Source organism: Aulonocara stuartgranti (assembly GCF_965226115.1).
Source record: "Aulonocara stuartgranti genome assembly, chromosome: 6".
NCBI classification, from domain to species: Eukaryota; Metazoa; Chordata; class Actinopteri; order Cichliformes; family Cichlidae; genus Aulonocara; species Aulonocara stuartgranti.
In genome coordinates this window covers 23,184,754-23,317,500 of record NC_138944.1, presented here as the reverse complement: position 1 = coordinate 23,317,500, position 132,747 = coordinate 23,184,754, and the positions used below count along the sequence as shown (strand labels likewise).

Here is a 132,747-nt window from a genome sequence, read left to right as displayed (position 1 = left end):
GGACTTCTGGGAGATAAATTTTGTCCCATTGAAAAAGGTCTGGACTGCACCTAGACTCTTCTACTATGAAGCCATGCTGCTTTAATAGATGCAGTATGTGATTTAGCATCATTCAGCATCCATCTAATTCAAACTGAGCTCATGTTTTCCATGAAATAGTAAAAGTTCTTGTCTAAACATTTGATATGTTTACCCCTCTCTGCTTTGTGTGGTGACAGTACGTCTGTGACAAGTTATTGGAAGTTTATGGGATTGAATGCTCTGCGAAAAATGTCCTCAATCTGGACTCCAGCACTGAGGAGAAATTCAGCAGACATCTCATCTTCTGTCTTCAACAAGCAGCTTTCAAAGACAACATTCATGTTGGTATGTTCAGCCCTACATGGAAAACATCAGCCTGTTAATACCTGCTTAATAGTCATATATTCCATCTGATTGGGATTTTGTAGGGAGGTTCATTCATGCAATTCTTCAGCCTGTCCTGAACAAACCCAAAAATGGAAGCCACCTTGATAATGGAGTGGAAACACGGTTTGTTCTCCCAGACCTGTAAAAACTGCATGTTTTTATTTCTATGTGCTCAGTGTTTAAGGTTAAAATTTTGCACTTATTCGCCCTGAGTAGAACTCAAGCAGCAAGTCCAGAGATGAAGAGGCGTAAAGAGGAAGGGAGAGACCTCAGCTTCCTCCAGGTGAAAAGCAAAGATGGTCGAGACTCTCTCTTTGTGGATCTTGGTGAGGGAAATCAGATTTTTAAAAATTATTATGTCCTTTTTTTATGTGTAAAGATATGCATTTACACAATTTCCCTTCACGTACCGTGGCTTTTTATTTCAACACATAGGTGTCTATACAAAGAACAGAAATTTCCGCCTGTACAAGTCATCTAAAGCGGGGAAGAATGCTGCGTTCACTGTGGCAGAAGATAACCAGTGTATTGCCAAACCTGAGAAGGGAACTTCTTTGGAGGAAAGCATTTTCTTGGCCTCCTTAGTGTGTAACGTGAGGTACATTGGGCACAAACAGCTCAGATTCCGGTGTGCTGTGATCTTTTTTTAAAAAGGGCCACACATAATCTCTCCTCCCGTGTATCAGCTTCACAGGTCAGAGGATTCTTACATGGGATGTCCCAGAATCAAGTGAGCCCAAAATCTCCCCATCTAAGTCCCAACAAGGGTCGGATTCAGACTCAGGTAATGCTGAACCGAGACCAGAGTTTTTCTTAATCTTCTGCATATACATATGTGAAGTATTCCTGCATGTAGTCAGTCTATGGCATAAATGTTATTGTTGGTTTCACCTCAAAAACCTCAGTGTGAAATGATTTGATTCGTGAAACTTTTTCCCATATATTACCAACAGGTGCACTTTCTGGCTTCCTGTCATCCCCTCACCAAGAAGTGGACAACTTTGTATTAACGGTGGTTAGAAAGGATGGGATACAAGGAAGTAAGTATTATGCAGTGAAAACATTTGCTCGTGAAACATTTCAGTCTGTAGAGTTCATCTGCCCTAAAATTGTGGTTTTCTGACGTGACATCCAGCCGAGTGAAACATTTAGATATTACCGTTTTTTTTTTTCTTCCTGAAAAGAAAAGTGTGGCAGTTCACATCGATCGTCCTACCTGACGTTTATGATCTCATAAATTTTGACAGGCTTAAGACGATGGAACTACTTTGCCGCAGAGCAACTTCTCGTTTATGACATCGCCAAATACCGCTGGTGTGAAAACGTGGGGCGGTTTCACAAAAGCAACAACATCATGTGAGTGCAGTTTGTTTCCTTCATCTTCTGAAGATGGTCGAGTGTTCTTACGCTTTCTGATTTGGCTCTGTCACCCTCTGCAGGATCGTTGTGGATCTGAAAGAGGATGTGTGGTACCAGAAGTGCCACGATCCTGAATGCAGGAACTTCAGGTCCTCGAGTATGTCACGATCCGAAAGAGCTGCCATACTGACTTGTAGTTGAAATAATTCAAGGAAACATGATCTGACTGTGAGGTAACATCATGTCCCTGTTACAGGTTACCCACTGCCACAAGAGATCTGTATCAGCTACGTCTTGACGCTGGTTAGTTAATTTATTTTAACAGTGTTTTAGCTTTAACATGCATCAGTCGGTAATCACGTCTTCTGTTTCTTACAGGATGAGGAGGACCAGGTGTACCTCATGGACGATGCTGGCAACATTGAAAGCAGCCAGGAACATAAACCCATGGGCCCACAGAGCACAACTCACACAGAGGAGGAGAAATCTGATGTGTGGGGAGATGAACGGGATGATCAGGACTATTTGGAGAGTCTAGACGATTTTGAAGAGAAGAGTGAAGAGATCTCAGACCAGCTCCTGCTCAGTTGTATGGCTGATTTTGATTCCCAGTAGAGCATGAGATTTGTGTTCTTTTGCAGTATTGCATTAAAGACGCTGGCAGCACTTTAAACGTTGCGAAAACATGTAATAAATACTTTATTACATGTTCCGTGGAGACACCCCTGGTTTGTACATAGCTGCAGGTGTTTGTGCTTCTGCTCAAGTGGAGATCCTTGACTGCCTGCTCAAGTTTAAACTGAACATGAACTGTAACATAGCACAGCTGCTGCTCTGCTGCATTCAAAGGAGCCAGCTGAGATGGTTTGGGTATGTGATCAGATCAACACCGCAGACCACACTAGATTAAATCTTTGACCAAGTTTCTGTTTGAGGTCATCTTCTCCACCATCTCCAGGCTGCCTTCACTGCTCCTGCTAATGTTATAAACACTCCCTGGAAGTACCTGGACAGAACACACACAAATACCACACCGAATGGCAGCATGGAGGACCTTTTTGCTATGAGGTGACAGTGCTAACAACTGCACGACCATGTTGTGTTTATTTGGTACATTTGACAGATACACTTTCCATTATAGCACAAAACTGGACCGTTCTCCCTTTTTGAGATCACAAGTCATTAAAAAAAACCAACTAAACAGTACAGCTTGTGCTGTTAAGAGGTCTTTGACACGATTGGATGTACATCACGATCATTCATCAGTCAGAAAACCGGCATTCACAAAAAACAAAAATTTTTTTTTCAAATGGCTGAAATGAAGACTGCTGATTTTGCAAAGGACATGGAAACTGTTTGATCAACGATAAAAATCACTGTTACTATTTTTACCCCAAATACTTGCAGAATATACAAACGATGGTTGTGCAGCTTCATTCCTCAGCTTTTGGCAATGCAATGTCAGGCATTTAGAAAGCAACAGTGAATATGTTACATGCAACATTTAAAAATAACACCAAAAACAAAAGCCCAAAATCTGTGAACCAACATGATTTTCAGTAGGCTGTTAACCAAAAACCTCATCAAAGTCCTTCATCCGGCAGCACTGAGAAATATGGGAATGCAGGGAAGCTACAGAGTATCTGGCATGGTACCCTGTACACAAATTTTCCAGCAGATACACTATTTACAAAAAGATGATATTAAATATCCCCTTAAATAGATAACCAAAGCATGAAATGTCATGGCATATAAATAGTTAATATCTGTCACTGTTGTAGAAGTATTTTCAAAGATTTTCTCTTGTTGCTCTCACGAATAAAACTAGCAGAAATGTTTTCAGGATTCACCTTTCTGACCGTGAAGTTGTCATACATAAAAGCAGAAGTCAAACTTCCTCTGTGCCATTTTAACCCTTATTCTTGGATAAACTACACAAGAAACTTGGTGCGGGTTCTGCGGATCTCTTTGCCAGTTAGCCAGTGTTAGCTGGGATAATGGATCTGTGTGATTATTGATCAAAGTGGGGATAAAATGCACTTTTAAAATTCATTATCCAATTATCCTGAAAGCTTTTCCCCCATATAACTGTTAAGATTGTCACTTGCAGAGAAAGTGAGACGGATTCCCTCAGCACACTGTTTGGTTCTGGCTGTCTCTGAATGGCTTCCCTATAATACTCCTTGAACTTGGCTTACATCTTAATTTTGGCATAGAGTTCATCGATCTGTTCTCTGAAGTGGCTCCGAAGCTCAGTCCTCTTGGCTTTCAGGGTTGGAGTCAGCAGACCGTTCTGGATAGAGAACATCTCGGGATGTAACACAATGTCCCTCACCTGCAGAGGGGAAAAAAGATAAATGACAGAGCAAACATTGACTTAAGTATTGCTGCAAATAATTTTTAAGGATGCATATATTGCAAAATTCTGGGTCTCTGAAGTGTAAATCTTGCACTGAAACCAGAAAGAGACTCACTCGTGCTTTTTCATGTAAAAAAGATGAGAGATTAGCACAGTCACAGTGACATGTTTGGATCTTTCAAAATAAAACCAAAGTGATTGTGCACCATTAATTTCCTGGCAATATTTTCCTTGAGTGGAAAAACTAAAATTATTTTCCAAATTTACTTCAGTGGACATTCAGTTCAAATGAAGTCTGTTTGTGGGAAGCACTGGCTGTGCTTGAAGTTAGACAGGACCAGTCACCTGTTCAAAAGACTTGAGTCCCGTTTCTTTGCCCAAATTCAAGATGTCCTCCAGAATTGCCTTCTTCACATCCTAAAAGCAAAAGCAAAAAAAAAGGTCAGAAGATGTTACACAGGCATACAGAGTGAGAGTCCATGTTCAGATTGCTGATAGTAATAAATCGGACCTTGTTGTCACACAGCTCAGAGTAAGAGCCTTCAAACCCTTTTTTCTTGGCCCAAATAGGTAAGAAGTCAGGATCGGGCACCACTATCCCCACCAGGCATGCCTTTAAAACACAACATGGACCAGATGAGAATCAAATGCTTCAGACAGACTATTTGTGTAGATTTAAAAAAAAAAGAAAAAAAAAGAAACAAAAGTCTGAGATTTAAGCCTTACCTGTAAGCTGTCACCATGAACAAACACCTGGGCCACGGGGTCGCTGCGAACATAGATGGTTTCAATTTTCTCCGGGGCGATGTACTCTCCCTGTGCCAGCTTAAAAATGTGTTTCTTTCTGTCAATAACCTTCAGAGTGCCATTCTGCAGGGAACCACAAGAGCAATGTAAGTTTAGGTTTATGCACAGTGATCATCACCATTCGCATCACCACTCAGCCCGTTTTACTCACAGGAAGCCATTTCCCAATGTCACCAGTGTGCAGCCATCCATCCTTATCAATAGCCTCAGCTGTTCTGTCAGGATCTTTCAGGTATCCCTGGAATACATTTGGTCCTTTGACGCACACCTACAACAACCGAGATTATAAATAAGAAGCTGTTTGGTTTGTTGTTCTTGTTTTTATATCAACCCCGCTACATTTTGTTTTTACAAATAGTTTCTCGCTCACGTCCCCGTTTGAAGCCAACATTGATTTCAAATGTTAAAGGACAGCCTCTCCTTTAAAGGGTTTCCTTTTGTTGTATCTAAGGCAAGCTTCTAATTATGTGGTAGAATATTGAATTAAAAATGTATGAGGATAATGTAAACCTCAGGACACTGAGGCTAGTTTCAAAATAATACAATTTCCATGTTAGTTTTATAGAAGAAATGTGTCACTTAAATACATATTGTGGTTCTTTAATATGTTTATAATAGTTTTGCATTTAAATTCTGTGTCGCGTTTTTGCTTCTTTTTCTTTAAAAAAAAAAAAAAAAAAAAAAAATTCTGGATCCTGTTACACAAAGTTCATGTTATTAAAACAATAAATTCAGTTTTGGCCTCTAGAAATCTGCTCGCAGCCATGTACCAAGAAAAAAAGACGAGCTTCAGCTGTCAGACAGATGGGCTCACATTTGACTTTAGCAAAACAAGTGCAAGTCATCACCCCTCCACCACCGTGCTGACACCTGGTATGAAGTGTTTGTGCTGATATGCTGTGTGTGGCTTTGCCCCAAACATGAAGCTGTGCATTGTGAGCAAACAGTTTGATCTCACGACTTGTTCAGATGCAACTTTGCAAACCCGACATGTTCTTTTTAAAGGAAAGGAGAAGCTGCCTGGTCTTGGCAACCCTTCTAAAACAAGCCGAGCCTGTTCAGTCTTTTTTTTTTTTTTTAATTATGCTGTGTGTCACAGAGGTGCTCACACCCTTCTGATGATCAGTTGTATATCACCACCTGGCTGCTCTTAATTCCTATAGAAGCAGTAAGCAGTACTTTTTTCTACAGGGATGTATGGTTGTGTGAAAACTGACTGCAAGTCTCCGTAATGGCCGTATGCATTCGACGAATCCTATTCCTCACCTCTCCCTCTCCATTGGCTGCCAGATAATTCATTTCTGCCACATCCACCAGTTTAACAGCATTGCAGGGCAGAGGAGGCCCAACGTGACCTGATGACAGAGCAGTCATAGTGTCGTTTCATTCTTACAAGCATCACTGTGTCTACAAATTGCAAAATTTAGTGAAAGTCTTATATTTTACCTGCTGACCAGTCCCCAGGCATCGACATGGTACAGCCAGCTGTGCATTCAGTCTGACCGTAACCTTCATAAAACTGGAAAACGTTTACGTTATTAATGATATTCATAAACAAAGTATTAAAAAAAATTACAGATGAGATGACTGTGAATGTGGCTCACCTGACAGCCGAGAGCAGCTCTCAGGAAAGTCAGGATGGTCGGGGATACCGGGGCTGCTCCTGTAATCATGAGTCTCACACGGCCGCCGAGGCTCGCCTACAGTGCAAAACAAACATGAAAGCTCCAAAATGTCAACTCAAAACTAATTTATTATGCAACACAAAAACCGCTGCAGATTCATTTAACAAAATAATTTTGACGAAAAGGTCAAATGTGTGGGCGTGTTTATCCATTTTGTGTCTTTGTTCCTCTTTAGTGTACGTGCTCTTTGAAAGATTGTTAGGTGGCACGTAACATCTCCAAGTGCTTTAAAGTGTTTCGTGTTTACCTGCACTTTCTTGAAGATGAGTGTGTCCCACATGCTGTCTTTTCGGACCACTCCATTTTTAAGCTCCGCCTCTTTCCTTCTGAAGGCAAAATCAAGCAGCCATCTTTTCAGTGGCGTGTTGGCTTGACCAAAAACCTGCAGAGCAATGAGAAATATCCAAATCGTGTTTCGTGCAAAGCAGCAGACCAGAGAAACGGCACTTCTGACCACAAAAGCACATAAACAGCATAAACTGACCTTGTCAAACATGCGGTTGAGGAGGCGGGGGACAACAGGGAAAACTGTTGGCTGGAGTGTTTTCAGATCATCCATCAAGAGTCGAATGTCCCCTTGGAAGTAGCCGATTCGAGCCCCGTGGACGAGTACGACATACTGATGGAGGGGAAAAGATGCTGCTCATTCCAACTTTGACAAATTAAAAATGATATTTTTGACCACACGAGGGCACTAATGCTGCATCTAAACACACTAAGGCGGGGGAGTCACATGTAAGGCACAAGGGCCAGAATCGGTCTGCCAAAGACTCTAATCTGACCTACTGGACAACTGTGGAAAACATGAAGGAGTGCACAAATTTTAAACCTTTAATTGTATAATTCACACTGCTGATAAAACTCAAAAACACATGTATCAAATACTATACGCTAGGCATTAAGGGGTCTCACATCTCATGTCTCACAAACATTATACTAGCAGTCCTTCTCTGCTGACTCCTAAATATTACCTCCACTGATAAATTCATTGTGCATCTTAAGGTAAGCAACATACCTCCACAACCCTCTCAAACATGTGAGCTAGAGGGAGATAGGATACGTGAATGTCATTGGCGTTCAGCATGCAGTTTACCTGCAGAGGAACACACAAAACACATGCAGGTGAAGCACTCTGTACTTTACCTCCACTACACGCTCAAACATATGGGCCAAAGGCAGGAAGGAGATGAGCACATCTTTACTTGAGGGCTTCAGTGTTTCCTAGACGACGCATGAGACCACACAGGACGGGACAGACGAGGGAGCAAGACAGACGGACAGAGGAAAATACAAAGAGGAATCAAGGAGAGGCAACAGGGGCCAGACAGGGATATTAGAGCCATGAGTCAGCTTCATGTTTTTTTCCATCTGACGTAGAAAAAAAACGTATGAGAACAAAAGAAAATGTTTGATTGAACTGTTCCGAATCAGCTTCTACAAAGATGGATGAAGATTTTGGCTTTTTTATTACATTTAGCAAATAAATTCAATGACATGGTTTGTTTTTCTATAATCTACCTTTACATTCGTTATACAACAGGTGGTGTACTTCAAAACGCCATTTAACTTAATTAAGAACTGAGACTTAATGCTTTTTTTTTTTTTTTTTTTTTTTTTTTTTAAATCAGGTGTTGCCTTTCTTTCTCATCTTTGATGTTCATTTATCGCATCTTTAAAGGAGTACATGAAAAAAAAAAAGAGGATACATGATTTCTTACAGTCTGATGACAACCTGAAGGCGACCCAGAGCCTCTGTGTTATTATTGTTTGGAAAGGTTTCAGTGAGATCAACCAATTGAAAATATTAGAGTGCCGGTGGGTGGGTTTGTTTACCTTGGTCAATTTAATGAAAGCGCCAGTGTTGCAGACTACGTTTTCATGAGAAATCATTGCACCTTTTGGGTATCCTGAAAGTAAAGTTTAAGCAAAACAAACACAATAAAAAACAATTATGATGATATATAACATAAAAACATAACATTTCTGAAATGTTAACGCAATAACAACCCCGTACTCACCTGTTGTTCCAGAGGTAAAGCAGATAAGAGCCTGGTCATTTGGTTTGGGAGGCTGTAATCACAGAGCAACACTGATACGTCTATTACATTTAAAATACTTTTTTTTTTTAAGATGGACACCAGTTGATCAAGCAAATTCATCGAAGTTTCACCAATGACTCTCACTGGAGTAATTTAGTCTAAAAGAAGAGCCTTTAAAAAAAACTCATGTTGTCAGTAGATCAGATAAAGATGGCGTGCTGTTCCTACTCACCACTGGTTGCTTGAGGTTAGCTTTACCCAAGGCCTGGAAACAAAAATGTACAAAAATTAGTACATCTGCAGGAAGTCCTGATAAGGGTCTGATTTCTACTTAGCTCGAACACGGCTGGATGGTTTCAAAAACACAAACAGAAACAGGCTGAAATATTCGAACCAGAGTCGCCTTCACAGTCATTTTTACATGCATGCAACAAAATTACAGTTCTATTCAACAGTGTCTTGATGCATGCTTAATCATCCCGGTAAGGCATTACTCAGTCTCAGCTGACTGCAGGTTTCTTCAACCTTATAAACAGTATATTTGCATAATGACTGAAAATAGCACCACTGTTGAAGAATCGGCTGTGAGGTCAGTTTCTTGATCAATAATATGAAAATGGTCATAAGAATTAATCAAAGAGCATTATGCCATTATGTACTGTTCATAAGGTTGAAGAAACCTGCAGTCAGCTGGGACTGAAGAAGTCACTTGGATGAGTGACGAAACGTTCCTCCCAGTGACAATCTACGTCAAGATGAACAGAATCAACTTTCTGGGGACTACTCTCCATAGTGCAGACATAACACAGAAGATGACACAATTTGCTCTGCACATCAAGAATGAACATTTGTGAAACTCAAAAATGACAAATCCGATTCTTATTCTCACCTCCAGCTCCTTTAAACTCAGGATCTCGATGCCGTTCTCCTTTGCGCGGGTCACCAGGTCGCTGTCAAACGCCTCGATGAGAATAATCATCTTCACCACTCGTGCTTTTCCGCTGACACAATCCAGAATCATCCGGGCCTTTTCAGGGACATCACAGATCACCGTTGAGATGTCGGCTGTGAAACAGACGGCGCCAAGCGAACCATTAATTTAATCTTCCATCGTCACGGCCCTTGATTTATAAAGCACTCTGACAGTGCTGCAGGCGACATGTGGTTAGTGTGAGATGGTGCCCTTTTTTATACCTCTATCAATAATGTAGTCAATGGCTTCAGCGCCGAGTGTGTCATACAGCGGGACAGCCACCAAGGAGTACGTGTAACAGGCGAGCTCTGTAATGGTCCACTGCACAGAAACAGTATCATTCATTTGAGTTCAGCCGTGGAAAAAAAGGAAAAAGAACAATAAACAACTTGGTAATGCTACAAGAATCATTTATGTCACAGAGATCTTAATGGAAAATTTGGAAAGAGTTCAATATCTGATACACCTTTTGACTAACAATATAACAGCTTCAAACAGTATTTATGTCAGATGGATGAATTAGTCATTACCTAACTCTTTCTACCAGGTCTCCCATCAGAAGTGTGCAGTGTGTCTACACTAAACCAGACACTTTGCAAGGATCACCTGTTCAGCTGCTCATTAATGTAAATCAGCAAATTACAGGGTAGCAACCTGCTTTTATGTCTACAGACATGGTCAAGATGACCTACTCAAGTTCAACATGAGCATCATGACTCTGAGCATGAAATGGTTGTTAGTACCAGACGGGCTGATCTCAGTATTTCAGAAACTGCTGATCTACTATGAAATTACCAAACAAATATCTCCTCAGTTAAAGAGGAGTGTCCGCAGTATAAATTTACCCTTTTAATCTGCCCTTGTAACGCAGGAATGCAGTTAGCTTGTGGTTAGTGATAACAGAAACACCGTAGGATAACATGAGAGGATGACGTAAGTTTTACCTCTGGTCTGTTCTGAGAGAAGATGCCGATGAATTTGTCTCCTGTGTGAGAGTGTCCTCTGTGAAGGAGGGCGGAGCCGATGCATTCTCCTCTATCTATTACCTGTGCAAAAAATAAAATTAAATCCAGTTTTTAAAATAAATTCCCACTTTGATGGTTGTAAAATCCCACACTGGCATGTCCGTGGTGCCCATCTAACCTCTTTATAAGTCTGCCATTCATATGGCTGGTTTGGTTTCCTCGATCCTAGACAAGGTCCATTATCTGCAAAAGAAAGAAACGTTTATCCAACATCAGCGTCTTTGGGGATTTCTCACATTTAGCAAGTACAAGAGAGACACTGACTTGATACTCTGAGCCCTCGTAGAAACACCTCGTATAACGTGCGTGCATCGTCGTAGTAGTGTGTCAGGTAAGAGCCGTCTTCGCACAACACCGATCTTCTCGCACGCTCACCACCCTGCAAGGAAACAGAGTTCATTAACTAATAATTAGCAAACTCGCCATGATCCCTTAACACGTTTATCTACTCATGAGCTCCAATGCAAAGACTGGGCTACAAGTGACAACATTGTGCACCCTGAAATAATAAAACAACATTCAATGAGGCCCCGTTCATCAGCAGCACCAACAGTGACTGTGTGAAAAACATTTTAGTACTTTTAATGTAACAGGAAGTGATGAAGTCATGGCTTGTAACTCCTAAAACTGACACTAACGCCAGCTGTGATTGAGTTTGTGGAGAAAATCCATTAACATTTCCAGTGAATGAAGTCAACTGTTCAGTGCTTTTTGCCCAGCGTCACTGCAAAAGGGATCAAACCTCAGAAATTCCACTAACAAATATGACCGTAAAACCGAAACCTAAATCCAGAGAGTTTAACTGGAGAAAAAAAAAAAAAAAAAAAAGAGATCACTCACTGGTAACTCCACTGACTGCAGTCCAAGATCACAGGGTGGTTTGAGGGCTTTTGGACGGGTGGCAAACCAGTAGGTGGTGATGGCCGCGAAGGCACCCATACCCATGAGGGCGTTGGTGGGAAAGCCTCGGACGTACTGCCGAAAGTCATCCAGCTCGGGAATCCGCAGCTGTCTCAGGACCTCCTGAGCCTGCATGGTCGTTTTGCAGTGAACCTGCAGAAAAACAGAAAACAATAAATGTCATTGGTCTCAAGTTTTAGTTTTAATTTAGCTCAGAGACTTGTGTGGAGAAGTGAAATATTTAGCACATAATATGACTGTAATAGGAACTTTTTCCATTTAGTGAAATTCTGTAAAGAGCCTGAAGCTACTTGATGCTGGCAACTCAAACTGAACAGTTTCACGGCCTCACTTTTCTCACATCATGTTCGAAACACAGGCCCTGGTTTTGTGGTTTGTTTTAGCTGTAAAGAAATCTGCCATCTGTCCCTCAGACACGTTAGTGCTGCTGCTTTTCCAACCTACACCACCCTGCCATCCACCTGTAGGCTCCAGGGTAATATTTATCATTTCTCATCATGCAACATGTTTAAAGGGCCAGACTCTTTTCTGAGGCTATAAGGAATCAAACAAACCAGGCTAAACCGTTGTTTTAATAATACATTCTGACCTTCACATTACAACAGGAACACATACAGAAATGTACTCTATAAAACTAAAGCATCAGCTTAAAAAACAGGCATGATTTACCCTATAAACCTTCTGTTAGCTACACATGAATCCCGACCCAGCCTAGTGATCTCAGGTTTGACATTAATATTTGCTGTAAAACTGCTGTAACACGATCTCAAAAGCCAAATGTTTTTAAAAGGACTATATCACGTCTACAGCTTTCACTTTTCTCTGACACAAACACCTATTTCTGGCAAACTGACGCGTTAACACAAAAACGTACTGCGCAAAATAAAAGCTTCAAGGATAAACTAAGAGTGAATCATCCGAGGCTCACCGCAGAGATGGAGCAGCAGCACAGCTCAGTGATTCAGTAATGAACCAACTCTTCACTGCAACTGTTTTTTTTTTCTTCTTCTGTGGTTTAAAAATCTGAGTACCAGACTTACAATGAGTCAAACATTGGATGTAAATGTGAATATTTCTTTCAGTGAATGTGAATACTGGAAAATGAAAATACGTAATTACGTTTGTGTTTAAAACATCAAGATTTTTATATATATATATATATATATATATATATATATATATATATATATATATATATATATATATATATATATATATATATATATATATATATATATATATATATATGAACAGGCACATGGGTCAATACATGAGCGGGACACAGAAAGGAATTGGCAAGAATACCAGAGGCGCAAAACACCAGCTACTGGTAGACAGAACAATCAGCCGAGACTGCAAGACCAGACTGACCAACCTGTGCACTGCCTGGATTGATTACAAGAAGGCCTATGACTCAATGCCCCACAGCTGGATACTGGAATGCCTAGAATTGTACAAGATCAATGGGACCCTAAGAGCCTTCATCAGGAACTCAATGGGGATGTGGCGTACAACACTAGAGGCCAACTCCAAGCCCATAGCACAAGTCACCATCAAGTGCGGGATCTACCAAGGAGATGCTCTGTCCCCACTGCTGTTCTGCATAGGCCTGAACCCCCTCAGTGAGATCATTAACAAGACTGGCTACGGATACCGACTACGGAACGGAGCAGTTGTCAGCCACCTCCTGTACATGGATGACATCAAGCTGTATGCCAAGAGTGAACGAGACATCGATTCACTGATCCACACTACCAGGCTATACAGCAATGACATTGGAATGTCGTTCGGACTGGAGAAGTGTAGTCGGATGGTAACAAAGAGAGGGAAGGTAGTCAGAACTGAGGGGATTGAACTACCAGAAGGCAACATTGCAGACATAGAGGACAGTTACAAGTACTTGGGGATCCCGCAGGCGAATGGGAACCATGAAGAGGCCGCTAGAAAAGCTGCAACCACCAAGTACCTGCAGAGGGTCAGGCAAGTCCTGAGGAGTCAGCTGAATGGTAAGAACAAGATCCGGGCCATCAACACGTACGCCCTGCCCGTGATCAGGTACCCTGCTGGGGTAATAGGCTGGCCAAAGGAGGAGATAGAAGCCACTGACATAAAGACAAGAAAGCTCCTTACCATGCATGGAGGGTTTCACCCCAAGTCCAGCACCCTGAGGCTGTACGCTAAGCGGAAGGAAGGGGGCCGGGGACTGGTGAGTGTCAGCACCACAGTCCAGGATGAGACAAGGAACATCCAAGAATACATTGGGAAGATGGCCCCAACTGACCGAGTGCTCAGTGAATACCTCAGGCAGCAGAAACCCAAGAAAGAGGAGGGAGACGAGGAACCAGCATGGAAGGACAGGCCCCTGCACGGTATGTACCACCGGCAGATAGAGGAGGTGGCTGATATCCAGAAATCCTACCAGTGGCTGGACAAAGCTGGACTGAAAGACAGCACAGAGGCACTAATCATGGCAGCACAAGAACAAGCTCTGAGCACAAGATCCATAGAGGCTGGGGTCTATCACACCAGGCAAGACCCCAGGTGCAGGCTGTGTAAAGATGCCCCAGAGACAATCCAGCACATAACAGCAGGGTGCAAGATGCTAGCAGGCAAGGCATACATGGAACGCCATAACCAAGTGGCCGGCATAGTGTACAGGAACATCTGTGCCGAGTATAACCTGGAAGTCCCGAGGTCAAAATGGGAGATGCCCCCAAGGGTGGTGGAGAATGACCGAGCTAAGATCCTGTGGGACTTCCAGATACAGACGGACAAAATGGTGGTGGCTAACCAACCGGACATAGTGGTGGTAGACAAACAGAAGAAGACGGCCGTAGTGATCGATGTAGCGGTTCCGAATGACAGCAATATCAGGAAGAAGGAACACGAGAAGCTGGAGAAATACCAAGGGCTCAGAGAAGAGCTCGAGAGGATGTGGAGGGTGAAGGTAACGGTGGTCCCCGTGGTAATCGGAGCACTAGGTGCGGTGACTCCCAAGATAGGCGAGTGGCTCCAGCAGATCCCGGGAACAACATCGGAGATCTCTGTCCAGAAGAGCGCAGTCCTGGGAACAGTTAAGATACTGCGCAGGACCCTCAAGCTCCCAGGCCTCTGGTAGAGGACCCGAGCTTGAAGGATAAACCGCCCGCAGGGGCGTGCTGGGTGTTTTTTATATATATAAATAAATAATAATCAAAAATTATAATCACGTTTGTTGAAATGCCGCAAATATCAGCTCCTGGGAATTATGGTTGATAAGCGCTTGAAAAAGCATACTGGCTGGGTTAGCAGAAAAATCAACAAATCCACTGATACAATGAGGAGGGTTAGCCATCTTGCACTTAAAACCAGTTTCCTTAATGATTAATAGTTTCATTTATCCCCATCTTTCCTTTTGTAATGTAGTTTGAGCGAGTACGTTTCCTGCTGCTCTCTGCAGAACTCTTACAGAAGTGTTTTGTTAGGACTGCATCGTGTTCAGTCATATATCGCATCTGTTCCTTTATTTGGAAGCTTAAGATTTCTGCTATTTATGACGTCAATATCCATCTAGTATGTGCCTTTATTTATAAGTTATATTCTAGCAAAGGAAATCTCCCTAAGCAGACTCACTTTAATGTCACCTCACAGGTACATGATTACTCAGCTTTATTTCCTAACTTCCTCCCTTGCAGAGGTAATTTTCCACAGTTCTTCTACTTCATTTGAAAACATTTCAGTAATCTGACATTCATTTTATGTAGTCAGATCATTTATTGTGTGCAAATGTTGTGTTTTTCCATAACAATGATATTTTTTCATATATGAAATAGATGGCAGCTTCAAGGTCAACTTTATCCCCTGCTGCACTGTGTTATTTGTTATCTTTGTCTTTTAAATTATGCAGGTGAATTTTTTTTTTTTTTAACTGATGTTGTTAATAGAAGAAAAAGAAGAGGATGTGCTATCCCATTCAACAGCTGTGCATTTGACAACAAGGACATGGGAAATAAAAATGACTCCTGACACATTTCCTGATCACAAACCTCAGTGGAAATATAACAAGATGGGTGACCGCAGATGCTGAACAAAAGGAAGAGAAGCTTTCTGCTTTGGATGGTTTAGAAATGAGCTCACTGGGCTGGGCTCGCTCTTCACTCTCATGGACATATGGCTCTATTCTAATAAAATATTCATACAACAATAAAAGTGAGTCACAAGTAGGCTGAATGCCTGATTTTTAATGACATGTTAAATGAAATAAGAGAAGCCCGAAGAAGGAAAAAGCTATTTAAATTCACTAAAATAGTCAACTAGAATTTTTTTAATTATTACGAGTTAATATGGAAGCAGCACATTAAATAATCATTTAGAGCTACAACTTTTCACGCTGCCTTCTGTGCAGCTCACATTTTTTTTTTTTAAATCAGCCTGGGCGGCTGGAAGCACATGAACTTTGTTTAACTCTTTTGACCTCTGTGGGGTAAATGAGCGAGCAGCAACAACAATTGACTTTTCACCTACTTCTATTATTATCAACAAACCTGTGACAAATGGAACCACTGCCAACTGGCACAAAGTTCTGCAGTGACGCTGTCATTGACTTATAATTGTGGATTCAATTAAATTTATATATACACATGTTAAATGACAAATAACTACTGTAAACTGAGCTGAGATGAGAATTTTTATATTGAAGAACAAACCACAAAGTAAAGGCTACATTCATTACAAGTGTTCGGATCCGTTTATCCTCTCGGAAGGAAAAAAAAAGGTTCCGAAATCATAAACGTTAAATTAAACTGTATTTTTAAACACCATAAAAAAGAGAAGCAGCAATAACATCTCTTTCAAATCACCTCAAGGACAACCTTAAGTGCAGCTAAGTACATTTTCACAAATCTAAGCACTGATTATTGACAGGCAGAAATAAAAATCAATCTCTTTACTCACTGCTCACAGCGTGTGTCTGAAGAAAGGTCGAGACCGTGGCCACAGTGGATATTTGAAAGGCCCTGTGCTGCTGCAGTTGCTATTAGAAGGACTCAGACTGACCTCTAATAGACCTCTGAAGTTCTCACAACTATGAATAGCAGAAACACGCCCCTTTCAAACAGAAACACACACACACACACACACACACACACACACGACACACCACACAAGTCACTCACTGAGGTACTGTTTAGCTAACGGGTAACTCAAACTCATTGCCGGTTTCTTTACTGATGTGAGCTTTTTGTGTTTGTGAACACAGGTGTGCATTTGTCTGTTTGTAAAAGTAGCTTAAAAGTAATCTTAGAAAAAGCTCAGAACAAACTGAAAGCTGATCTGAGTGATTCGAGCATTTTTATTTATGTTTATTCAAGAGTGAATCACCAGTATCTTATCACACATTGTCTTTATCTACACAAACGGAGTGTTAAGTTCTTGTGTCGCTGAGCAGCCAATCTAATGAAGCTGTGGAACAAAGAGGTACGTACTGATTATATGTCATGCTGTGTATTCTGTGTGATAGATATGTTGACAGACCTGATCTAGCAGAGATGTCGACACCAACATACACTCGTCTCAGAATGTACAAAGTCACCAAATAATGTGTGCAAACCATATGTGCAGAGTCCTTCGTGTCTAAGATGAATAAAATAACATTTCCAAAAAATGATGGCTAACTAAGACGAGTTTATTTGTGAGCCTGGACATTTAGTGTATTACACAGTTTCTACATGGATTTAAAGTCTTCTGGCTCTAGCAAATCGTGGACTGAGTCGAATAAGTGTGATAAGTTGTGGCTATATTGAACAAAGTGAATGCAGATTTTTGTGAAAAGTAAAGGAAGCATGCAGGCTAAAATGTAGACATGCATGGAGTCAAGAAAACTCAGTGTGGATATGAATAATTTTAAGAGTTCAAGCCATTTTTAATTTTTAAGACTGATACTGAATACAGAATATCACATTTAAATCACCGATATTCTGTGATTTAAATGTGATATTCTGATATATCGGCTGATATTTTTCTTTCTTTGGGACACACGGAATGTAAATAGATTTTGTTTACATTTCTTACATTTTTAGTTATTTATTTAACTGTAGTGATCCAAACAAACAGGAAATTTCAGTGCGCCCTCTGATGGACAAACTGAAAATTAACATGGTTGAAGGGTGTTTCTTCCATATTTTTATTTATATCATGTTTCAAAACATTCACGGGACACCGTTTTTACAGCTGTTTTTCTGGACCTGTTGATCATAAGTAAAGTATACATTTAAAAATAGGACCTCATTAGCATAAGTTGGGTTTCACACTGATAAACAACTCGTTCAAAATCTCTGAACTCCTTAATGAGCAACAGAGAAAAAAAAGGTCCCAAAAAAATGACTAAATGTAACTCATGCACATGTCTCGCTTACTACTAACCCCTTTATTAAATTACAGTGTTTATGCCACACTGATCTTCATCAGGTACAAAGGCAATGTCATTGTATCCACTCCTTTATTTACAGATCACACTGATGCAAAAATCCTACACTAGCCTACCATACAAGACAGCCTGCAGGGATCCAAATGACCTAATAAATTAAGAATGAGTTTATAAAATCATTTAACATTTTAAAATACAAACCTAAGAAATTTGGAGATTTGATTGTGTTTTGTGTTGTGTTAATATTTTAAAAATATTGTTTTGTAAGCCTGATTTTGTTTTAATTGGTTTTATATAGAAATAACTTAACAATCTTGGTTCAATAATTTATTATTTGCATCAGTAAACCACACGCTGCACAGACCGAGTGACATCTTCACACATCTTATTTTGCAAGTGTTCATTACAGACCTACTCTGAGAGTACGCGTTTCTGTTTGATGGCCAGCAGTGGCACATGACACTGGTGTCATGCTTTGCTAAGAGTTGTCAGAGGCAAAAGGTACCACTACACCCACCACCACCACCACCCCCCACTAACCATACTTGGCCTGGGAGGATGAGGAGCCAATGGCAGAGCCAGCTCGGCAGTCACCCCACAAACATAAGGCACTGGAAAAAAGAGGTGGAGGGGCAGTGGGTTCATTTGACACATAACAGAACATGAAGATAAGTTGGCAACAGCCTCAAGCTTGCAGGCAGGTTACAGCTGTTTGGTATAAGAGACACTCTTACCGCAGTCAGGAAGCTACAAAAAAAGCACAGTTGGTCAGTCATACTTGAATTCTTCTGAAATACTTTGGTTCCTCTTAGAGGAATGATGCAAGACATCTGAAACCTTAAAGCAGTGTGATACTGAGCTGCTTAGTCAGTTGTTGAGCATCAGATAAACCTGTTTAATCTCATTATTACTACCTTATTAAAGGAGGGTTAAACATTAAGCTTTTAAACACATAAAACATAATCCCATGTTAACAAGTCAGCTGCTTTCTCTCAGCTTTACATGAACTGGGGTGGTATACAGTATAACTAAAACAGTAAGTGTCTTTTTTAAGTAAATTAAATAACGTGTGTTGTGTTATGGCTGTACTAAAATAAATGTTTAAATTTCTTTTGTTGAAACCAAACTTCACAGGTGAGCGGTGGAACTAACTGAGAAACCAAGGACGCTGCACGCTCATATGGCAGGGACTTGTTAATCCCAAAGTCGCCACTCCCTAAAGCATACCCCTTATTGTCTATTTTACTCAAAATAGGACCATAACGCACATAACCTGCCATTAGGAAGAATGCAGGTTTGAAGCACTTCCACACTGGCTTCCTCTTTCAGACCCAAATGCGGTCAATAGTAGGTCCAGCTGAGAAATAAAAAAGCATCAGTTAGTGTCAGTGAAGCACTGCTTCTGCTGTGTGAGAACACATGGTTTTGACAGTAGCTAAAACCATTTTCACACATGCACGCTGACCCTGATGGAGTTGCATGTGACAACACAAAAGGTCCATACAGGCGAACATTAAACGGTTATAACCTGCTAGCTCCTTGGTGCAAAGTCTGTGTGGTGTCAGGTTGCAATGGTCTGAGAAGAGTGAATCATAAACCGATCTCTGAGGGCATCTTCTGCATCTTGCCCATTTTAGGGTCTTCTAAAAAGCACTTTGTGTTTAACTGAGATATGTAACAGTACAATTCTTTTCTGATATACCAAGATAAAGAAACTAGCATGGTATTTCAGTGTAAATCATCACCGTGCGCATCTATAAATCAGTGCCTGCTCCACTTCATCATTGTTGGTCTGTTAAAGACTTTCCTCTTTAAATTGCTCACTAAAGCGCACACTTTTTTGTACTCCGAGACACGATATCATCACTTCTTCATGATGAGACCAGGCTTAATGCAACATGTGTTGAAACTTGACAACAGCTTTCTCACTGGTGAGAGGAAACACCAAAAACTTCACTGGTAATTCAACAGTTTGAAAGCACAGCACAGCGCCTAGGAAGTGATTAAAAGAAAAAAAAAAAAAAAAAAGAGGAGTCAATATATTCTTATGGATGTAATGAGATATCCTTGCATACAGTATAAATTCACAAGGGCATTCACACACCCTAAAGGCAACTGACAAACCAGTTTTTCCTGATTAGCGTGGCAGATGAGGAGCACTCTGAAAGGCGCACAGGAAGAGAAGACCTCCACCCATTTTTATGTGATCAACGTGGCAGACCAACTGACATGACCAGCATTACACTGAGAGACATCCCAGCACAGCTACAGGAGGCCTGCTTTAACTCGTATGAGGCTTCACTATAGTCTGTCATGTCCTGCGATCCTCTGGCTGACTGTGACTTTTAACCCTGGTTTTCGGACACATGACCTGATCTTGCACAAGACAACCAGACTAAAGATTGCAGGTCATAACCTCCTTGATGAAACCACACACTCCAAGTCACATGGTCACACAGCGGAGGGGGAAAGAGAGGGTGGAGGACGAGCTCGCTTAAGTAGGACAAAGGTCACACAACTCTTAACAACTCCCGACACACCATTGGGGCAAAGCAAAAAAACAACCTAACATAGTGCTTTCACAGTGAAACATTACATTATAAAACCCCAAAAGCATCATTATGCTTTAATTTGCATCACTATCCTTTAAATCGCTAAGATTTGCTGCCAATCTGAAGTTTAGCAAGCACTATTTACACGGTAAATAGTTGTGCTTGCTAACATGTGCTAATTAACACAGATCACATGGAGGGCTAGAAATGTCAGTGGATTTGTGGCAAACTTGAATCCATTTAGCAGTTTTTTCATTAAAGAGGTGCTAAGAGGAAAAAAAGGGGGATCCTCCAAGATCCTATTGATTTTGGATCATCTTTTCCAAGAATGTAACTACTATTTTATTTTATAAGCAATCTGCCACAAAAGCAGCACGCCAGAGCTGATTGTTGTGTAAACATCATCCAGCTCAGTCCTTCCACCTTGCTAGCACCAAAGCAGACAGAAAGGCTGATACTGGTACTGTCGAAAGACTAAAGGCCACATGGCAAACCACGCTGTGCCACATACTGGGTTTGCTTTAATGAAAGCTCCTCCTCTACTTGAGTACTAAAACCGCCCACACAATTGCATCTTTATGGTAACTGTTCATGTGACTGCCCTGCATGACCGCAACAGCATTACCTAGTGTTTCAAAAATTGGGTTTAAAATGGGAGGAAAACAGCAGGCGGCATTCCAGAGATTCCTGTTAGAGGAAGTTTGCATAAAAACGCCTTCAGACACAAGCACATATCAGAGCTGCTCTCCAAAAAGTGATGTACACCAACAACTGACTGCTAAGCACTCAATTATGATTCACTTTCACCTCATTTTCTTTCTTATAGAAGAGGCTGGAACTTATTCATAATACTCAAGTATCCAACTACCGGCTACCAGCTGTCCATGACTTCTAGTCTGAGAGATTTTTTTCCTTTGAGGGGAAATGACAGAAACAGTCCAGCTTTTGAGTGGAAAACCTGCTGTTTTTCTCATATCTGCAGTTAATTCTAAACACACGAATGTTTCACATTTCAACAAGCTGTTAAACCTGCTTGATTTGTCTAATATGCATGAAAGTGAGTCTGCTCAACAATCTTATGTTTAATTTGATATCTGGAACATGCATGTTGTCCTCCAGCACAAGTAGGCAAGATATAAAGTATCTGCTGGCAAATGAAAGAGCTACAATTGACTGTAGAGGAAATGATGGCCATCTGCATCTCAAAGGGGCAGCAATCACAGGCCAGTCAGAATAGCTCTGGAGAAAGAAATTGAGATGCACTGATTGACCAGCCAGGAACCAGAATTACACAGTTTCCACTGTTCTTAACGTGGATTGGTGACTGGCTGGTCATGCATGCATTACTCACACATGGCAGCACAGGCAAATAGTCCCACGCAAACTCGACGTAACGGTCACTAAAGTAAGCTGCAAACATATCTGAAACAACAAACTTAAAAAGACACTTAAATGTGGACATTTTTAAGAAGCTAACAAAGGCAAAATGGCTAGCAGCCTCGGTATGAGCAAAGGATCAGATCAGTTATGGGGAGAGGAATAGAAAAAAGGGAAAAGGTTGATGATCTGTTATCTGGTAACAATATAAAAAAAATACAGAAAAATTATGTAAGTACCAGACATTTATTTTTATAAATAAATCTGCTGCACTTGTTAGTTGTGGTAAAATATGTCAGGTAAAGGTGGGTGTACAGCAACTCATGTTCATTCATTATTTGTAACTTTTTCCAGGGGCAGGACAGTTTACTTTCAGTGTTGAGAGAAAAGTATATAACTTACAGAAGCATGTCACATTTAAATAAGTCTTTATCACAAAATAAATACACAAAAATCACTATGGGCAAGTCACACTAGGTGAAAAATCAGATATTGGAATAGGCCAAGAAAACTACAATGGTGGATCTCTAATGAGAACGTCAAAGACATTGTGTCACTATGATATGCTCCACTGGTCACTGGTAAGGACATGGAAAGTTCCTGGAATATCTGCCTGTTGCTTAGCACATCATCCTTAAAACAGCAACTTGGTCCTGCACAGCTACACACTGTGGTCAGAAAGCAAAAGCAAAACCTTGTTTTCAGATTCATTCTCAAAGTTTACAACTTTCCAAAAGCGGAAAAAAAAAACAGTTCAAGTTCACGGCGGTGGCTTCACTAAAAGCCATGTTCTCATTTTAAACAAAATAGATGTCGCCAACATTTTGACATTGAGTGGAAATTGGAGGAAACGGCAGCACGCGCTACTACTATCCGGTGCGGACCACTTTGGTCACTCATTCACACACGCACACGCACGCACGCACGCACACACACACACACACACACACACACACACACACAGGCGGAGTTATGAGTGATTTGGCGGGATGCCACCACAGTAGATAACAGTTACATTGTTACTCCTTGTCCACTTCTTATCTTTATTTAACAATGACGTGCGCGTGTAGCACGCTCACACCGACTATCAGCAGTGATGTTAGTAATAAAGAAATGATACATATGAAATAAAAAGTTTTTTTGAAAAAAAAGAAAAAGGATTATCATCAGAGGCGTTGGTGACGTTTTCATCCCTGTTGCTACGTGTCCCTGTCTGTTTTCTTTTCAGAGGGCTGGTCCGTTCAGCCTACACGCGGGTTTGTCGCTGATAAACAGACCCACAAACATCAAAAATGAACAGCTCGTTCTGATCACGCACTAAATATCATGCTGCTCATCGTCAGATTAGCGGAAACGAAGATATAATGCGGAGAAAAGACATAAAACGAGGCTGGGGTCTGGTCTATTTAAAGCAACAATAAGAGCAGCCCTTTCGGTGGCTTCATCCTGCTCTAACTTTTGCACACGGGCCTCGGTAGAGGAGCTCAGAGCTACGCTGCCTTTTTTCGGTTTTTAAGAGTCAAATGTTGGCACTAACCTGTTTGCAGCAGCAGACTTTAACGCGTTTCTTGAGGAAGCAGCGGCAGCAGAAGCAGCGGCGGGCGGCAGTGGCGGTTTACACTTTGTTCAGCTGGTGCAGCTACCAGCCAATCAGAGGCGGCTTCACGTGTTGCTTTCGTAAAGTCTGAGAGGCGTTCGGTCATTGGTCAGTTAGTTGTGACGGTCGATAGAGCGTTTCACATCCATGTGAATGAAATCAGGTACATCCGAATCGAGTAATTAACGAATACTAGCTAATTTTAAGACACCCTTACTTTTTTTTAATTGCTACTCAGGAGAATAATGTTTAGAGGTTTAGTGAATGACTGCAGTGAGACTATTTGAAGTTATTTCCACCCCCAACTTAAAATATACAGTCAGTCCTTTAGGGAGTTCATTTGATTAAAGAATAGACTAAACATCTGCAGCTCCATTTGTCCTGTCAATTTAAGGTGGCACCTGAAGGCACCTTAAATTAAAAGTTCCAATTCAACAATGTAAAAATACTCAATTACAAGCTTTTCAAAGAAGTTATGTGAACACCTGTTAACAACTACTACCTGACAACCAGACAATCAAGCACCAGCCAGAAATCACCACTTGAATCTTAAACAGGGTACTTTGAACATTTATCATGTGTTTGTCATTAGTCAAATATGTAAGTCTTCTAATTCTATCTGCTGCCTTTCCTCATTTTCCATCTTCAACATCTTTTTCCAATATATCCACTGTCCCACTGCACATGCCACTAGTGGAATACATAAAATATACTTACATACACAATTTGAACACATAAAGTTACAATCACAATTATCTTAGTTTTGTATTTTCTAATTAATTTTTATTTCATTTTGACTTTTTGTTTTTTAATTAGGTGTAGTTTCAGTTAGCTTCCAGGGCTTATCTTCTTATTTTGGTTTAACTTTTATTGTTTGAAAATGTTGAGTTTTTATTCAATTCTGTGTTGGTTTTAGTGTTTTTAATGATTACTGTATGGAGGGCAAGTGTCAGAGGCCAGATTTAGTAAATTCACCACAGGCATTACAATAAAAACACAACTTTTTGAAAGCAGTCGACTTACAGCCTCGTAGATGTCCTCAATAACCATGTCCTTTAGCAAACTAACAAATACTAGAACCAGGGTTTTAGTTTTCTAAGTTTCAAAATTGTTTCAATTATGAGGGGGGTATCTAAAATCTTTTTCATGTCTAGTTTTTCATGTTTAGTTTTGGAAAGAGGTAAACTCTTTATCTTGTTAAAAGAACTCTGGAACGAGAATTTTTAATTGGAACTGTAGTTCTTTTCTTATATTAAAATATCTCAGGGTTTGGATGTGCAGTCAAAGTCTACTTAAGTTCTTTAAACTGACAGAAAGAGCAGTTGCACTGGCTCGGCCCACAAAAGATCAAAGCGGCTGTTCCAACGCACCGCACCACGTTCCAATTATTATGCAAATTGTGTTTAAGTGTCATAAAGATTAAATAAGTTGTTTTTTAAATTAAACCCATGGATGGAATTATGTCTCAGGACTCTTTGTATCACTGAAAACAATCTCGGACACCTATGATCATTAGTTTGCCAGGTGAGCCCAATTAAAGGAAAAACTACTAAAGAAGGATATTCCACATTATTAAGCAAATCCCCAATTTTCAGGCAGTATAGGAAGGAAAAATGATCCCTCTGCTGCTGAAAAGCGTGAAATAGTTGAATTCCTTGGACACGTAATGAAAACCTTAGATATTTCATGAAAATTTAAGCGTGATCACCATAATGTTAAGAGATTTGTGGCTGAGTCAGAGCACACACGTGTTTGTGCAGACAAAGGCACAATGATGAAGGTTTCTGCCATACAAATACATCAGATTAAGAGAGCAGTTGCTAAAAGGCCATTACAAAGCAGCAAACACATATTTGAAGCTGCTGGTGCCTCTGGAGTCCTGCGAACATCAAGGTGTAGGATCCTCCAGAGACTTGCTGTTGTGCATAAACCTTCTATTCGGCCACCCCTAACCAATGCTCACAAGCAGAAACGGCTACAGTGGGACCAGAACTACAAGAAGACTAATTTTCAAACAGTTTTGTTCACTGATGAGTGCCGTGCAACCCTGGATGGTCCAGATGGAGTGGTGGATGGCTGGTGGAAGGCCACCATGTCCCAGCAAGGCTGCGTCATCAGCAAGGAGGTGGTGGAGTCATGTTTTGAGCCGGAATCACGGGGAGAGAGCTGGTCGGCCCCTTTAGGGTCCCTGAAGGTGTGAAAATGATCTCTGCACAGTATGTGGAGTTTCTGACTGACCACTTTCCATGGTAGAAAGAGAAGAACTGTGTCTTCTGCAACACAACCATCTTCATGCAAGACAATGCACCATCTCATGCTACAACAACAAGAGGAAAAAGGAGAGGACCTCATGGTGTGGTACCCATTCTTCCCCAACTTCAGTCCTACTGAGAACCTTTGGAGCATCCTCAAGCAAAGAAATCTGAGGGTGGGAGGCAGTTCACATCCAAACAGCAGCACTGGGAGACTCTTCTGACATCCTGCAAAGACATTCAAGTAGAAACCTTCCAAAAACTTACAAGTTCCATGGATGCAAGAATTGTAAACCTGCTATCAAATAAGTGGTCCTATGTTAATATGTAACTTGACCTGTTAAGATGTTTTTGATTGAAATAGCTTTTGATTTCAATGAAATTGATCTACTAATGCTGCAAATTCAACAAATGACCATTTTCAATTCTCTACAACCTATAAAATCTTTTGAAACTCTGTGTGCGTAATAATTTGGAACAGTGCGTTTTAAGTTTTTTTATTTAAAAAAAATGTTTTCATTGGGAGTTTTGTTCAGTAACACTTGAATTATACTCTATTGGTCGATGACTCAAAAATTATGCCGACTGTCATTTGAATCCACTATTTAGGAAAAACAGAGAAAAATATCATTTGCATAATAATTTGGAACGCGGTGTATGTGGTCTATAATTTAAAAATGGAATTGACATCTCTTGCTTATCAAATTCACAGTCACAGGGGGCTGGAGCTTATCCAAGCTGTCATACGTGGCAGGCAGGGTGTACTCTGGACAGGTCAGGGCTAACACGTGGAGCCAATCATTCAGCTTCAGATTCATATCTGAAGTCAATTTTGAGTCACTGGTTAACATGTTTCGACTCTGGGAGTTTAAAAAACACAGGACCTTCTTACTGAGAGGCAAAAGTGCTCTTATCAAGAAACCTGATCCTCCTCCCCTTAGACAACCTGCAACAGGAAACTGAAAGTCATTTGACAAACATTATAATTTAACGTTGTGGTGACATAAAAACACATTTTAAGACAGCTATGACGACAGAAATCCATAAAGGCAATGAACCAACCCAAAGACTGGAAAAACAGCAACAGCAATAAAAAAAGGGTGCACACTCTGAAACAGAGAATCAATAATGCTCGCTATGAAGTCACTGGCAGTCTGTTATATCACCACCAGAGAGGTTAAAGGTGACCTGTTTCCCTCACCTACATCGTAACCACCTCTGATAACTCTGGCTTTACAAACAGCACCGAGTTCTACAAAGTAAACAAGCATACTGTCAAATTTTTACCAACTACAGTTTAGAGATAAGCATTTACATTACATATGTACTCATATGCTGCATTTCACACTACTACAAGCCACTATCTGAAAGGGAAAAATTCTACCTTTTTCACAGCTGTATGCACTTGTTAAATTTAGACCGTAGCCAATAAACAACTTAAACTGCAAACAATTATGGGAACCATTATGTAATCTTTCTATTTTGGATACGACGTTCACATCCAATTTTCTGTGAGATTTGCAGCTTTGGGAATTGGAAAGCCTCTTTAAGATGACTTTAGTATTTTTAAACTACAGCAAATTTAAACTTTTATGAAACTTTAAAAAATATATATACTAGAGGTGGACTGAATTATAATATCTCTAACATTGTATTGCTAAAATTCTTGTTGACCGTTGATCCTGAGGTCCCCCACCAGAGTACTTCACTTTTTTTTTCGGTCCACTTAAATGTTTCAAATCATCAAACAAACTCTAATATTAGAAAAAGATAACCCAAGTAAATACTAAATGCAACTTTGTATTTAGTATTTACATTCAGAGAAGTTTACAATTCACCAAAAGTCACCCTTTCCGTTTCTTCATTAGGTTTATCTGCAAACACCACACAGCTAACTTACCCCATTGAACTCTCATGGAATTGTTTGAGTGCTTGACAAAAAACAAAACAAAACAAAGAAACCCAATCCCAAATCTAAGTCAATATTTTCAAATGATTTAAGATGAATGCCTTTGAGAAGTCCAGTTATTTTCTTTTCAGACTACCATATATGACATATAACTTTATGACTATATAACTTATTTTAAAGAGTTTTTCCTGGTAGTGGAAAGCATCTATCACATACCACAGTAACCTGGAGCACTATAATATTGTTTATTTGTCTTTAAAAGAAAGCATAATGAACAGCGTCTCTGCATAAAGATCCTGGCCACTGCATTTCCCGGATTGTAACACAAGAGGGAGCGCTTTTGCCATTAGAGCAGCTATTATTCCTGTTGTTGAGTATTTGATCACAAGCCTCCTTTAAAGGATCTAAATTCTCTCTGACAAAATTACAATATAATTTGTTGTGGAGAAAATGTGTTTATTGTAAGTTTCTTGTGGCTCAGTAGTAATGTAAGACTTCTGTAACTGCTGATCAGAAACATGCTGTTCAGCAGGAGATATCTGCAGAACGACATGGAAAGATAAACTGGCGGTGTAAACGCAAAACGTTGCCAAACGTGTACGTTTTGAGTCTTCGTTTTAAAAGTCAAGAAGTTACCCCAGAGTCTGATAAGTCTGCCTTCCTTTCTAATTTATGAAAAAAGAAATCAATGAATCACAGTTAGGAAGAAGGAAGAGCTCTGTGATGATGATGATGACTATGTGGGACTTTAAATATGGGCGATGTGTCTTTCTGGTCTTTGTCAGTATCAACGGAAGGCCCTTCAGAGAGAGTTGGACTAGATTTGGACAGCATCGCTCTGAGACAAGATGTCCTCAACTTTATATATTACAGTCCCAGATGCTTGTCTTGTGTTAATATGACTTAAGTGTTAAAAGCTTTAAAGAGTGTAATGATAGTCAAGGTTTCTCCTAATCGAAACTCAGGTCAAAGTATAAAAGACTGTAATTTAGAGGTATGTGAATGTTTGTATTTTATGCAACGTTCACACATATTTCTGCAGATTTCTTTGCTACTCTATGATTAAATAGCATTTTTCTGACAAAGGCCCAGATATTACTTTAGGTATAATCTGAATTTAAACGGACAAGCTTCCTTCTCTAGCTTTAACGGCTTAAATAGTTCCAGTCTTCGTTTTTCAAAGGGGCCCTGAAGCTGCTTAACCATGCAGTCTGAACTCAGCTTAGATCATTTCCACGGGCTCATTGGGGACCGTGTGAACTGCTGCAGTTCAGGCGGAGGGTGGCGCACCAAGCCAAAGGATTGTGTCTGGGACCCTCAGAGGTCACCACGGGTCAGAGCGCAGCGCCTGACAACACGGTCCACAGCGGCTACTGCTGCACACTGAGCCGCTGTTAGGCTTCGTGACTGGAGGCTTGTTTATGGTGTTTCAGTGGGGGGTTTTATCTCGCAGCGATGCCATTTGCAATAAAATAAAAAATAAATTATTATGATTAGAAAATAACCTAAAATGCAAAGATTGCACCAGACTCCCACAGGCATACTTGTCAGTCATCTTAAAAACAGATCCTCTGGGTGAATATTATTCTTTTATGTGCAAACTGGAGCTTTGAACAGCCAACAGAAACCATTTGAACATCCACACTGAATTTCTTTAGCAGCCCGCTGATATAACTGTACAAAAAAAGTTAATTTTAGCAAGAAAAAACTGATCATGCACACATGAGCAACATATAACATTATCATACAAAAAGAGTCTTAATCATCTGATTTATGTTCAGATCTTGTTGATCTACTTTTGCATGTAAAGTAAAACTAAAAAAAAATGGATTTAACATGAGCGATGTGTCCTGTTAGGAATACTATAGGCTCACTTTAAACATACACTATTACACTATTATTAAATATATACAATAAATTTATTAAAATGTTCACAAAGAGAATTCACATGTGATTTATATTCAGTTTGCTGTGTTACATTTTCGCTAAGATCTCTTAAATGTCATTTTATACCACTTGCCATTTTGTGCCATTTTAGGGGAACAGAGTGATATTTAAATGCATATTTATTCATATGCGCTCTTGTGTCAAAAGTCCGCATTAGAGTTTATTTCTCAGTAAATTGAATTAAATTAGCTAATACAAAAGTAATCTACACATTTTTGCTGTTTTTTAATGCCGTAAGAACTTTTTCTTTCTGTGGTGTTCAACAGGTGCTTGCTTTGCGACTGAATGCAAGTGCGCACGAGATAAATCAGCCCAGAAAGCGCGATTCTGTGCCCAGTGAGTGTACAGACTGCAGCAGTTTGATTTCATTCAAAGTAGATTGTTTAATATGCTCTAAAAAAGATAGTAATGCTTTTGCTCCTGAACAAACTAAAAGTTAAGCAGTTAATTTGCTGCAAAAATGTTACAGAAGCTGAGAAAGAAGGAGAAAAGGTGTGATAAAAGATGACAGATGAGTGATTTCATTGTCAAGGCACAAAAAACTATTAATATGTATCTCATTTATTAAAACATTCGAAGTTTTACCAACAATAATTATCTGAATATGAAATACATTTAATGGATCACTACGAAACAAAAACCGTTAGGCTGAGAAACCCCGACTCACGAGTTGGTTTCCTTCTGACGCAACTCTGCCGTTTAAAGTCTGACAGCAAAAACTTCCAGTATTTAATTCAGTTTCTTTTACAAAAGCAACAGCGCACAAGTCCCACAATATTTCAAAGGACAAACACATAAAAAAAGTGTTAAAAACTCCACACTCAAGTAATTGGATTTTATGCCCCCGTCCCGCACGCTCGCGCCTTTCTCTCCATGGTGCTCTAAAAACTCTCCAAAAGCTTCAGATGTCTTGTGAGCTTTTCTTTCTCGATCTCCGCCGCTTTTAATTCGTCGACATCGCTCACAGGATCAAATATATCCAAGCACAGTGAAAGTTTCGAGATTAAAACGTTCTCATTGGAAGAAAAAAAAAAGGAGCTGGATCAAACTGTTTTGGCGCATGAGAGCACTTTGAATCTGTGAGAAGGAGCGCACACAATAAATCTGTTGTTAACCTTGCTGTGAAAATATGTTTGAAGAAAACAGCCAATTGTTGTATGAAATGTATTCAAGTATAAAATAATGCCCTTTGTTTGGGAGAAAAACTTCAGCAATGTGAGGGTACAAAAGTCCCCTGTGGCATTTACCAGCACCCTTTGTGCTGTTTGCGCTTTGGCGTCTCCACTTGGCGCATTACCCAGGCCCCTTTAAACGCGATTGTTTCTTTCTTTCTAATGACATTTACCGGATCAAAACATGCTGTTAATTCGATCAGAAAGCTTCACCCTTCATAACAATGGCAGTATAATTTCTCCCAAAGTTTGTTAAGTTGACCGAAATTAGGCAAATGAATAGGGGTCTCCAGGCTACCCATCTTGCAGGTGACGGGGAATAATGCGCGTTCACACCAGCTGCATTCTTCTTTATTTCTCCCTTTCTTTCACAGCATTATTAAAATTTAGGCCAATGAAACTATTCATTCGAGTGAATAGACATTTTCTTATAGGATAATAGGATACAAATTGAGCCTCTCCAAAGAGTCTCCAGTGGTGGGTAACCCTCGTGTGCCAGAGGCTGCTGGAGACGCTGGCCTTGACGCGGACGACGCTCGTGTGCCAGGGCTAATCACACACCTGCCGAGGAGTCCAACAAAATAAAGAATGTAAACAAAAAGCTTGCCATCTCTCATAAAAGATGGACGTGTCACCAAGTCGTGTGAGAAGCGCCGGGAACAAACGGGGGGACTCCGTCTCCAAAAGATCTCCCCTGAACTTGGCGGAACAGCCTATTAAAGGCTTACTTAATTACTCTAATGACACTGGACAGGCCTTAAAACTCGGACCGGGCTTGGATGAGAGTTAAGATCGCTTGCTGGGATTTGTAAACAGGCGATCGTGTGAGAAACGCGAGTTGGAAGAAAAAGCGATTCTTTTTTTCGCCGGCTTTGTTTTCAGTGCGCACAGTGCGCCCCGCCGGATCAGCCGATCCCAGCGCTCAGTTCTTATTTCCCGCCTGGGTTGTTACTATGCAAATAATATTCCAAAAGTAATCACGTGTCTTTTGAACAGCCACGTGGATTAACAAAGCAGGTTTGCCCCCCTGCTAGCCTATGGCTTTAGATTTTTACTATTTCTTTAACTGATCCTAAATGCACACATTTACCCAATGCATGTCTCTAATCCCATGGAATAATTTACACCATGAATGCGACAGTCCCTTGGATGGATCCTTTATAAAGGACAGCTTTCTGCTCAAACCTCAGTCTTCTCCTTCACCTTCCAGACCAGGACATCTCTACAGCTTCGAGCTAAATTCATTTTTAAGACGTTTATCAGGGATTCGTTGATGGCATCTAAAATGAAAGACAGGAAGGTATGCGCTCCCTGTGCGCTCGGCATTTTGAGGACAGAAATAATTTGGAACCTGGCACTTTTAAAGACTTTTGAGTACACTGTTGGAATTATTTGCTTCTCTATATAGCCTACAGCTAAAAGTGTAAAACTGCTATCTTCCGGACTTTTCACTTTAGAGGAGTAAAACGCTTTTGTGCATCTCCATGTGGCGCGCATTAAAGAGAAGCCTAACTTCTGTTGAGGTGAAAGACCATATTATGCAGTTCGGCAGTATCTGGTGGCAGCAGTGTGAACACATTTATCACAAACCTTTATAATCTGTTACACTCGTTAAACGATAGTCAGAGTATCGTTTACTTGTCTCAGAGATAACGAATTTGTCCAGAGCGCAGGTGGCCGCTGCGCGCTCCTGGAGCAGCACAGCGCGCGACGCGCAAAACCCGCCAGGATTTGTAGCTCTTCTTAGGATCTCTTCCACATTATTTCGTATTATTTTGAAAATTGTGGGATTTCCTTTCTAAAAAAAAATAGCTTGTTTAGGACCGTAAAAGGGCGGCAATACAACGATTCCGTTTACTCATGATATCTCTTTCCCTGTTTTCACAGAGAACTCCAATCTCCCACAAAGTCATCGAGAAAAGAAGACGGGACCGCATTAATCGTTGCCTGAACGAACTGGGAAAAACAGTTCCAATGGCGTTGGCTAAACAGGTACTGTGAAATGTATCGCATATTTATTGTTGACTAGCTTTATTATATAACATCTAAAATGACAAATAAAAAAGTTAATAGGGCAGTCCAGTCTTCTATATATGTAAACATTTTAAAATGTTTTTAAAAATAATTTTAACGATTCATTTTTTCTCAGAATTCTGGAAAACTAGAGAAAGCTGAAATCTTGGAGATGACGGTCCAGTACCTGCGAGCGCTCCACTCAGCGGACTTTCCCCGCGGGAGAGAGAAAGGTCAGTGAAGTCTTGTACTTTACGCATGACATTGCCATCGTCCTCTCAGCTAAGTTAATAGCTTCAAACGTGCTGGTCGTGTAAAATTTGGCAGACTTTATTTTTTTAATGTATGTTTCACCGCATGCCCAGTTTTACGCACCAGAATGAGCCACAAAAACCACGAAGTGGTTGTTCAACATGTCACCCGCAGGGTTCTAACCAGCACTTATTTTGGCTAATTTCAGGCGAACTACTTGCTGAATTTGCAAACTACTTCCACTACGGATACCACGAGTGTATGAAGAACTTGGTGCACTACCTGACCACAGAGGATAGAGCTGAAACCAAAGACATCAAGTACGCAAGGATCCTCGCCTTTTTACAATCAAAGTCCCGTGTGGTCACCGAGCCTGTGTTCGGCTCTGTCGGCGCGATGCCAGAACCGTCTGAATATCTCAGCCAGCTGCATTCCTCCCCGGAGCACCAAAACCACAGCCCCAGTGACTCCGTGTACCAACAGAGTCCACCGGGACACTTCTCGTGGCACAGCTCAGCCCGCAGTCCAGGCATCTCATACCCAACAGTGCCACTCTCTGCCCACACACAACAGCACGGTGGATACTTGTCGCCGGTACCGGGACTCGATCACCACTATTTCAACTTCATCGGGCACACGCACGCAAATACGTTTAGTTTGCACAATGCGCAACACGCCATGTAAATAGCCCTGTTTTATGTTTTTTATTTATGCATATGGATCATGTAAATGTTGTGAATAAATAGAGTATTTCTGCCTAAAATACTGCTTGTTTTGTTATCATTACACTTACATTAGGTGAGCAAGAGGGCCCAAATCTCCGAATAAAGCAACACACACACACACACACACACACACACACACACAGAGAGAGAGAGAGAGAGAGAGAGAGAGAGAGAGAGAGAAAGAGAGACATAGCAGGATAAACCACAACTCTGGGAAAAGACTTTTACAAAAGAAAGGGGAAAGGGTTCATTTTTAGCAGTTTGTGATTTCCCTACATTGCCTGAACAGAGAAGAACTACTAGAAGTATACAAAAACAGCATGCTACAAACTTTTTTTTCCTGGTATATTTAAACAAAAGTTAAGTAAAATTTGACTGGAGTAGATTTGAGAGTAAATTGTGTCATTTGGACATGAGAGAGCTTGGTGACACACAAGTCTGAAGTGCTCTTGATATGAGCTAAACTAAACTGAAAAATGTATCCACAGAATAGCTTTGAGTATAAATCCCAGGCTAGGATCTGTGGCTGTGACAAATAAGGGTGTAAACATGAGTCTGATTCCCACCCACCCCTGACTTAACCAAGCCAGCACCAAAGAAACCCCAAATTACCCCTTACTTAAATTAATTTCAACATGCTGTTTAAGCATAGTTTTTATGTCAATAAAAGTTTTCAACATTAACTATTAAAACAACAGGATGCCCCCCAATCCCCACCCCCAGTGTGTTTTCCAGGCAGATGAATCTGCATTCCAGATTTCCAAAAATAAAATTTCAAAACAAACCCCCCACATAAACAAATAACATGATAACAATGAAAGCCACAGAAACAATTACAATAGCAATAAACTTGCAATAATAAAAGAAATTGAGTAAAAAAAAAAAACCTTGGAAAAATTGTAACGTGGTAGACTAATGTGCCTGTGTTAATTCAGCTCCATATTATTGTGTGAAGTTGCACTGGGTTGGGAGTGGTTGTGTGTGTGTGTGTGTCACATTTTTGGTGAGCCAATGGCTGGAATGGGGTTGGACTAATTAGAGGCAGGTGTACTTGATTGCACTGATAGACTGGTCTACTTATAGCCCACATTACAAACACTGCTGTGTCATTTTTGTCTCTATGTGCAGGTATGTATGTGTTCGTCTGCCTGTGATGAGTGAATGGTTTGTGTTTGTCTATGTTTGGGATGGATGGGTTTTGCGCTATGAATTCTATAGTGAAGGTGTCATTTTGTCTCTCTGTGCAGGCCAGGGCCTATTATATGCCACAGCCTAAAGGCAGCAGAGTTGCAGAGGCTGGAGTGACCACTGGCTATATACTTGCAGGGTGGTGGGTCTCAGAGGACAACTTCTAACCCTGTTGAAGGCAACACGTGGAGTGCAACTGGCAGTGTGGCATAACTGGCTCTGGCCTTGGGACTGTGTGTTTTACTTGATTCATAAATGGGACACTGGACTGTTTTATCTTTTGATTATTTGTCAATAAATTATCTTTTAGAATTTTATTGACTGTCATCTTTTTGCCCACGGCTGAGACGGTTGGTCAGACCTAGAATCTTTTCTTTTTTTGGGTGTGTTACAAGAATCACAAAAGAACAAACAATAACTTTATTAAAACAGAAGTAAAAAGACATGCAGTGTGATTGACAAAACCTTAACCTCAAAGCATGACTAAATACAAATATAAAATACGTATGCCTTTAAAAATGATTCAAATCCAGCTGTTGGACAGGTCCTCATGTCAGATGGAAATATTAGAGAAATCATGCTCTCCTTTAGTTGTTTAGGTGAGTAGGTGACACTAAGAGAAGCTGTTGGGAGGATGACCTCAGTGTCCTTGGACCCATGCAGCTACTCAGTGTAAATGAGGTAAAATGGAAGAAGTTTTGACCCACGTGCAATTGAAAATGAGTGGAATAATAAAATCCGGGAGTTACAATAGTCCAGCCAAGAGGTGATAAAGGCCTGGATAATTTTTTCTAAGCTAGCTAGAGGCAAAACTGGCTTTAATTTAGTATGAGTCGCAGTTGTTCTTCACAACACTATTGATTTGACTGTTCAAAGTCAACAACAAAGCATAATGATTTTCATCTACAGTTAAGACCAAGGGCCTTGATGGCAGTGATTTTGAGGCTGGGTTGGGGCAAAATAAATTTACCTGAGACTATTTGAAATCATTACAACATTTCAAGAGGTTCTTCACAGAATAGTCACTGTCACTTACAATCAGAATATTTTCTGTATAACAGTGCTATTAAATATTATGTTTCTAAAGGACAGAGCTGAGGGGTACTGGTAAACTGAAAACAGAAGAGGACCCAAAATGGATCCTTGAGGGATGCCACGTCTACTGGAAGCTGGCCATGATGAACAGTTCTCTATAGAACAAATGTTCTAGTTCAAATATGAGTAACACAAGCCTAGACATCTGATTAAAAAGATTAGATAATGTGCGTGTGTGAATACTTTTAAATCAAAAGTTGCATTTTATTGATCACAGGGGTCTGTAAGAGAACAAAAGTTATCCTGTCAGAACTTTAGCCAAGTTTTCCTGTTTCCATATATTTAGGGAAATGAGGATCTTTATTCATCAGGATTAAAGAAGGATGCTATGCAGGAAAAAGAAAACCTGCCACAGTTAGAAAGTTTCTGTTTATTTACATTTGACATTTGTTGCCTCTTCAGAGCAACATAGAACCAACAATTTTATTGCGCTGATCAATTTTTACAGTCAGTAGGTTTCTTTGCCTTCAACAGAGTAAGAACTTGTTTTTGGCAAGCTTGCGTCTGCTGTATGTGACTGCCACATCTCAATAAGTGGAACAAAGTGCTTTCAGGCCCCTTTCTTTCTTACTTTCTGAAAAAGAAGGTAAGAAAGAAAGAGTGGGGGAAACCACATGTTGTTGTTTTTTTCAAACCAAGAAGCTCCTTTGTGGTGCATCTGGAAGGGGAACAATTGATGAATCCTTGTGCTTCATCCTTGAGTGACTGCGAAGAAAAATAATCAACACCATGAAATCAAAGTTTCTCTCTGAGAGGAGAGCAAGTAAACCCTTTCTCTCTGTTTTAATTCATAGGCAAAGCTGAAATTATTACACGTAGCTTACCCCCTTTGCCACTTTAGGCATCTGCCCTCCGATGTGGTACTGACAGAGAAAAAAGGAGGTGGGTAGGTGTCTTCATGTGCATGTTTTCATGTTAAAATTGCTGGATAGGTGTGCGAATCATTACTCAGTGGATAGGTGGAGGACGGCTGGATAAGCCCATATTAATCGCCTGGATGGCTGGATAAACCCACATTAACCAGCCTCTGACCAAAAAGACAAGCAACAAGCGAGCAAATGAAAGAAATGGAAGACAGTGGCCACGCAGATGGAAAAGTAACAATACGATGAAAGAGGAAAAGCTTTTCAAGGAATACTTGGATCCCTGCAGCCTCAATATTGGTTTAAATCCTGACTCTAGCAGGAAGAAAGACTCATGTTCAACCAGATGAGAAAGATTTAGCCACAGCACCTCACATGAATAATAATAAATTGAGCAGGAATAAAAAACAGACTCCAGACCATTCACCATTCATTGTCATGTAAAAATGAGCCGCGGTGGTAAAGCTTCAGTTAGAGAATCTTTATTTTAGCATTAATATCACAGGCTGAACATTAACAATCGGCTCTTTCATAAAATTATTCATCATGGGAATATCAAAGCACCTCACCGTCAGAGCTAAATCTTAGAGTTGAACTTTGAGGAGAATGAAGTCAGGCAACTTCATAAGGGAGAAAAAAGGAGTTTTATCATCCTACGGGACAAAGACAAAAGTATTTTATAAAGATAAAGTAAGATAAACCTTAAAAAGATCTGCGTATTCATCCGTTTACACACTTTTTAACTGCAACTCCTTTTTGTGCACTTTCTGAGAAATGGATTTGCATTACATGCAAGACACATGAGACACAATTCGTCACTCGCTCCGATTTTGTTTTTAAAAGATACCAAGACTACATTTGCAGTTTTTTTATACTGACAAGACTCTTTGCACACCAGCCAGCTTCTCTTCATCAAGAGTGATATGACTTTTTTTTGTCTGAATACATGTTACAGTCACTATAATTCTGCTGGTTGTGTACTGTTATGTGTAGCAGTTTTTCCTGCATCATTTGAAAAAGCAGGTCTCAAGTTCTCCTTAAGCTAAGCATCTGGGCAGCTACTCCTGTCATTGTGATGCTTTAATGCCTAACGTCTATTAATGCTTAATTAAAAGACTTCATTCATTTTTATCTTAAATTTATTTTGAAGATAAAATTTATTGCAAAATTAGTTTTGCTTCTGTAAAATCATGTTTTCAAGGTTTTAAATGTAAAAGTTAAAATTGTGTATAATGACTGTACTAAGGAGCAGTGGTGGAAGAATTCATCTTTATCTGAATAGCCAAACATCATCTAAACTAATAAGAAATTCTTTAAATTTTCTGCAGTTTTCTTTTCTTTTCTTTTTTTTATATTCTGCCTCTTCTCTTCTTAAATAATAGAAATATTCATTCAATTAAAGTCTGAGAAAGAAAATGAAAATGAAATTTCATGACTCATGATTAGAGATCAGTTCATCTTAAGGGAAAAATTTTGGAAAATTTTGGAAAATGTCTTTATTCACATCTGTAAGAAGAACCAGATGAAAAGATGCAAACAGCCTGCTTATTTGAGCCTTGCAATTGTTTTAGATTAACAGAGGAAAAGTATTACATGCAAATGTTAAAAAAGCCCTTGACCACCTCTAAAGTTCAGAAATGAAAACAGTGGGCTTTGGTATTGTGCCTTTTCTATTATTTCCCAGCAGTATAGTCTACAATGGATGGCTGAAACAGAGCAGCACACACTGTGTTTGGTTGTTACTACAGAACAAACACGGTGAGAATGCATAAACGCCTCAGCTGGTAGAAATGGATGAAGATAAAAAAAATACAATTTTCAAAGGATTTCTGATCCCAGGTAAAAATGATCAAATGAATTCTGCTATAATGTGTGCGCTTTAACAATTGACTGCTCACTGGGCACAGTTTGTGCTGGAAGGACCTTGTTTTGTTGGTGTGCGTGTTTCAATTATTGTTTTGTTAAGATGTTCTTTGTCTCTGTGCTGAGCTGTTGCAGTGTCACAGTGCGAAGAATAGCTACTGCTTTGCTGCGTGTCTATGTGTGAATGCACACAAATACATGTGTCTGTGTATATGAATCTATGCACATATTAAACCTTTTTACTTGTCATGTATGGGTCCATATATGTCTGTAAATTCCATTTAAATATTGTATTTTGTCATTATATTTGTGGTGTTTATGGTGGGTTTTTTGCACCATGTGAGGGAGTATTGCCTTAATTTCATTACACTTGCACAATGGCAATAGAGCCTTGCATAATGTTTTCTTTTTCCAGGCTGGAAGCAGAAACAAGTGGGGGAGTAATTTACTGCTCTCAGCGAATAAATCTTCTCCTAATGTAAATAGCATGAACCTGTGATTTTCTTCTTTCTTTGTTTTTATAGTTCAGTTTCAGATCAAAGAGATCATGGACAGCATGATACTTTCAGAAAGAAACAGGCACTGTTTAACCCTCTTTCCCATCGTAATATCAGGCTAAAATAAGCCACTTGTATTTATTTTACAGACACAGAAAATGTGCATTTACATAACTTTTCATTTAAGAGGCCATAAACTGGTAAGGTTGGAAATTCTAAATGCTGATTCGCTCAATATGTGTCTCAAAGCTCCTGTTTGATCTTTGCACTAAAGTCAAGCTTAGCTAAGCTTCTCAGGGCACAACATCTCCTGTTGTACTGCATTTGCATTGCGTCTTTGTATGTGTGTGTGTGTGTGTGTGTGAGTGTGTGTGTGCTTGAAGGAGGGTTACAGTCATACTTTGGGAGTGAAGCCAAAGAAGTACCCAAGCTGTGAGAAATCCAACAGTCAGTGCTGGTTGATAATCAAAGTGCTCCAGTGGCATAGGATCTTTGCCAGCTCACCTCAGGATGGTTGTCTGATCTACAGCATGAAAAGACAGACTGGGGAGGGAGAGGGGGAGGGGTTCAGGAGGGGGGTGAAATGGGGAGACAGAAGAAGAGAGTGAGTGCGAGAAACAGAAACAGCAAGAGATAGAGAGGGAGAGAGCAAGAGCCCTAAGTCTCAGAAAAGGGGGGAAAGGGATGAAGATCATTCCCACAACAGATAGCACTATCTCACAGGGTTTAAAGGGCCCCCTTTCTGTACTCCCCCCACTCCCTACCCTCTCCCTCCCCACCCCTTCCTCACCAATAATGCCAAAACTTGGCAGCCAACACAGCACATGAGCAACAGTTTCCCATCAGAGAGAGGCAGCCATCCCACTGCCTTGGCACCAGTGATGTCTAAAGAATGACAGCCACTGTAAGACGACTGCAGACATGAATGGAGTCTGTTTTTTTTTTTTTTTGGGGGGGGGGGGGGGGGCACTTATCAATTGCTTTAGATTGTCTGGGAGTGATTCTGGCGAGAGGACCTTGCTGAGCTTTTAGCCAGTGTGAAAAGTGATAGGATTTGATTTGATCATGTGGGTTTTGAGGGTGTGTGTACACATATTAAATAAGTGTCATACTTCTCTATGCAAAGCGTATGTTTTGCACAAGATGGGCAAAAAAATGAGTGCAAGCAGAACAAATAAAACTTGCTATCATCCTGTCGGAGGAGGGTTTTCATAGCTGTTTCTGCCCCCTGCCAAGGGATGAGGGCTTCACCTTTTTGCACTTGGCACAACCCTCTATGTGCACACCAGCAATGCCATCAGATTATGCAAATCCATGGAGATACTCTATTCAACACTACCACCATTTAGAGCAAAGATATTTGAGCCAAAAATGAATAGAGTGATAAAGGAGGCAGTGTTTTAAAGGAGAGGGAGCAACGAAGGGTCAAAGACATCTCCGATATAAATGAAAACATAATGAAGACTGTACAAAATATCCCACTGTGCACCACAGTTTTAGTCACACCCTTGCTTTTCTTGCTGCTTTGTGTCATTCTGTTGTTTGGTAATGTTTTTCTAGTTTACAGCACAGCGCAGTTGCTGCAGTCTGAAACATATCCGGCCACATGGCTGCATGGGAATACCCCAACCTGCATGCAGCAGTACACTGCAATAGAAACAACACAACAAGCAAAAAGAAAGAAAGAAAGAAAGAACGAAAGAAAGAAAGAAAGAAAGAAAGAAAAAGAAACAAACTTGAATCAAACTCTTTGTTATTCATGGGAGAAAAGGAGCAAGCTTGTTAAGTTGCACAATTAAGGCATCATTTGCCAAGAGAAAGTGCAGTTCTTTGTTTTTGGAGGACAAAAGGTTGAGAAAGTGCGTTTTGGATCGGTGCTGAGTGTTTCACAAGGGAGGGTTTAGTTATCTGGTGTGCCACAACAAGGGGCACTTTTGTCATGAGCACAGACAGTGTGACATTGGAAAGTGCTCAAGATAAATCAGGTAATTTTGCATGGTAGTTGGACAATGAGCACCAGTCATTCTGGTTCCTGGCAAATGTAACACTGTGGGAGTAATTTCACAAGGCGTCCAATGGAGTGGCATAATTTAAAATTTAAGGCCTTTTTGTTAAAGATTAAAGGCATTAAGTTAACAACAATAACAACATCCATAAATTATTCATATTGGAAAAATATGTTAAAGAAATCTTAACCTAAATATTTAAGGCCACAAGTATTTATAATATTATAACACACAGTTTTCTCCTGACTCCTTTATTTCTTTACTTAAACTTGATATTTGAGACTGGCATTGAAAAATATTGGAAATAAAGAAAATAAACAGTCGCATATCAGTTGAAATTAAAGTCAGTGCAAATTATATATGATAGACTCTTAAACATGTTATGGTTGTTGGTGGCATAGGGACTGGTTGGAGTCTGCAGATATACTGGGATTTCCCCATAAAAGCATCAGCTCCCACCAGTCTGGACATTATCTTTTGACCTCTGGCATACTCAAGGCATCTTTACCCACAGAATTGTCATCACTGGATCTTGTTTCTTTTTCAGACCATTCTCTGTAAACACTAGAGATAGAAAGGCAACAGCAACTCAAATAACCACTTGTTACAATTGTTACAGGGTATGCAGAAGAGCATCTCTGAATGCACAAACCATGAAGTAGCAGCTAGAGCAGCTGAAGACCACCTGGATGTCACTCCTGCAAGTTAAGAACAGAAAACTGAGGCTACTATTCACTCAGGCTCACCAAAACTGCACAAAAGAACATTTGAATAATGTTGCCTCGTCTGATGCGTCTCGATTTCTGCTGTGACATTTGAATGGTCGGGTCAGACTTGGATGCTGACCATGTCCATCCCTTTATGACCAGTGTACCTATCTTTTGGTAGCTGCTTCCAGCAGGATAACACAGCATGTCACAAAGCTCAAATCATCAACTGGATTCTTGAATATGACAGCGACCTCCACAGTCACCACATCTCAAACCAATAATCCAGCCCAAGCACTTTTGGGATATGATGAAACAGAAGATTAACATCATGGCTATCATGTCAATATGGACCAAAATCTCTGAGGAATCTTTTCAGCACCTTGTTGAATCAATGCCATATAAATAAAATACAATAAAAACAAACAAATAAACATGTTTACAAACTACATGTGAATGTGCTGGAAACAATAATAACAACACAAAGATTCAAATAACAATCTGAACATAACCACTTAAATATTTTTAAGTTTTGTGTGTTTAAATAGAGCAAAACTAGCAGTGATTTTTTTTGTACTTAAAATCAGAGATTGTCTGTAATTTAAGTAATAAACTTGTACTTTTTATTTCCTTGCTAAGCTATCGTGCTGTCTCTATTCTGAAAGTAGAGCTCAAGATCTCCAGCACCACTGGAATCCCCTTCTTGTGTTTGAAAGGGGAGATCCGTCCTTTCAGCTTCAATCACACCACAGTCGTGAGACCGTATTCACGCCTAGGGTTTCTTCGGGAAAGCCGGCAAGTTGTAACCGGTTCATTTGCCCCAGAAATCTTTCTCAAACATAACGCTTCAGTAGCATGAAGCATGAAACCTGACAGTGTGAATCAGGAGAGTGCAGCATGAGGCTCTTTGGGAATCTGAAGGGCTGTGTGAGAGTGTGATGTGGTCAGACGGTCACAGCTGAGGCACCTGACAAACTTGACGCCTCAGTCGACTCTTTGCAGGAGCAAAAAAAAAGGGTAAATTAAACCCAGAGGTCCTAATGTGCTCCCTGTGCGCTTGGCTGGACTCATGAGGGGTGAGCATGGTATGTTTGCCCTTTTGTCCGGTAAGATGACGGCTGCTCCTCTGTATTTAGCTGCTCCTGGGGGCAAGCACAGGGCCAGCAAGAGGGGACCCCAGGGCTCGGGTCAGGCTCTGAGGTCACGATCTGAGTAACCAATCGAGAAAGAGAAAAAAAAAAGCAGAAATGAGATTGGCAGCCAGAGAGGGTGGAAAACTTGATCTCAAGTGAGTGCATGTGTTCAAAGTGAATGAGCAAATGAATGTTCTCGTGTGAAAGTTATAGTAGGGACAGAGTGAAAGGTTTTTTTTGGGGGGGGGAGAGCTTGCTTCTGAATACACATCGCAGGGACAGACTTTAACATATTAACAAGATAAGTGTTTGTAAATGTTTTAAATAATAAACAATATTGTGAATGAAAATAATCAGAATTTAACATCTCAACATCTCACTGGTTAAAAATCAGTGGTCATCGTGGCGGCTGGGTGAAACAGTCACAGCCCCAATGACCTCACCCTGACCTTCACAGCAGGACACCCGTGTCCAACACTGGGAACATGATGCAGCACAACACGAACACCCTGCAGAACGAGAAAGACACAATAACAATAATTATTATAATATAGATATATAGAGTATGAGCGGGTGACATGCAATAAAGAACCACATTAAGACCGAGAACGGGAGCTTTGAGGACACTGTGACGACTGTGACGACGACACTATTTCCACTGGAAAAAAGAAAAGAAATGTTTTCCTTCCGTAAGCGAATTTTTCCACAGGATTATCTCAAAATATAATATAAAATGTCAAAATATTTTCTCAGTTAGTACGCTGAAATTCTGCAATACCTTTTTTCAGTGACATAAACAACACATGACACAGATGTCTTTTTAATTTTAACCTCACACAATATTTTTTGACTTTAAAAATAAGACAGTGACATTTTGCTTGTACCTATACTGGCGTTGAATGAATCAAAGTTAGCCAACCTATAATTTCAATCACATGTACTTTATCTCTGTTGGGATGTGTATCAGCAGCTATGCATAAACCTTTCACTGCTTCAGGGAGGCAGTAGAAGACTGCTCTGGTGTCCGTATAATATATGCTGTTATTCCCACATTTTTAACAGTAGAGCTTTTTGTTTTGCATAAAGATTGAATTTCCAGTTTATTACAAGCCACTGATGTTAAAGCTTGATGTCCACATGCGACTTCTGTGAGTTCAGCTTAATGTCAGCGCTCTGAACACCCACTGTCACTGCAGGACTCTGTTACAAAAAAGATTATTTTTATTGCGCAGAATTAATACCCATGAGGAAAACAACAAGGGCTTGAGGGGTATCTACTGCACTTAGACTTGGCAGCTCTTCCTGCCAACACTGGTGAACACTCTGCTTTCTCAAGACGAGCTGGGATTTATTCAGAGTGACAACCAAGCCGCTTGGTTTAATAGTAATACATCTTAAAGATATCAAAAATAATCATAGCAACGTTAAGGATTTATTGTAAATATATGTTACTTTTGTTTTCCAACCACTTTTTAAAATTGCCAGAAAGAAACAGAAAATTTGAATTTGAAGCTTTAAAACATGTGAAGAGACTCCCACAGCATCTCTGTAGGCGGTGCTAACACATAAAGACACATCAGTGTGAAACTTCAAATCTCGCTAAAGTTCAAATGAGTGGTGAGTTGAGATATCTGAGCTGAGAAAACAGAAAATCCAGCGGTCGAATGAAAAACAGGGGGATTAAAATAACGACAGAACAAGCCTCGGTGTGTGAGGAGAGAAAACACCCACAGATAACTTTCTGAATGGCTGCTTACGCTTCGCTCTTTAAGATAGGCGAGGAGAGAAAAAAGACTAACAAGATGCACATTTTACATTGAAAACTGTTATTGTTCCCCTCCTAATCTGGCCCACCATCTGAGAGGAAGGCTGCGCTAAAGAGCGCAGGGCTTTAATGGGAGGATGACAGCCAACTCAGTTACAGGGGAGATGAGGGGAGGAGGGGGAGATGATGGTGCTGGTGGAGGCAGGGGCCTGGTCTTTGGCTTTAAGGAGGGGATCAGTTGGGAAGTGTAGAATGGATGTTTCTTTTTCGCTATGGGGGGAACTTTGTATTTGACTGTTGTTTGTATCTGTCTTTCAGCAGCCTGATCCCCGTGGGCCAAGACAGGGAGATGCCTCTATATGTGTTTGCATGTGTGTGTGTCTATATGTGTGTGTGTGAGGCAGAGAGAGAGAGACTGATGGTGGGATCTACCCCTCTTCTTTCCTACAGCTGCAGCTCAGCGGATTAGCCGTCATCCACAAGGCAACATTACACAAGTAGCCTTTGAACAAAAGTCATGGATACTATTAATGATATGGTAATCCGTAATGGAGCTACCTCCCAGTAGTGATTATACTGACATGGGAAGAATGTCCAAGAGTCCTGGACGCAACTACCCAAACAACACTGTGGCTATTGTTGCCAGGCCTGGTCTGAGGCCTGCACCTATTTCCACTGGCATCGGCCGACGAACAATCCCTTCCTCCTACACACACACACACAGACACAAACTGCCCCCTGCTTTCTTGACACCCTTCCCTCCAACCCGACCACCCTATGAATAAAAATGAAAACCCCAAAAAATGGATGGACAGAAAGAGAGGGAGGGAAGGGGTGGGAGAGGAGGGGAGAAAAACAAAGTGTCTTGGCCAGGATCAGCCAGGGATTTCTTCCTATGTGGTTCCCACACACTGACTGAAGCTCCTCTCTTTCTCTGCCCGGTCCATCCTTTCTCCCCACGTCCCAGAGAAGACCACACAAACACTAAATGATTTCATGATTTAATCTCAGAGAGGATGCTGGAGAGGATGAGAGTTGAATCAGTGCTCCTCTTTTCATTCCTAGGGTGCTACTGTGGTGGGTGTGTTGGGGCTAAGGTGGGGGCTAGGGAGAGGCCACTGTTTGCCTGGGTAAATGTTCTCTGCAGGACAGACTGGGTCACAGCAGGCATGTTTAACCCTAAAAATTTGTTTCTTTTACCAATTACTGAGTCCTCTGTTAACTCCCACCACTAATCCACTCTGAGGTTCATCCATGTTCTAAGGTGAAAACATTCAGGAGAGCTTGGGGCGCGTAAATCAACAAGATGGATGGAAAGAAGGGGTCCAAATTAGCATATTTGCTTATTACCGTCCTGATTGTTCATTTGTTCACTTCATTAGCTTTTTATGAGATTTAATTCAAGTCACTTTTATTTATATAGCACTAAATAACAACAGCAGTCACCTAAAGGCACTTTTTATTGTAAGGTAGAGATGCTATAATAATAGAAAGACATTACAATGATTGCATGTTTCAAAAGTTTGCCCTAAAACTGCTGCATTATTTCTGTTTTCAATACCTAGCATAGTGAAAAACAAAGGATGTTCATTTGTTATTTGTGCTCTAATTTCCCAAACGGGTTTTACAATGTACTAAACGTGAAAAAAAATAAAGCATGGAGTGTTTCGTTAAAAAAAGAGCTCATTCTGAAATGTCTTGTCAAATTCCAGAAAGGCTGGGACAAGGGTGGCAACAAAAGACTGGATCATTTGTGTAAAGCAACCAAGAGGAAGAAGATGTCAGAACTAATCGGGATAACCGGCTAACATAAAACTGCAAGAATGTGGTGATTTCAACACTGATATAAAATACATAATTCACAGCACAAAGATCCAGAGAATCCAGAGAGAAAGTCAGTGTGTGGCCTCAGGACCGCTCATGAACATTGCTGCTACTTTCAGCCTGTCAATAAAAATGGGGGTTTACATTCAGCAATATTATGTGCACCAAAAGTTGTGAAAGGATGCTGTCATCAAAGCTAAAGGAAAGTGAATAAATGATTATTGGGCGACACTCCAGAACAGTGGTTCAGTGGTTAACAATGTTGCCTCACATCAAGAAGGTTGTGGGTTTGAATCCAGCTGGAGCCTTTCTGTGGGGGGTTTGCACATTCGTATATGTGTCAGTTCTCTCCTGCTACTCTGGCTTCCTCACAAAGTCCAATGACATACATTTAGTAGGGTTAGATTAACCAGTAATTGTCCAAAGGTGTAGTGGGAAACTATACTATGATCTGAACAACCAAATATGGAATTGTACCAAAGCACGAATAAAGCTAAATCACATCTACAGGTTTTAGAGTCACATTTTACTGCCAGGTTTATTTCAGCAAGCAGCAACAAAGCAGCACAGCTCCAGAGTCACAGACCGAGTATTAAACTACTCCTGAAGTGCAGACCTGCCACCCACTGAATATAATCAATGCATTACAAACTGAAAAATATTTCAGAGGTGGGCCTGAAACATAGAGCAGCCCAACTGGTATATTAAAAAAGAAAGAAGAAAGATGTTACTTCTTGGTTTTCTCAGCTTCCAAAATGCTTAGAGTGCTTTTAAAAAACGATGTGATGCAACAAAGTGAAAAACATGCTACTGTCTCAACTAAAAACAAAATGAGCTTCTTTTTTTTTAATTAAACTTCTCATTTTAACTCTATCTAGGTGCAAAGTTTGATTAAATAATTTTCTACTCGGCATCCTGTCTTATAATAATTATAATAAACACATTTCCCACATGTGGAACTAACAATGGTTATCTCATCTTATCTTATTTTGGAGAAGGTGATATATGTGATTGCTGAAGGGGTTTTTTGTTTTTGGGTGAGGAAATTTACAGGAACTTGTTCATTAAAAGCACGTGCAAAGATGGGAGTTCAAGTTGCCTAAAGTATTACAAGACACAGAGTAAATATAAGTTAAAAGTATCTGTAATCTGTATCTCTTGAGAGGCGACATCGAAAAAAATACATGTTTATACATTCGCTGTTAGGTAGCAATAGTATTTTTCAGTTATATTGCCCCTCCTTTTTTTATATGTCCCCAACGAGACTAGACAAACCTCCAGTGCCACAAGCTGAGGTGTAGCTCAGAACGTCTCCTCAATCACATCTTCTGAACCAAAGACTGAGCGGAAAAGTTTCGACTGTAAAGTGAAGACATACTTTGAAATCTCTGACAGTTTCATTGTGAAGATATTCAGTAGCAAACATTTAGTTTAATCCAAAAAGTATGAGTTCTATGTAGATATTTTATATTCTAAAGACAGAAAAGAGACAGTATTATGATGATATGCAGATTTCATACTGAAAACTAGACACATATTTTCTGTTTGGAGGTTTTAAAAGTTGTTTTTGATTTTCTGGACGTCTTTCTGCTGTTTTTTTATTTCTCGTTTGTTGCATTGTTCTGTTGCTTTTGTTTGTCGATTGCTTCCTTTGTGAAAGCTTCTTGTTCTCAGATCTTTTTTAAATAAAAAAAAACATGTTTAAAAAAATAATGGCATTTCTGTCTCATTAAGGCTGGCTGACCAAATGAACTATGAATTCAATGTATAGATGCATTTATGGCAAAAAACAAAAAATATTAGATACTGATCCAGTCTCATAGCTTTAATACATAAAAATGCAGTGTTTGAATCTAAAGTGCATGAACTGTTTTACAGAGAGACAAACTTATTATTATTTATTTCATCAATTCAATTATTCTTTTAGAAAATAACATTTCTAAATATTTATTCCAATTCATTTATTGCTCGTTTTGCATTGTTAAGTTGGTCAACATGACAAGGGTGTCTAAGCATGATGTAAATCACAAAATGTTAGAGGGATTTTGTGTTTTAAGGTTAAGCTACAGGAAGTTTGAGGCAAGTAGCATTATATTAAAAATAAATCTCCAGTTAATGTACTACCCTCCTATGTAATGGCCTCCACGTGTGTGTTTGAGCTTAACAATTTATAAACACCCTTATTATTAAAATGCATGTATTCTGTGTGTAATTAACGCATGCAACAAAATCAAGGCCTTCTTGATTGTGTCTTATTACACATTCTTATACACAATCTGAACTTAATAATGTCATGCACAACTTAACAGCATGTCTGTTTAATGATGAGGAAATTGATCTCACAGCCCATCAGTGGTGCTAGTTTCAGTCAAACCTCAAACCTCAGAGATCAGCAGAGACTGAAGAAGTCACTTGGATGAGTAACGTCCACATGACTGGACAGATGAACAGAACAACTTTCGGGGAGCATGTCTAATGTTGCTTTGTTGGAGTTCTAAAGACAAAGGTGTTTTAAACAGTTTGTTTCAAGAGGACCTAATAAATACATGCAAATTTACAAATAACATTTAAAATGCCACTTCTTAGCCATCAGTCTGCCTTCGGATCAGTGCTCTTTGTGGCAGAGTGTCCTTGCTTGACTGATATGTCAAAGTTGAGGACATGGCGGAAAGAAGAGAATGAGAATACCACACAGGCACTGACACAGGGATCAATCCGATTGGAATGATTTAGCATTTCTACGTTTTGAATAAAAATGAGTGTGCTAGACGGTGGAGGTTTGATTAGTGAGATCCCTAAGTCCCCCGAAGCCTTCAGGGCCCTTTTTCTCTTCCTTCACTGCTAGAAGAAAAGTCTTCTTTCTCTCTTTTCAAAAGTCCCTTGGTACCCCGGCTTTTTGCTCACTGTTGGTATTACAAAATCCCCATTCAAAACAACCCTTGTCACCTGTCAGCTAAGCCAGGCTAATTTGCTAGGTCTTTATCCCCAGCACATACACTCACACGTACACAGAGGCTAACTCCCTACCCCCACCTAACACCCCCACCATTAATGCACATATCCCCCTACATTTATACAGATACATAGACACAGCCACAACTGCAAATCCTAACCGCACACACACACACGCCCACCCACTCACCCATGCTCACACACTAAAACCACATGTCTGAGAGCTGTTACTAGAGCAGTTTAAAATTCATTACCCTGTTCACTTTAACAAACGTCCGCTCTGGGATGGGCTGCTTTCAGCTGTACTTTGGCGTGCTGTGGTTAGGGTCGGAGAAACAAGTCTGCTGCTCCGTGGGTCAAATCTGTTGGACACATAGGACAAATTAAGAGGAGTTAAAGAAAAAGGCAAAGAAACATTTAGCAAGACAATTTAAAAGTTATTGTCCTCACATCCCAACCATCCTAATCCAATAAAAAAAGAAAGACAGATAGTAGTTAATAATTTTGTTTTAACAATGTATAAAATCTATTCATGTCTCAACAGGGTTTACGCAATTAAATATATTACCTGATTAAATCACTGTAATCTATTTGTTTGATGTTTTATTGACTTTTTTAGTTCATGATTCAACTAATAAGGATTTCTGAGGTTACATCAGCAAATAAGAAATCAAGAAAAAATAAATAAATAAATAATAAAACAATAAAGAAAATCACAATTTCATCTTTCCAGTGGGATGTTTGAGTTCGGTAAATCTGTATACATCACTACAGCTCAGTGTCAGTCAGGGTAAATGTGGCAAAACACTCACCTTCACTGTTAGAGCATGTATTTAATAAGGTCTGAGGCACTTTACCTAGATCAGTGGGTCACGTGCAGTAATCTGTGACAGTGTTGTAGTCGATTATTATGAAATTCGAGACAGGTGTTTCAAAAGCTGTTTCATTTTTAGTAGATTGTTACTGTTACAGCAAAGGATGCCAATACTCCTACACCACAGAAGATGGATGGATGGATGGATGGATAATTGAAACAATTACTACCAGAGGACTAAAATGAACTATTTTTTAGCGTTTGTGTACTTATATGTATATATTGTACTATTCTTAGTTAGTGTATTGTCTGTCTTGTCTTAATGTTGGTTTATAATGGAGCACTGTAACAAAAAATAATTTCCCCCAGGGATCAATAAAGTATTCTGATTCTGATTCTGATTCTGATTCTGATAACACTTATAAAAGGATTATGTCATTATTCATGTCCGCAAAGCTTACATATTATAATGTATTGTGTTGATAACCGGCTGATAATGAGTAAAACTACATTTACATAGCAGAACAGGATATAGGCATGTACTAGTCTTATAAATAGGCTGTAACATCTTTCAGTGTGAGTGAAATAAGTTTCTACATATGTAAAAATTCTAAAAGCATAAAGCAATGAGTTACATGAATAAACCTATTAAAACATGTTTTAATAGTGCATCAGGATAACATTTATTCTAATGAAATTTATGCTTAAAAGTCAGTTTCAGCTTTCAGGGTTTTTTTTTTTTAATAATAATGCTCCTGTGTTGATAGAGTTGCTGCACAGCTGCCACAGGTTCAGTGATCATTTCCGCTGCTGAGCAGTGAAAGCTTGAGCAGCAGCTGCACAAACCCGAGCTTAAATCCTGAGTCCCAGTTTCTCTCGCAGAGAGGGAGGAAGAGCAGAGGGTATTTAACTGAAGGCCATAGAGAGATGCAAGAGTCGGGGCAGAGGGTGGTCATCCGGTCTGGTCACTTAGCCAGGGCCCAGCATGCCCCGAGCAGCCGTCGCTCATTAACCCACTGACAGGAGCTCCGGACAGCGAAGAGAAGAGCGCCACCCCACACACAAGGGTCACAGGGTCAATCTGCTCTCTCTTCGGCCATCAAATCAAGATGGATGCACAAGCAGAGACTTATCCCCCAATCAATGAATTAGCCATGCATTGTCAGGCACACGCACACACTGACAGAGGAACACACGTGAAAACAAATTGATTTACCAAAGGCTTTGAGTTGCTTTTGAACTAATCTACCTTTAAGATTTTGAAATACTCTAAAACCTGAGACAAAGACAACATGAAGACATTATCCCGGACCAAAGATGTGTGACTGGGTGCTTTGCATGAAAATGATACACTAGTGTTATAGGTGAGTATCAGAAAGCAGACGGAAGCAAACAATGTATGACAACATCTTCGCTCTCCTGGGGTGGAGCAAAAATATCTGAAAAACAAAATCACATTTCAGTTTCAAAAGTTTATTTTTGTGTCTGTCAGATTCTAATCTCTGAACATCTGTAGAGTAGCACCTTTCTGGGGGTGTGAGCACGCAAGGTCGATGTTATTTTTAATAAAGTTTACACACACACATGCACACAAAACCCTAAATAAAGATAATGGAATAAATATGAAAACAAATACACAGAACAATAAAGATTTAACAAAAATATTTAACCTGCTCAAGATAAGAATATAATTACATTTCACATAGTTGTCTTTAAGAAAGAGTTAAAATATTCTTACCTAAGAACATGATTTGATATTAAAATCCAATAAATAAATAAAAAAAAAAAAATTGTGAAGATCACTTTTATCCACTTTTAAAAAAAAACTTGTTAATTTTAAAGAAGTACAAAAAAAAGAACAATAAGGTTAATCTACACCATAATGAAAGCATATTTGTTTCAACATACAGTACATGAGACTATCATTTGTTTAACGAAGCATCAAATTTATTTGTACAGCATTGCATTTTTTACTTGACTTATTTGAGATTTGATTTTAATTTATAATTAAACATTATTACACTCAAATAAAGACAAATATATATGCATTTTCTCAAATATATTTTCTCACAGCCTTTGAAGTCATCTCTTCTGGTCTTCTTGTTTTCTATCTGCAAATGCAGAAAGATGCCCTCTGTGCAAGAAAGTGGCCGAGCCTTTGTACAACAAATTTCCAAGACAAAACCTGTACTTTTAAGTACATCTACACAATAGAGCCTCTAAAATGTAAACTCAACAAGCTGTGCAACAAAGCCTTCCTCATTGCACACTCTGACCCGGGCAGAGATAATTTCACAGCTATAATGGCTGCACTAATTTGAAAGTAAGAGCTCTTGAGAAGGTTCAGAATCCGTCTTAAACGACCCTAAAGTTTGAAGAGGTTGTTGTCTTTCCGAGCAGCAAGACAAATGAATGAATGCCGTGCATGTGCTTCTATGAGAGGGACCATCATCTCGAGGGTTTTACAAGTATGTGACTACTCCGAACTGATTAGGTTGTCTTCACTGACCACCAGTCCAAGTGAAATACTCCTATTATGGGAAGAGATGAGTGCAACTATTTAAAATTTCCAACGCTGTGGTGCAAAGAAACCATGGCAGTGGAAGGTAAAAGAGACTTTAACGTCAAAGAAAAGAAGAGAGATTTTGTTCATTACTTTGCTTTATGCTGACGAGGTTTGCACACATTTCCTCGGCCAGATGTGTACCTGGATTACACAAGAATGACATCAATTAGCCGATGAATGTGAACGCCAGTGTGCATGAACCTCCACTAGGTTTATGCATATTAGATATTCTGATGCATGAAAACCAGAACAAAGAATGTAAAAGTGCACTTGATCATTCTTAGTAAGTAAAAAAGATCTAAAAGGAGAAGAAGACATGAATGAATGCAGTAAACCTCTTATAAAACACTCTCTCACACAGAGACACAAGCTGGGTGATCCTGTTACTGCTCATTCTGCACCACAGCCACACCAAATCCTGAAAATTTGCCAGTTTACAAATGGCAAATTTATCCAATTTAGGAAACTTAATCTATGAATCCCTGAAATTTTATCATTAAAGACCAGCGCAGAAGGTTCTTAAGTCTCTAATTTTGTATGTGAGTCATTATTAGCGCCAAATGCAATGCTTCTTATTGTTATAGTAATTTATATTTGTTTTGAGGTGATGGGTGAAAATATGACACCTCAAACAACCCGGAATACGAATCTGGCTGGAAAAGTATAACAAGTTTGGAAAATTAACTGGGACTGTACAAAGGTTTTGGCCCTAATAGTAAAAGTAAAATGCAGTGAATCAATAAATGAACAGTTACTAAAACTGCTTTACCACATTATTAGGACAAGACAAGTAGTATAAATACATAAATTCAGCAGTTTTCTCAGGAGGATTGCTTGCAGTCCTCCTCTGGGACCAGAGGAGCATCTTTTACTACCTCACTTAGCACTTCTTCTTATTGCAGATATTTTGTATTAGTAGTTCTCATAGGAGCACTTTGACCTGGTTTTAAGTGCAGCTGATAAAATGCTTTACTGGATATTTCTTCCCTGTGCTCTGTTTACAATATGTCCCTGTTATATTAACATATGTTGATCATTGTCTTACAGTCATTTTCAATATTGTACATTATATATTTATCTGTAGATTATTTACTTGACTAAGCAATTACCATTTTTCTCTTCAAGGTCAGACAATGATGAAAATAGCCATGAAAAATTCCCACAGCTCCAGGTCATGTGTCTGAATTTTTATCCTTAAGTATCCTTTAATGTCAAAAAATATTGTAGCTGTGCCATGACCACCCAGCAGTGAATCATCTTCATAGATATTTTTAATAACATATTTTTAATAACGTAATTGTTGTGCAGACATTATCATAACAAAACACCAACACACAATGAACTTGAGTGCTCAGGTTTATTTGACAGCTGCAATCATCAGACTTCGCTCTTAACTCTCATCTTTTCTTCTTCTTTCCTCAGCAACACGTCTGCTCTCATATTGTCACTCTCCCCCACTTCCTTTTCTCATGTTTTTTCCTGTCACTCAAGTGTCTGTCAATCTGAAGCCCCCACTCCTGCCCGGTCCATCCTTTAGTCCCCCACTGACTGCATGTCTCCAGGTCCTTCTGATTGGTCATGGAGATTTTTACTCCTTCGCAGCTGTGTGTGTGTGTGTGTGTGTTCATCCACCTTGCATGCTCTGCCATGGGCACTGCCCTGACTGCGGGTGTTAAATGGCAGCTGCATGATGCGCTCTCCCTCTCACCATGTCTGCATCTTTTTTTATATCCACAGACACACAGACACACACACGCATACGTGCTTTTGACATGTTTAGTCCCCAGTCAGCCCCTTTAACGTTTATGAAGAGGGGCCAACAGCCAATAATGCACCAAAGAGAAGACAGAAAGCACTTAAATAATCTCCTGAGCCCCAAAGAGCACAGTCTCTCTGTCTGCCAGGGAGAACTCATGCTGGATCTGAGGCCATGGGATTGTGTTAAGATTGTGCCTTTAAACTCACAAAGCTCACGGGACTGAGTATTGTGAGGAAGAAAATAAACAATATGGTTTTCTCTTAAGAGGGAGCCGGGTGTTTGCTGATTCATATGTAGGAGATAGGACAAAGAATTATGAAACATCCTCCAAATGTCTGTATAATTATTGGTTTTTGTGTCGTATCCCCATGCTGCCTTAGGACCAGTTGGAGCTTAGTGCTACAGACAGTGTAGAGAAGTCAGAAAGTGTTAAGAGATGCACAGAAACTCGGTTTGGTTCGGTTCGGTTTATATGAAAGGTTTTTCTTTTTTAACCTGTGTACATGAGAGGTCAAAGTATCTTGGAAAACTAAGCGACTGTGGTTGGTGAATACTGTAAATCAAAATAACACAAACATTAATGTTTACAATGTTTTGGACGAAACACTAATACTGTCAAGGCAGCGCAGGAGGTTTGCAGCAGTTTTTGTTGCATTGTGGCAAAATTAAATTAAATCCTCCAGACAGAAGAAACCTACGCTGCTGAGTTCTGACCTTCATATGAGTGGTTTTAACCCTGTCTGACATTCATAATCTCCATTCTCATCGTGCCTCAAATAGACAATAGGGGCTCAGGGGAATTAAAAAAAAGAAAAGAAAAACATGCCTGCTTCTTAACAGATAAAATCAGTGACTGTATTAGTGTAAGAGTGGTGTGTAACGGCTCTGTGTATGCGTGTTCTCGGAGCGGTGGGAGGGGGTTAACTGTCTGACACCTGCAGCTCTTCATACTCAAAATGCAAATCCAAACTCAACCCCCACCCTGGGTGACCCCTCCCTCAATCTAAAATCCAAGGTTACTGAGCAACGACTTTTGCAAACCTAGATTAGATTTAAATAATAGCACAAAAAGAGGTTTGACAGCAGTAAAGGCAACGTTAAACTGCTTCTCTAGAATTATAATGAGATCACTTCAGATAATATTCACAGCTCATATGAAGACCTGTAGACTTTGAAAATCCTTGAAGATGACGAGTCATAAGAACATTTTTAGAAACAAAAAATCTCTCTTTGAATATTAGGTTATATTAGGTCATCCAAAACTCCCTCAGTGCACATCATCTTCAATTAACAGAAGATGACTGATGCAGTGGATCAAGATATAGTTTCATTTCAAGAATACTTTCCAAAAGTAGCCTTTAATAATCCCATTAAATGAGGCTGTCTGCTGTAACTCAGGATAAAGATGCCTTAGAAGACAATGATGTAAACTAAAAAAGCCAGGTTTGAGTCTGTGCACTTGTAACTGCAAAAACTCCAACATTTGCTCACTCAAAAGCAGGTGCAAGTCCCGGTGCCAGCCAGCATCTGCCTTACCGAAGTGCTCAAGTGAACAAGATGCTGAATCCCTAACTAGAAATAAGGTCACAGGCCTGCAGCTGAGCCTGACCTCTGACCTGGGTGGTGGGAGGGGGGGCAAATAAAGTGGTGCATTATTTTCATTGTTGTGTGGTAAGTAAATAAGGAAAAGCACCTGTTTTACTGAGCGCACAAGTTGCACTCTGGAGGCGTTAGTGATGCTCTGGTGTGCAATTCAGCTCTCTGGTGCCACCCAGTGACTTCTTTTAATTCAAAAGTCAGCAGCAGGGAAAAGGGGAAGGACCACAACCAGGGGACCCTCCAGATAAACATTTAACACAGTTAAAAAGTTAAAGATGAAAAACATTGTTTCCCCCATTCTATAAATAAGAGCTTCAGCAAATATGGTTTTTGATAATGAACTAAATAGATAAATAATAATAATATTGTCTCCATGGTGTTAGATATACTACCATGAAGAATCTGTTTCTACGTCTAACATACACACATATACATACAGACTGAGTGTAAATGTAGGAATAATGAGTTTTGTAGTCTTACAACGGGGTTACTGATGCTATCCTGACAGGAGACGCCTTGTAGCGTCAAGTTGGCTGTGAATCTAAACAGTCAATAAGCGCCACCAAGTGGCCACAAGGTGGTAGTTAGTTATAGGCATATTCTTAGAGTGTTAACAAGAACAAAGCATTTCAGGACGGGGGGACGGCAACTCAAACATTTATCAGAAATAAAATCTGTGCAGAAACGCTAACATTGGGCACGATTTTCAGAATCCTATTCCAAATTTATTATGTGAAAAGTGGAGCTGCATAAGACTTTAAATATAATTTTGTGTTAGATAGTTGCTTTGCAAAGTGGAAAAAAAACAACCTTATTTATGCTTTTAACTTCAGTAAAAGTTACAAACCTACTGAAGTATTATAATAGTGCACAAGTTGCTTCAGCAATCAGTGGTGTATATATGTCGGTGCAGTGGTTTAGGACTGTTACCTCGCAACAAGAAGGTCCTGGGTTTGAACACTGTGCGGAATTTGTATGTCCTTCTTGCTTGAACTTGTCATAAAGGCCTAGTGTAGTTTGTAAATTTTTAAATTAATGTTATTGAACTTCTGTGCAGTGAATCTGGTATTGCCCTGGCTTATTGAACAGAAAGTAAGTCTTTGGGGAAAATATGTGAATGGGGTAATTTTGGAACACTATAGAGAACATGATACTCTGGTTGGTTAACATTTGCTCGGCAACCCCTCAGTGGAACAAATCCAGGTTGGCCAGTTTACCTGTTTTCAGGTAAGTTCATATCATCTCTTATGCAACAAGAAAAAATGACCTAAAACTATATTTTTGCTTTTTGACAAGTGGTATGCATTACTTAGAGAGTTACCCTAACCACAGAGAGTTAGGGTTAGGTGGGGCCATAGAGGTGGAGCAAGATTACATCAGTGGCTCTGCAGTGAATAACCTCTCCTCCCTACTAACAAAGCTGGACAAGTGACATTTTGAAATGACTACAGGGAGTGCAGAATTATTAGGCAAGTTGTATTTTTGAGGAATAATTTCATTATTGAACAACAACCATGTTCTCAATGAACCCAAAAAACTCATTAATATCAAAGCTGAATGTTTTTGGAAGTAGTTTTTAGTTTGTTTTTAGTTTTAGCTATTTTAGGGGGATATCTGTGTGTGCAGGTGACTATTACTGTGCATAATTATTAGGCAACTTAACAAAAAACAAATATATACCCATTTCAATTATTTATTTTTACCAGTGAAACCAATATAACATCTCCACATTCACAAATATACATTTCTGACATTCAAAAACAAAACAAAAACAAATCAGCGACCAATATAGCCACCTTTCTTTGCAAGGACACTCAAAAGCCTGCCATCCATGGATTCTGTCAGTGTTTTGATCTGTTCACCATCAACATTGCGTGCAGCAGCAACCACAGCCTCCCAGACACTGTTCAGAGAGGTGTACTGTTTTCCCTCCTTGTAAATCTCACATTTGATGATGGACCACAGGTTCTCAATGGGGTTCAGATCAGGTGAACAAGGTGGCCATGTCATTAGTTTTTCTTCTTTTATACCCTTTCTTGCCAGCCACGCTGTGGAGTACTTGGACGCGTGTGATGGAGCATTGTCCTGCATGAAAATCATGTTTTTCTTGAAGGATGCAGACTTCTTCCTGTACCACTGCTTGAAGAAGGTGTCTTCCAGAAACTGGCAGTAGGACTGGGAGTTGAGCTTGACTCCATCCTCAACCCGAAAAGGCCCCACAAGCTCATCTTTGATGATACCAGCCCAAACCAGTAATCCACCTCCACCTTGCTGGCGTCTGAGTCGGACTGGAGCTCTCTGCCCTTTACCAATCCAGCCACGGGCCCATCCATCTGGCCCATCAAGACTCACTCTCATTTCATCAGTCCATAAAACCTTAGAAAAACCAGTCTTGAGATATTTCTTGGCCCAGTCTTGACGTTTCAGCTTGTGTGTCTTGTTCAGTGGTGGTCGTCTTTCAGCCTTTCTTACCTTGGCCATGTCTCTGAGTATTGCACACCTTGTGCTTTTGGGCACTCCAGTGATGTTGCAGCTCTGAAATATGGCCAAACTGGTGGCAAGTGGCATCTTGGCAGCTGCACGCTTGACTTTTCTCAGTTCATGGGCAGTTATTTTGCGCCTTGGTTTTTCCACACGCTTCTTGCGACCCTGTTGACTATTTTGAATGAAACGCTTGATTGTTCGATGATCACGCTTCAGAAGCTTTGCAATTTTGAGACTGCTGCATCCCTCTGCAAGATATCTCACTATTTTTGACTTTTCTGAGCCTGTCAAGTCCTTCTTTTGACCCATTTTGCCAAAGGAAAGGACGTTGCCTAATAATTATGCACACCTGATATAGGGTGTTGATGTCATTAGACCACACCCCTTCTCATTACAGAGATGCACATCACCTAATATGCTTAATTGGTAGTAGGCTTTCAAGCCTATACAGCTTGGAGTAAGACAACATGCATGAAGAGGATGATGTGGACAAAATACTCATTTGCCTAATAATTCTGCACTCCCTGTATTTATCATAAATGAATATGCGACAAAACTGCCAGTGTGATGATACAAAAATCATTCTAATCTTCTTCTTTTTTTCAGTAAATATGTGTTCCATCCACTTGCCCTGTCCTAGAACAGATTGTATTTAGATAGATAGATAGATAGATAGATAGATAGATAGATAGATAGATAGATAGATAGATAGATAAAAATCTCTTTTATGTTCTTTTAGGTTTCCCGAGGCCTTAGCAACTGGAGTCATTGGATAAAAATTACACCATGAGATTTACAGATTTACAGAGTACACAGCTCTCTGTAAATGTCATACTGGGGTTGAAGTCATGATACACATTTAATACGCTATGAAATTTAATTGTTACCTTAATATTATTCTAATAAAGACAGATTTTTTTTTCAGTTTTCTGGAAACTCAATAAACCCCACAAGTGTGTGTAGACAGAATGCAAAAGCTGTTCTCCAGTCGGACTTTAGATAAAGGACTTCTCCATCATAAGGATTAGTGACATCTGACTTTTAATAATTATCAAATTACACACATTGTGTCCTTTAAACGTCCCCGGGTAGGCCGACTCTTGACTTCAGAAACATGGCGCACGAGTTGAACTTTAACCTCGGAAATTTATTCGGCCTCGTTTATCTGTTCGACCAACTGTAAATCCATCACTCAAGATTCTCGCGATAATTGCCCCGCATATATTAAGACACATGGGGGTTGCCTCGTCCACTTGGAGAAGCGTAGGGTTTCCTTGAGGATCTTGGCCACTTTTGGAAAAGTCAGAAGTCTCGGATCTCCACAAGAAACAACCAATCATGTCGGACGCGGTGACTAGTTTTATGAAAGACTTTTTGGCCGGTGGCATCGCCGCTGCCATCTCCAAAACAGCTGTCGCTCCCATTGAGAGAGTCAAGCTGTTGCTGCAGGTAAAATGACTGAACCAACTGCTGCCTCTGGCACGGTCGCATGTCTGCGTAAAGCGTGCGTAATTGTGGGGCTTCTGCGATAACTCAAACACAAAATGCAACACAAGAATTGTTTTTCAAGAAAGAAATGGCCCTTTGGACTCATTTGGTCTCGTGCGTAATGCCAGTGGGCACGTGAGAGGTCATGGATTGATGTGGAAATAGTTTTACGCGCCAAGTTACGCAGAATTCTTCTGGTGACAGTAAGGGTGGCAAGCCCTCCTAATAAGCGTTGCAGAAAAACGACCATAAGTAGCTAGTTCATCATGCTGTTTGTGCTTTTATTAAGTTAATTAATCCTTTATTATTACAGATGACCGCTGCAATAGTCAGTGAAAGTGGACTGCTAAATTTAACTTGAAGTGTGTAATCTAATACACAGTGAGGTCTCAAGTGACAGGAGTGTGCCTCTGCTGGGCCTACAACTACATGATGTCTGTCCGGAGAATATTAAACATAGTAGTCTAAGATTATGTAAATACCAAAATGATGTATTTAAAATTAAAATTTTGCTCAAATATTGCATACTATTTAGAAAAAATGGTCCCTGTCATGTCAAGGTTTACATTTACATGGAACTATGGCACACGTGTGTCCAATACAGAACTTTTATGCTTTGTTTGCAGGTCCAGCATGCCAGCAAGCAGATCACAGCAGAAACACAGTACAAGGGAATCATTGACTGTGTGGTTAGAATCCCCAAGGAACAGGGCTTCATTTCTTTCTGGAGAGGCAACCTGGCCAATGTCATCCGTTACTTCCCAACCCAAGCCCTCAACTTCGCCTTCAAAGACAAGTACAAGAAGATCTTCCTCGGTGGCGTGGATCAAAAAAAACAATTCTGGCGTTACTTCGCTGGCAACCTGGCATCTGGTGGTGCCGCTGGTGCGACTTCGCTCTGTTTCGTGTATCCTCTCGACTTCGCCAGAACGAGGCTGGCTGCAGACATCGGCAAGGGCACAGCAGAGAGAGAGTTCACTGGTCTTGGAAACTGTATTGCCAAGATCTTCAAAACCGATGGGCTCAAGGGTCTTTACCTCGGATTCAACGTGTCAGTGCAGGGTATTATTATCTACAGAGCGGCCTACTTTGGATGCTTCGACACGGCTAAAGGTGCGCACAGCTGTTACACTAGAATGTATTAACAGTGTACATGTGCATTTTACACGTGGGTGACTTAACTTGTGCTTCTTATAGGTATGCTGCCAGATCCCAAGAACACGCACATCATCGTCAGCTGGATGATCGCCCAAACCGTCACTGCTGTAGCTGGTCTCATCTCATACCCCTTCGATACAGTCAGACGTCGTATGATGATGCAGTCTGGACGCAAAGGAGGTGAAACCATGTTCGATTCGTTTGGCCCAGTTATTGCACAGTTATTAAGCATTCATGTGAGGGCATTATGCAACATTATTCATGTCCGTTGTCTTCTTCTCTTTTTATTTCCAAAGCTGACATCATGTACAAGGGCACAATCGACTGCTGGAAGAAAATCATCAAGGACGAGGGACCAAAAGCCTTCTTCAAAGGTGCCTGGTCTAACGTGATCAGAGGCATGGGTGGTGCCTTTGTGCTGGTGCTTTACGATGAGTTCAAGAAGTTTGCATACTAAACTTTCAACCAATCCCCAAGGAAACCCTTTACTTTGTTTAAGTCTTATTTCTGGTGATACAGTGATAACAGCTTGGTGAATTTACAGTGTGGGCGTCTACAGTATGACAGCCCAGGTAAGGAGGGTGGGTGAACCAAAAGTGTATATATCCCATCTAGGACATGCCAACAGGCAGTCGTTCAGTAAAAGTCAAGCAGGTGGAGATTTTGTGATGACGCACATGATGATGTCACTTCAGGTCATGCTTCCCATGTTAGTAAGTTTGTGAAGCAAGTTGAGGAGACCCATGTGTTATGCTGTGACCACTCTGATCCTCATAAATTATTTTATTAAGAATAAAAACGTATTATTCTAACAGTCCAGTCTTTTTGATGAATGCACTGTTGTCACAGTCTTGTTGGTTTTCATATTAGATTTTCTGTTTAACTCCCCACATGGACACCAAGCCAACATACACAATGCTTCAGAAGTGAAGCAGCAAAGTGCGACTTTTCAATGTATTATTTACACCCATTTTTTTCTGCTGTCCCATCGATTGTCTTCCATGATAAAAGCTAATAAATGCATCTTCCAGCAAGAATGATTTGAACAAAACTTGCATCTTTAAAGATGCAAAACAGTACACTGTTAATTGGTGGGAAAACAGCTTTAGTTAACAGGAAACAGAATAAATATAAACAAGTAAACCTTTAAATAACTTAAAAACACAATTTTTTGTGTATCCCATTTAATCAAGCAATGTAAAAAAAAAAAGGTTACATTTATAGGAACTGAAATTCAGTCATAATAAACAATAATTTGTACATTTATACCTTCAACAAAACAATATCTTCTGCTTGTGCAGCTAACTTCGGTACTGCGACACTGCTGTGGAAGCCACACATACCATATTTCAGATTCAAAGAAAATGTTTATAATGGATAAGCATGGTTACACGAAAATCACTGAAGAGTTGATTAAGCCAGATGAAAGTATGCTGAACACATTTACGTGACAAGAACCTTTGAGCTTTGTTCCTTTTTTAATATTTTGCGATGCAAAGATATCAACTGAATATGGATAACAGAAACCAGATTTTAGCAGATTAAATGTTAAACAGCGCTCTCAGCACCATGCTGCCCGCGCTGCACCTGGTTTTTTTGACCTGGGTGAAGGTCTGCTGCTGGAGTCAGTGGAGGGGAGTGATGCCCTGGAGTTGACTGACCTGGGACCTGCTGAGTGGATAACAGAAACATGCTCTCTGATTACAGGCTTATCATTACAGTTTAATCATAAAATAGCACAACTTTAAAAACCATTATTACACTGCTAAGAAAATATGTACATATTTGAAATTGTATTTAAAAACAATCAGGCAAACACACACACACGTGTTTTATGACAGTTGGAATCTGTTATTGGTTAATTATTTCAAATGTTATTTTAACACCAGGAAGCAACAATGAAACACAAACATTAAAAAGACAAAAAGGTGTTAAGAGGAGAAACAGTTTGTCAGTTACTGAGCCATGAAATTCATTTCATAGCAGTGTTAAGAGCTGCTTTTTACAGTCTTCTCGTTCTCTTTAATCCAGTCTTTGCAACCATCTGGAGATAAATTTGCAGCCGTCAGTTTGACATGAGTGCGTACCACATGCTAATGCCTTTTTCTACCTTAATTAATGCAACACAAGCAAATAACAGCAGGCTTCTCCAAATGTCTCCCCACACACACTCCTGCAGGTGGTGTGCTCGTTGAACAAAAACACTGAGGTCTGCATGCAAAGGTTTTTTATTTATTATTAATATTCTGTAGCCGTGCTTTAATTGCAGTATGACAAACTGTAACTGGAGGAGCATATAGCATGTACTAGAAGGTACATATCTGTTATCTAAACCAAAGTACTTAAAATTAAAATTGTTGGAAAACAACCAAAGATGTAAGACACCAACCGGAGGTAGTCCTGCTGCTAGATCGATCTTTCTTTGTGGTGGACCTGCAGATGGGAAATGAAGAACCTCCCAGGTATCCGGCTTGGCGCTGATAGTCTGCCAGTTGCTCTGAGCGCCTCAGGCCAGGTGTGGGCTTCACAGACTCCAGCCTCTTCAGGAAAGCCTGAGAGGAATAGAAAGATTCTTACCTCATTAATACTCCAAAAATACTGTAAAAGTAAACTGTTCCCCCACCACTGTGGGAGGTAACTACATTTCAAACTCAAATTTTGGTACTGGACCTAAGGTACTGACAGAAAAAATTACACACAGTTTGTAATATTGTATGTGATATAGACCAATGATGCCAAATATACGTCCCATCAGGCCCACTGATGTTTAGTGTAATCAACTTGTGAAGGTTTTTGTTTGTTTTTTGTTGTTGTTTTTTTAAACATTAAGTCAGTGAGATTGTTTCTTTGAAGTGCTTAACAAAAGTATTAGACCACCACCCAATGTTAGGGTTATGCCAAAGCTGCCTGAAATTAACTACTGTATTGGCAAAATACTTTTTTTATGTTTAGGTAATGGTTAGATCAACATCAAGCTGGTGTGCAAGCTCTTTAATTAAAATAACATTTTTAAGTCTAAAATATAATAATTATTTTTCATGAACTTTTAAATTTACCATTTTACAAAAAAAGCTGAAACAAATAGTAAAGTACATGGTTATTTTTTCATTAACAAGCTAAATTACCATTTGTTTGGGGTTTTTTGCAATACTCAGCAGAAAAAGTTGAATATTAGGCTTGATTCATTTCAGACTTCTTTGAGAAGTCTAGTCTGCTGTTTCTGTATTAAACATTAATTCAGTGAATTGAGCAATTTTAAGTTTTAAACAGGTTTTCGACAGATTTCTAAAATATTTGTGTTCTTTGTTTTTAGGTGGTCAAACAGTTTAAGTGCTGTATGTCCACTTTAGATGAAACCGGGGTGACACTCTTGAGCTAACCCATATGGAAAAGATATATATAAATCTTACAAAGTTTGTATCTGTCTTGTGTGAAACTTGTATGAAAAGCATATAAGTGTGAAAACAGATATAAGATCCCTTGAAAAATTATATAATGAAACTTGTATGTTTTGGATACTTACTAAAACAATGTATGAAAGTAATGCGAAAGTGGCCACTTTCATGAGTAAATCATGTAAGCCTTATATGATTTACTCATGAAAGTGGCCACTTTCATGAGTAATCACATATAAGTTTTTACTATTTCTTTTCCGTAGTTTAAACTACGCAGCACAGTTACAGTAAATATAGATAAAACAACCTGAAATGAACACCGTGCAAAAGAAATATATGGTAAGAGTTTATTTTTTTAAATATTTTTTTAAATATTACTTTTTTATTATTTGATTTGACTGGTTTGATTATATTCATTCTTGCTCTTGGCTAGAATGAATACATAAAAAAAACAGCACATACACTAAAATGTATTTTAAAACAATCTACCTCTTAAAAATAAGTCACTATTTTATTAAATAAGTCAAATTTACCAGTCAACAATTTACCAACTGCTGTGCACCAGGACTTTGCGAAAGGTACACAGCAACCCCAACAAAACAGCATGAAGCAAATCAGTGTAGACAAGTGGCTAAATGTCACGCATGCACTCCCACACGCAGGGTCTGCTGTAATCTCTCAGTGAACAAAAGCTCCATATGAAGCAGTGTGATGAGGAAAAAGCTCAAGCATCACCAGACCTTCGTGCTGAAGATCAAAAGTCTTCCAGAGGGCATGAAAAGGCACTGCAGGCTTCTAAATACAGCCAGAATTACCACCTACTATATTTTTAATGTTTGCATTACAGGAGACATCTTCAATGAAAATGTACCCATTGTATTATCATTATTATTATTATTGTTATTATTAGTGTATATAATTTCTTTGAAAGAATACTATGTGTAGAGGGTAAACTAGCACTTGAAATACACAGAAGTGGTACTACTTGTGGTTGCCAGAGGTGTCTTACATGTGTGATGTGTGGGGTGTATACACTGATCACACGGGCAGATTCAATTACTAATCTCTAAGAATAGAGAAGGCGAAAACCACTCCTGACGCAGAGAGATGGGCTCAAGAGAGAGGACAGTCTGTTCTTAAAACCATAGAAACATTCTGGCTTATAGCAGCAACATTAGGGATCAATTTAAAAAATATATAATCATTATTACAGGAACACATGAGTAGAAAAGAAGTCAGGTTTTCACTTAGTAACACCAGTGCCTTGGCTGGCTACCAATAATTAATATGTCTTTACTTCCCCATCTCCTCTTTTGAAACTGTGCTGCATGTAGACATAAAAAATGTTGCCAAGATAAGTCAATATATGGGATGAGAGACTAAAGCGGCAGAGACTGAACTCTGTCAAATGTCAGTCTGCGGCACTGCTGCTGGCTGCCACCTGCTGCCATCTGTCCAAGTCTTTCCATGTACGTTTGCAGAGGTGGCACTCTTGGACTGACGCTAAACTCAAATCAAAACATCTCTATTCTTTATTCTCTCTATTCTGTTCTCTACTTAAAGTATTTATGAGGAAACTTCTTTTTTTTTTTCATAAAATGTTTTCTTTATGTTTCTTCAATAGTTTACTAAAGGCAACGTAAAAAACATAAAAAAAAAGAGTAAATAATTAAAAAGTAGGATGCAATACAGTAACATGTAGACTGGTTTTCAAGGAAGTTACCAACTTGAGTAACAAGTCTAGTGGGAAAAGTCAACTTCTATAGTTACATGTTGTATTTACAGTCTCTTTAAGAATTTAAAATACAGTAAGAAAAGATTGTTTTTAGAACAGGAACCCAAAAAGACTTATTTAGACGTCCCCTAACAAAAAATAATGCCACTCTGACCCTATCTAGCAAACTAAAAGTCATTTTTATTCTATTAATTTCACACCTATAGACGTTTAGATCCAACAAGAAAAGAAATATAATTATTACATTTGAATTATGAAACCTCAAAACCAGTCCTAAGGTTTCTGTTTGGGACTTTTCTGACTTACATCTTAACTTTTGAGTGATTTACATATTATTAACCTACACGATCTCTCGCAGAGTGACAAGCCTGTTCACAGCAACATTAAATCTCTCTGCTCTTTTTGATATCCACTCATGTTAATAATTATCTTTCTTAGTTTTGAGAACTTCTGTTAGGGGTGTTGTTCTTTACAGTATTTCTCCTCAAAACCATATTGAAGAAAGTTGCTTTCAACCATAAGCATTTTGAGATATTTGAAAAACTAGATAAGAAAATACATTTTCTCATCTTTTCTAAAAATTTGTTGAAGAAAAACAAACATGAAAGCAATATAACAATGCTATTATAGCAGCTAATGCTGCTGTGCAATTGAAAGTCAATTCAAAAATATGTTGCAAAAGTTGATTGAGAGGGAAGAACAGTTAGATGTACCCCGCCTCTTGCCCTATGACAGCTGGGATAGGCCCCAGTGCCCCCGCGACCCCGAAAAGGATAAGCGGAAGAGAATGGATGGATGGATAAATATATTTATATGATTGAAAACTGGAATTTCTTTCTACAGATTATAAGTATACTGCAAGGACACAGGAGTAATTTTTTCCCCAACATTACATACTAGAATTAGTTGGGGGGGAATCATCCAATTCAATACATTAGTGGGTGAAGAGTTGTCGCCTGGTGAAACTCTTCTGTTGTTTGCAAAAGACAAAGAAACACAAAAGCAAATTAATTTCTTACTCAGTTTATCACAAATGTTTCTCTTGCTATTAAGACCGCCTATTATCAAAACAATTAAGCAAATCAAGGATTGAGTTTTGACCCAAGAAGTGAAACTTACCAGGTTCTCCCGCTCAATCCGTTGCTGTTCTCGTTGCCTGTTCACTGCACTGTGAGTGAGGCGAATTCGAGGAGAGTTACTTGCCCCGTGGCTTTTCTTCACTGGTGCGCTTCCCGATCTGGGACCCGGAGAGAGGCGAGACAGCTCGCGAAGTAGTCGCTGATTCTCTAAATCAATGCGCCGAACCTCCTCATTGCTGAAGGAGTAGTTTTTCCTGTTTCTCCCTCCAGGATAGTGGAAGACCAGTTTTCTTCCAAGCTGACTTTCTAAATTGAGAGAGCCTGAAAGGAAAAACAAACAGTTGTATCATAATTTGAGTTTCACATTTTGTGCTAGTGGTGGAAAATGTTCTGTTGTACTGATGCTCAGGTCAAACATCAGTACATCAGAACATCCTCTGCAAACAGCTAAAAACGCATCTTTTTCCAACTTGTTTTTGAGTCTTTGTTTTTTAGGTTTTAGCATTTTTGTTGTGAATTTCTCTGTATAAATAAAATTGTACTTACTTCTGCTGCTTATATAAGTTTGGGTTCTTTGATATGAAAAACTGAATTTTTGAAGAGCCATATTCTTGAGCTACATTTCTGCAACCTCCATCATGTACATTTTGAAAAGTCACAAATAAGTGAAGTGGAATCTTTTTGTGCACTTTATTTCTTCATCAGTGTTCAAAAGAGCTTGCTCTGCAATGTTAACCACACTCTGTGCAAACCCCTTCTGAGCTACATTTTGAAAAACAGCAGTATGTTGAAACTAAAAGAGAAAACCTTGAAAAAGATTTTTATGTGAAGCAGAATTCAACTAAAACTCACAAATCTTTGTGTGGACAACTGTTTTCATACACGTTACAATTACTTTGGGGAAAAAGCTGATTTACTGAACTCACGGAGGAGAAATAAACTTCTGTTTTAGAGAGAGAGAGAAGCTCATATAAAGCTTACACTACACTTACCAGCTAAAATCTTTAATGAAATGCATGTTGATGCAACAGTTCCTATTTTTCAGGTTTGGGACTGAAGTGTTTTTTTATACTTAGACTGCAATTTTAAGTGTAACAAATTTTTTATGTCATTTTCACCACATCAATGGACCTTTTTCATAGCCGCTATTCTGAAATGTGTTTGTAGGTTAATTATGGCCTTGTCCCTAGTAATGCATGCTGTCTCACTGGAATGAGTGTGGCGTAATAAAGGAAATGTTCCCATAATACCTTTAACCAATTAAACATCTATTTACACTTCTACGACATGTCAAAATGACTGCTGTGAAAAGAGGCCTAGGGCATAACTCCATGTGGGCTTAGAAATACAACTATTATAACGTAAAGCTCAACCATACTCACACTCATCCACATCCTGATCTGAGTCATCATCTTGTATGTTTCTAAGACCACTGGAGGGCACACTCTGCCGCGGCTGCTCCTCTTTATGACTTTCTTCTTCGACCTCTGTGACATTCAAGTCCAGTGACTGAAGAGGACTGGTGTCAGGTGAGGAGAGTGGGGTCACATCTGTCACTGAATCATCTGAGTCTGCCGTATGGAGAACAGGAAAATCACGAGGCCTTGCTGAGCCTACTCTGGTCCTTCTTATTCCTGGACATGAAGAAGAAGTTGCACTTGTTTTCGGGAGGGCAGGGGACTCTAAGCTGCTCTGGTGACTGCTACTGCTATAGGAGCCCTCAGAGTCTGCATCTGTGCTGGTCTCAGTCGATGAAAGAGAAGGACTCTCAGACCTGCTTGGAGGAGCTGAAGGACTTTGGTTGTGCAAATTTCTTATTACTTTTTTAGGAGATTGTTTATTTCTCCTTTTAGAGCTGGCACTGAATGGTAATGCTTCTCCTTTGGTCTCTTTTGGACTCTGAATGTAAACATCTGTATTATCTACCTCTTTGGCTTCAGCCAGTAAAGCCATGAATGTTCTACTGGACCTTTTAGGTTCTAAATTGGCGCAATCTTCACTATCACTGCTTTCATTGCTGATTTTATCCGATGTAGTGGAAACGGATGATCTACTGCTCCTATTATAGGTCTCCGCTTGCTTTAGATGTTTTCTTGTCTGATCACTCCTTGATGACAGATCGCCACGATAATTCTCTCTGTGTTTTGCATGTAACTTATCATGTGCTTTTGAGATCTTCTTCTCAGCCTTCAAACCTTTCTCCACCTTATGTTCTGCATCTGTGCTGCTTTCAGCACAATCGCTGTCGAAAAACGAGTGATCCACTTCACCTTCCAGTTCACTGGGGTTGAACATGGCAATTTCCCCTCTGCACACCTGTAAGGATGTAATGTGAGATACCTAAATAGTAATTTTTTAACCCATTTATTTAACATAACAGCTAACAACTTAGCAAAACCTGCTAGAGTGACTGCTTTCAAAGACTGAAATGATTGGCCAGGTGTCCCTTTTTATGTTGGGTTGCACAGCATTTTTATCCTTTGTCCACTGTCCCACATATTGAGACAATGTTCCACATTTTATGTGGTTCTAGCTTACAAACATCCTCACAAGAAACGTGGTTTAAACAGACATGTGCAAACAAGGATCCATACTGAAATACAAAATAAAGGTTAAGAATTTTAAAGGTTTTTTGCAATATAAAACAGGTAACACTGCATAAATCCATGAAAACAAGAACAAGAACAATAGGACAGTCCAGTGAACTCAGTGAAAACACACGATGGAGAAATGTTGATATGCACAAGTTACAGAACTTGAATGCATTTCTAAAGAACTGAAGATCATCACTTCAAACTGCTGTATGATCATCAAGTGAAAGGAAATTGTGTGAGGATGTTCATTATCAACCCAGGAAACAGCAAGGCTCGAGCCTGCCATGAACTGGAAACTGTTCGATCACCAGTGCCACTGTCTACAGTGAAGAGAGTTTTACATGACCATGTACCAAATTTCCCCTTTTGGGACAATTAAAGGATTATTAGAGGGCACCAATGAAAAAAGACGCCCCTTTTACAACATCGAAACCTTCAAGTTCAACTATTATTTGCAGCTGCCCACAGGAATAAAATAAATGCCTTCTGGAGAAGAATTTTATGGTCAGATGAGACCAACACTGAGCTAGCTGGCTACAATGACAAGAGGAATGTTTGGTAGCATGAAGGTGAGGCTTTCAAACTGTAGTATCTGTCAAGTACTGTGGTGTTAGCATGATGCTCCGAGGCTGTTGTGCTGCCAGTAGTACTGCCACACTACACAAAGTGGATGGAATACTAAAGACAGAGGACTACCTCCAAATTCTTCAACTTCACCTCAAATCAGCAGCTAGAGGGTTCAAACTTGAACCATCTTGTTCCAGCAAGCTGAGCACACACTGGCTTGGATGAAGCAGGCTAACACTAAGCTTCATGAATGGCCTTCCAATTCAAAATTTGTGGACCATGCTTAAAAGCTGTGGTCTGATAAAGGAAACCAACCGGTTTGAATGAACTCTACTAACTCTGCCAAGAAGAGTGGTCAAATACACACCCAGAATTATGCCAGAAAGTTGCTGATGACTACCAAAGATGTGTGCTCCAGGCGCAACTTGCTAAGGGACAATTAACCAAATATTAGTAGGGGTGCATGTATACACTTGAGACTACATGTATACTTTTGACGATGTGTGGATTAGAGAATCCAAATTAAATTCAAACTTATGGACCCAATACTAAAGTAATTAAAGATGTAGCTGTACAATCATTCTACCCTGGAAAAAGAACAGTCCACAAAAATTAATTAAAAGCCCCAAATTACCAAGATATTCAGGCCAATGATTTGTATGTAATCCTTTGTGTCAGATACAGTAACGGTCAGTCAATAAAAGACATCTGCATAGTTTGTGCGTGTGTGTGTGTTTTTGTTGAGGTTAGATAATACATGTTATACTATCGTGTAGCTTTAACAAGCTTTGTCACATATAAATAAAATCTTTGCCCCACATTTCGCTTGTTGGTCCCCCTAGAGTGGCCTCTTCAACACTTTTCCTCAGTGCAAAGACCGGGTTTCATTTAGCTTAAAGTGGCATAACAGCAAACTGTTGTGTAATCTATCCATCAGTGTGTAGCAAGCTCCAAAACACTAACACTATTGGTTATCTGTTTACCTACACTTTCAATCTCCATTACTACAATAATATAAAATGCGGTGGGTATAATGCTTTCACGTGTGTTTTAACCCATAAACAACACACGTTAAGCCTGGCAGTTAACTAACGTTAATAGTAACATAGCTAACTTATCCAATTAGTTTAGTTTAGCTAACTTAAGCTCCAAGAATATCTTAGTTCTCTTACCCAACGAAAGAAGGCACGACACACCGTTTTCACGTTAGAATTAAGTTTCTTCTTAAGAAAGAATGTCAGGAATCTGAATAAATACAGAGCAAACCTGCAATAAAAACAAATTTAGCGTTAGCAGGCTAAAGCTGGAGTAACACGGTGCCTGGTAACTACGCAACGTCACTTCCTGGCAACGGTCGCCCTAGGAGATCTCTGCAGTAGTTAAGAGAAGCAGTCGACTCCAGCATTTGATCGCTATGAGGGTTATCAGAGTTTGATTATTTCATAAAAACAATAACAGCGAAAATTCAGCCGCTGATTTGCTAAATCCGATTATTTCAGTCAAAGTAAGTTAAACTGATCAAAAGTAAATTTATTTTTTGGTACTGAATCTAACAATAACTATTTGTGTTATATTTGAAGGTATTTGGGATAAAATTCAGTTAACATACAGTTTACAAAATGGTTTCTTATTGAGTAATATTAGGTAAACTTAATTTATATTGTATTATTTCTTTCTCATGATTTTGAGTGATAGAAAACATGCGCATTAACAAGACAAAACTGATGCAACTGATACACTGGGACAACAGAGTATATGACATATAATATACTTGAATTTGAATCACCTTTATTCCGATTTCTATCCTTTATTTATCGTTTGTTACTCTTCCTGCCCCTTGTATTTGTTTATGCGTGTCTACTTACTAAAATATGACTTAATACAATGATGTCTCTTCATGTTTTATATTTTTCACCTTTTTTTCTTGAGGTTATAAGTTTTGTTCTTTATAGACAATAAAAATTACTTTACTTCCTGCAATCTGGCCACTCAACTTACTGTCTGTTTTATGCAGAAAACAAACAAAAAGAGAGTTGCCCTGTGTTGTGTGTTTTTATCTTTGTGCACAAATTTCTAACCTACTTAAGAAACATGTCAAGAGACAGATACTGGAGACAAACAGATGGGAGGTCATTAAGTTTCTCCTGGGGATCCATTATACGACAGTAACTGCTCCCCCTAGTGCATCTCCATTACCAAGAAGAGGATTATCTGGAGGCGCGTCCCCTGAAATCACAATTTGTCATGGTTTTACTCTTAATAACATAATTAGACCAAGAAGTGACACACACTAATGAAATGCCGATGTCCTGGGACAATAGCACTCGGGGGGATCTGTTGTATAAACCTGTGACTGGTCACTGTCATATAATTTACATGCCAATGCAGGATGGGTAGAAATGAGGATTGAATAGGGGGGGTTTCTTTATTTGTCCCATACTCAGACAATGAAGGCATAAGTAACTGCAAATTTAGTATGAAAAAGATGAAAAAAGTTAATAAATCTCTGTTTTCTTTGAAAGAAAACCATCCATTTGACTGTGACACCTGGCTAATATTGGAACTTCAGTTACGAAGAAGGACCATTTTCCACAAATAACTTTTTCATTAACCATTTTTTTTTAAACACGAATACCTGCATATCCTACAAACTGAGGGTTAGTTTCAGTGAAATGTATTTTATTCATTAAAAACAGTTAATTTCTTTCTGTTTCAACTGTAACTTGTTTCCAAATGAATACAGAATACATATTTGTACAATGTGATGTAAGGTTTGTTCTTTAGTCGTCTTATGTAGGACTACACCAACTAATTATTTATCATATAAATAGTAATATTGTAGCACAGATTCAACAAGGTGCTGGCAACATTCCTGAGAGATTTTGGTTCATATCCTGGAAGTATTGATCAGAAGATTACACTGAGGTCATAAAAGGATGGACATGGTCAGCAGCAATGCTCCCCACACCATTACACCACCATCAGCCTGAACTATTGACATAAGGCAGGATGGAGCCATGATTTCATGCTATTTACACCAAATTCTGACCCTACCATCCAGATGTTGCAGCAGACATCAAACTCTTCAAACTTCTTTTTTCCAATTTTGGTGAGCCTGCATGAATTGTAGTTTCCTGTTCTTAATTGACAAAAGTGGCACCCAGTGTGGTCTTCTGCTGCTGCAATCCACCTGTTTCAAAGTTCAACACATAAAAGATGCTCTTCTGCATATCTTGGTTGTCAACTTAAAGCAGTTTGATCATTCTCTTCTGGCATCAGCAACATACTTTCACTCTGAGAACTGCCACTGACTGGATAATTTCTCTTTTTCAGACCGTTCTCTGTACTTGTCTGGCACTAACAATCATGGCATAAAATCACTTTAATCCCCTTTCCTCCCCATGCTGATGCTCAGTTTGAACTTAAACAGGTCGTCCTGTCCATGTCTACTTGCCAAAATACATTGAGTTGTTGCTATGCAACTTGCTGATTAGATATTTGTATTAACAAGTGGTTAAACAGGTATACCTAATAAAGTGACCAATGAGTGGTTTGCCCGTTATGGCATTTTAGCAAGGACTCCATCTTTCATGGTAGGTTCATATGTCCACCAGGAACAAAAGGCAATGAGAAAACTGTTTAACTGTTTGAAATGAAGTAAGATCAACGTATATAACTGAGCATAATTGATATAATTGATGAGCCTTTGTTATATTAAACCATGTCAAACAATGAAAGCACAGTAAACAACTATTTTCTTATTTCAGTACAAACATTACTTCCAACTGTAGCTGCAAGTTAATCATTTATGCAGGACTCAACCAAAACCAAAGCCTTTTACATACAGTAATAACACATTTTACTTCAGTTTGCAAAAGTTGACACGTGTTCATAAAGAAGGCGAGTTAGCGTGCTCCTCCATATTTCTGAACATGATTCACTGAAATGAGATCCATCTGGCAGGCTGAGGGAGCTCAGATGACCTTCGGCCTCTGAGGCAGACAAAGATTATAATACGCAGTTTGATCCCAAAAGTCAGGTCCTTTCCAGCCACACCAGCCCTGGAAATATAACAGCCACACCAAGATCAGCACAGTGTGTGGGAACCTGCTTTTCAGACTGAGAATTGCTGGCGGTGTGAATGCTTTTCCGTTACCTTGTCTGTGATAACCTGCAAGTCCTCTGCTCCAGTGTAATGAGGATCTAGGATGAGGTAGCGGATCTGCCCTGTGGTCTCACTCCAAGCCACACCCAGGATAGTGTGAGCTAAAACGCCTCCTCCTGCAACACAGAGCAAACAGCAATGTAAGTTTGAACAAGCTTTGTCTATGTTAGCTATCAACAGTACAGGCTTCTGAAAATAGTCAGCTCCCTCCTTTTCCAAATCCATAATCAATAGAATACAATTCATATTTTTGGGCCAATTAGTAAAATTCTTAAGATGACTGTACGCACAAATCCTGGAAATGATAGCAGGCTCTGGTTTTCTTTGAGTTTTTGTGGTGATGTGACTTTAAAAAAAAAATGTTTTAATGTTTATATGTGGTGTTTATAGTGAGTTTTATGTTGTCATGCACTGACAGCAAAATTCATGACAAATTTCCACTACTTTGTAATGGAAATGAAGTTTATTGATTATAATGAACTCCCTTCTTTACCAAATCCAAAATCAATAAGCTGCCAATTAAAACAAAACAAACAAAAAAATCCTGGGAATGATAGTGGGCTTCTGCTTCTCTTCGGGTTTTTGCGGTGAGGTAACTTTTCTATATTTGGATAATGAATTATAAAAATAAGGCTTATCATAAAAAATATCAAGAAAACAAAGTTTCTGTGAGGTCATAAAATTAATGTAACTGTAACAGTTTGAAAGTGAGCTCACCAATCATGACTGGAGTTCCTTCAGTGAGGAAGTGGTTGGCCAGTTCTCGGCCTTTGGACGCCAGCTCAGCTCCCTGACTACAGAGAAGGCAGATTAGTTGTCAGATATATTAAAATCATCCACAAACACATAATCATTCACAAGAAATGCAATCCCACCTCACAAACAGGATCTTGGAAGTGAGCCCAAGCAAATGACTCAGAACAGCCTGAACCTCAATGGATCCAATCCACTGACGTGACCCGACGAAGGATGCCTGCTTGTCTCCAACATCCACTAAAGCCTGGAAAGCAGAGAACCAGACAGCTTGGACATGTCTGATAACATTGTAAAAAAAAGAGGAAATGTGGGCATATCTTGTACTCTGATCATATTTTATAGGGCAACTACCTGCTGGATCTCCTTGTGAGTGGGCACAGGCAGCTCTACGTAACCCTGCTGCTGGAACCAAGAGCAGATAGTCTGCAGGGAGCGATAAGCACAGCCCCAGCCATTGTCATCTACACGGTCCTGCATGTAGTGGTGATAGCTGTAGATCCCCTGGACCAAATACACCTTGAGAAAAGAAAAAAAAAATCTTGCTGTGTTCATCTATTTCTGCAAATGAGCAGAATACTGTTAAGGATTTAAAATAAGTAATTAGATATACCTTTCCATTATCTAGGGTAGGGTGCGTGAGAGCCAGATGAGGGTTTCGGAGATAACCGTCTTTGTAGGGCTCATTGGGAAAGTGGTAAGCGTTGGCTCTTCTGAAGTAAGGCCTGTCATCTGGTAGCTCAAACTGCTGATGCAGCTCCTATTCAGACAAAATAAAGTTTCAAGGAAAGGTCATTCATTCTTTTTGTCCTTTCTTTAAACAAGAAAGCACAAGTTGAACTCATTGGGATTAATATGTCTATAATGATAGAAGTTCAGTCTGCGGTTCTTACTTTACTTTCCCAAAAAGTTGATTCTGTTCATCTGGACGGAGCTCTACATCCAGATGAAGTGAATCAACTTCTTGGGATTTCCTTACCTGGATGATTGAGCACATGTTAAGACACTAACCTTACGTTGTGCTACTAGCTGGCTGTCAGGCACTCCTACTGGATAAACCACAGTCACCAGTCCTTTTGGTTCTGGAAGGAGGAAGTGGACCGGTTCAGGAACAAGTAATGTCATTCCCTTCATGTTCTGAAGAGTCACTTTCTCCATCTCACACAACTGATGAGTTAGTGCCTCAATTAGCTGCTCGCAGGCACTGCAATACCAGAATAAAAAAAACCAAAAAGTAATATTACTGTAAGAGACGAGCTTTGGTTAGTGGTATGAAACCAGATGTTTTGTATAAAAGACATACTCCTTGATTGTATCGCTGCGGCCGGTGCAGACAACACAGTCTAGTGGAAGAGTCACACTCACAAAGTGGGATTTCAGAACTGTTTTGGTGAGGATGGGGGCTGAGAGGGGGCCTGGCTTTGTCACCTCCGTCATCAGACGAAGGTTTATGACACTCTGAAAGGGAATAAGAGTGAATTTATATTCACAGGTAAACGCAAACGCCATAAAGACAACTAGACATAAAAAAACCCGTTATGATGAGAGCTGAAACAATCAGCCAGTGGCATAGGTTCAAGTCGCATCTGCAGTGAACAGCAGGTTGACAAAGACAGAGCATGCCTGGCCTGCGGCAGCAGGACTGAGCCTGCTCTACTGTGTCAGCACTTTTATCATGTATTGTCACTGTGATATGGACTATTGTGACTAGACTGGATCAAAGCATCACACTGGGCTCAGGAAACAGTGCTATTTTCTCCTTTCTTTCTTTTATAAACAAAAATTGGTCAGATAATTAAAAAAAATCACTGTCAAACTGATTATAGTCTTTAATATGGCTCCATATTATTCACAGAACACAAAATATTGCTGATTATTCGATACGTACCGCCACCGAACTTTTTTTGCTTTTCTTTTTTGATGATTTTTTCCCAGAACTCTCTTGTTCGTCTGCCCTGAAATAAAAAACAAAACAACCCCCCCACCACACACACACACACACACACTTTTCAATATAGCCCAATAAAATACAAAGAAACAGCAATGACAATAAAAGAGGTCCAGAACAATATAGGGAAACACACAAACACACATTTAAAACTATAAACCAAAACAGAGACTAAAACAGATGAGCGCAAATCAAAGTGTCAAACACATGAATGCATTTATTCCTATAAAGTTCGTAGTATGGAGTGCATAAAATGTATTACATGACCACAGATGTCTGAAATTTTACATAATATCTGAAATTTGCTGTGGGTGGCTGCAGCTCAGGGATAGAGTCTACTCTGAAGGTATCTGGTAGTTTGAAACCTGGCTGCTTCAGTCTGCATGCCAAAGTATCCTCGGGCAAGATACTAATACTAAATGTTCTACTTTAGCTTCGCATTTTTTATTTTTTTTTACCTTCATCTATTCTGCTTTAGATTTTTTTTTCATCGTGCCACTAAAAGATGCAGATCAATATGTCACTAAAGACTGTGTTCCTGTTGGTTAGTTGGTAGCAACAGTTTTAGTGTGTGGTAGTCGTCCTAAAATTTCAGACATTTTTTTTATAATTACATCCCAAATTATCTGTGGTCCACAACTCTGAACATCTCTCACTGTGCAACAAGGGACCACTGTTCATGAGCCACAATCAAAGATATTGTCTCAATTCTTGCATGTCAGTCAGCCTTCTTACAAAATAAGATGAAGAATCTATTCAAGAGAGAAATAATGCACTGTAATAATGTCTGTACTTACTGTATCCATTGATGCATATCTTCACATAGTGTACTTGGAGTTATTTCTTCAGGTGTGGCATAAGCATCTTTGTTTGGCCATATAATAACAGGACTGTCGCTCACTGCCAGAACACAGGATTCAGATTTCACCTGGGAGCGAAGAGTCTCAAACGTTCTCGAGATGACATTTCGCACCAGCTGCTCTGTAAGAAGAAAATAGCGTTTCTCTTTAACATTCCTACAGCGTTAGGGTAATAGATTTGTATGGCTTGAGTTCTGGAATTTGCATTTGACCAGTTACTGCCACTCTGTTATAGAATTTACTGTTTCTAGTACACTAAACGGCTACACATGTATACATTTTACTTTAGTTAACTAAATATCTTCTAAATGAGGACATCCAAAGTAATGTTTGGGGGTTTTGTCTTAGAAGGCCATCATTACATCAAGCATGTATATTGAAATTATATTCCTGGTAATGTGGGTAAAGTTTGAAATAGCATTTAGTCTGACTCAATTATAGCAGGAAAAATGAATAGAAAAACTGCATTTTCTATAATCCACACGGGATCAAATATATAGATAGACCCCCACTAATATTTGGTTAAGTGTCACTTAGTGAGTTTCATCGTGGTACCCAACAACAAAATTCTGGCATAATTCTGTCTAGATATTTGACCACTCTTCTTGGCAGAATTGGTAGAGTTCATTTAAACTGGTTGGTTTCCTGGCACGGACGCAGATTTAAAGCATAATCCACAAATTTTCAATAGTCCTTCAGTTGAGCTTGAAGGTACCGATTTTGGAGCAAGGGCTTCTTTCTCAGTCTAAGCTGATGTAAAACTCTCTTCATTGTGGACAGTGACGCTAGTGTTCCAGCAGTTTCTAGTTCATAGGAAGTTTGAGCTTTGGTCGTTCCTGAGCATCCTAACCAATTTCCTCTAATCTAAGGGTGATAGTTTGAGTCTTCTACCAGACCATGACAAAGTGGCGACATATGTAAATAACATGTAATTATGTACAGTTGTTTGAAGTGATGATTATGGAATCTGCAGTTGTTTAGAAGTGGCTCCATGAGACCTTCTCAGCTTGTGTAAATCTGTAATTCTCATTCTTAGATTTTCATGGAGCTCCTTTGACTTTCACAACTACAAAAAGAAACTACAATTTATTAATCAATCATGATCTCAAATGAGAAGGTAACAGGTTTTAGCCCCGTCAAGTTAAAATACATTTTAGAACCTTAATCTCCATTTATTTAAAAAAAAAAAATGAAATGAGTGTATTTATTTATTTGAACTTCACACAGGGTTTGACTCTGTGTTTAGTAGGAAAAAACCCCCAAATAAATATGCGCACACACACAATTATTATTATTTTTAAGTCTTAAAAATGTGTGCTGTGCTCGGAAGACAGCACTTCCAAGAAATCATTAAAAGCCCCAAAATATCATGACATTCATGCGCGAGCTGAATGGATGCAAACCACTTACCACGACTGTGGATGTTTTAACTTTACGTGTGTGTACATTTAGACATATTGTTAAAAATCGTTTCTGAACACACCATCTGTGCTGTCCAGCTGACATCTGAACTCCAGCAGACCTTTGACACGAAGAACGGTCGCAGTCTCGGAGTCAACAACGACCTGATAGCACACAAAACGACAGAAGTCAGCGGCTGGTTGGGGAAATCATCTGACAACGATTGTAATTACTCTTTTAGCGTTACTGGCTAACTGCTAAGCCACGAACTGAAGAACCCACAAGATAGACTTACTCGTGGGTCTGAACACAGAGGAACACAGACACGACCTCGTTTCGATAACTTAATTTCAGCAACCTTACCATTTTGGAGTTCTCAGCCTAGCAAAGGAACTACACTGTTTATTGTCAGTTGTTTCTAAGCACTGGGGGCTGACATGTCTACTAAAGCAAAAGTTCAACGTGTCTCTGGTTGGGGCTTTCTATTGGGCCACACTGGCTCCGCCCATTTATGGTGCATTTATAGTAACTCGTAAGTTCGGGAACGTTTTCTAGATAGTTTGTCATACACGTCTTCACAATATTTCGTTTTCTTTTATCAGTTTTTTTTCCCTTTTAAATTTAAAACGCCTATAAATGTATTGTATATTACCACCTATATCCTCCCGAGAACCGAGGAAAAGTGCATCTTCTAGTTGAACTTTTGTTGTGAAATGTGAATCCCCTGAGATTCACATTTACTGCATGGATTTTTGTAGTTCATCAGATAAGCAATCATATACTCAATAGTTTACAAAAAAAAAATAATAATTAAAAAACCAACACCCAACATTAGTCTATCTACATCTGGGGTAAAATTAGCCAATAAGTAAATAAAGGCACTTATAATCCTCCTCAGTCCTCCCTTAGAGAACGCTAAATCTTGTGCTTAGTCTCTAATGCACACTTTACTCCATCTAATTAGTCTTGCTTCACTGCCCATGTTCCCCTTCTTATGCAACATTTGACACAATGTGTCAATATTCTTCTTCTTATTAATTTTGTTGAGATATTTATTTTGTATGGGTGTGTGTGACTGTGTGTGTGTGTGTGTGTGTGCAGGGGAGGAGGGTATTAAAAACAACAATAAGTGTTTTGTAACACTGTAAGTGCTCACAGTCAGACACACACAAAAAAAGGTTAAAATGTGTTTCTTGGTGCATTGCCAGTTTATCTCAGGATATTCATAAGAGCTATGTGAGTTAAGCCAGAAGTGTAAGTGTAGACAAGGCTTTTGATATTTTAAGTTGCTGTTATGCAGGCTTAAGTCATAAATTGTTCCAAACATCACTGCCAAAGCTCTTCTAGTCAAAGGCAAATAAATTAAATCAGCATCAAGGCTCGGCTTGCAGATAAATCAGATTTACACCCTCTGATTTATAAAATATAAAGGACAACTCTTCAGCCTAAGAATTATAAATTACAAGAATATCTGTAAAAAGGAGGATCTACTGAAAAAATATTCCCATTACAGACCTTTTCCACCCCATTTTAAATTGTATTAGCTATTCTTAGCTGCTATGTCAAAGTCAAATAGCACAAATACCACATGCCAGGAAGTGGGGTTGAAAATGAGGACAGTTTCAGGTCACTGATGTTTTGTCCTAACAATGCCTCTGGATAAAATCAAGTTTGTTAGGATTACTGGAAAACAGAGATGAAATGGTTCCTCTTGTACACGCATGCAAAGTCAGTTGTCTAAATCTAACAGAGTGTCAGATAAAATAAAATAAACACACCTAACAGGTGCAGTGTAGGGAAAAGGTATTTGCCCCCTAACTTATTTCAATTTCACTAGCAACACTCACGTTACTTTGGTTACTGTTGACTAAAGAAATTACTTAGTTAGAGCCTGTCTGACGGAGTGAAGTCGACTAATAGATCTCTAAAGGCAGCACATCATGACAGAAACAGCTGAGAAGCAAAATCAGTCACATCTATTGGTCTGGGAAGACTTTCAAAGCCATTGTAACTCTTTGGGATTCCAGTGAACTTATGGTGAGAGCTGAAAACTCTGCTGACCAAAAGAAACACAAAGGCTCGACTCACATTTGCCAAAAAACAATATTTTCAGGATCCCCAAGACATTTTGGAAAACAGTCTGTGCACTGACGAGACAGAGGCTGAACTTTTTGGAAGGTTTGAGTTACATGTGCATAAAATTAATAGCATTTCATAAAACGAACATCACACCGACAGTCAAACATGGTGCTGGACCTTAAACAGGCCATTTATGCTTGAAAACCTTCCAGTGTGGTCAAAATAAAACAATTCTGCAAAGAAGAGAGAAAGTAATGACTTTTTTCCACACAGAGCCAGGTAGGTTTGGATAACTTTTTTCTCTAAATGAACAAAGCATTTTGCATTTTGTAAATGTTATCTTTGTCTAATATTAAGATTTCTTTTATCTAAAACATTTATAGAATATTCAATATTTCTTCAATATATACACTAAAGTGCTGGAACACAACATTACCACAGTATTGTACTCCAAGTATCTACATTATTAACCAATTCTTTGTGCCTAAATGTGGCAATCTGCTCCAGGATGTTCCCTCTTATCAAACTGAGTCCGGCAGCAGCAGCATGCATTGTAACAGTGTGAAGTCATGACTCTTGAGTTCCCGTGGACTTAGTGTGCTGAGGAAGATTTGTGATGAGATTAACTATCTCCCTTTGTATCATAAACAGAGCATTAAGATCTTTTCAGTTATATGCTATAAATATTAGAGTGTGAGCGAGGAATGATTATATGGCAAGAACTCACATTACAAATGCACATTCATCATATGTCCATAGGCAGAGTTTATCTTTGGAGCCTTTTATTTATGTGAAAAGTGGCAGATGTGCTGGGATGTAAAAAACAAAACAAAAAACCCCAACTTCAATATATATAAAGAATTTTTGTGCAGCTGTGATGAAACATATAACTATTTTCAGGGTAGCCCATTTTGGCTTTCTAATGAGAGTTATATAAAAGCATTTCAGTATCAGCAGTGTGATTATTTTCTTGCTCCTTTTGCCGAGTGGCTGGTGATTGTAGACAAGCCATGAAGGTTCAAAGCTACATTTTTACAAAATAGAAGCGCAAATCTGTCTTGCACACCTATGTGAGCAACGACAGAGTGGAAAATTGATGTTATATGATAAAAAAACAAAACAAAACAATTGTAAAACATCCACTAGCTTCAGATTAATGTTGGAATCACTTGTACCAAATAGCCACTGAACGTAGATTAGGGAGGTTTTAATGACCACTTTGAACAAGAGGAATGATTACCGCAAGAATCTCATGTTTCAGTGCTTCTATGAGAACTTGGTAGTTATTTTAAGGCCCACTTTAAAAAAAATCCTTTAAGTAATCTTAAAGCCTCACAAGATACTTTTTTTCAAGTAATGTCAAGAAGAGAAACATCTGGATCATGTTATGCTCAGAGGTCTCACAGATGAAAGAAGTAGCTTTTGGCATCTGTGTGCTCTCTCAGAGCTGAAAGATTAATCTAGTTCATGAAAATCTTCTAATTTGTCTATATCAGGCAATGTAAGCAGTATACAGTAAATGCTTTATGTAACTATAATTACATTTTCCTGCCTGCCTTTAGATTATCCAGCCATTAAAGCCACTATTTGAGTTTCTTTCCCAAATGCCATCAGATAATGTCAGAAATAATTTGAGCATTGCAGTTTCACTCTGCTCTCAAACATTTGTCACCTGCATGGAACTAAAGTCCAAACAGTTATAAAGAATATTATATCTTATTGGCTTTCCTACAAATGTTAGGGAATGCCAGGGGTAATTAAAAACAACAAGTAGAAGAGAGCATTGCATGAAAACCTTTTGCTGCAGGATATCAAATGAGCTTAGCTTCACTTGATTGGTCTCCTATTGAGGCATGAGGTCTGCACACTGGTCCTAGTCATTCCTCAACACTAAGAGGCTCACCACAGGGCACCATCTGAGGGACGAATAGAGGCAGGCAACAGACGAGGAAAAGGAAAGCATACTTTTCTGTTCCTTATGCTGCATTAAAAAAAAAGTACATATATATAAATAATTTAATCACAAATATTATATTTATGGATTTCCACTTCATGCTGTGTCCCAGAAATTATGATATTTGTTTAACTTGTCAACATAATGAGGCCAATAATAAAATAAAACACAATTTATCAGTAGAATATTCCAGTATATTAGCTTATTCATTCAGTCACATAAATGGATTTCCCTTTACAGATTTCTCTATATTTATGCTTTGCCTGAATGTACTTGGATCAGCTGGATGTTATGTTTATGTCTCCAAACATGGCTGTTCCCAAAAAGGATGCTGCAGAGTGCCCTCTTGTGGACAAACTGTGTAGCATCAACTCTTATAATATGGTTGAAGGGTGTTTCTCCCATCTCTTCTTTACTCTTTAGAATTTTTCATTTATTCCCTGTTATAAATTATACTGATACATGAGCAAATAGCTAATATCTGGTGTAAATACTGGCTTACCAATAATCAGCTGGGCTTCAATATGCAGTAAGGCTGAAATGTAATTATGCTGCCTAATGGCTTTCACATTTGCTGCTATTACAGTTTGCTGATAAAATGTTTCTTATTTCCACTTCTATGACTTCAGGCTTTAACGGTGTAGCCATAGATGGAAATATTGGAGGATTTCATGCACGGAAACCAGATTCCACAGAATGGAGGAGCTGGACTTTCTTCCCTCTTTTTCCAACCTCTTCTAGGTATTTTATTTTATTCTATTAACTGATATCCTAATGACATCATAGAGCTCTGCATGAGCTCTCTCTCCACCTTCCTCAAATTTCTAGCACAGACAACCAGAAGTAGCTGTGAGATCAATCTCGGTTCAGTCCTGTGATCATTGAGAGGATGAATGAGATGTTGAAGATATCATGTCATCTCTTATTAGCACCTCTTCTTTCTCTGAATTTGGATCCTTAATCATAACAACTGCACTTAGACGGAGAACCATTTTCCACTTTCCCCTGTCGCCAAGGTGTTACTTGAGAACAAACAGAGCGAGAAACAGACCTGCCTGCTGTGTCAGTCAGCACTTCTCATTTTATCTGAAAGATGTGTTGAAACCTGGTGGTTACTCCCTCAGTGCAAACATGGCTCCTCTGAAAGAACACACTGATAAGACACAGAGTAAAACAAAGCCGAGATTAACACTGAAACTTTTCAGCCAGTCATGACAAAGATGTTTGTTCATGCCAGCGCAGCTGGTGCTCTCTCCACTGGGTCCTGGTGAGAGGCAGCAGCAGCTGTTACCTCTGAGGTAGCAGATGGGTCACTAAGACCTGGGGGAAAAGATCTGCTTCAAGATGTTTCCCTCCAACCCCATATCAGTGCTCCGAGAGGCAAATGCAAACGAGCAAGTCACTGGCTGGATAGCTGTGATAGAGGCTATATTATTAACTTAAAGTGAATTAGAAGTCGTTGCTCTGGACTTGTTGTAAAGCATGATCTTGTTTCAAGCTAAAAATGTCTGAAAAAAAATCACACAAACGCTGCTACATGTTAAAAATATTATTCAATTGGTCTCCATTAGAGCTGCTTTTAAGTAAATTTGCTTGTAAGGGGGGGGGGGGGGGGGAGTGTTTGAAATGTTAGCTAACTTTTGTGAGCCGGCCTTTGAATGGAGTGGTTTTACTCACCTCAAAGCAGTTTTACACAACAAGCTTTAACAACAGCAACTTTAACAAAAAGTTAATTGTCTTTCCCAAAATATCTTCATCATGAAGATGGAGGAGCTTGGGATAAAACAAACCAAAACAAAATTAGGAAATGAGCCACATCCTGAGTCTTGTGGCTCAGGAGGCTTATTCATCAGAACCCCACAACTGGGTGCAATAATTTTAAGTTAAAAGTCATTGAAAGTCTTTAGAAACTCCAAATGTACTTAAAAGATTTGGTTCTCTTTCTTAAATCATATCTATAGGGGTCGAAAGGGTCAGAAAGCCATCATTCTTAAGAAGTGTACATTACAGCACCAAGAGACCAACGCCTACAGTAGTTTTAAAGATAGTCTGCACAGTTAGGACTGTGTGGTTTCAAAATGTTTTATCTCATTTGTGAATAAATTCACGATCAATGTTTGGGTCTGTGTTAAATGACAGGTTTTGTTGTATTCATGACCAAGATTGGGTGATTTTTTTTTACGACTACAGGAGCACGTTCAGTAAAAGAAATCATTCCCACCTGTGGCCGTCAAACTTGATGGCTCCTCCCCATGACTAATCATGATTACAGACTGAAACCTGGATTATTCCACTTTCCATTTTCTTTTATATGAAGAACATAACTTTAATTAACTTCGGAGTATTGATTTAATATATTTTAATTATTTTTTTTAATAAATATTTATTCTATTTTTCTGCATTTCATATTGTGATTTTGTTTGTGTAAAATAACTAAAGTCAATTGATTTATTTTAAAAAGGCAAATAATGATATTTCTATTCATTAGCACCTTTCTGTATTGACTGGTAGTAGATGCTACAACGTTAAACAGATTGACTTTATTTGGTATTAATATTATTTAACCTTTACACAAGCATGATACTGCGATTCTTGAGATTAAGAGACACCTATACACATAGCAAAAATCCACAAAGTGCATTAAGTATACCAAATATGCAATAGATAAAGAGGAACATACTCAAATCTGTCAACTTCAGTGGCAGTAAAGCCTAAAACATCAGTAAAAGTGATTGTCCAGTGGTATTAATGGCACTGATTTGCACTGAAGCTGCTTTCAGGTTAGTTAAAATCATCTTAAAATTCATTGACTTTCACTGAATTTATTTTTATTTTTATTTATTTTATTTATTTATTTTACTGCATGGCCAGATGTAGCTAATAAGCCACTATCTGCCTGTATCACTAACTTTAGCCTTCCTTCAGAGCATCCATGCTCTTGTCATTTCAGTTAAAGTACCATGAAACTGTCACATGTAACATAACTTGCACATTTTAAATGAGTAGCTTTTTTTTTTTAATTTCTCCCCCCCCCCTTAGGTTGAACTGTTAAATTAATTACTCTAGTGGGGCGCCCACCCTGGGGCCTGATGAAAGGGTTCCTCCTTTAATCTCTAACCTATAAACCTTTTGTTTTATATGGTAGCAACATCTTTGGTCTTGACCTTAAAAGAAGCTCAGGGTTATATAAGAGAGAGTCCCTGTGAGAAACAAGAAAAGTCCCATGTGACAATACTATTCATTATTTAAACTCTCGAAATTGATTTATGGTGTTGTAGTGAAATTGCTTGCTTTTCAGACCAAACATGGCCAACAAGCACGAGTTTAGCCTTGTCATAGCCAACAAAATCTATTTTTTCCACAATTTTTTTTATAAATGATCATCTAACATGTCCAATCCTTTCTGCGCCTTTCCCCGACCTTCAGTAGAACAGACCTAATTCAACTCACACAGGGTAACATCTTCTGTGGAAATGTGATCTCATGTTGCTCAGACTTCATATATTTACAAGACTGAAGCACATTTGTGTTTTTGTAAATGTGCCACTGTTAGACAGCTGCTTCATGAAACCCTTGAGTTATCTGTGGTTGATGTAGCCTCGAGCAGAGATGAGGAGGACTCACTTGTTTTTAACATTAGTCCCTTTCAGCCAAACTGGATGCAATGGCATCAGTTAAGTTATCTGTACAGCTTTATAAAACGTGTATAGGCATGGGTGTGAGTTAAACAAGTTGGGGACCATCTTTAAATCATTGTGCTGCTCATAAAGCATGTAGAAATACTGCTTTTCATACAGTCTTCCGCTTAAATGAACTTTTGGTTCAATAGTTTGTGTAACGATTGCAAGTTGCGGCACCACAAATTGTTTAAGACTTAAGACCCTGTAAGAGTTGCAGTAGTGACATTCGAAGAAGAAAGAAGAAGAAGAAGAAGAAGAAAGTGTGTACATTATTGTACTTTATTGAGCCCCGTGGGGAAATTGCTCTCTGCATTTAACCCATTCACTCAGTGAAGCAGTGGGCAGCCATTGGGCGCCCGGGGAGCAGTGTGTAGGGACGGTACCTTGCTCAGGGGTACCTCAGGGTAGCTGTTAAGGGGAATCACTCTGTCAAAACAGATCAATCGGAAATTTACTGCCCAAAATGTAGAAATGTTTTTAAAGCACTGTTCGTGAATCAAACTTCAATTCCCTTCATGTATCTGACAAGAAAGCTTTGGAAAGTGTTCTCGGTGAGGAAAGCTTTAATGCGCTGATCCTGATCATGACTTATTTATTTATAATTTTATGTTGGATAGAAAGTTATTCAAACAATTAATTTGTCCAACAGCTGTAAGTTACAAAACGCTTAGGAAGGCTTAAGTCGTTGGTTTGAAAAGACAGGACAATTGGCTGCATTGGCCTGATCTTTCTCATAATTACAGTACAGCTGATCGTTCGTACAGGAAATACTGGTGAGATTCTGGAATGAATTAAACATGTGCAGATAACATGAGTGACAAATACATTATTAGAGTAAGCCATGCGAGATTTGTAATGCCAAATAAGATAATAAATGTAAAATGAACACCTTTCAGCGCAGAGCGGGGATATAACAGAAGTGTGGTTAACCTTATACGTTACTAGTTTTATTTGATGGTTCCCTGTCGGGCTAAAGTGAAAAAATTTTTTTTGCATGCGACGAGTCGTCTGGAAATAATTTCTCATTGCTGATAGGTTGCTTGGCTACACCATCCCCACTTGCGCATGGATTGGCTTAGTGCTCTTGCCCCCCTCTAGTTCCTCATTGGCTTTTGGTAATGATAGTTCCCTGCCATCATTTGCCCATGCTGTTTTCAATAAATATTGTATGTGGTCTCTGGCTTTGGTGCTGATCATGTGAATCGTCGGGTTGAGAGGAGGAAGGTATCCCGATGAGCACATCAGATGATGGAATTTCCCCCAGAGACCACAACTGCTCGTCCACAACTGTCTCCCTCCGAAATTAGATAAGAGAGAAGCGCCAGGAGGTTACAGCCGGGAAGATGTTCTGCGCCAAGCTGAAAGAGCTGAAGATATCCGGAGAGTGTCCGTTCTCTGCCAGCGCCAAAAATAATGAGCTCGGAGACTTTGAGGAGCGCTCAACTGAGACGGCGGATTTATTGCCTGTTTCCAAGGACGTGCACGGAAAAACAGGTGAGGGTGTACCTCGAAAGAAGACAAGCAGAGCCAAAGTTAACCTGCATACACTTGGGGATAGCATCCGAAAACTGGCATGTCCCGAGGTGAGTTATAAATGCATTTCTTATTCACCTCATGTATCTTCTGCAGTGTTTTACTTAGACCTGTGAAAAAACACAACTATTACTGCATTTATCGCATCTATTTTTATTTATTTATTTATTTTTGCCTTAAAGCACAGACACCATGCCCCTGTGTCCGCTTGAGACAATGAAACAGATAAATCTTATGCTATAAATATTAGAGCCTCTGTAATTGACGTTTAAGTATTCCCAGACGCTGACCTTTAACTTGCTTTGGGCACTCTGTGATACAGTTTCAAAGGCTGCACACTGCCCTCCAACGAATGATGACACTATCAGATCACAGCAGGGACTCTGAAAGGTAACTGGTGTTTTTAATTTCAGCTGCCACCAACACATCAATAAAAACACTGCTCATCCTATCAGCTGCAGTCTGTGAATTATAGGTCTAGCCCACAACTTTCACCACAGCGTGTATTCCTCATGATAAAAATAGTGAGGGTGAGATGTGTGATTTGTTACAAAATATCTTCTGGCACTCTCACTACTAGACTGATACAAGGAGTTGTGACACAGACTCCGGCTGCTATGGATACCTGGAGAAAAAGAGAAAACCCTCCCAAATGAAGGGCACATTAGACTGCTATGGAAAATATCACATGCGCAGTGACATTAATGCGTAGTTTTCACAGTAGGGTCATGGTCTGATGAGGAGCTAAAACGATTAGTGTATTAACCAATTAGCTGAAAATTAATTTGGAACTATTTTTGGTGATGTTTTCCCTCATTTTTGATGCATGTGTACCGATTGTTACCTTGCCGCAGCCTCTCAAATGCAAGGTTTTGCAGTCTTTGTGGTCACATGTCATATATGTGGATATAGAAATATAAATATGGAAAAAAAAATCTTTGGCTGTTTGTTCAGACAAAAAAGCACATAGAAAAATGCCACCTAGGAAGTTATAGCAGACATTTTCCATTTTGTCTGGGATGTTACAGACAGATGAAAAGGAAAATCAATGGTTAAAATGATCTTGTGGACAATTCCAGCCGATGTCTGCTGTATCTCAGTGACTGTCTACTGAAAGTGTGTTTTTAATGTGTGTCTGACTTTGATATTTGTTGACTTTCCAGTCTAGCAATTTCCTGTTCACATCACCAGAGCTGTAGCAGTGAACCAGAGCATTTATTAGAGATGATGAACATTCATTCTGTCAAAACAGGTAAAGACAAATCGGAATCTTATTGGCCAAAACATGCTAATGTTTTAGGGGGGTTTTAAGCACTGATTGTGAATTAGATCCCTATCCTCTTCATGTATCTAACAGGAATCCCGATAGAAGCTTTGAAAATTGCTCTTGGTGAGGAGATTTTTAATATGTGTTACGAAGAGGACAGCCACATTTTGACGGTGGTGGGGGGAGCGCTCCACGACTTCCTCAACAGCTTCAATGTCTTGTTGAAACAGAGCAGCATGCTGCCCAACCCGGATAGACGAGATTGTGTAAACGAACCTTCGGTACTCTGCTTAGACAAAGATCCGGGCCTGCTTACTGTCTATTTCTTCAACCCTTGCACCACCACTGAGCTCTTTTTCCCAGGAGTCATCAAAGCTGCTGCCCGCCTGTTGTACAACACCACTGTGGATGTGGTGATGGACCTCCAACATGGCAGAGACACCATCTTGCAATCCAGTCCACAGCCCAGCCTCCTGTACACAGTTGTAGTTAAAGATACAAAAAATCTGAGCCCCAGTCCGTTGCGGGCTACCTCAGCTGGGACCCTTCCTACCTCTCTCTTTTCCACTATCTTCCCTTTCCATCTGATACTTGACCAGGATCTGGTTCTGGTGCAAGTAGGACACGGGCTCAGGAAAAGACTGATCAGGAAGGATGGACTCAGACGGTTTAGTACCTTCCAAGACCACTTCTCTATTGTGTCCCCCCAGATCAAATGTACCTTTCAGGGTATCCTCACTATGCTAAATGCACAGTTTATCATTCGGATAAAGCATGGAGTTGCCACCACAGATAACACAGGAAAGGTATGTTGATACATCTGTGAAATTCCTTGAAAAGTGACTAGAGAGACTAGAGAGGCTGAAAACATTTTCCCATCATCACCTACATGTTTAAGGAACTTGGGTAGAAGAGGGGGAAAATGGGCTGCTTATAAGCATCGTAGCTTATTAGTGGTGTACTTGGGTGCACTCGGCCTGAGGTAGAGATCAACATTATACCCCCAGTGGAGATCAGAAGGAAATGTCAAACCATTTTATCCATCAAAGCCACAGCCATGCTCATGCTATTTTTGTAAGGGTGCACAGCCATCAGTTGCAATGAGAGGTACTGGCGAGTAAATGTTGCATGCTATAATGAAACTTATTCAAAGATGCTTCCACTTAATACCATGTGGCACTTGTCCTCCAGTGGTAGATTTACAGCTAGTGAACAGGGTCCAATTAAAACAGGTAGAAATCAGCAAATGGGCGAGCCAGCAAGTTTCACAGTCTCTTGCATCTTGGGTCAGCAATTTGATACTTATATTCCAGTCAGCAGAGATAGCACATTAACATAACTTGAATTATCTGATACGTTAAAAAAAGGAAAAACGGCCCACTCCTATGGCTCCACAAATCAAATTTTCATGTTCATTTATTCTAACAAATATTTAATAATTTATAGTAGAGAGAATATAAACATGAGAAATCAAAAGCATTCAGTGTCATTGTTGCGAAAGCTGTCTGTCTATGAAAAATAAAGAATAAGCTGTCAAAAATTTTAGCTATTTTCAGACAAAATGAATGAAATCGGAAAATTGTTGAGAAGACGATGTCAGATCTCTTCAAAGGCAAACAAACAAAAACACACAAACCAAAGGCTTGCAACGGTTTTTATTTAAACAACCCACATTTTTATCTCTTGAAGTCTTGACTGTGAGACAGATTGACCAATTGACCGGCTTACATTCCCTACATAAATAAATCTTTCAGCTTTGTTTAAAACTGTGGCTGATTGCAGCTGTATGCAGCTGTCATTTTATTTTACTGGAATATTTACATCTCTTGAGGGAATTAATTGTGTATACATTTGAAAAAACTGCTTCCATGGATAAAAACACCCCCCACAGCATATATATATATATATATATATATATATATATATATATATATATATATATGTATGTACTTTTTTTTAAAAAGAAAAAAAGGCATCCTACAGTACAAATGCACAGAATATTTGAGCTGTAAGGATCTCATAGCTTTTAATAACAATTTTGTTAAAAATTTCTAAATGTTTCTCATCATTTTCCTTTTCCTTTTAGCACATGGACCTTAAAGGTCAGATGATTTACGTTTCAGAGTCAAACGCCATCTTGTTCTTGGGATCGCCATGCGTGGACAAGCTGGAGGAGCTGACAGGTCGCGGCCTCTATCTGTCAGACATCCCTATTCATAACGCTCTCCGTGATGTAGTCCTGGTTGGCGAGCAGGCCAAAGCACAGGATGGTTTGAAGAAGCGGTTGGGGAAGGCCAAGGCAGCCTTGGAGCATGCACATCAAGCTCTGGAGGAGGAAAAGAAGAAAACAGTGGATCTCCTCTTCTCGATCTTTCCCGGCACTGTGGCACAGCAGCTGTGGCAGGGTGAAACCGTCCAAGCCAAGAAGTTTGACCATGTTACGATGCTCTTCTCTGATATTGTGGGCTTCACGGCTGTTTGCTCAATCTGTACGCCCATGCAAGTGATCACCATGCTCAATGAGCTATACACCAGGTTTGACCACCAATGTGGAGAGCTTGATGTGTATAAGGTAGGTTAATATATATTGCTGAGCTGAGCTTTTTTTTATTTTTTTTTTATTTTTTACAGTGAACATTCACACATGCTTTCATGTCTACACTGCACAAATGTTGGGAAACCACTCAGGTGTTAACAATGCTGGATCATTGTCAAGCTTTCAAATTTGTTATGGAACAGTAAGTGACATGGTACAACATTAAGCAAGACTCAACATCAAGATTGAACATCCTAGAATTTTTGCAGTTTATTAGAAAGTCATTTTGCTGGCAAAAATTTCAGACTTATAGATAGGTGACTTCTTTCTTTATGAATAGCCACAACAACAATCGTTATTTTATTAATACATTTGTTGGTTCATTAATTTTTATGTAAGTACACTCGATCTTGCTAGGAATGTAAGTGTGCAAGTCAGTTGTAAGTACTCCGTTTCTGTCTTTTGTAAATCATTAAAATCCTTTTCTTAACTCCCACGTAAATTAAGGTGGACATTACCTGTGTGTCCCGCATGACCACACAGCCGTGCCTGCAGCTTGAATAACTTAGATATAATTATACACTAAAATAATATACACATACTATACACACAAAACTCATGGACAAAGAACTGCCCCTGTAACCCATTTGGTAGAAGGAGAGCCTGCTGAAGCTCTTTCTGCAACATCCCGGGCCACCAGGACAAGTATAATATACATACATTTATATATAAATATATGTGTATATATATATGAATAGGAGGTTACAAATGCATTAAATGCTTTCACAACATTTTGAACAAAGTAATACCATTTTGTGTACAAAGGACTGTAACTCAACCAGCTAGCCAAGTGTCTTGCATAGGCTGCTAATCTGCAGGGAGGCTGGATAATGTAATCAAACTGTCGTGGAAGCATAACAGAGAGAGGAGCGCGTTTGACAAATATCTCGTAAAACGCTAGGAAGTCAGAGGTTCCTTGAGGACCCTGTTTCCACTCCACATGTGTGAGCCTAAAAATAGTTTTACTTTGTTCCAGCCACATAGCAGCTGAGTGCTCTCCAGTTCAGATTTGCACAGAATAGAAGAAGAAAGGGGAAAAAAGATGGACTTTTTAATAAAGTACTACAGTATTACAGTTTAAGTTTTATTACACTTACTTGTCTTCTGCTGCACGATGGAGGCAAATTGTTGCAGACTGTTTGGTGAATATCCACTTTACATTTATCACTCTGTCTAAGGTTCGTTCCCTTCATGTCAAATGTATTCTTAACAGTTAAATATCATAGTCTCAGATTAAAAAAACACATAGGGTCCATATTTTCATGTGATCACACCAGCCACAACACCATTGACCAAGCTTCAAGAATATCACATTTATATATCAGATGAAGATAGCTCATATTGGAAGACTTACTAATGCTTTGGAAATGAAAATAAAGGACTGATGAGTAAAGTAAGGGTGGGCTACTTCTGCTACGTCTAACCCATTGTTCATGCGTCAGACCACACACATCTTTAAAGTTTAAAACTACACACCTAAACACATTCACAGCTATCACATAACTATTGCTTTAACAAAACGTGCCTGCTTACACATAGATAAACACACACGCACACACGCGCGCGTGCACACACACACACACACACACACACACACTGCTACTGCTACAATATTAATATGCACCAATGTCGCGGCTCATAGCTTAAACGTGGTGTGCCACTTTAAATGCAGCAATAAAGCCCTTGACATTGAGTAGGAGAAGACATAAAAAGCTCCTGAAACAATGTATGCCGTTTTATATTTGTCTTTGTAGAAATAATTTTAACAATCTTCCGCTTTATTCAGGTGGAGACCATTGGTGATGCATACTGTGTAGCTGGTGGCTTGCACAGGGAGAGTGACACTCATGCTGTTCAAATTGCACTCATGGCTTTAAAGATGATGGAGCTTTCAAATGGAGTTATGACGCCAACGGGAGAACCAATACAGGTGAGGGCCAAGCACTAATTACCGTACAATTCTTTATTCAGTCAGATTATGTAACTTCCAACAGTGTCCGAGTGTTTTTATTTGGAGAGTTTTAAGAACAAGAAAAAGAGAACTATCACTACATTGTTGTTGTTACAAAATGTTGTTTATTATAATTTGAATATAAAGCAGATAATGATTTCACACAATAAGTAACGCTTTAATGGCTTCCTGCACTTTAAACTGTTGTCACTATTATTGGTGGCTTTCCAGTTATTGTCCTTATCTGCAGAGAACTTGGCACAATTAACGAACGATGACGTTGACAGCCACTACTGTCACTGTATCAGTGAGTCAGACAATTTTGGGGTTTTTTCAACATGAGTCTAACCTATCAAAACAAGAATGTGAATCACAAAAGCAGAGTGTAACATCTTTAATAATTAGGTGACACTATCTAATCAGAGTACAAATCATAATGTTTCACCAACATCCGACTCAGGATGATTTAATTGTGTGTCTCTGTGTCTCTCTTGACTGCTGGTTGCTCTTAGTAGCAGTTCACACAAAACTTATCTTCTGTTAAGAAATGCTGATTCACGCACTCTACAGAAGAAGTTTATGTATGAAGCTAGCTTGATTTCTATAACAGAGAAGTGTATTCAGAGTAATGTATTTCTATATAGTGTGTAAATGCATTATTAATTTAATAGCCTCACATTTCAGCTATTTGGTTGCATATTAAATTATGAAAGAATTAACTGTGAATTATTCATCCTTAACTGATTAGCTCTATTGACCTTGAACTAAAAACCTAAATAGATACATATCTTGATCGAATGGCATTGATTCAAGATTCATTCTGCATTAATTTATGTATTAAATGTCAGAAATAAAATAAGTTAAACATTACTTAATTTGTACTCTTCATAAGATGTTACAAACTGCGCAGCACATTACAGCACAGAATTTATTACACAGAAAGAATTGTATTCATAAAAGTGAACTGTCTTAGATATTTAACTAAATACTCTGATATGTAATCATGCATGTCTGATGATGATAAAACTATGTGGTGTTTTTGCCTTAAAAAGTCCTAATTGGCCTAACAGCTGTCAGAATCAGCCAAACCAAATATGTGCAAAGTCATGTCATTAACTTCCACGAATGCCAGAAATGCCATTCTGGATGTTTCCTCAGTGGTTACTTGGGAAGGTTTTCATCCCTCTGAAAACACCAAAACATTATTCTGTAGCAAAATTATACCCATACAATATTGAGAAAATGTTATGCTGAGGAATTAGATTTTGTTTCTAATATATGAAAATATAAAAAAAAATTAAAAAATTAAAAAATAAATAAAAAAATTATATATATATATATATATATATATATATATATATATATATATATATATATATATATATATATGTATATGTATATATATTACATCGGTTTCTTGGCAGGTCTCTGCATTTGTTACTGTATTCAGATGTTACTTTCACCATAGGTGATGAGTATAGCAGCATGAGAATGAAGGCAGGAATGGGTGTCATCGTGCACACGACTGCGTGCATGTGTAAGGCAAGACAAGCTGAAACTTGAACTAAAACATCTCATTTTCTTCCTAGATGCGTATCGGCCTCCACACCGGTTCAGTACTTGCTGGTGTAGTTGGGGTTAAGATGCCTCGCTACTGCCTTTTTGGGAACAATGTCACATTGGCCAACAAGTTTGAATCATGCAGCCAACCTAGAAAAATCAACATCAGCCCCACAACCCACAGGTGATATAACTCTGCAACTTGGGAACAAGAAAAGTAGCTCATAGTCACATGTCACTGTCTCAAAACATATAATCTGAAAAGCTTTGCAGGTTCAAGTTAGTCCATCCCAAAAGGAGATATAATCTCCCATTGAAAATGCTACCCTTTAACTGCTTGAAGTGTCCTGTTTATCATCCAGACAGTTCTGCTGTGACTTATCTACATTGTCAGGTAACACAATGACAATTACCCCCTACAGACAGACCCACAAATAAAAACACTGACTTGCTACCTAGCTGGCAGCTCTTATGGGGCCACGCTGCTACTTATAGACTTATGAAAGGTGACCACTGCCTCATTTTTATGAGACAGACTGACCAATCAGAGCAGACTAGCTATTACTGGAACTAAAGAAAAGCCTTTCAGAACAGAACAATAACTGTTCAAAGTAAACCTATTCAGGCAGAACCCCCCAAATAAAATTGCATACCTCTCTTTCTGCACAGTATAATTTGTTTCCACAAGTGGTTGTTGCAGATAACAAAAAACCCAAAGTGCTCTTGACAGGAAACTTAACATTTGGATGAGCACTGTGTTTCCTCTTGTGTCAAATAATTCGCCACGTTGTTTTGAGATCCATCTTTTATCTGTGCGCTCTTTGTCCCAGATTGCTGAAGGGTCGCCCAGAGTTCATGTTTGTTCCCAGGAGCAGACAGGAGCTTCCGGCCAACTTTCCAGACGACATCCCTGGAGTTTGTTACTTTTTGGAGGCGTCTGTCAAAACTTCAAAACTGAATATGAAATGAAGTCATGTGACAGATCCCAAAAACGTTAGCTATGGAGTAATATAAACCTATCTAGTGAACACAGTGCAACAACCTTGTATATCTTGGTTTTGGTTGAGTTGATGTCGATGATAGTGTCTTCGAGTCAAACTCTTGCAGTTGCTTAATTACAGAGATGTCAGTTTACTGTCAAACATGAGTCTTGTCTCTGTACAATTATCCATTTGTACAGTTGTTGTAGAAACTTACTTCATCTTTCTTCCAGAATGAGTCATCTGCGCAAACTGATATGATATAAAAGTAGCTTTCATTTCTAGCTCCTGCCAGAGATATAGAAGTGCTGTCAAGAGAGGACTTTGGGACTGTTGTTCTAAGACTGTTGTCTGTAAAAAATAGTATAAAATGTATAGTAAATGCACCAAAAAGCATACAAATTTTTAAAAAGAGTCATTAAAGTTTTTAATCTTGTAAAATGTGGCTATGTTACAAAAATACATTTTTGATATGATGACCTGTAAATGTCTGACTGCCCAGACTAGGTACCTGGTAAAGCAATGTGTCCTAGAATTACATACAAATAATAAAATAATTAAATAAATAAAAATACATTCTTTAATAACATATAACACAAACAATTAAACTATATTAAGAGTTTAGGATTAAACCTTTGAACCAATGAAGCAATGCCGAGCAGATCAAGGTGCCTTATGCAAGCTCTACAGGCAGGATCATATGTTGGTTTACAAACAAATGCTTTTATTTATTTATGTTTATTTTTTAATAAAACACAACCAATAATTTCTTTCTGAGTCAGACAAAAAACATATACACTGTTTTTTAGGTGTGTTGTGTAACATAAAGCATTCCTAACTCTCAGTATCTTAACATACGTAATGTTTGTGCATACTTTTAGTCTTTTTCCACACCTCACATTTATACTATATTTATTACATGAGTTTCATCGCACTCCTTTGCTACAGAGGGAATATGACACGGCCAGAGTACAATGAATGTCACTCATAATGATGTGCTTTAACCATTATTGTAATGTAATCAAAGTGCAATAAATATTGACAAACAGTTTTAAATGAATGACTCTGTAGCACATTGCATTGTATGAATAATTGTCATCTTAAGTTATTGACATATATATGATGCAGTACATGCATTGAAAAGTAACTAGAGGCATTTACTCAATTACTTCTTTTCTGTATCATTTCAGGCACTTTTATTTTACTTGAGTGTTTTTAGTTTAAATTTCAGAGTAGAATAATTCCCTTTTTACTCCAGTACATTTATATGATAACTTCACAAAAATTAATTCCAAGGCAGAAACACATATGAGCTTCCTAAATTTGGGATTACAAAAACTATTTCTTACAATTCAGATTCATGCTCATTTAAATATTGGAATTGTGAAATTGTTGGCTAATATGTATGTTTTGTACGTTGTCTGATAGCTGATACTTATACCGCTGATTTTTGTTTATTTTTTATGTTGCTATTAATCCCTGTTGTGTAAACAAAGAAATTATTATAATAAATAACTATTAAAGTATTTCAGTGTATTATCATACTGTCTTGAAAGAGAATACATTTTGTTCTATTACTGACCAAACTGCATGTAGGCGCTGCATTGATAAATAAAAAAGAAATCCAACCAATGCCATTGGTGTCCTGCTAGTTCCAGTGTTGGGTTGATAAATCGCTGAATCACACCTTAATGAAATATAATGACTTTATCAGACCAATAGCATATAACATTTTTAAACTTCATGTGACCAGCTACAGCATTAAAATGCTGTATGGAGAGCAACAAAAATGTTAGGTGCACATGTAAAGTGAGGATCATTTTAAAAATAAGACCATGAAAGAAATGAATCTGGATCTGTGTGTAGCTGCAGAAAGAATGAACACAACCCTGATGTGTGCTAGACAGGTTAAAATACTAACACCTTTATAAAATACAGAGTTATTAGGAAGTATTTTGCTATAGGCAACACTTACTATTCTTAATCTTAATATTAATTATGTTAATATTTCGTTACTTATAGCCTTTGTTTAGTAGAAACATAAATGCATGACCTTTATTTTGAAAAAGAAAAGTAGGTCTGTTTTAAATATATTTATATATAGTTGTGGTTCCAGGTGTATCACCTGGGTACTTCTACCCTTAATATCAATAATAAAGCCTGTTACCCCGCATACTTTTTCAAAATGATGATTTTAGGTAAGTTTAAATGAAAAACTGTCAACATGTTTATCAGAATATATTATCAGGGCATTACAGCTGAACGCTCTTAGCAGAAACTATGTACGGAGAGTGCAGGTTGACCAGCATCACTTGGGCAACAGCAGCTTCTTTGCCATTGGTCAAAGTCTGCTTACGTAACGCCATTGCCGATCTGTTATTGGACAGCCTGGCTGTCAGTAAGAAGCTGACTGAAAAACGGGAGCTGGACCCAGAGACAGTCAGCATCTGTACCAAACGATGAAGATTTTGCTGGATTCTAATAATTTTGCTCAAAAATAAAGAAAACGAGAAACAGCGGACATCATGGTAAGTATTTAACATTAATATTTCCGATTGTGTTTGAATACTAATTAAATAAGTAGCATTTTCCCCCCGAAACGGTGTATTTGCGGTTGTCGTTTCCTGTTGGAATACCGCTATGTAGCGGTTTTTACAATAATATCCATGATTATCCTCATATTAAAATATATTAACGGCTGGACAGAACGTACATGAACACAAAAGGTCATAAAATGTTTAAGAATAGTTAATGTAATGAGCATATTTAAATTTATACATATATATTTTTTTAAGAAAATTGCGTTCGTTCCATGAAATATAACTCACGTTGCTCGTGTTTTTGAAATTTTACAGTATGGTTTTGTGAATCACGCCCTGGAGCTCCTCGTTTTGAGGAATTACGGTCCGGAAGTGTGGGAAGACATCAAGTGAGTTTCAGGATGTGTTTACTATTCAGCCATGTTGGTATCAAAGGTTACACTGTAGCAGCTCAGATCACAACAAGGACACAGGCCAGGCCTAATGTATACTGTACAGCCAGCCCAGCAGCATACACTGCCACAGTGTTACCAGCAGGAACAGATTAACCCGATTACCCTCCACCCTCTGTTGGCTCATGTAGGTTCACACCAAAAGTTAGTTGGTGAAGTGACAAAATGCCATTATTATTATTATTATTATTATTATTATTATTATTATTATTATTTCCCATTTTGTTTGTAATTGTAACAAGTAAATACCTGCAATAACTATGCAGTACAGACCTGAAAAAACTTGTTTGATGAAGTAACCTACTAAGAAATGCAAAAACCTATCATTCTGCTTTCAAAATCTTGCTTATGTAAAAATCTGCATAAATAATCACCAATATCAAGTACATTCAAGTACTAATTATTGTCATATTTGTCTATATTTGAATATATTTGCAACCTATAAGTGGAAATATTTAAAGTATAAATGTAATCTTACTTTTTCATAGAACTGGTTGATCTCTGGAACTATAATCATAATTGCTGTTTACTGTTTAGATTATCCACTTTATTAGTGGAGTTTAACATTTAAAAAAAGAAAAAAACTCTCTTCTCTAAATCCATCTGCCATTTCTTGCTTTAAATAAGCATTTCTTATCAGGTTCTTATATTTAGGCCTAGTAGGTTTGCTTTAATTGTAATCAAAATGTTATTAGTCACTGAATAAAATGCCTTTTTCACCAGAATGTAACTTAAGTAAATGTGTTATTTTTATTTTTATTTTTTGCAGAAAAAGCTGGCAATATCTTTTTGTGATCTTTTTCAAAGAAAAACTGCAAGTACACCCCTTTGGACAAAACATGATGACTTAACAGTAGGAGAATCACTAAAGATGCAACTTGAAACATTGCTAAAGATCAGCATTAACCAGACAGTACAACTGCACAGTGTCACATCAAAAGACAGGAATCTTTATTGCACACTCTGAAATAACAACAACAATAACAACAAAATAAATAAAGATAAAAAATAAAACCAGTATAAAAATAACTATGAACTATAACTATAAAAGAGTGTACTTTTGTCATGTCTAGAAAGTGAAGATGCAAAGTAGTTCATGGAGTTGACAAACAACATTGTGATAACACTGTGAACAAACTGATAAGTGGGACCTCTAATATGACAATCTGCTGCTGTGAACATAGTGGCTTTAGATGACAAATTAAAGTGATGTTTGCAGGTTTCTGCCAGTGAAACCTTGTTTAGGAAAGAGACGCAGTGTCTGATTTAGTGGGATTTGAAACTAAAGCATTCGAGCTGATACTGAGAGCAATATCAAGTAAGCTTATTATTATCTCATTTTAGACTGAGGTGGCATTCGAGGCAGTTGCCTCTTAATATGTTTAATATGGACACTAAAGATTGACAAGGATACAGCAGCAAAACTAACGAATCCTTTGTTTATTCATATACAGTAAAGTATAATTCAAATGTGCTCCAATTGCCAAAATCCCATAAATAAAAAATTTTACACTTTAAGAGCTTTAAGTTTAGTCAACTTTAGGTTTAGTCTTAATGAGTCCTTTCCCCAGAATAATGGCCATTTTCTTCAGCTGTTGAAATATTTGGCTTAAAGTGAAGTTTATTTTTCATCTGTAGTCTTCTATGCCCTATGCATGACCCTGTGAGCAGCAGCTGCCTTTTGTAAATGTTTTCAGAGTGGTCATTTTCCAGCCACCACAAAAAAACATGCTTCAGCGCAGCATGCTACAGCTCAGGGTTATATGTTACATCTCCAAATGTAACTCACTGTTACTCAGTGCTCAGTTTACCAGGTTCCGTCATGTGCTTTTTTAAAGGTTTTCATGAACTGAGTTATTTATATCAGAATTCTTACTTTTTCAAAGCTCGGTATGTTTTTCCAGCTGTGACACATTATGATAAAATTGTGGTTGCTGGTCAGGCCTGTAAATCATTCCTGTTTACTCAGTTAAATATTTGCAATCAGAAGCTCATTAAGCTTTCTGACAATTTTGTGAAAATTGGATTTTCTAAGATATAAATAGCAAAATGTACTCAGGAGCTTGGAGTGCATTGTATCAAAGGACCTGCAGTAGATCTAAACCTGATTAGCTATCTCTGCTTGTTCAGCAGTGCAATTCACACAAGGACTTCAAAGCAATATCAAAAGCTTTTTTTAATGTTTCCAGCTGAATATATATCATGAAAGAAGACCCAACCATTGGTGTCGAGTTGTTGGTGTAAACAGAAAAGCAATTGCAAAAAAGCCAAAGGTAGTGGTTTCCTGAACAAGTTGCCTACGAGACTGTTTACTTCTGCTGTGACATTCGCTGTAGCTTGTGAGTAACAGCTTCCCTTTGTTTTCAGGAGGGAGGCTCAGCTTGATATTGAGGGCCAGTTCCTCGTTAGAATCATATATGAGGATGGCAAAACATATGATCTTGTTGCAGCTGCAAGCAAAGTTCTCAGTAAGTAACAGCACGATTTTAAATCCCTGGAAATGAAATAAATGTAATTTGATGTAGGATACAAATGAAGCTTTAGCAGACATTTGCCCGATTTTATTAAGCTTTTTGTTTTGTTTTGCAGAAGTTGATGCGGGAGAGATCTTGCAGATGTTTGGCAAGATGTTTTTTGAATTTTGCCAGGAGTCAGGATATGACACCATCTTACGCGTGCTGGGCTCAAACGTTCGTGAATTCCTGCAGGTAGAGTCTTCCTCTTTGCCTTTACGAGCGAACTGAAGATGAGAGGAGGTTTTATTCATCACACTGAGTTTTTAGCCTGTAAAAACATTCGGATGATATTTTCTGCTGAGTTTTGGAGAGTTCTTAGGCTGGAGATTTGAGGCTTTTTAACAGAAAGCCAGACTTAACGCACTGTGGCTGTAAAGTTTGAAAGACACGAGAATTTACTGAGCACAAAAAATGTTATGTTGTATTATATCTTTTTTTTTTTTTTTAGCTTAAAGGTCAGCTGGATATGTTACATCGCATAAATCAGCTTTGGGTGTCACGTGAAAACACTGGATTGTTGTAAATCGGTCGTTTCATGTTGATAAATACCGTTTGTTCGGGGAGTATTTGTAAGATTCCACTTTTGCAGTAAATTTAAAAAAATAATGTTATACTGTAAAACAAAGAAGAATTTCACACTGTGCAGCTGGATTCTGCTGCTAGAAATCAGCAAACATAAAGGCCTCAAGTTAAGTAAACACTTATAGCACAGTACTCTGCAAAAGTCTTGGGCTATCCCTCAGTTCTGTATATTTTAATAGTAAAATAGGAAACAGGTGTAGCAATTTATTGAAAGATGTGCAAACATAAATGGAAATACTGTATAAATACAACTTGAAAGTTTGTAATGCTGTGACCAGGTTTATTCTTTAACACAGCCTGAACTCTCTGAGACAACCTTTCTTAAAAAAGTAGTCTTCAGTAATAGTTATTTAGGCTTTTTGAAGGACATTCAAAACTCTTCTTTGAAAGTTGGAAGTTGGATCCATCACAGATCACTGTAGACAGTCACTGTGTAGCCCTGTTGCCACTGATTTTCAGTTCTTTCTCCCTGTTTTCATTTCTTAACAATAACTTCTTAACAGCCACCCTTCCAGTGACACTTCAGCAAACAGTAGATTGACATCTCTCAGGCCCTGTGTCAGGTCTTTACTAAATTGTTTCCTATTTCTGAGACATGGCTTTCAGATAAAGTTCAACTGCTGTAGATAATTTTTAGGTCTGCCATTTCTTCTTTTGTCCTCGACTTGTCCAGTTTTTTGAGATAACCCATTTTTCAGCTTAGCTTTCTAGCTCTTTGGGAACCCCCTTGATGGTGCAAAAATACTATTTTATGGCTGTTTTTTTATTTCTGTGGTTTTTGGTTTTTTGTTCAAAAAGCAACTTTAAAAGTAGGGCTGCAACGATCCATCAGTGTAATCAATCAAGTCGACTATAAAAATGTGTCAATGCGGAATTGTATTTTCACGTCATATCCTAATACCACCTAAATGTGTTTTTGTAACTGCAATACACTACAGGAAGCCATGGGGGCAGTATTGTCTATATTGTCTGCCAAGACTGCACTCAGTACTAACGAAGAATAACGTAGCGCGACCACTAAACAGTAGGATAAAAGAAAATGGAAGCAAAGATTTAAAAAAAAAGTGAACACATTTCACATAAAACAAACAAAGTTAAATGCAGACTGTGCAAAACAGAGCTTTCCTTCCACTATAGCACTACTGCAGTGCATATCAAAAATGATTGTGGGAATTTAAGCTGTTAGAAATGACTTGCTGACCAAAAACTGTTAAAAATAGGTCAATCATATCTCTCATGAAGAATATCAAGTAATTTAGAGCCAGAAATAACATCTCTAATACAAAGTAGATGCTGCAATCAGTTTTTGGCTAAGTGACTTTTATATATCTGTTATTTATCCTGGTAAAAAGTGTCATTGACATTAAAAACGTGGTTTTCAAGCGAGATCTAGCCAAGAGGACAGCTGAAATTGTTAGATATATAACATCACAGTTCTATAAACTTACTTGAAGTGGCCTGTTCACTACAGTCTATTTACTAATATAGGTAAAGATATTAGACACAAAAAACACCCAAAGTTAAGTTAGTGCATCATGTTGATACCATGTTTATGTGAATGTTTGTACTGTGATGCTTATGTTAGCTTACCTATTGGAAACTTCTCAGGATGATGCTTGCTTTTGTTTAAATACTAGTAGCACTTTAATTTGTATTATTTCATATTTTTATTTATTTTATTTTTATTCTGACAGTCCTATTGAGTAATGTTAAAAATACATTTGATTATTTTCAAATTTATATTATTTTAATTTGCTGTGGGACGAGATCACAGGGTGACATTCACAGGTGTGCAGACTAGAGCAGGTGAGCTTAGAACAGGAGGTTTGCCCAGGAAACGGAGATAAGACTTATCGACTAATCGAAGAAAAATTGGCAGATTAGTCGACTACCAAAATTATCTTTAGTTGCAGTCCTATTTGAAAGAACTTCAGAAAGCCTGAAGAACTATCAGTCAAGACCACTTTAACGATTACAAGAATGTCTGGCTGCCTGGAAGCAAAATATAAAGAAATGAGGGTTGGCTCGAGTCTTTTGCACAACACTGTTCTTTAATAAAAGGAACAATTTCTCACTGTGCCGCCGCATTCTGTTGTCAGAAATCAGCAAACTTAAGAAATGCCAGTATTCTTTTAAAAGACTTCAAAACCTCTAGAAAGAGTAGATATTTCAGTGCAACACAGTGATGCTCTAATTATAGTTTAGGCTGTGTGATGTCAGGTACTAAAAAGAAAGCAAGGTCAAAGCAAAAACAGTCGCTGGGTTATTAGATTTCCGTTTATTACAGTACGAAGGGTAACAGTGCTGTGTACAACAGCATGATAGAAGACATCATCCACGAGCTTTCCATCCCGTGTTCAGTAATTACTAAAATGTATAATCAGCTGTGACAAAATATGCTGATAATAGTACTTCTCAGTAAATTGGTGTGCTAGGATGATTATGATGTAGTGCCCTTCATTTTGCATTAAGTTTGTTAGGATTTTTTAATCATATTCATTCAGATTAAGTCGCACTCTGTGAAAGAAGCCTATTTTCACCCTGCATAGAAACGAGCCTATCCCTTCATAGTTTGTAAGACATCTGTTTGTACAGCTGGTTCTTGCATGAGGCCCGCAGTCTGCATTTTCACAAAAAACAAGTAGAGGAGGAGCAGCACTTCAAAGGGCAGAAGCAAATCGTGATGTGGGGGAGTGCAGCTTCTTTGTGCAGGTGTATATGTGTTTTCTTTTTAGTAGTGATCACATGATGCGATAATAGTTAAAGATAACTTACTGTTGTCATATGTGGTCTAATGAGGTTTTATGATGAACACCCAGCTGAGCTTTTAATTTTTTTATTCACCTTTTAAACTTCTTCTATTTGCACAACATAGAGGTTGGTGTTACAATCGGCTGTTACATATTCTTTTCTTTGATTTGAATTTTCAGAATCTGGATGCTCTCCACGATCACCTGGGCACCATTTATCCCGGGATGAGGGCTCCCTCGTTTCGCTGCACTGATGCAGAGAAAGGAAACAATCTAATTCTTCACTATTACTCGGAGAGAGAAGGCCTGCAAGACATAGTGATTGGCATCATTAAAACCGTCGCTCAGCAAATCCACGGAACAGAGATAGAGATGAAGGTCTCCTTTGTTGCTTTTGTTACCTTTTTGTGCATCGTGAAACCTTCGACTCTTTGGCTCACTCTGTCACTGCTAATGAACGGATATGACTTCTTCTCGCTCCCCTTTAATTTATGGTACAATATTCAAAGGCACTCTTGTGTTCCTGCATTGCATTGTGTCAGAATGTGTAAGTCTCTGTCACACAATATAAGTGGCGAGGCTGTAACGTGAAGATTAAACAACAGAAACGTCTCAAATACCCAAATGGGAACACTTTGACAGCTGCAGTTGAGTAGTGAATTTTTGGAAAATGTCTGTGAGTCACAGGATATTTTTAGATCTAAGATATAGAGTCTCTAGCATAGAGACGGTGGGAATCTTCCAAGGAGTTTTATTCTTGCTCCTCATTTTTTTTAAACTTTTCTCTCACTGCGGCTGAACCAAAAATGACTGAGGGAATAGAAGAACAAGCCACATTTAAAATGTTAACTTAACCAGGCTAATCTCAGTAGCACTAAATTAAAATTTTCTAACAAACCAGCATTAAAAACTGTTAAGCTTGTTTTTTTTTAATTGTAGGCCACCCAAAGCCTCAGCCTTAATCTGTACCATTCCCTGCAGCACGTTATTCCCCTCAGACGTCTACTGTGTTTAGATTGAGCTTTTCCTCTTCATTCAGTCGGTGACATTTTCTCCCAAACTTAATCATGTTATACAGACAGGATAATATCTTTCAGCAATTCTATAATGAAAGCACAGAAAATGACAGACGCTCCAAATGTGACACACAATTTCTGGAAATATTAGCCAGTGTTGCTGTGGCAACAGGGTGCAGAGACACCAGGTTGACGTCAGCATGCCTTATGCCCATAAAACCACAGGACTCTGTCATTATTACCCGCCTAATTCTATATAATAAATGCGAAATTAACATTTGTATTATTGGTATTATGTTTATGAAATGAAAATTGCAACGTTAAGGTTCAGATTTCTCTTTAAGGCTGTCATAGTGCTCTAATGATGTGCAACAAAGTTAGTCTTGCATCAGTGTCGTCAATATGTTATCAACTGATTAACTTCACGTGCTGCAGATGATCCAACCCAAAAATGAGGATTGTGACCACATCAAATTTCTGATTGAGGAGAAGGAGTCAGAGGAAGAGGCGTTCTACGAAGATCTCGATGGCTTTGAAGAGAACGGCACGCAGGAGACTCGAATCAGCCCGTACACATTTTGCAAGGCCTTTCCATTCCACCTCATGTTTGACAAGGACCTGATGCTCACACAGTGTGGGAACGCCATATACCGAGTCCTGCCACAGGTCTGCATTCACATTCAGTTCTCCCAAACTCAGAATTTCAAGAAATTAGCAAATAATTATGTTTTAAATATTTGCTTTGTCTTTTATTATCAATAATAATGCTATAGTTTAATATAAAGAATAAATTCAACGTTACTAACATATGGATATTTTTATCATATAGCTCCAGCCGGGTACCTGTATCCTTCCTTCAGTTTTTTCTTTGGTACGTCCTCACATTGACTTCAGCTTTCACGGCATCCTTTCCCACATCAACACTGTCTTCGTTCTTCGTAGCAAGGTATGTATGAAATATGTATGTTTGCACGAGTCCGTTTGGCTAATCACTTTTCATGTATTAGTTTAGCAGAGGAAATAGATCAATAAAATACACCAAAGTCTAATTAATTAAAATGCGGTTTGAAAGAATGTGTTAACAGTGTGTTAATATTCATAAGGTCACTGATATTTTTAGAAGCGCCGTAAAATTTGATGCTGTGGAGCTCAGTGAAAAAGAAATAAAGGAGAAGGAAATTGTTGCCATGCAGGGAGCAATGAGCATATAAACAAATAGAAATAATATGTAAATTCAAGAGTAAAGAGTGAGTATACCATGTCTATATTCTAAGGTTTTAGGTATCAAAACATAATTAAGATAATATGGTCCCTAGCCAGTTTTAGAGTTGGGTAAATACAACCTCAGATAAATAACATCACCTGACCTTTTACATACATTACTTATTTAACAAAAAACTAAACCAGAATGCAGAAATTGTGTGATAAAGTAAGTGTACCTGTGCTGCTTCATAGTAATTAAGAGGGTAAGTAGCAGTCAGGTGCTGATGATCAAATTCACTCGATCAATTGTTTGACAGCAAATGAGAGCATCTCTATAAAAGTAGAAGTTCTGGCTCTTTGCTGTTATGGAGCATTCAGGTGAGTGTAAACATAGTGCCCAGCAGGAAAGACATCAGAAATGATCTCAGAGAAGCAAATGCTGTTGCTCATAACTCTGGGAAGGGTTTTCTGGTCATTTCCAAACACTCTAAAATCCATCATTTAGCAGTGAGAAAGATTATTCACAAGTGGAAAACATTCAAGACAGTTCTTCCCAGGAGTGGACTTCCCAGCTTATTCACCCTAAGGTCAGACCATGGAATGCTCAGAGAAACTGCAGAAAAAACCAAGAGCTACATCTCAAACTCTACAGGCTTCAGTTTGCATGTCTAATGTTAAAGTTCATGACAGTACAGTTAGAAAGCGACTGAATAAGTATGAGTTGTCTGGAAGGGTTGCCAAGAGAAAGCCTCTTCTCTCTAAAGAGAAATGACTTAAAGCTTAAATTTGCAAAGTTGTATCTGAACAAACCACAAGACCTCTGGAACAATGCCCATCTCCAAGTTAGGTGAAAACCAACAAAACACCTAATTCACCAACTGTCACACATGGTGGTGATGATTGGGGCTTGTTTTGTAGCCACACGATCTTGGCACCTTTGAGGCACCATTGGGTCGACCATGAACTCCTCTGTAATCCAAAGTATTCTAGAATCAAATGTGAGTCAACCTGCCCAACAGCTCAAGCTTGGCTCAAACTCAACCTCAAATGATGATCCACACCACAGCAAATCTACATCAGAATGGCTGAAAAAGAAAAGAATGAAGATGTCTAGACCCCAATCTGACTGAAATGCTATTATTGGACCTTAAGAGAGCTGTCCATAAATGAATCTAAATCTACAACGTCATTGAGTGTATGCATTTTTCACTCATTGTTTTATCTCAGTTTTTGTTAAATCAATGATGACAAAATGTAAAACCTTACAATTTATAGAAGCTATACAGTTACTATACAGTTTTACAATGCTTATGTTTATGCATAGAGCAAAGAGGGTCATGCAGCACAGTTAGAATATACCTTTGTTGATTTTCAGAATAGACAAAAAGTTGTGGGAGAAACAGAGAAAAGACTAATCTGAAAAGCTAATTTTATGAGCACAGAGGTCAGTGTGAAGTCAAATGAAAAGTCACAAGGTAAAAATAGAGCAAGAATAGAAAATAGTTTCAAATTTAAAATTTGTGTGGTTTGGTTTCTCATGGAATGGTTAATCCTTAAGTGACAAAATAATACCGCTATACTCAGATTAATTGTGACAAGACTGATCCTTGAAGCACTGCCACTCTTGGGGCATAAGCTACATGGCTACGTAAGCCCTGACAAAAAAGAGGAGTTTACTTTTTTTTTTCTTTACACAATAAAATCAAAATTAATTTAATGTAATGAGCGCTGAAAAATTTAACATTTAAAATGAAAAGCCAGATTTAAAAATAAAGTGCGAGCTAAACTGGCACCCAGTTTGGAAGCACATTTAGAGATGAACGCACTGCATCATGAAATATTCACAAGAGGGATGTAATCCTGACAGGAGGGCCTGCTGAATGTGGAGACTGTAGAGAATGAGGACGAGCTGACGGGGGTGGAGATCAGCTGTCTGAGACTGAAAGGACAGATGATTTATTTGCCAGAGGCTGAGAACATCCTTTTTCTTTGCTCACCCAGGTAAGCCATCAGTTGCAGAAGCCTTGACTGAATATGCACACCAGAAAAATGTTACTTTTACCCACAGAATGAGAATGCTCAGATTTCAGGTGAAGACATCTTGAAATCTAAAGGTTCAAGGTTTTGACTTACAGCAAAGTATAATCTATCTCTGTAAATGCAGAAATATGACAAACCAATATTTGAAATAAAGCTGATTTTTTTAAAGGAAGAGTTTTGTTCACTGTTAATTGCTCGTATGCATGAAGGTTACTAACGATGTGCTTTTCTTTCTGTGGTTTTTGTTTCCAACCAAAATATAAGAAACTAATTTCCACTTTTAGAGCTGCAATGCTACATGATAGTGTTGGAAAAAACTAAAAATTTCTGCAAATTACAGTGAGCTGAGACAAACCTTAACATTCAGCATATATAGTCTAACCATAATCTAAGACAGCTAACGTAACACAGGTGAAGTGGATGCTACTTTGAATCAGAGCTGCTGTCAGAAGGAGTCTATTACAGAGTTAATGGTGGTACTCTGTCTAAGTCCTCCAGATATTCACTGATGATATACTGTTGGACATCTGTAATAATGTTTTTCGTTGTGCATTTTGCATTTCTTATGTCCAGCTGGCGATGCTGATGCTAGATGCACGGAGACTAATTAGGTCCCCTCAAACAGCCAGAGTGTTTAAACGACAAGGTTAACTTCAGAATCTGAGAATAATGGACATACTGGTCATATGCAAACATTAAAGATTGCAAAAATCACACTCAAAGTGTTGACAATAAAAATAGATCTAACTTCAGGGGAAAAAAGAAGCTCACCAGAGTCATCAAAAACATCAGTTAGCAAAAACCAAGGAGACAATTATGTGTTTTCACTGTGCTGTAAGGTCTCATGAAGTTTAACATTGCTGTATATGGTGGTTTGACATCCCTGGTCTAGATGACTACAAGGCTTATCCTTTAACAGTGTATAGTGTACAGTATTCTGTGTAAAACGTCTAAGTGAAGTTAATTAGAGCAAGAAAATGATTGATGAAAAGTAGAAGAGACATCAACAGAAGATCTGTTTTTGATTTACTTGTAATTTAGATCTGTTATAATCTCACTAATGAAAATGAGGTTATTTTTTCCATGTAGTTACACACTCTGTTAATCAAGCAATTACCCAGAATACTCAGAAGTGTTTTCCTCTTGGCCTTTTGGAAATGACAATGGGCTGGTAGATCGCCAGAGCGTGACCTACGTTATCCTCTGTAGCTCTTACGTAATCATTCAGAATTTTTTAGTAAACTGTTCGATCCAGGAGATGGCAGGGTTAAAAGGGTCTTGTCCCCTTACATTGAAGGCAGTTTGCAGCTCGTAGGATGAGTGTTTTCACTAAAGGTTGCTGCCTTGGAGGACTTTAACTGCTACTGAATGAAAACGAGATGCAACCTGACCAGAAAAGATCCGAACAGCACAGCGTCTGACCTCACCAGACAAAAAGCAGCATTTATCTGGAAACATTACAGTGCTCTCAGCCCTCACAAGAGGATGATGATTTCACTGCTCATGTCTCATTTTTTATGTCCTGTATAATTTATAACACCTCTTGATATGAACAAGAACAGCAAGACACAAATCAAATGTTTCCAGCAGCTTCACTCTGCAAAAATCTCTTATAATTTATGACTCTCACTTTTTTTGCCCTCTCTTTGTTGACCTGTTCCTACTTTTCTGGTTAGTGTTATGAACTTGGACGATCTTACACGGCGGGGACTCTACCTAAGTGACATCCCGCTGCATGACGCCACGCGCGACCTGGTGCTGCTGGGCGAGCAGTTTCGTGAGGAGTACAAACTGACCCAAGAGCTGGAAATCTTGACGGATCGCCTCCAGCACACACTCCGAGCCCTGGAGGACGAAAAGAAAAAGACAGATAGGTTTGACTGTTTTTATATTTTCATTAAAGTAGTCTTTAAGTACAGTGTGGGGTCAGATATTCATTAATTACAGGTATTATACCCACCAATTCTCAGTCAGTTTTTTGACATTATAATGTACAGTGGGGCAAAAAAGTATTTAGTCAGCCACCGATTGTGCAAGTTCCCCCACTTAAAATGATGACAGAGGTCAGTAATTTGCACCAGAGGTACACTTCAACTGTGAGAGACAGAATGTGAAAAAGAAAAAAATCCATGAATTCACATGGTAGGATTTGTAAAGAATTTATTCGTAAATCAGGGTGGAAAATAAGTATTTGGTCAATAACAAAAATACAACTCAATACTTTGTAACATAACCTTTGTTGGCAATAACAGAGGTCAAACGTTTACTATAGGTCTTTACCAGGTTTGCACACACAGTAGCTGGTATTTTGGCCCATTCCTCCATGCAGATCTTCTCGAGAGCAGTGATGTTTTGGGGCTGTCGCCGAGCAACACGGACTTTCAACTCCCGCCACAGATTTTCTATGGGGTTGAGGTCTGGAGACTGGCTAGGCCACTCCAGACTTTCAAATGCTTCTTACGGAGCCACTCCTTTGTTGCCCGGGCGGTGTGTTTTGGATCATTGTCATGTTGGAAGACCCAGCCTTGTTTCATCTTCAAAGTTCTCACTGATGGAAGGAGGTTTTGGCTCAAAATCTCACGATACATAGCCCCATTCATTCTGTCCTTAACACGGATCAGTCGTCCTGTCCCCTTGGCAGAAAAACAGCCCCATAGCATGATGTTTCCACCCCCATGCTTCACAGTAGGTATGGTGTTCTTGGGATGCAACTCAGTATTCTTCTTCCTCCAAACACGACGAGTTTATACCAAAAAGTTCTACTTTGGTTTCATCTGACCACATGACATTCTCCCAATCCTCTGCTGTATCATCCATGTGCTCTCTGGCAAACTTCAGACGGGCCTGGACATGCACTGGCTTCAGCAGCGGAACACGTCTGGCACTGCGGGATTTGATTCCCTGCCGTTGTAGTGTGTTACTGATGGTGACCTTTGTTACTTTGGTCCCAGCTCTCTGCAGGTCATTCACCAGGTCCCCCCGTGTGGTTCTGGGATCTTTGCTCACCGTTCCCATGATCATTTTGACCCCACGGGATGAGATCCTGCGTGGAGCCTCAGATCGAGGGAGATTATCAGTGGTCTTGTATGTCTTCCATTTTCTGATGATTGCTCCCACAGTTGATTTTTTCACACCAAGCTGCTTGCCTATTGTAGATTCACTCTTCCCAGTCTGGTGCAGGTCTACAATACTTTTCCTGGTGTCCTTCGAAAGCTCTTTGGTCTTGGCCATGGCAGAGTTTGGAGTCTGACTGTTTGAGGCTGTGGACAGGTGTCTTTTATACAGATGATGAGTTCAAACAGGTGCCATTCATACAGGTAACGAGTGGGGGACAGAAAAGCTTCTTACAGAAGACGTTACAGGTCTGTGAGAGCCAGAGATTTTCCTTGTTTGAGGTGACCAAATACTTATTTTCCACCCTAATTTACGAATAAATTCTTTACAAATCCTACCATGTGAATTCATGGATTTTTTTTTCACATTCTGTCTCTCACAGTTGAAGTGTACCTCTGGTGCAAATTACTGACCTCTGTCATCATTTTAAGTGGGGGAACTTGCACAATCGGTGGCTGACTAAATACTTTTTTGCCCCACTGTAGCTAGTATATGCAGCTTTAACCCATGTTGCCTGTCTCCCTTCATTTTTTCACTTTATTTAAACAAAAGAAAGTATTAAATGATGTCATTTACATTTTCTAGTTATGTCATTATCTGTAGGTTGTGTGTAGTATCCAAATTCACTACTATAAATCTCTAATAGCACTGTCATGATTCATTTGCTAGGAAAAAAATGATAAAAAAAGATTGTTTATTATAAGTCTTGAGTAGGGAGATAAAGAGAAGCCTTAACCAGTTTTCCCTTTTAAGGGCAAACCACCGACAATACAGAAAGACACAGGTCTCAGTACAATAAAGTTGCATTAAGGATGTATGACAGCAGGGCAAGCAGGGGCTGATATTTAAGCTTCTCTTCAGTCCCTGTCAGAAAAAGGCCTGCCATTGTATTTTGTCACAGCAGTGGGTGACAGCTGGAGACGGAGAAGGGTGGAGTGTGATCTTTATTAAGAGCGCTGTAGCAGTTTATCTTCTCTTAGGAAAAGACTTTCACTCTCCCACTGGATTCCCACGTTATTATTCTGACCATTCTCTGGACTCAGATTGCCTCGGGCTCCAGACATTGATTTGAATTCATGGCTTCTCTAAATTTTAAGAGAACTGCTGCTGCACTGTTGTTGCCTTTTTAGATGCTACATCACTCTTTGTTTTTGCTTCTTTTTAACTTAGAGGTACAAGGCTGTGCATAAAATATTAACTATTTTAGATTTAAATATATGTATTCAAGCGCTGTATATATATACTATTTTTTTATGAATACATTTTAGAGTTTGCCATCTGTATGCATCATTCATCCTAAGATTATGATGCATCAAGGAAGGTATTTTGCTTTTAAGAGGCAGCCATGATCTAACCAGTTACCATAGAAACACCACCCTCCTTTCTGAAAGCAGCTTCCACAGCAAAATGACCAAAAGGTGGTGTCTGTGCAAACAAAATGCTGATCCAAAGGACGGACTTCAGCCCGGCGTCCCCAGCACCACCGTGCTCTCGCTCAGAATGTTCATTTCTCTTCTCCTTCTCAGATTGCTCTATTCTGTCCTGCCACCATCTGTTGCCAATGAGCTGCGACACAAACGCCCGGTGCCGGCAAAGCGCTATGACAACGTGACCATCCTCTTTAGTGGCATTGTCGGGTTCAATGCTTTCTGCAGCAAGCACGCCTCAGCTGAAGGAGCCATCAAGATCGTCAACCTGCTCAACGATGTTTACACACGCTTTGACATTTTGACAGACTCTCGGAAGAACCCTTATGTATACAAGGTCAGAAGCAGGAACTTTGCCATCACGTAATATTGCATACTGGTGTAAATTTGTGGTCAATAAAAAGGCCTGAAAGGAGGAAGTTTTGCTTCTACTCTGGAGGTCTGGTTCTGCAGCTGTAATGCACTAAGCTGCTGAATAATATTATGCAATTATGCATATGCAACTCAGTTGCAGAGTATTTATATCAGTTAACTTAGGGTAGTACCAACATCTAAACAGGGTGTAGTTTTACAATGGCACTGCACCATTTTATAGGCCTCGTGCAACAGATTTACTCTCCAGGCTTTCAGACAAGAATGCACTTTCAGAAGTCAAACAGACCTCTTCCATGAGATTGGCTTCAGGCACTGGGTCACCAAAAAAAGTAATATTTACTCTACAAGCTGAAGGGCTAGGTGGTCCAGGGGTTTTAACAGGGCTTAAAGAGTCCCTGAATGTCTTAAAGCTGATGTAAGTGTTTAAGTGTTTATCTCGGGGTGTTTCAGTTTATTTCTGGCTGCACAGCACATTGGAACACCCCCCACCCCCCCGTTGCGCAGTGGGAACAAATCATTCTACATGAAGCAAAAGTAAATAGAAGCAGAAAAGAAAAAAGAAGTCATGACATCACTCATGTGGAGAATAAGAAAATGTTTTGGTTTATTTTCTTTATACAGGTGGAAACAGTCGGTGATAAGTACATGACGGTTAGTGGCCTGCCCGAGCCGTGCACGCACCACGCAAAGTCGATCTGCCACCTTGCTCTCGACATGATGGAGATTGCTGGACAAGTGAAAGTGGATGATGAACCAGTGCAGGTGTGAGATGAATCTCAGGTTTCAGAATAAAACATTTCTGCATATTATACTTCATTATCTGTGTGGAATTGTATTGCAACTAAATGTGAGCTGAGCAACTTTTTATACAGTACTTTTGCTTGACCTTAAATAATACCTGTTGCTGCTGAGAAAATTAGCAGGATATATTTATTTTTCTATAGTTTTAGCTGCTTCCAACACTGATAGATTATAGGCGTGCCTGTAGAGATCTCCTCGAACACTCTTGCCCACCATGTTACAAAAATTGTGAGGTGTGTAACTGGCCTGAACCACACCAGAGCGCAGCAAAGCCGTCACTTTTGTTGTGCCTTAAGGCAGTAGTGGCGAGTGTAATCTTTAGGTCTCGCTCGCTGATTGCGATTATCAACGATGAATCATCACAAGTGAATCAAAGTGTGTTTATGATTTGATTTTAAAACAATTGGTTTTAATAAGAATAATTTCTCCCAAATTGGGAAGTTAATGCATGTGAGAGGAAAGATTTCCTGTATTAGTCCTGGTTTGATTGGGTAGCAAAGGAAAATGTGAAGGTGTAGGAAACATTACCTCCACCTGCTGAAGCTCAGTGTGGCAGTAGTATATGTCTGTCTAGTCTAAAGCCAGTTCAGATGTTGTTCAAATTTAATTGTGGTGGCAGAGAATCAACACACTCAGTCACTCACTGTGGACAGTTTACTGTGGACCTGTCAGCTCCAAGACTTTTATAGTAAACAAAAGCTAAATTAAAAACTAACACTAGATGTGGAAAAAAACTTCAAATAAAAAATAGACTTTTTAAGAAAAGAAAAAAAAAGCTAACTGAAATGAACTTTGAAAACTAAACTAAAAAGAGAATATAAAGCAAACATGCTTAGTTTGATAGTTTGGAAAAAATCTTATTATATCTTTGATGGATGTGTTTATTGAGACTTTGGATGACTATGAGACTGTAAGTCAAGTCCTTTTAAAAAATGATGTGTTTTTATTGTAACTGATTTTCTTAGATCTTGCCTCCGACACATGTCTTCCATACATGAATTAATTTAGTAAAAAGACTAAAATATATTATTATAAACTGAAAAAAAAACACTCTGGAAACTAACTAAAACTAAACTTAATTTAAAAAAAAGGTAGAAATGAAATGAAATAGAGAAATTAATTAGAAAATGCAAAACTATAATTCCATTTTTACATACAGGCTGTAACAGTTAAGAACGTAACAGTGTAGACTTTAGTGCACAGAGGATTTTTTAAAACAAATTAAATAGACCAAAAAAAGGACTAACTGGAAAATAATGTCATTGCATGTATTTCATCTTGTCTCTCTAACATGTCTGTTATATAGCTGTTGGATTATCTCTGTGTGGTGATGCGCTGACTGTCTAACTGTTCTCCTTCACATTTAATTATTTTTCAGCTTCTAAGCACTCCATCTGTTATTTTGGCACAGATGATTTTTTTGGAGCGCTGTCGGCTTTCTAATATTAGTTTGAAAATTCTCATATTAGTGCACCATATTAATGTGTCAGGCATTTACTCTATTACACTTAATATATACACATTTTTATTTTAGAATAATTATACCTGCGCATCTGGGAATGTATTTTTGTGCTGAAGTAATGAGCAATGAGAAGTTGTTGAAGTGAGTGCTGGAGATTGTTATTATATCAATGACTGTTGAGACTTAACTTTGGAAAATCGTGTCTGGTTAACAAAAGACTGTTTATTTTCAGACATGGCACTGGCTAAAGAGGGGCCTGGCTTAGTAGCAGAAACAGACTCAAATCATTTCACGATCCTGTGGCTTAAAATAGATTCTCATTTGTCCCAAACACTCCTGGCATGTTCATGCTCTGATGGCAGCAAGCGCTGAAGTGCCTATAAGATTAAGTGTAAATATTAGTCTCTTGATTGCCGGGGATTTCTTTTGGAACTGTTTACTGCAAATTTGAAACTACAAGGAAATTTTAATTTTGTGCATGGAGACACCTCAGGCAAAGTCAACCTTATATTTACCAACCACATGTCAGTCGATGGCTTTAAGAATTTGTGCCAACACAAAACTTGCAATTTATTTCTATAAAGCATAAATTATTTATTCAAGTCCTTGAGTTATAATGTACACGGGATTTAAAGTAGGAAATTTTGTTACCATAGTTATTAAGTAAATAAATAAGGTTTGTTGTGTGCTGTTTTACAAATAAATGTACAGCAGATAACTAATGATCTGTGCTGCAGAGATGTATTTAAAGTTAAGTTTGCAAATTTGAAAAGAAACAGGGATGTCTTTAGGTAACTGCAGCATTTATTTTGCTTTGGTTAAAGTGTAAACATGCGCTTCGATCACGTTTTCTTCTCTTTTCTTTTCAGATTACTATTGGGATCCACACAGGAGAGGTGGTGACCGGAGTCATTGGGCAGAGGATGCCCAGATATTGCCTTTTTGGAAATACGGTCAACCTCACAAGCCGTACAGAGACGACGGGTGAAAAAGGAAAAATAAACGTGTCTGAATATACGTACCGGTGAGCAGCAGCGTCTCCTTATTTTTCAGGATCAGTTGTACTGCTAGAATTTTTTTTATTCTTTTAACTTTTAATAAAATATCCATTAATAGACATAAAACATGAAGCATATATAAGGAAAAACAAACCTAGTTACTGTGGACGTGAGCACGGCAAGTGTGCAGCTTGTGTGATATGTAGCGTTGTATTGCAGGTGTTTGCAGTCTGCCGAGAATGCCGACCCTCAGTTTCATCTGGAGTATCGGGGCCCGGTCACCATGAAAGGAAAGAAGGAGCCAATGAAGGTGTGGTTTCTTTCCAGGAAGCCCACAGACGCTTAAGGCTCATCGAAGGATTGCATTAATGCGGTCATGTCCTGTCACATTTTGACACAGGGATGGGTTGGATCAGGTGACACATATGCAGATATTTTTATTATGATGAAACACATTTGTCTATCCGAACACCCGCCTCTCTACGTACCCATGGTCTGCCATTACATTTTATAGCTGTGTAGCGTTTCATCGAGAGGTCCGTGATACAGTATTTGGTGCAGTCAAGTTTGATACGTTTGATACATACAAAGTGGTGTATTAGACTACACACTAAAGGTTTTAATAAACGAAACAATTTCCATTTATTGATTATTTTTATTTTAGTTTCCATTTTTGTCTGCCGTGTTTGTGTAGTGTGAAGCGTGCCCAAAAAAAAGACAATTTATAGCCAAATTAAGTAATTTCAGAGTATACTTTATTTTATCATCATCATATTAAATTTTACAGGTACAGAATATATTAAATGTAAGTAAAAATTGGACTAATTAGTTTAATGAAAATGACTGTAGAGCTTACATTATTGTCCTTGTTCACCAAATGTGAGAATTTATAGTTTTACACTGAATATATTACACTGGCTTCAAGATTATTATAACAAATGAGAATTTAGATTTAGACTAGATATTATTATATATATAATACTGATGTCAAATCTGTCATAAAAACTACTGTGCCAACTACATTCATATACAGTTTTACATTACACAGACTTACTTGTATTTTTAAAAGCCACAAATCATAAAGCATTTGAGCCATTAGTTCTTCACATGTACCCATTACTTAATTATTAAAATACCCTTAGTATTAAAAGCACTTAACACTATTTTATATATTTATGTTACCTCTGTACACATTGCACAATCACCTCATGTCTGCTTAAATGATATTGAATGCTATTTTCAGTTCTACTGTATGTTACTGAGATAAAGCTACATATTTATTGTGTCATGTTACTTTGTATTTATTCCTTTTTTGAGAAAAGAACTGTTATTACTTTTAGAAATGAAAAAAGAAAACGTATGGTAAATTTTGCTATGTATGACACTACTTTGTGCCTCCATCACATGTTGGATTAATCTCACTTGAGTATATGTACTGTACGATTTTTCAACATATTTTCCAAATTCACTATTAATAAACTAAACACAGTGTCCTCCGAGGTTTAATGTGTGACAACACACAGGTGCCTCTTGTGTTATAAGAGTGCATTTCTGTGCTTGTAGGACATCTTGTTTTATCTGGTGTTTATTTTGGAGGTAACTAATAAATAATGTGGACAAGTGTGGATTACTTGATATCGATATTTTATTTTGTACTGCATATATTTATTTTTTTATAATCCGTCAGGAAATTCAGACTGAATCATGTAGCTGTTTAAGTATTTTATGGTCTTTATTTTTGACCAAAGGCTGAAGTATGGCACACACACGTATGTTTTTTTGAGATGCACTCCCTCTAGTGGTGTTTCAGAAGATTGCAGCCCTTTTCTGTGGTAATGGCCACATACAGTACTGTGCAAAAGTCTTGAGACACCGCTTTTCTTTAAAATATTTTGCTTTTTGAAGGTCTTTCAACTTTTTAGATGGCTGCTTTTCACTCATTTTCAGTCCAGTCCTTGTACCTGAACATTTTCAGAGGAATACTTTTTTTTGGATTTGTCAACGCTGAGCTATGAATCATTCAAGCATAAAAAAGGCACCTAACTCAAGCGACGAACCACTGTAGTGTTCACTCATAACAGACATCTTAGCAAAGAATTAATTTTAAATTGCAACTTTAGGGATTTTATTACAAGCAGCCTTTTACAGCCAGTGTGGTAACACACTGCCATTGTAGTAAAAGCATACATGGATAGAAAAACGCACAATAGGACATTATTAGTCACGGATTAGCCTCTCCATAGTCTGGATCTCAACATTACTGAAGCAGTGAGGGATCATCTCGACAAAGAACAAAATAAAGTTGACTTTCATTCACGTTAGAAGTGTACAAACTCAGTTTTTGCCTTATATACTGCATTTCCATGTATGTTTTCATGTTTCAATAAGTCACTGCAATCACTGTTTCCCATTTTCCTATACTATAAAGGAATGGCTCAAGACATTTACACATTACTCTACCTTCAAAATCAGGTAAATTGTTTTATGTGTCTCTTGTCCTGCTTATCCATTCAGAATAAACTTTCTATTGCAGTACGATAATAAAAAAAATTGGTCAAGCCAATTTTCTTTAAATAACTAAATATGAATTTTGCTTAAAATTAGATTCTTACCTTCATATGTAAGAGGCTGATGGGGTCTTGGACGGGCAGGCAGAGAATGTGGACACCCAAGTTTGTGAATGTGATAACTCGAAAATGAAGCAATGTAGGTGTTTCAAATTGATACCACCTGTATCCACTAAAAATTTCAGATGAATTCAAATCTCAATCAACTTCAAAGTCGGAGGTTAAGTTTTCTGGAAATCTTGTAAATGCAATAACTTGACATAATGTAGGATTTTGAAATTGATACCATAGGTATCAGTAGGCATCCTGTCTAAGGTGCACCCAACCTCTCATCCTAAGGTAGCTGGGATAGACTCCATCCCTCCCCTGCAACCCTGATAAGGATAAGTGGAAGAGAATGGATGGACAAATGGATGAGCTGTACCACTGGCCAAGGCAAGTATCTTTCAAATTACAGGTATTGTCCTTAAATCTAATTTAGAATGTGGCACCTTGTTCTCCTAGAAAATTTTAGAGACTGTGAAAAACAAAATAACTACTCAAAGACACATTTACCATGTTGCTTCTATGGTTGTTTTCAAGCAATGCAACAGAAGCTAATACTAGCAGCTAATGGTAAAGTCAGGGAGGGAGTAAACCTGTAGCAAAAAAGTCTGTGTAGGTTCTCAGTCTTCCAGGCCATTCCAGTCTAAGGAGACTGAAAATGTCGCAGCTGAACTTGTTTAATTTTTATTTTCAAGATGTTTTACCTCTCATCCAAGAGGTTTCTTTAGTAGCTCTTCTTCAGCTCTGTAGCTAAAGAGCCAGTTGTGTTTAATTAGATACCAGATATTGGAAAAAGGTAAACTGGATTTTCATTTCACTTTCCTGAGGTAATATAGCATTTAAATGTTTCACCCAGTGACCACAGATGTAGTAAATAGTTATAACAACTCCTTCATCAAATGGAGCACTAAGGAACTTAAACAGAGGTATCATCCGTATCAGTTCTACTATAGATTGTGATCAGCGTTAAGCACTGAAAAAAATATGTTGTTGGATTTACTTAATTCAATGGTGGACATTTGTTGCACACAGATGTTTTGCTTTGGCAGCAACTTAAACAATTGAGTTAAATTAACACAATTTATTCATGTTCAATAAACCTGTGCAATTTGTGTTGATAAAATGTGACTTAAACATGTTTTGATGAAGTAATTTGAGCTCTTGGAATATTTTAATCCTTCACAATTTTCTCACGTTATCCCAACACGATTCAATAACTTTTACCCAATACTACTTGGTCACTTAAATACTACATGTTATCTTCAAATTACATTTTGCTATTATATTCTAGTATCAAATACACAATTTTCAAATGGAGGCCTTATAACAGATTGTATTGTCCTCTTCCAAGATGGTTGCTGGCATCCACCAGTAACCTTTCAAAACAACATGTCTAATTTCACTGCAGTAGGTAAAGAATGAAACTGACATTACTCCTCTACTGAATCTATATAAATCAACAGTTAAATAATGTCAGTTCTTCCGTGTTCTCTGGAATCAATCACAGCAAAGAAATTAGACTGTTTCTTTTGAAAAATGTTGGGAAAGAACAATACAAAACATTCTATTTAAGGCCTCTGACATCAAGATTCAGTTAAACAACAATTATAACTAAACAATTTGAGGTAATGTTAGTTTCCATTAACATTAAATTAGGTTACTGAATTGGCAAACACCTTCCTATTAACACTACCCATTTTACCCCAATAACTAAAGAAATTAGCACTTGCAGGTCAAAACCTTTATTCAAGAGACGCAAAAATAACATTGATACAGTGACTGTCAAAAATTACAGCACTGATCATACTGTGACATGTTGGTTCAAAACAGCACACTTAGAAATATTCAACGTTCTTTACTTCAACTGAATGAAACTGAAAATACCATTTCACACGACCCATATGGGATATTTAGACTGTATAACTGTTCACGCTACATCTCTTCACTAGTAAAAGAAAGAAAAAATACAAAGAGAAATTTAAAAATGCTGCCAAACAGACAAACAGAACTTGTACAGAGCAAAAGGAAAAACAAACAACAACAAAAAACGGCTCGTCCTCATGGCAGTTGCAGAGTATATAAGAATGAACCCTGCGATCCGTTCCTGGAATTGAGCTTCAAAAATGCAGCAGAACAAGTGTGAGATTTAAATGTCCTCTCACCTAGAGCTGGTCACCTCACATGCATAACAGTGAGCTTCGTTGCAGGAGCAGTTTTGTCTTAGTTGTGAGCTTTTCTTGAGAGCTGAGTTGCATCCAACTCCATTACCACCCTTTGAATCACCTCAAAAGTGTAGCAGAGTTGTGATGGGTAACTCATGTTGAAGGAATAAAAAAGGTCCAAACAGCATGGCTACTGCAAAGGTCACGTTATCCAGATCTTGAAGAACAACATCAGAAAAGTCATTGCCTGGCGCATCTCTGGAGACAGATGTTCATTGTGGTTTTCTCAATCTGTGCAGTGGCCTCAGTCAAGTCCTGGTTAAACACAAAACATTTCTTTAAGATTCCTTTTTAAACTCATCTCTTTTGAATCTACCAGTTCTAATGTTAGAGTAATTTAAACCAATGCAAGCAACATAGTAAATAGCTATAGCCAAAGAGTGGCCTGCCATGCTGCCATTCATGGTCTAACAGAGTTTCTAAGAGAGGGTGAAAAACATAATAATTTCAAATGCTTTACATTAGTTTTTGTTAGAAAGACACCGGCCCATCAGAAATCCAGGTTATGTCACTCAGAAGATGTTAGAATTGAGACTTTCAGCCCCACAATTTGGTTAGCTGTTGGTCAGTTGGTCTTTTTTTTTTTTTTTTTCAAACAAAAGCTAATGTAAATACTGGTGGGATTTTCCTTTGTTCATTAGAATGACAAATTTAAAGTTTTTTCACACTGATGTGACCCCTAATACAGGGGTGGGGGTGGGGCCTCAAGGGCCGGTGGCCGAGTTCACTACCAGGCCTCATGTGAACTTCAAATTATTAAAGAGCACTACTGGTCCTAACCAGTCCAATGAGGATCAAGTGGATAACTAAATGCATTTTTAAATGTTGCAAATCCACAATCTACTCATAAAACACTCACCATGAACTCCTGCACCAAGATGTTGCAATTGTCTTTCACACAGATGCGGAGCACTTTGATGAGGGACTCCGAGCATTAATGTCATCCTTGACTATTATAACAAAGAAAACAGAGATTTGTGAACTTTTCAGTAGCACAGAAGAAAATGATCCCAGACAAAAACTCTTGACTTTTTAAACCAGTCAACATGCAACACCAGCATCTACAAAGCAATATCAAAAGTTCCTGTTTGACATCAACTTTATGGATATATCGTTTCCAGAACATTTATTTTTTTTTAAATATAAATTTTTCTCAGTGGGCCAGTAAATGCATGACGAAAATTATGGCATCCTTTTAGTGGAATCATTACTCACAGGTAATAGTTGACTGTTTCAATGGATGTAGCATAAAAATCTTTTACTGACCTAATGCAATACATATACACTTTGTAGTTAAAGAATTTTAAAGTTCTTACTGTCATAATGGCAGCTACATCCTTTAGCTTTGTGCCCTGTTCCCCCGATCACTTTGCAAACACTTTCAGCAGACTGTCAGAGAGAAACTCAGCTCCGTCAGAAACCTTGACTGTAAAGGCATGGTTGGGATGCACTGGAATGCTGCATTTTATCTGAAATGACATAAAATTATTTTGAAATAACAGCAGGCACTGTGCTTGGTTAATCAGCAATGTTTTGTTGAATAAAAACTGTGTTTCCAGATCTTATGGGATTAAAAAAATCCAAAGATGTTTGTTTCTGATTTGCAACCCAACAACCCACAAGTTACAACCTCATTTCAGTTCAAGTGTGCATTAATGTGAGTCCAGTAATCACCTTTCTGGCAATACATACAGGTATAAGTTAAACCTATGGCAGATTTTGGATTTCTCAGTTGTATTAATAGGGTGAGTATGCATGCACCTAATAATTATAAAAAACCTATTATAATTAAGTTACAGAAACGAAAATAGAATATACTTTCTTACCATAACACCTTGAACCCACAATCCATCAGCTGACTCCTGGTGAAATGCAGAATAGAGGTAATCTCTCAATGTGCAGCAAAAAAAACAAAAACAAAAACAAAAGGACAGCAGGTGAGGGCATGAGGGGTAGGGATGTAAGCTAGCATAATGCCGCTGATGATATTAGCTAAAGCTGTTCAATGTCCAAAATCTCACTAACACCACGGTGCAGTAAATACACAATGTAACTGAAGAGTCAGTTGGCAAATCTATTCACACAGAAAACCAAATTATGTTATGAGTGCCTCGTCATTAGGTTTAACGTGATATTACGGCTCTTGTGCCAAAGACAAATTCAAATGAAAAAGCGCCAATTCTTTGACAACAGATAAAACAGCAAATAAGCTAACGGCTCTTTTTTTAGCATGTTACATGGCGACACTCTAGACGTTTAACTACATTTGGCTGAAATATGGTAAATATTAATTCAAAAAATCAAGACATACCAAAAACGTAGAGTTGGCTGCTCGACTTGACTGAGATGGATGCCTTTTTTAAACCACGATCCAAAGCCCGCGAGATGAAATCACGCGTGGTTTCACGAGATTTAACGTTGCTATCTTATTGACTTACTTCACCTGAACATGATATGAACAATTTAATACACCCTTTCTGCATATCATGTAGTTTTTACACTATATAGTTACATTTAACTTTAAAACATGAGGCAATTGTGTTAAAGAGAGCATATAACCCCCGTGCTGGCCTCTCTGCACTGGCTGCCTGTGTCTTTTAGAGTTAATTCTTATGTTTGTTTTTAAATGTCTACACAGTCTTGCCCCGCCTTACCTCTCTGAGCTTCTTCATCCCCACATACCCTGTCGGTCTCTCAGGTCAGCTGACCAGCTGCTCCTGGAGGTACCGAGATCCAGGAGGAAGCTCAGAGGGGACAGGGCCTTCTCTATTGTGGCTCCAAAATTATGGAATAATTTGCCCATGCATGTTAGAGAGGCCCCTTCACTGTCCACTTTTAAATCACGTCTTAAAACCCACTTTTATTCCTTGGCTTTTAACCTCAGTGAGACTTAGTTTCTTTTTTAATGCAGTAGTTATTTAATTAATGATTTCACTCTTCTTTTATTTGTTTTTTATTTATATCTCATGTAATTTTATTTTACAGTTCCAATGTACAGCACTTTGTGTCAGCTGTGGTTGTTTTAAAGTGCTTTATAAATAAAGTTGATGATGATGATGATGAAATACATGCAAGATGCTTACATAAATCCAAGAGATGGCCAGTCCCTTTTTTTCAGTGAGGGGTCTGGCCTTGACAACAGTCTGGTCAGTGAGCCACTCTGGAGAATTAATAAGCTGTTAAGAGTCTTGCTCAAGTCTCTTTCACTGTTATTAAAGAGTGAGGGACAAGTGCTCTTATCTTCCGTTCCCAAATTTATCTTGCTAGGTCAAGGTCCAGCATGGAATTATCATGAGCTTGCTTGTAAACTTCTGGTAGCACAACAAATGTTAAGCAGTTAGGTCCATAAAGTTTTCGAGTAATGACCCAATGTTGAGAATTTTGCCTTCGTACACCAAAACAGTGGATTTTAAATCAAACAAGACCCTCAGTTTTAATTCCAAGGGTTTAGCATGAATTGTTTAGGAACACATAACTAATTTTTAAAAGCTCAAAGTTAATTGAACAAACAAACATCAAGATTTAAAGTTCAAGATTGTTTTTCATATTTGGATTAAAATCCTTTACAGTCAATGACTGCCTGAAGTCCGGACCATATGGACATCACCAAATGCTATGCTTACCGTCTTGAGATGCTCTGCCATGCATTTACTGCAGCCCCATTCAGTTACACCCTATTGTAAATCCTCGGTACTTACTTACATTAATGAAACCGTCTTATGATTGTTGACTTTGACAAATGCATGCGAATTTCCTAGAGGTTTTTCTGGGTTAGATATTGTAAATTTCACTTTAGTCCTCCTCCATGGTCTTCCAGGCCATTTGAGCTTGTTGCAAGTGCATTTCTCCTATTTTTTAAAAAATATATATTTCTGATATATTTATTTAGGTTTTAAGCCTAGTGATGGCCTTCTTCACCTACATTTCTTTGAACCTCATATCAATTCTGCCAGTGCAACAATAACTAAAATAAAAACTTCTTGGCAATCAATTATCCAATTATATTACATATTGATTGCCTGATTTAAAAGTCACTGTGGTAAAGTACGCAGACAAAATGACAAAAAATGTGTCACTGTCCAAAAACCTACGCACCTGACTGTACTTGAATGGATTTGAAAAAGACGGAAATTTGTTATCAGCATTTGTTTAGTATTTACTAAAATGGAGTTCACTGAATCACTAATTCAACCCTTTCAGTCTATGGTCTCATTTGTCACGTGCTTTTATGACTTATACTACAAACTGGACAAACCTCAAAGGATATAATTATGTTACAAAGAGTTTCCACCAGACTTGATCAACTATGGCTCCAACTCACCTGTGAATTTCATCACTGCGGTCTTGGTAGAAAGGTCTTTTGTCTGATAAGATGCAGTATTACTGAGGTGGAAGTGAAGGTCAGGCAAAGGTCTCTTTGACACATAGAATGACAAGAAACTGTGATGAAAGAGAAGACATGCTCTACATGTTTTATTCGTCCCATTCATCCCATTTTCTTTCTGTTAAACTTAAATATTTCAATTTTAATAGTGCAGTTAGTTGTGGGTTAGTTAATAGTTTCACAATGTTTTTGATGCCCTTTAGATTAAATTAAATTAACTTTCCGTGGTAAATTAATTATATAAAATTACTAAATGGTGGTAGACATAGTAGTGGTAGACAAGCAGAAAAAGACAGCTGTAGTGATAGATGTAGCGATACCAAAATGGTTTAAGGATGGTTTAATGACTCAAATAAAAATCTTTTTTTCTTTTGTTTTGTATAACATTAACTTTAGATGTCAAAGGTCTTGTTTATTAGCAATGGGCAATAAAGGACAAAGGTATCACATATAATCAAGTATAGTGGAAGAGAGAAATTACAACTACTACACCGATGCAGTATCTTGGATGAATGATAAGATTAAACCTGCATTAGCTACATACAGATTTGGAGGAGTGCACATGTGCAATGGATCTGTAATAATAGTAAATGGCAGGAACAGTTTTAAAGTAAAAGAAATTTCAAATATATTCCTCTTGTATCAAATAGTGCAGACTTAAATGCTGCAGTTCTGCACTGAATATGGTTGGTGGTTAAGCTGTGACCAAGACTTTTGGCAAACAGATTCAGGATGAAGTGGCCATTAAACATTCAATAGAGCACTTTGAGTGCTCTAGTAGAGTAGAGAAGCACTCTATAAGCTTGAGTCCATTTACCATTTAACTATTCATTGTCACACAGTTAGGATATTACCTTGGGAAAAAAAAACATGAGCTTTAAACGGCCACATCAGCAATCAGATAGATGATGAGATAAGAGGGTGTGTGATTTAAAAGGAGCGGCAGAGTTTGAAAAGGGCACTCCTTGTTGCAGAGTCCTCCAGCTCACCCTCACCGCCACCATGACTTTCAACGGCACCTGGAAAGTTACTCAAAATGAGAACTATGACAAATTCATGGAAAAAATGGGTGAGTGCTAGAGCTGTCTTGATAAGCTGCTTCTGAATCTTCATTTTTTCTTAAATAAAGAATACTGATGTATTAATGTCTAAATATAATCTTTGCACCAAACTGATAGTCATGCACATTTTTTTGTGACTGCATTATAAGTGATTAGCCTTTAGACGGGTAAAACTTCCTGACATTGCTCAATCTATTGTAACCTTATTGTGTCTATCCACAGGAGTTAACATGGTGAAGAGGAAGCTGGCTGCTCACGACAACCTCAAGATTACCATCACACAGGAGGGAGACAAGTTTAACGTCAAGGAGAGCAGCACTTTCCGCAACATCGAAATTGAATTTACCCTCGGAGTCACCTTTGAGTACGCCCTTGCAGATGGAACAGAACTATCAGTAAGTTAAAGTGGCTCCTGGTTTCACTCACTTTAGACTTTCAACTTTTGAGTCCCTGTTACTAAGTCAACAATCCATACTTCAAGCCTTGACTTTGCCCTCTGTTCAATACCGCAACTATAAAAGTGTCAAACAGCCTAGTCAGCCTTTGGACTTCTGCACAATATCCCCTCCTTGCCTGTTCTCTATTTCATTAATTTCCTCATCGTTGGTTTCAACTCTCAGGGTGCGTGGACCTTGGAGGGAGACGTGTTGAAGGGAATTTTCAAGAGAAAGGACAACGGAAAAGACCTGACGACAACCAGAATTGTTCAAGGAGATGAACTCATACAGGCAAGGCAGAGTTCCTACAAACGTATAAAAATAGAGATTATACATTCAGAAATATAAATTTTCATCCCGGCATAAAAAAATGTGAAGTTAAATAACAACTGTATTTGATTAATCTTTCTTCAACAGAGCTACACCTACGAAGGTGTGGATGCAAAGAGGATTTTCAAGAGGAGTTAGACCAAATCCATCTAAAGAACCGAATTGAAATATTTTCAGGGTTACATACAGTTTTGTGCCAAGTCATCAACAACATGTAACTCATCATATTTTAATAGCTGTATTAATAAAGTCACAACTGCCTATTAATTTGTGTGCTTGTTTCCTCTGCTTTTCATCAAATAATATTCTGTGGAAGCTCATGCAAAGTTAAACACACACACACACAAACACACGGTCAAGTGGCTAATTTAGTAGTGATACAATAATTGAAACTTTATTCAACAATGAATAAAAATAAATATATATTATCTACAAAAATATAAAGTGTAGACAGGTTTCACATGTTTCTTTAAACTGACATGAAGCATTTACTGTAATGTCAATATATCAACTCAGCAGACCAAATGCACAGGACCAAAACCAAGCAGACGGCAGGATTCAGGGAGGCATCCCGAGGCTACTTATCAGGCATCGTCATCTTATAACTTCTTATAACTGATAAGATCAGTGACATGATAAGATCATGCAGAAAGCTTTCTTTTGTTTTGTGGTTTTACAGCGTAATTAGGTTGCTCCACTGTACGGGTAGCCCGAAATAAAAGAAACAGATCGATGCAATGCCAACTGTGACTTTAAGTGACACAGGAGAAAACCAGTCTCATCAAGCAGGCCTCGAGAGCAAATTCAAACTTTAACTGAAGACTACAAACTGTGAATGCAAGACATAATCGTATTTGCACAATTGGATTAAGTACTGTTAGTTTAACAGAGGGAATAGTTTTTGAACTGCTGAGTTTGCTGCCTGCAGCTGTGATTGTTACATCGAAGCCTGAAGGAGCCACTAAGAACCCCAATCCAACCTATAAATAACATTTTCACATACAGGAGTGTCAAATACGTCACCGGTAGCATTGCCTGCTCCAAATTTAATCGCAACATCGTCTATTTCCCTTCATTCATCATTTTTATTCTCTAAATGTGGTTCACCAACAAAGAACAAAACAACAACAAAAAATGAATTCACTGAAAGTGTCAAGGCACTGTTGATACAACTGAAGACACAATGTTCAGAATGTAAAATTAAACTTGTGAGGAAAAGAGAAGAGTTTTTTAAGATGAAGGAAAAAAAAACAAACCCACAATCATTATGAAGAAAAAACACTTCACATGTGAATCAACGTTAAGGTAATCTGGTTATTATTCGTGGACTGAGCTTCAGTTTATCGGTAATTTAGTTATTTAGTTACTTTTTCCATTAAATATATAGGAAGTCTTAAAAATAGCAGGGATTTATAATTACTACAGCACAATCAAGTTGTTTAAAGGCAGTCTAGTGTATATCATCGTGTACTGTATCAGTGAGCGATAGACTGGACTGCCTGTGAAGTCCAAGTCTTGTTTTTCTTATATTTAAACAGTGTAAGTAAACCATGACAAATACAAGTAGAAACACCCAAAAAAACGAAATGACCAACACAAATTTCAAATGTCTGTCGGGTCAAACACGGCATACATACACAGCTAAATGTGTTCAGTAGGAGTAAATACCTGGACAAAGGTTGATGTGATAAAAATGTAAGGTGAAAAAAAATATGTGTATATGACATGATGGTTATAAAGAGACTTGGCAATCTAGTGAGTTGAAAAAAATATATATATATTGAGATTTGAAAAATGTGCATATAAAAAAAAAAGGATCTAAAAACACCAAAACCTGCTCTTAAAGTAATTATTTTTTAAAGTGAATGCATAGTATGCCTCTGACAGTTTGTTTTCCAACACATTGTTTGCATTATACATTTAGATTCAAAAATGTAAGCATAACATAATATTATGTATTCTAGTGTGAGCAAGAGAACATTCAAGTGTTTAAAAGGTTACAAATTGCTATTTGATGACTTTGTTTTATTACAATTGAATAAAATCAAACAGAATGTTATGTTTGCTGGAGTCAGTCCAGGATTATCATGCTCATGCTCAGGCTGTACAAACAGCTAGTATGACTCTGTAAAGGCCACATGCAGGTTTCAGAATATTAGTCTTACTATGAACAAGGATACTTGTGTGTTATGTTAAGTAGTATGGTTAATAGTAGGGGTGCAACGATATTCGTATCGATATTGAACCGTTCGATACAGTGCTTTCGGTTCGGTACGCATATGTATCGAACAATACAACATTTGTAATTTATTTTATCAACTTTCCTTCCGACGATGCTGTCTGTGTTGAGCGCTCAGTGAATCTGCGTTCGACTACTCCACCTAGGCTGCACTGTCGAGCGCAGATCCACTGAGCGCTCAACACAGACAGCATAGTCAGAAGGAAGAGCGCAGGGCAAGCTAGCAAGACACATGGACCTCCCCCACCCTCATTCAGATCTGGCGTTTGGAATTATTTTGGTTTTCATGTGACGTATGACCCTGAAGGTAAGCGAGTCATGGACTAAAGTAAAACAGTATGTTGGATGTGCCACGCAATGCTCAATTACATGGGTGGGAGCTAGTGTGTTAGCGCAGTTAGCTCGTTAACGTGTTGGCTGTCTAGCCCCACACACGGGGTGATCGGCGGTAGCTCGTTAACGGAGATTTGCCGTGTTGTGGCGTTAAGGTCATTTCAACGAGATTAACCTGAAAGCACTAGTGGGAACACAACGAATATGACTGCACATTTAC

General features: G+C 38.7%; 9 protein-coding genes and 1 long non-coding RNA gene across 16 annotated transcripts in view; 6 read left to right on the top strand and 4 right to left on the bottom strand.

Annotated features, from left to right (window-relative positions):
• The window catches only part of primpol (primase and polymerase (DNA-directed)), a 6,334-nt gene extending 2,670 nt beyond the window's left edge, over positions 1–3,664 (top strand). The window contains exons 5-14 of the mRNA XM_082537013.1: positions 219–366; positions 450–531; positions 625–734; positions 844–1,006; positions 1,095–1,192; positions 1,362–1,448; positions 1,656–1,764; positions 1,848–1,924; positions 2,024–2,070; positions 2,146–3,664. Of these exons, the coding sequence (XP_082393139.1) occupies positions 219–366; positions 450–531; positions 625–734; positions 844–1,006; positions 1,095–1,192; positions 1,362–1,448; positions 1,656–1,764; positions 1,848–1,924; positions 2,024–2,070; positions 2,146–2,382 (1,158 nt within the window). The 3' untranslated portion in view covers positions 2,383–3,664. The remainder of the gene's footprint in view (positions 1–218; positions 367–449; positions 532–624; positions 735–843; positions 1,007–1,094; positions 1,193–1,361; positions 1,449–1,655; positions 1,765–1,847; positions 1,925–2,023; positions 2,071–2,145) is intronic.
• acsl1a (acyl-CoA synthetase long chain family member 1a) lies at positions 2,853–23,558 on the bottom strand. 3 transcript variants are annotated; one of them, XM_082537011.1, is made up of 22 exons: positions 23,446–23,548; positions 16,509–16,661; positions 11,496–11,708; positions 10,920–11,034; positions 10,774–10,838; positions 10,575–10,676; positions 9,852–9,951; positions 9,547–9,722; positions 8,890–8,922; positions 8,637–8,688; positions 8,452–8,525; positions 7,634–7,711; positions 7,103–7,237; positions 6,866–7,000; positions 6,538–6,633; positions 6,380–6,452; positions 6,200–6,288; positions 5,085–5,201; positions 4,853–4,996; positions 4,638–4,739; positions 4,472–4,543; positions 2,853–4,102 (listed from the first exon to the last, which is right to left on the bottom strand). In XM_082537011.1, the coding sequence occupies exons 3-22, from the start codon at positions 11,688–11,690 to the stop codon at positions 3,962–3,964; spliced, it is 2,094 nt and encodes a 697-aa protein (XP_082393137.1). In that variant the 5' UTR covers positions 11,691–11,708; positions 16,509–16,661; positions 23,446–23,548; the 3' UTR covers positions 2,853–3,961. The 3 variants fall into 3 exon arrangements, with proteins under 3 accessions (XP_082393137.1, XP_082393138.1, XP_082393136.1); XM_082537012.1 differs by lacking the exons at positions 7,634–7,711; positions 16,509–16,661 and adding an exon at positions 7,762–7,839 and having other exon boundaries at positions 23,446–23,558; XM_082537010.1 differs by lacking the exon at positions 16,509–16,661 and having other exon boundaries at positions 23,446–23,558.
• Positions 23,559–31,917: 8,359 nt separating this feature from the next.
• Positions 31,918–33,734, top strand: helt (helt bHLH transcription factor; the record flags this gene model as incomplete). The annotated part of the gene is made up of 4 exons (XM_082537568.1): positions 31,918–32,085; positions 32,673–32,777; positions 32,935–33,031; positions 33,259–33,734. 4 exons carry the CDS (start codon positions 31,918–31,920, stop codon positions 33,732–33,734), a joined length of 846 nt encoding a protein of 281 aa, XP_082393694.1.
• Positions 33,735–60,039: 26,305 nt separating this feature from the next.
• Positions 60,040–62,350, top strand: slc25a4 (solute carrier family 25 member 4). Its single transcript, XM_082537051.1, has 4 exons — positions 60,040–60,339; positions 61,005–61,491; positions 61,576–61,716; positions 61,833–62,350. Exons 1-4 carry the CDS (start codon positions 60,229–60,231, stop codon positions 61,991–61,993), a joined length of 900 nt encoding a protein of 299 aa, XP_082393177.1. The 5' UTR covers positions 60,040–60,228; the 3' UTR covers positions 61,994–62,350.
• Positions 62,351–62,720: 370 nt separating this feature from the next.
• cfap97 (cilia and flagella associated protein 97) lies at positions 62,721–72,273 on the bottom strand. 2 transcript variants are annotated; one of them, XM_082536354.1, is made up of 5 exons: positions 72,079–72,273; positions 69,128–70,061; positions 67,786–68,066; positions 63,926–64,088; positions 62,721–63,207 (listed from the first exon to the last, which is right to left on the bottom strand). In XM_082536354.1, the coding sequence occupies exons 2-5, from the start codon at positions 70,038–70,040 to the stop codon at positions 63,098–63,100; spliced, it is 1,467 nt and encodes a 488-aa protein (XP_082392480.1). In that variant the 5' UTR covers positions 70,041–70,061; positions 72,079–72,273; the 3' UTR covers positions 62,721–63,097. The 2 variants fall into 2 exon arrangements, with proteins under 2 accessions (XP_082392480.1, XP_082392481.1); XM_082536355.1 differs by having other exon boundaries at positions 62,721–63,204.
• A 1,253-nt stretch (positions 72,274–73,526) lies between these two features.
• Positions 73,527–80,507, bottom strand: ufsp2 (ufm1-specific peptidase 2). 2 transcript variants are annotated; one of them, XM_082537415.1, is made up of 12 exons: positions 80,397–80,507; positions 80,116–80,197; positions 78,570–78,753; positions 77,713–77,779; positions 77,128–77,282; positions 76,836–77,028; positions 76,438–76,584; positions 76,179–76,343; positions 75,947–76,071; positions 75,789–75,865; positions 75,063–75,187; positions 73,527–74,967 (listed from the first exon to the last, which is right to left on the bottom strand). In XM_082537415.1, exons 1-12 carry the CDS (start codon positions 80,397–80,399, stop codon positions 74,881–74,883), a joined length of 1,410 nt encoding a protein of 469 aa, XP_082393541.1. In that variant the 5' UTR covers positions 80,400–80,507; the 3' UTR covers positions 73,527–74,880. The 2 variants fall into 2 exon arrangements, with proteins under 2 accessions (XP_082393541.1, XP_082393542.1); XM_082537416.1 differs by lacking the exon at positions 73,527–74,967 and having other exon boundaries at positions 75,073–75,187; positions 75,789–75,861.
• An 8,306-nt stretch (positions 80,508–88,813) lies between these two features.
• On the top strand, positions 88,814–99,249 carry gucy1a1 (guanylate cyclase 1 soluble subunit alpha 1). The gene is made up of 8 exons (XM_082536639.1): positions 88,814–89,329; positions 89,602–89,669; positions 90,443–90,531; positions 90,637–91,352; positions 92,633–93,118; positions 94,929–95,072; positions 96,683–96,837; positions 97,484–99,249. The coding sequence occupies exons 1-8, from the start codon at positions 89,090–89,092 to the stop codon at positions 97,620–97,622; spliced, it is 2,037 nt and encodes a 678-aa protein (XP_082392765.1). The 5' UTR covers positions 88,814–89,089; the 3' UTR covers positions 97,623–99,249.
• A 784-nt stretch (positions 99,250–100,033) lies between these two features.
• Positions 100,034–120,554, top strand: gucy1b1 (guanylate cyclase 1 soluble subunit beta 1). The gene is made up of 13 exons (XM_082537246.1): positions 100,034–100,161; positions 100,489–100,562; positions 102,993–103,093; positions 103,215–103,333; positions 106,654–106,851; positions 107,925–108,155; positions 108,319–108,435; positions 110,560–110,693; positions 112,409–112,606; positions 115,373–115,610; positions 116,270–116,410; positions 118,781–118,935; positions 119,129–120,554. Exons 1-13 carry the CDS (start codon positions 100,159–100,161, stop codon positions 119,253–119,255), a joined length of 1,836 nt encoding a protein of 611 aa, XP_082393372.1. The 5' UTR covers positions 100,034–100,158; the 3' UTR covers positions 119,256–120,554.
• A 2,693-nt stretch (positions 120,555–123,247) lies between these two features.
• Positions 123,248–126,860, bottom strand: LOC309709117. Of its 3 annotated transcripts, XR_014277430.1 has the most exons (6): positions 126,827–126,860; positions 126,055–126,186; positions 125,570–125,605; positions 125,060–125,212; positions 124,603–124,693; positions 123,248–123,998 (listed from the first exon to the last, which is right to left on the bottom strand). It is a non-coding gene; the product is annotated as an uncharacterized lncRNA (long non-coding RNA). The 3 variants fall into 3 exon arrangements; XR_014277431.1 differs by lacking the exon at positions 126,827–126,860 and having other exon boundaries at positions 126,055–126,281; XR_014277432.1 differs by lacking the exons at positions 126,055–126,186; positions 126,827–126,860 and having other exon boundaries at positions 125,570–125,646.
• Positions 126,861–129,080: 2,220 nt separating this feature from the next.
• On the top strand, positions 129,081–130,210 carry fabp2 (fatty acid binding protein 2, intestinal). Its single transcript, XM_082537838.1, has 4 exons — positions 129,081–129,196; positions 129,411–129,583; positions 129,809–129,916; positions 130,043–130,210. Exons 1-4 carry the CDS (start codon positions 129,130–129,132, stop codon positions 130,091–130,093), a joined length of 399 nt encoding a protein of 132 aa, XP_082393964.1. The 5' UTR covers positions 129,081–129,129; the 3' UTR covers positions 130,094–130,210.
• The last annotated feature ends 2,537 nt before the right edge of the window (positions 130,211–132,747 follow it).

What these genes read in the sequence shown, in the direction of transcription:
- acsl1a (XM_082537012.1), bottom strand. Translation starts at nt 11,690, where the DNA reads ATGCAGGCTCAGGAGGTCCTGAGACAGCTGCGGATTCCCGAGCTGGAT. An exon ending in CTAACCTCAAGCAACCAGTG is followed by an intron (nt 8,689 to 8,889) that starts GTGAGTAGGAAC and finishes CTGTGATTACAG; the next exon opens with CCTCCCAAACCAAATGACCA. An exon ending in CTTTACCTCTGGAACAACAG is followed by an intron (nt 8,526 to 8,636) that starts GTGAGTACGGGG and finishes CTTTACTTTCAG; the next exon opens with GATACCCAAAAGGTGCAATG.
- cfap97 (XM_082536354.1), bottom strand. Translation starts at nt 70,040, where the DNA reads ATGTTCAACCCCAGTGAACTGGAAGGTGAAGTGGATCACTCGTTTTTC. An exon ending in AGATCAGGATGTGGATGAGT is followed by an intron (nt 68,067 to 69,127) that starts GTGAGTATGGTT and finishes TTTTCCTTTCAG; the next exon opens with GCTCTCTCAATTTAGAAAGT. An exon ending in TAGCAGCAGGACTACCTCCG is followed by an intron (nt 63,208 to 63,925) that starts GTTGGTGTCTTA and finishes TTATCCACTCAG; the next exon opens with CAGGTCCCAGGTCAGTCAAC.
- slc25a4 (XM_082537051.1), top strand. Translation starts at nt 60,229, where the DNA reads ATGTCGGACGCGGTGACTAGTTTTATGAAAGACTTTTTGGCCGGTGGC. An exon ending in GAGTCAAGCTGTTGCTGCAG is followed by an intron (nt 60,340 to 61,004) that starts GTAAAATGACTG and finishes CTTTGTTTGCAG; the next exon opens with GTCCAGCATGCCAGCAAGCA. An exon ending in ATGCTTCGACACGGCTAAAG is followed by an intron (nt 61,492 to 61,575) that starts GTGCGCACAGCT and finishes TGCTTCTTATAG; the next exon opens with GTATGCTGCCAGATCCCAAG.
- ufsp2 (XM_082537415.1), bottom strand. An exon ending in CTCACAAGGAGATCCAGCAG is followed by an intron (nt 76,072 to 76,178) that starts GTAGTTGCCCTA and finishes TCTGCTTTCCAG; the next exon opens with GCTTTAGTGGATGTTGGAGA. An exon ending in TCCAAGATCCTGTTTGTGAG is followed by an intron (nt 75,866 to 75,946) that starts GTGGGATTGCAT and finishes CCTTCTCTGTAG; the next exon opens with TCAGGGAGCTGAGCTGGCGT.
- fabp2 (XM_082537838.1), top strand. Translation starts at nt 129,130, where the DNA reads ATGACTTTCAACGGCACCTGGAAAGTTACTCAAAATGAGAACTATGAC. An exon ending in CAAATTCATGGAAAAAATGG is followed by an intron (nt 129,197 to 129,410) that starts GTGAGTGCTAGA and finishes GTCTATCCACAG; the next exon opens with GAGTTAACATGGTGAAGAGG. An exon ending in AAGGAGATGAACTCATACAG is followed by an intron (nt 129,917 to 130,042) that starts GCAAGGCAGAGT and finishes TTTCTTCAACAG; the next exon opens with AGCTACACCTACGAAGGTGT.
- gucy1b1 (XM_082537246.1), top strand. An exon ending in TCTTCGTTCTTCGTAGCAAG is followed by an intron (nt 108,436 to 110,559) that starts GTATGTATGAAA and finishes TAATCCTGACAG; the next exon opens with GAGGGCCTGCTGAATGTGGA. An exon ending in TGGATGATGAACCAGTGCAG is followed by an intron (nt 116,411 to 118,780) that starts GTGTGAGATGAA and finishes TTTTCTTTTCAG; the next exon opens with ATTACTATTGGGATCCACAC.
- gucy1a1 (XM_082536639.1), top strand. Translation starts at nt 89,090, where the DNA reads ATGTTCTGCGCCAAGCTGAAAGAGCTGAAGATATCCGGAGAGTGTCCG. An exon ending in GAAAACTGGCATGTCCCGAG is followed by an intron (nt 89,330 to 89,601) that starts GTGAGTTATAAA and finishes TCTGTGATACAG; the next exon opens with TTTCAAAGGCTGCACACTGC. An exon ending in ATCAGCCCCACAACCCACAG is followed by an intron (nt 96,838 to 97,483) that starts GTGATATAACTC and finishes TCTTTGTCCCAG; the next exon opens with ATTGCTGAAGGGTCGCCCAG.